Source organism: Pithys albifrons, chromosome 3, assembly GCF_047495875.1.
Source record: "Pithys albifrons albifrons isolate INPA30051 chromosome 3, PitAlb_v1, whole genome shotgun sequence".
NCBI lineage: Eukaryota > Metazoa > Chordata > Aves > Passeriformes > Thamnophilidae > Pithys > Pithys albifrons.
The window spans coordinates 56,559,174-56,703,352 of NC_092460.1; the positions used below are offsets into that span (position 1 = coordinate 56,559,174).

General features: G+C 38.8%; 1 long non-coding RNA gene across 1 annotated transcript; it reads left to right on the forward strand.

The window, feature by feature from the left end:
* The first annotated feature begins 17,868 nt into the window (after positions 1-17,868).
* Positions 17,869-80,601, forward strand: LOC139670424 (uncharacterized). Its single transcript, XR_011697481.1, has 3 exons — positions 17,869-21,120; positions 65,834-65,914; positions 80,193-80,601. It is a non-coding gene; the product is annotated as an uncharacterized lncRNA (long non-coding RNA).
* The last annotated feature ends 63,578 nt before the right edge of the window (positions 80,602-144,179 follow it).

The window sequence follows — 144,179 nt, forward strand, 5'->3', positions numbered from 1 at the left end:
GCTGCAAACTGCACTAGTCTTTGTAGTGTCTAGAGAGAAAAAGATACCATCCACAATCATACATATTCCCGTTTTTTTATCAGAAGATTGTTTAGACCTTGCCTCTTCAAAGATTTGTGCATGCATTTAATCTTACAGATTTAAACAATAGAATTAAGGATGTAGGACAATCTTTGCACAAATAAGATGTGTACTTTCTTCCCCCTTAAATGCATAACAGCCAAAGTAAACTGCAACAGAAATCAGGGAAGGTTTCCAAACCATTGTGTGTAAACTTGCTTGGAAGGTTCTTTGATCTGCATCTCCCTCTGATACTCCTGAGTATCAGGATTGTGATGGATACACATGATTTTATTTATCTGAAGTGATTTACAGTGAGCCAAATTTCTGTGTTCCAGTACCTGAGTTTTCAAGAGGTAAAAAAGGTCTCAGTTGTGAAAAAAACACAGAAAACACAGTCATTTTGGAGAGAAAAAGAAATTCTATAAAAATCAGCTTTGATAAAAAAACAACACCAAAGCATTTTATTATTCAGATATTAATTTTTTACATTTTTACCTCATTTTTAGGGAAATTCTGCAGTACACTTTTTCTTTTCAACTCTTGTTATTTCATGTATTCATTTAATTTAAAAATTACAAACTGAAGCATTACAATGTGGGGTGAGGAAAGGCAACTTTTTAATACCATTTGGTTGTTTGCCAAAGATTTTGCAAGTGTTCCTGTTAAGACATATTACTACAGTATATATGGTACATTATATATACACAACATATTTATATTCTTACAAAATGTTTAAACTTCTCAGTTATAAATTTCATGTAGGTCTAGGTTTGCCTGGGAAAACAAACTTGCACAACCTGCCCTTGTCCTTTTTGCTTGGCAAGGCTGATGTAACTTTTGTCAGGTTGGGGGATCTTGAAGACAAGGTCAGCACTCCACAGTGGCTTGCTAATGAGTGTGTTTAAAGGGAAACAGGAGAAATTCAGGGAAGAAAGCTGAATGGTTTATGTGAAATGGAAAGAAAGGTGATAGTAAGAAATCAAAGTATGTTGAATTGTTGTTGCTATCAACACAAGTGACAGTTCACCAGTCAAATTCTTTCTGCTTTCCTCTTGTCCCAAACAGAGAGGAAGGAAGGGGAACTGGGGAAAGGAAGCAATTCTCAGATCAGCCCCACTGTTTCCATTTTACAAGCAGAGCTCAAGTTGGGAGTATCTGGAACATAGCTGAGTGGCATGTTCCCTGTATTTTTTTAATTATTCTTTTTTTTCTTCCTTTGTAAGGGGTTGTAGTAAACTGTTAAATATGGATTTTTATTACCAATGAATTTTGGATTTTTTCATCAAACACAAGGCAAGTTCTTCAGGATGCTCTTCTTGGTAAGAAATGACAAAAAGTGTCAATGGGAATACTTACATGATCCTTTATGTATTCCTGGATTCTAGTGTAATATGGGATTTAGAATAGTTAGGGTTGGAAGGGACCTTTAACAACAGTCTAGTGCAACTCTCCTGCAACGAGTTGGGACATCTTAAGTAAGACCAGGTGGCTCAGAGTCCTGTCCAAACTGACTTTGAATGTTTCCATGGATGTGGCATTTACCAGCTCTCTGTGGTAGATGTGCTAGTGTTTTGCTTCCCTCATTTTATAGAAATTTCTTCCTTATGTCAAGTCTGAAATGGCCTGTGGGAATGGTCCTGTGCAAGGCTAGGAGATGGACTCAATGATCCTTGCGAGTCCCTTCCAATTCAGCATATTCTGTGATTCTGTGACCCTCTTTTAGCTGCAATCATTACCCCCTATCTTGTTGCTATAGGCTCTATTAAAAAGTCTGTTACCTTCTTTTTAGGTGCCTGCTTTAAGTCTTTCTAGAGCTTTCTCTTCTCCAGGCTGAACAATGCTAATTCTCTCAGCCTTTCCTCAGAGAGAGGTGTTCAGCCTTCTGATCATCTTCTGGCCCCACTCCAACAGGTCCATGTCTTTCCTGTGCTGAAGACCCCACAGCTGGATGCAGCACTCCAAGTAGTGTCTCACAGATGCAGAATCACCTCCCTCAACCTGCTGGCCACACTGCTTCTAACACAGCCCAGGACACAATTGGCTTTCAGGTCTGCAAGTGCACATTGCTGGGTCATGTCCAGTCCCTCTTTGCAGGGATGTTCTCAGTCCTTTCATCCCTCAGCCTGTATTGATACTGGGAGTGTTTCCCTGACCCAGGTGCAGCACCTTGCAAAAGCCTTGTTCAACTTCATGAGGCTGACACAGCCCTACCTCTCAAGCCTGTCCAAGTCCCTCTGGGTGGCATCCCTTCCCCCCAGTGTGTTGACTACACCACACAGCGTGGTGTCATCTGCAGACTTGCTGAGAGTACACTTGCTCCCACTGTCTATAATGAAGATATTACACACTACTGTTCCCAAAATAGAGCACTGAAGGATACCACTTGTCACTGAACTCCATCTGGACATTGAGCCATTGACCACTACTCACTGTTTAGGATGTAAGTCTTATAAAGGCTGGAAATGATGATATTTTAAGAAAGCTCTATTTACAAAAGAAGGACCCAATAATGTATTTTTATGCCTATTGATTTACGTCTTTCCTGGGTAAGCTGTAAAAATATCTGCTTGCTTTCCACTGGAAATTCCTATTCTATGAGATGTACTCTGGTCTCCTCTACCCAAAATACTAATACTAATACCTTTATCTAAAAATGCAAATTTGATTTCTAGGTATCTCTCTTCCTGCCATAATGGACAGACCCTCAAGCATAATACCATGCCTGCTACTGTTTACTGTATCTGTTCCACGTGCTAATTTGATTTCCTGTAAGAGAAGATGAATATCTTCATTCTGGAGTGAAATCAAGGGTGGGGGGAGAGAAAAAAAAAGGAAAAAGCTTGACCATTACTTTAAAGAGAGTAACCTCAATGGAAAACATTAAATTGGTTCTACAGTATGAGTGTCAGATGCAAAATCTTGCTCTAGCACAGTCTTCTGACTTTCTCTGGTTTTCTGGCTGGTCATGGATGTTGTTTTTGCCACCTGTTTGAAGACAATTGTGCAACTGGGACTGTGGACTGACGTTCAGTTGCCTTTTTTAGAATATGAATAGGACTTTTGAAATTGGCTATGCTGAGCAGTTTGGGGCTGAGTCACTCTGTAGACTTGCCAGAGAAGGCATTTAGCTGATGGACGCGAGCCAAAGCCCACTGAATCTCACAGCAAGGCTCTTTTTGTCTTTAGTAGGTTGTGGCTTAAGCTCTGTATGAATGGCAGCTTCTTCTCTGGAATTATTGAAAAACTTATAATTTTTACCTTCTGGTTTTCTTTTTCCAGAGTGTTTCTCCCATATTTTTCTGTTTGAGCCACTGCTGCCTGGTTCTGCTCTTCCTCCATCTGAATGCAACATTAGGGTGGATACTCCACCACGAAAAGTCAGGGGAAAGAAGCCATTTCAGAGGTCAGCTGCATGAAACACTCTGTACCCAGTGTCCATTTTTACTTGCTTTTATTTCTGAATATGTGCTATTTTGAAGCACCTCAAATAATGTCAGATTCCAAGCTATTTTGGACATGAGCATGTAATTTCCCTTCCTTCTGCTGCAATCACAATTGGATCCTGCAGGCATTTCCCACAACAGGCCTCAGTTATCAACGGCAGGAATTTTGGTGTATTTCCCTTTGCAAAAACTTTTGTTGCCAGCTGGGAGTTGTTGTTTATACCAGGCTATGAGTAATGCCCTTTTGCTAGCACTGTATACAATGTTGGGAGTTTTTTGACACTTATTTCTTCTGGTTTTATACAATTTTAGCTTTGCAGTTGCAGAGAACAATCTTTTCCCCTCAGGTGCCCTTTTTTGTGCCTTTCTTTTAATCTTTTTTTCCAATTTTAAAGGTAAAAAGAATTCAAATAGAAAAATTAACAACAAGCTTAGAGGCCTTTCCCAGTCTGCTACTTACTGCCATGAATAGATGCTAAACTTAGATTTGTGGGTCCACTTTCAGGTTTCTCAGATGCCCATTCTTGTTGAGTCTCCTTCACATCTGTTACAGGTCCTTACTTTCATGCTATTTTCCTTGGTTTTGTGGGGTGCCACCTAAATTGTACCAGTTCCCAGCATTTCTGTTAAATGTTGGAATGAGCCCTTTATCTGCAGAGCTTACTCCAGCATAATTCATACAATAAGACCTTCCCCTGTAGGCCATTGAGCATGTTCTGTGAGAAGAATCATCAACCCCTGTTTATTCTGAATATTGACTCTCATTTATTTGGTCCATCACTCTGAAGTCATAATGTGATACTGAAAACTGTCCATGACAACTTTAGCATCTCTTTCATTCTTTTTCATTTCACAGATAGATGAATTTTTTTATCTTTTCATCTAATTGCTTAGCAACTTTTTCCTGTCTTTTTTTATTTCAGCAAAGTTGGCTTTAGCATGACTGTATAGACTGTCTGTAAGGCACTACACATTGCTGTAACTGTGGAGACACTTTCAGAGCCAAATTATCATACTTGTGCTACATTTCTACATAGAGCATGGGCAGCCCCATATCTACCACACTATTTCCTTGTTGCTTTTTGCACATAGATATATAAAAAATCTGCTCCAATAAGTCCACTGTCAGAAAATGTCTCAATATCACATAGTTCCCCAGGGACTTATCGATCAGACTCCCTGTAGACCTGCTAAGATATGTCTTTCTGATCTTCCACACTAGTTAACACAAAATTGCCTTTTTCGTAAGCTTATTGTCTGGTGCACCTTTCCCATCACGACTACATACTCCGTTGTGGTGAATTAGAACGTCTCTGGACTGCTCTAGCTTACTTCAGTTATTTTTCACAAACCTCTTTAACAAAACTCTTAACCCTAAATATATGGGTAATATCTGCACTGTACAGTCTACAATGGCAGTTATCTTAGTAGAAACTTGGCAGAACTTCTGATCAAATACTAATTATATGATTGCCCTTTTGCCTTTTGCCACTACTTTGAAGTCTCCCCCTACTTTGGACTGTGGGAGGGTTTGTGAGAACACATGAAGAAACAGATGACTGTTGTTAAGACTCTGCTTTGCCTCTAGCACTAATTCAGCCATGAAAAAAAATAAAGGAAAATTATGCCCTCAGGTATGCTTTCTTTTATTTATATATTCAGGTCCCATGAAAATACTTATCTGTAAATAAGCAGCTTGGTTTAGTCTTGTTTCTCAAGGTTATCTGGTTGCAGGGTATAGCATGCACTTCATAATAAGTGAAAAACAAGTTTAATCACTGAAATTCTGTTATTTTCATCTGCAATAATATGCAAGATCAAGGTAACAAATTTTATTGTCAGCCGGAGCTGCGGGGTATGAGGCTGCTGCTGGTTTTCCTTGTAGACAACAGTAAAGAACACATTTTATGTCAAAGTAATTGCACCAACAGGTGCCGTTGAGCAACTGTTTTGGTTGCGACACTGTTGTGGCTCATTGCTTACCGCAAATGTTTATATATATAAAAAAAATTCAGTTCTGCTTTTAAATTCCTATTCAACTGACAAGAAAGAATAGGGTAAACAAGAGTGAAGCAATAGCTACAGTTTAAAAGCTAGAAAGTTTCCTTCCCATTTCTGATGGGTGAACACCACTGTCCTATCAACAAGCCCTTCTTCAGGCATTTATCACAGCAACTGTAAACTGGCATCCAGTGGTGGCAAGATTGAGACCTGTAAGAACTGGATGAGATTTTTGCAATGGGCTATGTGCTGTTATGGTTATACCACATATTTAGGGGATAATGTAATTTCATGCACCAAACTCTCAATGCTGAGGTCTGCATGTTCAGCAGGCGCCCTTCCTGCCTGCCCACCTCACATGCTCTACCACAGGGTTGGCTGCTTTTGCTGCTGGAAGGGCAGTCAGTACAAGGTACAGGAAAGGGAGGGCTGGCAGCACAACACCTGGGAGCCCACAGTATTTGCAGAGGACATAAACAGTGATAAGCTTGGAGAAGGTTCCTCTTAGTCCTTCGAATCTGTGTAAGCTACCTCCCTAAAACCATCACATGCTTTATGCCAGGTTCATGACAATACTAAATTGGAACTTTTCAAGGCTGTGGACAGATGGGGAGAAGGACATTCCACATAAATGTATGAGCTGAAATACTCCTTGTCTGAGCTGAAAACCTTTTGTGAGATGCCCCAAGGGTGTGTTAACATGTTTGTAGGTATATATACTGATGTCATATGACAGATATAAGATGTAAAGATGGATTTGCCAAACCAATATTTAATGATCTAAAAATGGGACCATTGTCTTTAGCTATCTCCTTAATGTCCCCATAAAACCCATACACACCTCATGCCATCTAACCTAGATGTCTATTTCAAAATTAGAGCGTATCTCTTTTTGGAAGACATTTATCCTTGCATCCTTCCAAATTCGTCCACTGTAAAAGATGTCAGCTCCTCTTAACAACACACTGAGAACAGTCTGAAGTCAGAGAAGGAGCCCAACACTGTGGAGTTTTTTGCCTAGCACCTCCACCTTTCTGTCTTGATTCATTTTGTGCTTATAGTTTCCATGTTTTGATCCTCTGCCTTATATTCTTCCTCAAGGTTTCTTTCTGGCTCTTATGGGTAGATAACTTGTGCAAGGACTGCACTGTATGACAAGACCTTCTTCCCATGCTTTCTGCAGCATCCATCTTTTATGACTTGTCTTTTCTAGGGGACACTGCGTTTGCTCACTTGTGGAGGTTCCTCCCAATACTCCTACTGCACTTTTTCCTCCATCCATACTCACTAGCCTTATTTTGCTGAGCTTTTCAAGCTCCCCTATTTTTTTTCACTCTAAAGCTTTAGCGCCAAACCCTTCTCAATATCTGTTCACCACTACCGCACTAAATGTACATATTCATGTTCTGAGCCATAGTCAAGGTGTACATGCTGATGCCTAAACTTCAGTGAATGTGGCTTAAGATAAATCATGTTCATGTTTTCTAGGCTTAGAGGGTGCTAACAGTAATGAAGGAAGTCTAAACCCTAATACTACTTTTTGGCACCCTGAGACTTCCCTGTCCTAATTCCCTTCACTTTTAATTCCTTCTCTCTGTGACTAGTGATTTTCTTTTCTTTTGGGCTGGTGTAATGCCCACACTGCTATGTGTGTATCTTTCTGAATCAATTATTTCAGATCAGTTTTGAGGGTGGAACTGAGTTAATTCACAACTACTTCATGTTATACTCTCACATTTTGTATCACCAGAATAATGGATGACTATTCTGTCCTAACCAAACATTAAAATAATCTCAGAGGCTTCCCGGAGGATTCATCCTGGCTCCATCACAGGCCATTGTGAAACATCTTCATGTCCTTGGCTGTAAACTCCCACTCCCAGCCCCTTTGCTTTCATGCTTGTGAGAATGAAAAACACTTGGTATGGGGCAATATTTTCGGTTTGGGCAATACTTTTAATTTTCCTGAGGAAATATCCCTGCACTTTTGGTAACATCTGTTTATATGGATGGGTGTGTAGGAATCTCCTTGCTTTTGTCTACTTGGTGTCTTTGATACCCTTAGAGCACTATGGTATGATGTTATTTAAAGATTAACACTGCTTGATACTCTTCATAACAGTGTTTTACAGTCTTTTCGTCAAATTCCCTTCTTACACAATGACCATGATACATGTGTTTCAAATGAATAGTTCAGTGTTGTGGTGCTGTGCAATACTTTCCTTTTCCTCTCTCCCTACCCCAGTTGTTATGTTCCCTTACACTGATACATGTAGAATGTGGTTGTGTACTCCTGGCAGAGACTGAGTTAGACTACTGATGGGAAACAGTTGAGAACCACTTTCTACCAGGACAGACTGCTGTATCCAAAGGGGTACCAAGGTTGTTACTTATCTGCTCATGCCAGTATTTCTGATGGAAGACATGCTTGACCAGTGAACTGTGGTGTTTTTAAAGGGGATTTCCTTGTTAGTACTCTCTGAATCATTTTCAGGCAGCATCAAGCTAAAGAAGACCTCTGCTATCTGATATAGTTTGACTTGGTCATTTTTAGGCACTTGATTGATCTTAAGATTTTTTTTCATATAATAAGGCTAAAGTGGAAAAATAATGATATTACATCTTTTTCTAGTTTTTATAACTGCTCTTTCTTTCAGTTTTATAGAGGACATTAAATGTGTCAGACTGGGCTGTTCATTGAACTTTTAAAAATTACCTTCTCCTGGTATCAACCAGCATGATCTTGGGACCTGGGACCTGCCCTTGGATGCTGTTCTCAGGACTGCAAAGTTGCCCAGGTCACAGCAGGGAGGACATCTCAGCTTGCAGCATGTGCAGCTCCCCTCATCAAACTGAAAGCCAGGCAAGTTCACTAGACATAAAAAAAATCTGAATTTTTAGAAAAACTTTCAAGACATTTGGATAAAATTGGAAGCATGGAGTAATTAATGAAACTGGATGAGGTGAAAGTGTGTAAATTTGATCATTTAACACCAAATTTCATGTAAAGGTTCTGTGGGATTTTCTGAATGTGAAGCCCGAGCTCAAAGTTGTGGACTGTGAGATGATATGAAATGAAAACAAAACCAACCAACCAACCAAGCAAAAAAAGTAAAGATCATATGTTTAGGGCAGAATAAGCTGTTTCAGACCCTTATTGCATTTCCCCATACAGAGAGGGCTTGTTCTCTGCAGCACTGGGGTGGCAGCTGCCACATCACTGCAGAGCACAACAGATGGTGAAGAGAAAAACTCTGCTCCACTTTTGATGAGTTTCTGGGCTTTCTTCTTTCTCCTATTCACATGGCATGGGAGAAAAAACAGCCTGATGAAAGGGGGGCGTTTTTATCTATCATTTTGTTAAGCAAAATACCCACAAGATTATAACTCATCTGTTCTGTTGAAAATGCAGGTGAAGGACAAGAGGTGATTTATTTTGGTGAAGTCAAAGGGGAACTGTAATTTCCTGCAGCAGGAAACCACCATGTACAGAAAGAAGGTTGCAGGGTAACATCTAAGATGGAGCTAGGACTACAGATGGTCTGAAGGATGGGGAGGTAGGGAACAAGGTAGATCTCGGTCTGACATGAACTGCTGCTTTTGGGGAGGCACCAGCTCTGGAATGGGAGCAGGGCAGAGCGGGACATGGGTCACCTGTGGGGGAGGCCCAGAGGATGGGACTTCTTCAGCTGATCAGGCAGTAGGACACCCTTGGTGTTCTCGGGTATTACCTTGGTAGTTACCTGCTCTTCACCTGTTTGGAGGCAGCCGTGGCTGTCACTGAGCTTGCTCCAGAACTGCTTCAAATGATGCCATTGCCACTGGTGCTCTCTGTCCCATTTCCAACCTTGGTGAGAGAGCTGCTCTGTGCTCCCATATGCCCACTGTACCCACTAAGGCTTTTTATCACAGCTGAAAATTACAGGAAAGCAAAAATGTTCTTTTCTCTTTGGTTAAAAAAAACCACCTAGACAAACAGTATCACATTTACTCCCTCAAATAAAAATTAATACTCTTAGTGGAATACAGCTTCTGTTACCAGGTGTTGACGTCCACCTGAGCTGAAATCCATTCAAAGACTACTTTTTTTTTTTTTGAGGGATCATCTCATATATCCTTTATTACTACTTATATCTGTGATCAGACTACTTAGGGAAAAAAGAGGTATCTTCACTCTCTGTGACTTGGCTGTGCCACCCCCAGGACATGTACCTATGTGCTGCATATTTTCCTATCTGTAGGTAGTGCAACATTGCTGGAAGTGGGGCAGTTGTGCTCTGCAAAGATGAGTGCTGTGTCTCTCCTTAGTAACAGCTGTGGTTGCTGAGGGGCTGCTGTTTGCTTTAAAAACATGGTGAGGATGGTGGTGGTGGGAGAGGAGAGGAGAGGAGAGGAGAGGAGAGGAGAGGAGAGGAGAGGAGAGGAGAGGAGAGGAGAGGAGAGGAGAGGAGAGGAGAGGAGAGGAGAGGAGAGGAGAGGAGAGGAGAGGAGAGGAGAGGAGAGGAGAGGAGAGGAGAGGAGAGGAGAGGAGAGGAGAGGAGAGGAGAGGAGAGGAGAGGAGAGGAGAGGAGAGGAGAGGAGAGGAGAGGAGAGGAGAGGAGAGGAGAGGAGAGGAGAGGAGAGGAGAGGAGAGGAGAGGAGAGGAGAGGAGAGGAGAGGAGAGGAGAGGAGAGGAGAGAGGGGGGGTTGTCTGCCCCAAAGAAGATAGTTACTGTCTAGCTATACAGGTTCATCTGCTGCACACCTTCATGTAAGAAGTCCAACATTTTCCTGAAAATGCTGTTTCTGAGGAGGGAGAGGCTGCTTAAAGTCTGTTTCTTTCTGGCTGCAGAATGAACATGCATTATTTCCTCCTGGAAGTGCTTCTTTCCTAACCCCAAGGAGTAATGTTTGCCTTTGCCCTGGCCCAGTACATGTGGCCATACTTTCACATTCCCTTCCAAAATTTCCTTGTATGGGGCAGGATTCAATCCTGAATCAGGAATGACTCAGCAGTTTTTAGACTTGTTCTTTAACTGAAAGAATATGGCCAACATTTCTACCTGTAGACTGGAATGACAAATGAATGACTCCAACATTTGGCTTGTGTCTGCCCACCTCCATAAGATTTTTAAGAATCAGCTCCCAGTCAGGACCAATTCAGATACTTAATGTTTAAACAGCTGTTTTCCTATCAGTGTTCTTCCCCATGGTTTATTCCCACTGACTCTCTGTTTTCATTGTTGCGCAGGGTAGAAACACAAGCTGACAGTCAGCAGTCTTCTGGTAAAACATCAACTGGAGCAGTAAAAACCAGGTAACCTAGCATGATGCAATTCGTAGAAATTGCTCTGAGATGTTCACCTGGGGCTGGGCAGGGAGTGGAACAGCAGATGTATCTTCATGTTATTTAAAATATAGATGACATTTAAGATTTTTAATTATTTTCTTAAAACTTGGTCTGTTTTCTAAATTTTAAATTCCAGAAAAAGACATCCCTGAGCTCAGAAAAAACAAAGTAATTTTTCCATCTATGTTTAGGACAGATGGATTTTCAGATGGATTTTTTTATTGATACAGCTACAATCTGCTCTCCTCCTTCCTCCTCCCCTCCTGCCAAGTGTGCAGTTAGAGAGTGTGATAGAAGTCTGATATGGTAGGTCTGATTCTGTGCTCATGGGCAGTGGTGTGTTTAGAGGAATGCTGTGAGCATCTGAAAATCAGCAGTTCTCTGGAAATTAAGAGTTGATGGGCTATGACTAGCTGGAATATGGTTCTTCCTGAAAACTGAGAATGTAGAAAGCAATGAACATAGATATTAATTTCCTGGGAAAAAGGTACCTCTAGATGTGAGGAGAAAAAAGTTCATCTGAAGTATGCGGACATCCAACAAAATCTTTTCCCCTTCACTCTGGCAACTTCTCCTGCTAACTCTGGGGGAACTATTTGTCCCAGTTACCAAGTGGGAAGAAATGGCACATAGTGTTGTTTCAAGGCACTCGTGCTCAGATTTGCTCGCATCAGAATCATTGGGTGTGATGCCATTATGAAGGCAGCAGTAAGGAGTGCCACAGTCCAGCACAGCTCTGAAGGCAGCTGCTTCTCATCATATGATGATACAGCTACCAGGAAGAACTCCCATTTTCTCTTCTACTTACACAAGAGAGAATGACAATCATATTTTATTCTTTGTCCTTCTTTTACCACAGATTTGCTTTAACTCTTCAGCTGTACTCGAGCTCTTTTAGAGCTAGTTCATTTTTGATAAGCAAAACACATTTTCTGACTTGATCAAGTTAATATTCTGTACTTATTACTGGTTTTAAAATGGTACGGGTCTCTGCATGAATGACAAGGAGACAGAAGACATCTCAGATTTCATGGCTGTTTACAGTAGAGCTAATATCAAATCCTTTAGCTAGCAAAACACATTAGTTCAAAACTCAGAAGACTAGAAAAAATTACTTTGCTTGATTAGCTTTAAACTGACATATCAGAAAACATCAAATTTCAGTCCACTTTTGAAATTTGTTTCCAGTTATAGACCATGACCTTCTTGATTCCCAGCAGCATCACATCCTAACTTAAAAGCGTTGCACTTTCTTCTCAGACCTACAAAGACACCCCCACAGACCCTGCTGTGTTGGATAACACCACTGAAGACCCCTGCTGACATCCTGCATCCATGCAAAGAGGTATGGGGATTCAGAATGATCTGGTGAAGATGTAGAGAACAAGCCACAGAATCACCGAACATGCTGAGTTCGAAGAGACCTGCAAGGAACATCGTGTCCAACTCCTGGCCCTGCACAGAACCATCCTCAAGAGTCCCACCATGTGCCTGAGAGTGTCATCCAAACAATTCTTGAACTCTTTAAGGCTTGGTGCTGTGACCACTTCTCTGGGGAGCCTGTTCAGTGCCCAGCCACCCTCTGCGTGAAGAACCTTTTTCTAATACCTAACCTAAACCTCCCATGTCACAACTTCAGGACATTCCCTTGACCCCTGTCACTGGTCACCACAGAGAAGGTCCACCTCCTCACAAGGAAGTTGTAACAGCAGTGAGGTCTCCCCTTAGTGTCCTCCTCTTCAGGTGGAACACACCAAATGCCCTCAGCCGCTTCTCATACAGCTTCCCCTCAAGGCCTGTCACCATCTTCGCTGCCCTCCTTTGGACACTCTGATAGCTGAATAAGTTTTATGAGGAGTGGCTGAGGGAGTGGGGTTGTTTAGCTTGGAGAAAAGGAGAATGAAGGGAATCCTTATTGTTCTCTACAACTGCCTGAAAGGAGGTTGTAGTCAGGTGGTGGTCTGTCTCTTCTCCCAGGGGACAAGCAATAGGAGGAGAGGAATTGGCCTCAAGTTGCACAACAGGAAGTTTAAACTGGATATTAGGAAAAATCTCTTCACCGAAAGGGTTGTCAAGCACTGGAACAGGCTACCCAGGGAAATGGCTGAGTCACCATCCCTGGAGGTACTTACAAGACATGTAGATGTGGTGCTTAGGGACATGGTTTACTGGTGCACTAGGCGGGGGCTTAGTTTAATCGTTGGACTTGAAGGTTTTAAAAGAATTTTCCAACATAAGCAATTCTATTATTTTATGATCCTCATTGTCCTCCTCGGATTTCACCTTTTCTGCAGGAGACTCACCCAATAGAGACAAGTTGTATATGAAGTGAAGGATATTCCTTCTGGCAACAGAATAGTCCCTATTGTCCCAGATTTTTCCAATGGATTTGCAGGATACTCTGACAGAGTTTCATCTTTATGCAACACAAGCCAAAACATGTACTGTTAGCACAGTAGGCAGGTAATGAGTGGCCTTGTCTGAGCCACGAGAAGTGACAAAGCACAGCACAGCTGGTGCAGGCAGATTTATAAACCAAACTGGGAGATACTATCTCCTGATGTTTTTGTTTTTTTTTTCTCTCTGCTGTCTTCATGTGAGAAGACATTTCTGCCAGACATAGAGCATTGAATATTGAAATGACAAAGGTCCAAGGTCCCAGCGCAGAAGAGGGAAGAAGATTTCCCTGTAAGACTTCACTTATGTATCTTGGGCTTACTCAGGCTCTCAGTAGGTGAGGTAGGACATAAGATGTTGTTACTTGCAGAAGGAGGTAGGAAAGGAAGTAACAAACCTAAAATGATTAGATGTTTCCTTTGGGGGCTATGAAACAGAACAGTAGTGATTTAAAGTGGGCAATCTTCTTTCAGGCTGTACAACACTTTCAAACATATGACTTTAACTCGTACAGATTTCAGTAGATTAAAGTCATAAAAAGTGGCAAGAAGAAGAAATATTCCATCAGTTTACACATTGCAGAACAAGTATCCAGTGTTTGGGGCGTTTTTTTGCAATCACTATTCTGTGTGCTTATTTTTCATTCCCTTTAGCAAAAGTATTAATGAACAGTATTTTAGAACCAAGCATGAATATACTTCTGTCAGACTCTTTACAAGTGATATGCTGGTATTTACCCAGTCAGGATAACCAGGTCAATTGTTTTTGGCGCTAATCCATAAGCACCAGTTCCTCTGTCTGGCAAATGCTGTTTTTGTAGTAATCATCAGGACTGCTGTCTAGTCCACTTCCAAAACACCCTAATAGAAAACAAGGAGCATATTTAGCAAAACAGCCATGTTCACATAGAACAAAAGCAATCATCTGAGGCAAGTGATTTCCATGCACATATATAGTAGTCCAGCGAACTGGTAAAAACATCTGTAAAAGCAATAAATAACTCCAGTTTACAATGGGTGGAATTCTCTCCAATGCCGTAGTTTGAGAGCAATGTTCAGTACATAAAGAAATGCCATCCTATGAGATGCTTTGGTTTTGGCATTATCCTTAAAATTATCTGTCAAACTTATCTATAACATCCAACATTTGGATGGAATATATGAAAACAGTTATATGGTAAATAACTATATGTAGAATATATATAGTATATATAGCTTTATATATTGTATGTGGTGACAGTTCTGATGAGTTACAAGAAGGGCAATGCCTAACGCAATCAACTATCAACAAATTAATAATGTTAATTTTATAATTAATTCATAATCTTTATACAGATATAAATTAAAAAATATAACTAAGAGCTTGCCAAGCTGAGAAGGATGTCTGCTTTAAACTTTACTCTCAAAAAGTGAGCAGACCCTTTTTGATAGTAACCTCCTCTACTTCAGACATCCAAGAAATTGCTACAGAATTAGTTTTCTAACATAATATGTATATTTTTCCCTGAAAACTGTTACCAAATTTTAGGCTATAGAAGTTGTCAAAAGGATGAAATAGGTCCATACTCAAAGGACTTGAAAAAGGGCTGGTTTGCATTTAATTTTAGGTGTTTATATAGTGAGTTGACCTTGCCTGGACACCAAGTGCCCACCCAACCCCTCTATCACTCCCTTTCCCTGCCAGAAAAGAGGAGAGAGAATAAGTTGGAGAACTATTTGTAGGTTGAGATAAAGAAATTTACTAAAGCATAAAGCAAAAGCTTGCAAGCCCAAAAGCAAAGTGAAAAATAACAATGTTTATTCTCTGCTTCCCATTAACAGCAATGTCTGGCAAATCCTCAAGAAGCAGGATTTCGGCATGTGTAATGGTTTCTTAGCAGGTTGCCATTGGAAGCAACAAATGCCCCCCTTCCTGCTTCTTTCCTCAGCTAGTATATCTGAACTGATGACATATGGTATGGAATATCTGTTTGGTTAGGTTGGGTCAGCTGGTCTGGCCTGGTTGTGACCCCTTCCAGAATCTTGCTCTTGATTGGCAAAGGAATGTTACAGTACTCATCCTGCGCACAGCAGTAGCCAAAACACTGGTGTGTTATCAATACCCTTCTAGCTACCAATACAAAACATTGAACTATGGGAGCTGCTGTGGGGAACTGAACTCAATCACAGCTAGACCCAATACAGTATAATATCAAACTATATTTGAGTTATGTATTTGCATTAATAATCTAATAATCTAAATCATGCTTACATTATGCTGAATTTGAAACTGGCCTTTTCAACTTGTTTGAATTAGTAGGGGATCAACTTAAAGTTAGTAAAATGAAAGGGTTCTTTTTTAAATAGGGCATCAAACTTCTGGAACTTGCTGCAGGTGTACCAGCAGATTGAGAAAGGAATAAGACACCTTTGTGAATATTAGAGACCATAGTCAAGGAGGTGCCCTCTAGCACCTTTTACAAGGATAAAGGAGAGAAGAATGTGTCCTTACTCACATGCACTTTCCAAATTAGCATCTGTTTTTTCATAGTTGAAAAAGAATACCATGCAATGTGGGCCAGTGATCTGACTCAGTAGGCACTAGTGATGGTTTTATACTGTGCAGCTTCTCTCTGTGGTGAAGACGTCTTTAGTCCTAGTTGTGCAATTCTCTTTGAAAGGAGAGACCAAACAAGCTGACAATGTGACAGAATGGGTTACTGAAATAGTAGCTGGAACTTTTCCCTCCAGGAAAGGCGAACATTCCTGGAAACGCTTAGAAATTTTTACTAACAACAGATTTCCCCCCATTTTCTCACCATTGTTTTAAAACAATAAGGACTGATACATAAACCATCCAAATGTAAGGAAAGAGATGTCACAGCAGCATATGTCTCCATAACATACAGATAAAAGTGAAACGTGTGAGTAGACAAGTCTTTACATATTATTTTCCTTCTTGTTCTCTTTCCACATTTCATGTATCTGTCCCAGTTTTGGAAGGTTAAGAGTACTATGTCTACAAGTCTTTAGCTTTCATTTGCCACCTCTTGTAAAAGCCATCCAGTCTCCACTCCCCAAGTCTCAAAGAAGCTTAGTGGAATGTTATTATCTTCTATGCAACATGAAGAGTGAAACCTGAAGAGTGAAACAGCCCAGCACAAAAATACCTATAAAATCTTCATTGCTCAAATATGTCTCATGATAGCATTTCCTTTACCCTTGCACTTCACACTTGTCAAAAGTGAAGAGACAATAGCTCATTGTTTCTGGACAAAGAAATTCACACTATGCTGTTGTGTGAGTCCTTAGGCAGTGTGAGAGCTTCTAGAGTGTTAATTATTCACTTGCAGGTGAACAATTTTCATACAAGAGGTACACATGGCCTTTTGCATTTTTTCCCCTTGTGCACACCGTACCACTTATTAGAGATTGATCATTGTAGAATTTTCTCTCTGCTGCCCCACAAATATTAAATAATAAACAAAGCTATGTGAAGCCAGGCATGAAGGATATTGGTGGTTTGCCACTGATCTTTCAAGCAGCAGCCAGATATCTCCTGCCAATTGTTGTGCATGTTGCTAAGTAAATTTTATAGTTGTCTTACTGGATACCGTGTGTGTGTGTTCACATATGTGACCACTAAAGCTCATTTTAGGTAAGATGCTTGTGAGTTTGCTGACAGAGACCAGCTGAAGGTAAGACAGTGAGCTACCAGTGCAGATGACCTGGATTCTTAAAATTTGCTATGTTTTTTCAGACTTTGCCAAAGACCCTAGATTTTGCAACTTCCTATTTCTAGCCTGGTGCCAAGTACAACTCAACTTTTTCTCTCCCAGCAGAAACCCAGAGCTATGAATCTGAATGCTATTACTCCCAGTTGAAAATATCCTTACATAGTCTATGGTTCACTGATCCAGAAGTCGTAGTCTGTGGTCTATGTCTATGTGGTAAAGAAATATTTGAGAAACTAAATTCAAAAGAAAACAGTTCACACTTCTAAGCCACAGGTGTCTCAAAAATAAAAGACATATTCATAAAAGCTGGGCCTTCAAATATGACATTTCTCATAGTATTCACACCTCCATTGGAAAATAGGAGGTAACTTGCAAATTAAGATGAAGTTATAAACGAATACACTGTTCTTCCTGTTTGGCTGAGGGTTTTTTGTTTTAGTTTGGGTTTTTTGTTTGTTTGTTTGTCATTGTTTTGGATGCTGCTAACCAAGCCATTAAATAATTCTCTCTTTTTTTAGTAATATGTGAAATGTTGACAGACTAGTACACATTGTTACTCTATCAGTGGTGTGGAGAGGAAGAGCCCTTCTGGAGGCCCTAGGCAGACCCCATGCACAGTAACTTTACTGACACTGTTCTTCAGGCTTCCCTGAGAAGGAGAATAGTAACAGGACTCTAAGGTATGTCCATGCAGAGCAGCTGTCATACTATGTTTTGCATATTTACTAGGTAGGTCTGCCAAGAGCTGGCACACTGAGGAGATAAATGTGTGATTCTTGGAGCAATGCAAGACAGTGGCCTCAGAGAAAAGATCTCTGAGTTGAAGCGGGACATCTGCTGCAGCCATTTGCTTTCCAGGCACAGAATGCTTTTCACAGGGATGTTTGTGTCACTCAGAGGCAGTTAAGAATGTGATAAGGTCTCTGCTGTTGCATGAACTCTACTTGTTTTCTCTTTGGTCAACTTCTACCTGGGCATGTATCTTTGGACATGCTATTTTAAACTGCATTAGATCAAATGAATGCAGAAACTGGCCATCTGGACACTTCAGGTGAGCCTGAGCCAAAGCTAACATAAACCTAAGACTTATGCCTTTCTTTGGAATTTCACCGGAGCTTTGCAGCTCAAATCTTCTTGCCAATGCTGCCCGAAAATACTAATAATGCAAAAAGTGTGCTAACTGCCAGAAAGCAAAACTAGGGGTAGGATGGACATGGAATAGAGACGCGTGAGGAGTGCTGTGCAGAGTCGGCTTGCCACTGTCATTGCTGCCAGGAGGGCAAAGGATGGCTGTACGTGCTTTTGACAGACATCCTCCCAGTCTTCCTCCCTGTGCTTTGCAAAGGGAGCACACTTGGCTGGCTCCTGCACAGCTAAAGTTGCCAAGGATGTTTTGTCACTGGCACAGTATAGTGAGGATTTGTTCACAGTGAGAGTTCACTGGGGTGCTCTGATTTGGAGATAGCCATTCTTGCCAGGGTGGATTTCATCCTGGCTATGCACAGATGCTCATTCCACATCATCCACAGAAGGATTTTAAAGCACTGAGGGTTTTATCACCTTTCTGAGCTTGGATTTCATTGTTTCTGGTAAGCATCCTTTTGTCTTGCAGGTTGCCATTTGTCAGAATAATTCATCACTGTCTGTGTGGGTGCAAGAGCCAGACCACAACTTGTAAGTTCGGAGCTTTCCTGTATCAAGCCAGAGATTTTACCTTAGGAAGTTACTTCAGCTCATCCAGGCATCACTGCCCCACTTATGTGTAGCTTTCCACTTGAGTGCAGATTGCTACATTAGCTCAACTTAGATGTGAATGTCGAACAGCAGAAGTCATGATAAAGATACTATGCTTACTCAAATTATTATTTGGAGAAAAAATGTAATGATTGTGTAGAATTTTAAGTAGTTGAACAGCAAAGGTCAGAGTGCAGCTTGAAGTGCAGGCTTTATCAAGCACTGATTGCCTCACTGGAAACTGTTACAGCTCCAGTAGGTTTTTTCCCCAGCTTTTTTCCCAGTTAAAACCCCAGAAGTTTGAACCCGTCACTATAATGCAAGCTGGTGACAGACTAGCAATAGTGTGTCTGTCCCTCCTTGCCAAGACCAATTAGAGTCAAATGTTGCAAATATTTCCAAGAGAATTAACATGTCGGCACTAAGCAGCGGTTCACAAGAATTGCACAGATGCAGCTGGGGCTTTATTAACTGCCACAGAAAAGTAAACAAATGGCAATGAAGTGGGAGAAGGCAGGCATTCTGGGCCATATGACACCAGGAGCCACCAGAAGAAATGTCTGTGGCAATGGGCCAGCTGGTGGTGCTGAAGCTGGGAGCTTGTTAGATGTTTGCAGTTTGTCAGGATACCCGGTTTTCTTCTCACTTTATTTGTTTACTTTTCTCCTCTACTGGGTGGTTCTGACTCTCCCTGCCTCCTCCCTTCCCCAGCAGCAAAGTCCATACTCTTTACATATGCTGCCCTTGAGTCAGAGATGGCTTGTCCCTGCTGCAGCTGGCAACAGGAAAATTGTTGACCCCCAGAAATGCCATCCCAAGTGCATCCTCCTGTTAGCACCTGCAGCAAAGTGCAGATGGTGTAAGTGGAGCAATCAAGTACGCATCCCCAAGGAAGAGATAAGGAGCCATATAGGCATGAGCTTCAAGTGGAAGTCATCTTACTGGCTTAAAAATCTCTGGTTATGAACTATCCTTTTGGATCCTGGTGTGTTTGTGTGGGTTCAGTGCTAAATCCTGCTCATGAACTCCACTGGCAAGTAAATCTCTGACCTTGAAGGAAAGATGAGGCCCATCTTGCTCAAGTCATTATGTCTGTGTATAGAACTTAAAGGATTTGGTCCATGGTGTCTTTTATGAGCTGTTTTGGACCATGGTGATTTGGCTGTGCTGGGGGAATCTTGTCTGGGAGAAAATACATAATCCTCAAGATATAAAGCAACATCTTTATTGAAGTGAATATATTTAGTGGAGGGAAGGAGTGTAGATTCATAATTAACAAAATATTTCTAACATCTCAATTTTGAGGAACACTTTTCTTCAATGGATTCCAAATCACTTCACAAATGAGTCTGTGACAATATATACATAGGGAGATTTGTCCTATCAGTCCTATGAGAAAGGAGAGACAAGAAAAGAGCTCTTCTGAATCTTACTGCATGTGCCACTACTGACCCATTGGTAGGAAAAAAGCCCCACTATTTAAGAATTCATAATTGAAAAGCCTCCCTAGATAGAGTACAAATTTTGGTCATATTTTCAAAAATGCATAATTATTTGGGATTTCACAGTTCTGGCTTAATCTAATGTCACGCCTGACTTTACAAAAGTCCTTATATTCATTCTCTGAAAAAATATGTTTTGTTGTCCCCTACAAAAGGGGAGGCACTCAGATTTTGGAATTGTATGTAAAAATTTGGGCCAAATCAGACATTTACAAAATTGACACAAAAGGAGAACTTCAGGTTTAAAAAAAATGTGGAAGACAGTCCTTTTTGACTAGTGCTTTGAAAAGGTGCTCAGACAGGACAAGGCATTGCTGGTAAAATATGATCTGTGAAGCAGCAAGAGCAAGTCAAGATAATATTCTATTATGCATTCTATGAAAAGTATGCCAAGTAACTAGAAGCAAAATAAACCACAGAATTATGCCTCTATGACATGAGAAATGTTACCTGAAGAAAATTAACAGCTGCATACAATTGCAAGCATTAATTCCCACCCTAGACACTGTGAAAAGACCCTTGAGTTTCCCTTTGGCAGAGCTTCAATTTGTAGAGGAGTTTTTGTGTGTGCACAGTGGTGCCCTGGTCAACACATATGGATCTGTGCCTTGCCTGTACCTGCTCAGCAGGAATGTAAACAAGGCAGGGACGCTCTTGCTTTTAGCTGCTTGATCTGTTGAAATCACCCAAGGAGAAATCATAACAGTGTTTCTTCTCTCTATGCTGTGTGTACATGCTTTGTGGCAAGAAAGGAAATTGTGCTCTTTGCCAGTGAGCCCAAACCCACAGAATAAGCCCTTGTGACTCAGAGAAATGAGATGCAACATAAAGCAAAGTTTCAATCTGCAAAAGTGCCATTCATTCACTATGCAGCAAGTGGGTCTGAGGCAATCCCCAAGCAAAAGCACCCAAGACAAGTGACGTGACTGCAGTCATGTAAGTTGGTATTTATTAGTCTTGCCTGGTTAAAGCTGTCATGCTACCCATGTTGCACAAGCATAGATATGGGACAGTCAGATATAATGCATAGATGAGAAGAGAGCAACACGGGCATTTCAGCATCTTGCAAATGCTTATCAGACCAAAAACTGCACAGAACTCCTGGATAGCCCATCTCATCAAAATCATTTAATGCTTGCTTGATGCTGCCACACTTGCTGTTATTTGTTGCTTGAACTGTGTTCTAATGTCCTAAGAAAGGCTGTGAGTGAAGCCCTTTCTAGTTTTGATTACTGCCTAATTTTGAAAGACTTCAGTTTTTCTTGTGTCTGAGCCTCAGTTTCTCCTTAATTAAAGAGATGTCACTGTATATGCACATATATATATGTGTGAGTCCATAACAAGACTTATATCACTCTTTGCAAAGCATCTTTACACTTCTCAAAGAGCTAAAAATCTATGCAGGTGTTTTACCTCTTTGACAGTAGGAATAGTGAAGGAAACATAGCTGCCAGCTGCTGTTTCACAGCTGTTGATTTCTCCACTATGTCAGTGCTATAGTAATAATTAAAATGATAGATAAACTACATCCATGTTTGCTTTTCAAGCTTAGCAATGAGTAAACTCTATACTGACTGTGTTATAAGTGCATGAACTCTGTTGACCCTAGCCTGCACTGCAATACCTCCCTCTTGTGATTGCAATGTACTTAATTATTGCTATTATTTGGAACAGAAGATTTGATTGATCCATGGTTAGTGAGAAAAGTCACACATCTATCTGTGGGCATAAACCCGTATTTGTATTCCTTCAAAGACATAAGAACATAGTTTCCTCATGGTGGAAATCCTACCTTTTATTTAATTGCAAGCAGAATTAAACCATCTACTAGGTCAGACTCTGAAGTTCAGTAGTAAAATTCAACACACGTTTAAGTATTTTCAGGTGTGGAGTCCAAGTTCTCTGTGCACTACTGCAGTATTCTGTTTTTGAGAGGGTTCATGAGGAAGAGAAAGCACGTGCAGCTTTGTTTCTTCGGTGCTGCCACATGACAAGAAGTGGCTTAGTTCACCCAAGTGGAGAACAGGTGGTGTAAATCATACTGCAGAACAGCTGATTCCATGAAAACGACCTCAAAGTTAGTTAAACAACCCAAGAACAAACACAGCCTGTGGTTTTAATGACAGCTGAGTTAAGGTTTGCATTGTACTGATAACATCCTGTATCTCTGTGGTGGTGATGTGGTGTAGGCACACGTACTTTTTTGCAGCCCATAACTTCTCATCAGGTTCTCACACTAGCTGCTTTGGCTGTTATTTAACAAGTTTATTTTCCTATTCTTGCCGTGGGTTTATTTTTGTTGCTGTTGCAGTAATGAAATAGTCTCTGATATTCTCAGAAATTCTTCATAGTGCTGCTAATGTTTTGCTTGATGTTTTGCTAAGATTGGTTTTGTTGTGATTTTTTAAATGTCACATCTGTTCTCAAAGAGCAGTTACTTAATTGGTGTACAGTGCTGGCCTGGATTCAGTACCTAGACATGTATTAGCTAGGTACAAAACTGCATGGGTTGTCAGAATATACTTAAAGAAGAAATGTGAGCTCTACTTCTTATAGCAGGAAGGTGACAAACTCTGATGATGTGGGAAGTAGCACATAAGGGAAATACCCAGGGGAAATCAAAGACATAGGCCCTGCTGGGCACTGCAAAACATAAGCAGAAGTCAAGGAAGGCTTGCTTCTTTTCAATAGAAAAAGTCCTACTTTTTGAGACCATTCAATCTGAATAAGAACAAAATCAGTAATACTGACATCTCCTAAAATATGTGTGATATATTTTTGTGCTTGTTAGATTTCTTATGCACAAATAAAAACTTATACTATATCTCTTACATATACAAATAATGCAACCCATTTTTTCCACAAAGCCTTTGTCATAGATATCAAGGTACTTAATCGGTGACATCATATACTGTTCCTATTTCATGGCCTGGGGAATGGAGAAACAGAAATAAAATGTCTTGCCATACAGGCCAGAGCTTCAGTGGCAAAACCCTATGTAGAATTTAAATTTCATTGGCTGTAGGTCACTAGTCTGTTTGCTAGGAATTGTTGCCTCCAGATTTTGCAGTATGTAAATATACAAATATGGAGTAATGGTATGAAAATACCAGAAATTACTCAAAGAAAAGCAATAGAAAAAAAAAGAAACAAAAGGTTTTCTGAGTAGAAACACAAACCAATCTATTCAAGTGTTCCTGTCACTTTCCATTCAACTTGTTTCTCCAAAAACAATATCTGATCCACATTCCTATATGTACTTCCAATACTGACAGACTTGTATTTTTCCAATAAAAAGCCCCAAAATCCAAACCCTTGAAATTTTTTTGCTCTAGAAGAGTGAAAGGAAAGCATGCAAATCCAACAGGACTCCAGAAAGGCGGTTATTCTAGGTTTTTTCTTTTCTTGCTTGTTTTTTCCCCCCTTTCATTTAGTGCACTTAACAATTGTGCTGTAGGCTAAGTTAATAGTAAGAACACATTTTATCCGACAAAGTCTCCCCTATCATACAAAAATTAAAATCCTCTCCCTAAGGACATTCCTCAAAATGTAAAGCAGTCTTTGTCCTCATTTAAATAATTTTGTTATGTGAAAAATGACAATGAGCCATAAACTCGGAAGGGAAATGATTACTGAACACTAACATATGCTCAAAACGTGTAGAGGCTGCCAATTGCACTTCAAGCCAGGGAAATGAGTTTCTTGATCTTGTCCGGATGGAGGGCAATTTAAAGAGATGTTGCTAACAGAGTAGTTAGGCCCTGAAAGCCAATTTTCAAAACAGCAGCAGGAGATCCAGCAGCCACAGTCTGAAGGTGTCAGTTTGTTTTGTTTGCAAATGCATGTCTTACTGCCCTTTCAGTACCTTGGCATGCTCTTTTCTTAAAATGGATGAGAATAATTGTCTCCAACAGTATTACTATTATGTATAAAAATGACATGTAAAGAAGATAAAGGTTGCCTGCTCAAGCACTTAGAAGTTAGAAAATAATGGAATTACTGTTGCCTTGACAACATTTCTTTCTCTTTCCACTTCCCCAGTTACATTCTTGAAAATGGCTAAACCACTTTGCTGAAATTCTATCAAATAATTAAATAAAAGACTCAGTCATGGGGAGACACATGGCATACAAAACTTCCTCTTGCCTTTCCCCAGAGTCTGACAAAATTCTAACAAGCTGAAAAACAGGTTTTTGCAATGAGAAAGATGAGGTATTGCCACATACCTTGCTAGCATTTGTAGCTCCATCTGCTCTTTCTCCTTCAATTTAATTTATTTTACACACATCTCTGAAAACCATATTTGGTGTGCATTTCTTTGTGCTGAAAGCAGCACAGCAGCCTCAGTTTCTTTCGGCTACCCAAGGAGAGTGGGCTTCCAACTCTGGTAAAGTGATGACTAGGTGGGATTGAAGCAGGATGAAATGATGATGGAGGCAATGCTTCGGGTTTTTTTGCATTAGTCATCATACTTGGTTGACCCACATTCAAACCAAACTGATATACCTGGCAAATGGAGAGAGCTCTGCCTCTCTGGAGAGCCTTGGAGAGTCTGCGGAGGTCCTGAGCTGGCAGACTGTGTGGGCAGGTGATAGTGCCTGGTGACGTCCAGTTCATCATCTCTAGATGAACTCTTAATGAGGTCAGGCAAGAGACTTGCAAATGGCCCTGCCTTGTCAACACTTATATCATTAATGTTGTTATCACCCAGCAAATGGGAACATGAAGGAATCTGTATTCCTGCCATCTCCTAATTTGGAGAGCAAATGCGAACAGGAGCCATGGAGGTGACTATGTTTGCTCATACAACTTACATACTCCTGCAAAGAAGTCCAGTGTTTGGTTTGTAACCAGAGTCTTTGTGGATGACTATAAAACATTATGCCAGGATTCATTTTTCAGACTACTTGAATTTATGATGAAGGTACAGAACATTTCAGCACACACTGGCATGGTTAAAATATTAACAAACCACTGACCTGGTGTAAAGACCAGAAATACTGTTATGCTCATTTTCTCTTGTCTGAGCAAACAGGGCATCCAAAAAAGTAAAGTAAACTAGCATGCATAGCAGTTGGAAATGGACCCAGCTTATCAGCATGGTCTGTAACAAATGATCTGACAGCACTGTGAGGGGAGGGAGGACTGTGGTTTATTTGAAAATTTAGTTCTCTGGGAAGACAAAAATAATCACTAAATTTACATTTAATGACATGTATTTTTAAACCAAAACAATTACAGCTAAAGTAATTTTTCTTCCTTCCTTAGTGCTTAGGATTCCAGCTAAATGCCTTTTTGACTCAAATCAGAGCCCCCTGGCAACTCCTCCATTTGCCTCTGTGCACAACCAGCACTGTTAGTGGTGTTTCAACAACACAGAGACTGGTTGATCGGGCCTATCAAGTCCTGGTCTGCAATCCATACTTAACTAAGGAGTACCAATAATTGGCGCCACAGGTTCTAACTGATATGTTTGTGAAAATTGTCCAAAGTCACAGGCAAAGTCACCCATGACTGACTCATATAAGGTGACTGCGTGGCTCATTCCTGTATTGGGAGTGCCAGGTGATAAGTCTGTCCGTGAGCTCAGACAGAAGACTAAGGCATTCTGGTTCAAAAGCATCTGTTCAATTAGATCTTTTGTTAATTTGTCAACCTCAATATCCTACTGGAGGTGTTTACTTTCAAGGGAGAAAATCTAATGTCTTTTTTCTGGAGTTCTGAACCAATTCCCTTTTGCCAGGGGGCTTTTGTGAGTGCTAAGTAGTACTTTAAGTTTTAAAATCTAAAATCTTTATAACAGTTATGCATGGATACAAGGAAATCAAACACTACATTTTGCACTGCTCACTATCTGTCCTCAATCCCTGCCCTTCTCATGCACTCATGTCAGAAGAAGACAGTATTCTTTCCTAGCACAGCATTACACAGTGATCTTCTCTGTCTGAAATTCCTTATTTATAAATGTGGAAGTATTAGGAAATGAGCAGTGTATTGAAGCTGGGAAACAATTTGTGAAATACAGTGAAGCAACCTCAACAGGGAAGTCCAGATGTAAGCCAGATAAAGATCTGGCCTATAAATTTATGATTAATAAATATGAAATAACAGGTATTTGTCTAGGAACACTAACAATTGATATAAAATGAAGCTGGTTGTTCAAAATCTCCCAAATACATTAGTGCAATATTCTGCATTTTATTGCAGAGAGATGGATGAATGGTCCTGCTGGCCAAAACACAATTCCTCCCACAAAGGAGAATGATCTTTTGCTGAATTACATCTGATGTTGGTATTCCATATTCCTTTCAAAACAGTGACAATTTTGAAAGCATAATGCAGTTGGTCATGCATGACAACAATTTTTGCAACAGAGTAACGTGTGAAAATTCTAAATCATGTTGGAAATTTGAAAGGAAAATCCATTTGATTAGGATCTGTAGCCTGGTAAATGATCTCTCTGTTGAATTTTGTGTCAACAAAAGCTCCTCTTGATTTGATTTGTGTGTAGTGAAGCTTTGCTGGAAAGATTATAGTAAGTCTTGCTGCAGAATTGAAGCTGAGACATAGGTGATAGATCTATAAGTGTGGATAAGCATGTTCAAATAATATTATTGAAAAAATAGTTAGCTTTGCTAAAATTACTTTTCATAACCTGACTTCTTTCAGGAACAACAGCAACACTGAATGCCACCACAAACACTGTGTATAAGAAAGGGGAAAACAAATAAATGACCTGGTTAAAACTTCGGCAGGAAACCAGGTGTCACATACTGCTCTTCTGAAGTAAAAATGATAAGAGCTTTGATGCATAGAAAGTAAACAGTCTCTTGGCTTTATGTCTCATTCAAGCACCAACACCTCAAACTGCACAGTCAGTCACAGAATTACAGAACAAGAGAATCACTGAACATGCTAAGTTGGAAGAGACCCAAAATAATCCAGCTCTGGCCCTGCACAGGACTAGCCCTGAGTCACACCATGTGCCTGAGAGTATCATCCAAATGCTTCCTGAACTCTGGCAGCCTTTGGTGCTGTGACCACTTCATTGAGGAGCCTGGTCAGTGCCCGACCATCCTCTGGGTGAAGAGTCTTTTTCTAATATTCAACCTCAACCTTCCCTGACACAACTCTAGACATTTCTCTTGAGTCCTGTCACTGGTCACCACAGAGAAGAGATCAGTGCATGCCCCTCCACTTCCCCTCACAAGGAAGCTGCTAAGTGCATTCTCCAGGCTGAACACACTAAGTGACCTCAGCTGCTCCTCATAAATCTTCCCATCAATGCCCGTCACCATCTTTGCTGCCCTTTCTTTGGACACTCTTTAACAGCTTAATATCTTGCTTATATTGCATTGACCAAAACTGCACACAATATTCAGGGTGAGGCTGCCCAAGTGCAGAGCAGAGCAGGAATATCCCCTCCCTGGACTGTCTCACGATGCTTTGCCTGATGCCCCCCAGGACACAGTCGGCCCTCCTGGCTGTCAGGGCACTGCTGACTCATGTTCAACTTGCTATCTACCAGGACCCTCAGGTCCCTTTCCATGGCCTTACTTTCCAGCATCTCATTCCCCAGTCTGTACAAACATCCAGGGTTACCCCATCCCAGGTGCAGAATCCTCATTTTCCCTTGTTGAACTTCATATGATGCGTTTCCCAGTCCTCTAATTTGTTAAGGTCTCTCTACAGGGCCTCCCTGCCTTTGAGGGAGTTAACAGCTCCTCCCAGTTTTGTGTCATCTGCAAACTTGCTTAGTATCCCTTCCAGTCCTATGTCTAAGTCATTTATGAAGATGTTGAAGAGCACAGGGCCCAGGATGGAGCCCTGTGGAACCCCACTAGTGACAGGTCACCAATCTGAAGTCACTACATTCACTTTTACCCTCTGTGCTCAACCCATGAGCCAATTGTTCACCCACCACATGAGGTGTTTATCTATCTGTGCTGGGCATTTTGTCTAGAAGGATCCTGTGAGAGACATTATCGAAAGCTTTACTGAAATCCAAAAAGATGACGCCAGCTGGCTTCCCTTGATCAGCTGAGTGGGTTACCTTGTCATGAAAGGAAATCAAGTTGGATAAGCAGGACTTTCCTCTCATGAAGCTGTGCTGGATATGACTAATGATAGTGTTGTCTTTCAGGTGTTTTTCAATACCTTCCAGAAAAATTTTCTCCATAACTTTGCCAGGCACTGCAATGAGATTAACAGGTCTATAGTTTCCTGGGTCCTCCTTCTTGTCCTTCTCAAAGATTAGAACAACATTCATCAGCTTCCAGTCATCTGGGACCTCTCTAAATGCCCAAGACTGCTCAAAAATCACTGAGAGAGGTTTTGCGGTGACATCAGCCAGCTCTTTGAGTATTCTGAGATTAATCCCATCAGGCCCCATAAATTTCATCCACCATAGTCCAGTGCAGCCATTTCTTCAGTCCTGGCTCAGGGGTGCTTGTAGTCATCCTGCTCCTTCCTGCAACACTCCTGCCTCCTATGGGGAAGTGGGTTGGGCAGGAATAAGATGTCCACCCTCGGACAAGCACTACTATTTCTGCCTCTAGACAATTTTCTTTTCCATGTCCTACTTTCTTTCTTTGTTCATTTGGGGCTTTTTTCCCACTTTGAGGTTTTGTCATCCCTTTTTCATGGCTAGCCCACTCCCCACATTTTTCCCTGTGATTCTCCAGCCATGGCTCATCAGTCATGCAGTCAGATGACCTGCTGAGGGGAATGAGCAGCAGACAGATGCTGCTGCTACTCTGTAGGACCTTTGCTCAGAGTGGGTCCCTGTTTTGGTGCTCCAAACATGAAGAGCAAATGTTCATTCAACATGGTTCTCTAGGGTCCCCAAAAAAACCTGGAATAGAGTGAGCCATTAATTTAATTGTGAGGCTTATCTTCTTGAAAGTTATTTCAACTATTTCTTCTTGTACAGTTTCAATAAGAACTTTCTTTCAATATGTACAGTCTGTTTTGCTGCTGAGTGTCTTACCTCCATTTGTCTGTAACTGTCAGTAACCTTCAAGTACCTAATTATGCTCTGACTTCTGATTTCTTTAGTAACAATATACAAGAATACATCTCATCTGCATCTGAGGAACAAACCTTGCTCAACTGTCAACAAATAATTGTGATAACCTACAAGAAAGTATAGATTACATCATTTGTTTTACTGAAATTTAAGTGCAAACCAAAATTCTCAGATAAATTCAAGCAGATTCTTACTTTTGTCACAGGAGCCAAAGTTCTGAAGCCCACCAAGGCCAATTAGGTGGTTATGGACTTCAGAGCACTTTGAATTGGTGCTACAAATAGCACCATTAACCCAAGTGACCCAAGCACCTCTTCTTTCTGCATACCTTCAACAGCCATTTACATTCCTCTGAAAAGGCAAGGTTAGTTTTGCTCTTATTTACTCATGGATGAAGGCAAGATCACATGTATTTATTTTTAGATGTCACATTAATACAAAATGTACCTTTCATTTCACACAAGTGTACAAAAGAAGTGGATTGCTCTGCCAAACAGACTGAAGTTTCTTGCCATTTATCAGCAATCTGAAAGAAGAAATAATCCATTTTATATTTGATTGTGTTTGATTGTCATCTGTTTTAGTACTTCTCTGAGGGTGAATTAATTCAGAAGAATTCTAGTTCCAGGTCACAAAATTTATGAATAAAAGATGTTCATGTACACTGTCTAGGTCAGGTGTCACAGATATCCACACAAAAAAATACTTCTGGTTTTAATTACTATATGAATAAATATGGTGATTACACAGAAAATCAATAAAATATTAATCAGAAAAAGCAAGATAGTAGGTGGACAAAGATATCAACAAGGCATATGTCTGTACAACACAAACATCTTTCTGTGAACAGGAGAGGCATGTTCATAGCATCACTAGATATACTATGTCACTGAAACAGCCCAAGTCAGCAAAGTGTCACCATGCAAATCTGTTTAATTTTTAAGCAAGAGGAGGTACATTTTCTTTTAACCCACTTAAGGTTCCGCTTGTCTTCTGGAAACACGTTTTCCAGGCAGGTCAATGGAGACTTTTTCTGCCTGAGGTGGCAGATTGAAGTCATTGAGGGTGAAGCATCACATCACAACAAACCAAACCAGAATTTTTGCTTCTTCTCACTGCATTTTAATGTGTCAAAAAAGACTCACAGCTTTTTTTTTTTCTTATTTTTTTGATGTCTCCTTGTCTTTGGGAATATCAGAAATATCAAGAGAATGCACGCTCCTGTACTGTCTCCCAGACCTTCTGTGCATGGTTGTTTGACTGCTTCCAAAATCCATCTGTAGTTGCAGAAACAAATATCAAAACTGTACCTGACCTAGCCAAATAAAACATGTCATTTCTTACTTCACAATCAGACATAGAGCAATCAGTCTTGACTTCTTAGTTACCATAGCCATTTAGCTGACTGACAAGCCAAACTTATTCACCAGTGACAAACCAAACATACTCATCAGCATCCTGCAGTCCAGGACTGGGATCTGCTTAGAAACCAGGCTTCTCAGCTCAAGGAGGATCTTTGGGTACGCTCTTGGCACCCTGGGTACAAACTGTTGAGTCACTGGCCCAGAAATATCTCCCTGGTACTATTTTGAGGTCTAGGCCCTTTCCTGTGCTGTGTTTTGCAGAGGAGTGGGGTCCAGAGCAAGATAGGCTTTGTTCTTCTCATGTGAACTGAGCTCTCCTCCCATTTCCCCTTGCAGATCCTCTTATTGCAGCCTCTCTCACTTTGGTTCAAGCAGAGTTATTACTTTCCTGACTGTATGTGACCATATGCATGGCTGCTGTCAGTGGTGTAAATCCTCAGTCTTCAGCTGAGCTGAAAATCATTCCATGGTATTTGATGTGCTGTGTTAATGGGACATGGCTGTTTTGAGATTTCTGACTTTGACAGAAACAAACATTTAATCTGTGCCTTTAGGAAATAACGCTAACTCATTAAGACCACGGCCCCATGTTTCTTTTTAAATACAGGTGGAATTAAATGTGAAGCTCTAGACTGCTTCTTAAAATACATTTTCTGTTCCCTTTCTATACAAAATTGAATAATATATCTCCCTGAATCTCCTTTTGCTCAAGCAGCAAAGGTTGCTCTGATGTCAGCTCAGGGCTGAGATATAATATGGATGGCTGTGAAATCCCCTTTGACAGCAAAAACGAAAGCGAAACTATCCTTGCAAACCAGAAAAGTCTTTCTCATGTACAGGCTTCTACTGTTTTGTAATTGTAATAGCTAAATCCGAGCACTTCAAATTGATACTCGAGAAAGATACAAATTATTCCCTGGAAGCTTTTAAAATTCAGAATATAAAAGACATATCCCCATGCGAATGCAACCAAGAGAGATGATAGAAACAGAATTGCCCTAGCAAAGGCCAGTGAAATCCAAAATAAGAGAGAGACTGGAGGAAAGTAGTCTATAAGGGCCCCTTGTTTCTACTGGTGCCCGGGAGAACTGTAAAGTGTATGTGTGAGGAAGGGGAGTGAATGGAGGAAGAATACCATTCCATTCGTAGATCTCTGAGGGAATCTGACAGGCACTGTGTTCCCATTATACTTGTCCCTGTGATATACAGAAAATGGAAGGGAACATGATGACAATAAGGGGAGTTTTCAAAAAATGTTTGGAATAGTTACTGTGACTTGCTTTTTGTGGCATAAAATCTCATTTTCTTTGAGGTTAGTGACAGAAGACAACTGAGTTTAAGATGCAAAACCCAGCTACTTAGGAAGTAGTGGTCTTAGAAGCTCAATCCTGGGTATTTGGGGAGCAAATCCAGGACCTGGGGAAACAGCTGGGTGGAGGAGGTATCACAGAATCACAGAATGTCCTAATCCACAAGGATCAGCAAGTTCAATCCTTAGGCCTGCACAGAACAACCTCCAAGAGTCACACCATGTGCCTGAGAGTATAATCCAAATGCATCTTGAACTCTGGCAGCCTGTTCAGTGCCCAACCACCATCTTTCTAGTATCTATCATGTAACGTTTTTCTAGTATCTAACCTAAACCTCTCCTGACACAACCTCAGGCCATTGCCTTTGGTCCTTCCGCTGATCACCTCTCAGAAGACATGTGCACCCGCTGGACTGGAAAGGATACTAAGCAAGTTTGCAGATGACACAAAACTGGGAGGAGCTGTTAACTCCCTCAAAGGCAGGGAGGCCCTGTAGAGAGACCTTAACAAATTAGAGGACTGGGAAACACATAATATGAAGTTCAACATGGGAAAGTGAGGATTCTGCACCTGGGATGGGGTAACCCTGGATGTTTGTACAGACTGGGGAATGAGATGCTGGAAAGTAAGGCCATGGAAAGGGACCTGAGGGTCCTGGTAGATAGCAAGTTGAACATGAGTCAGCAGTGCCCTGACAGCCAGGAGGGCCAACCGTGTCCTGGGGGGCATCAGGCAAAGCATTGTGAGACAATCCAGGGAGGGGATATTCCTGCTCTGCTCTGCACTTGGGCAGCCTCACCCTGAATATTGTGTGCAGTTTTGGTCAATGCAATATAAGCAAGATATTAAGCTGTTAAAGAGTGTCCAAAGAAAGGGCAGCAAAGATGGTGACGGGCATTGAGGGGAAGCTTCATGAGGAGCAGCTGAGGTCACTTACTGTGTTCAACCTGGAGAATAGGAGACTGAGGGGAGACTTCTTTGCAGTCTACAGCTTCCTTGTGAGGGGAAGTGGAGGGGCATGCATGCACTGCATGCAGGCATGCACTGATCTTTTGCCTGTGGTGACCAGTGACAGGACTCGAGGGAAATGCCGAAAGTTGTGTCAGGGCAGGTTGAGGTTGGATATTAGAAAAAATTCTTCACCCAGAGGATGGCTGGTCACTGGATGTAGTCAGAGCACCAAAGGCTGTCAGAGTTCAGGAAGAATTTGGATGATACTCTCAGGCACATGGTGTGACTCTTGTGGCTGGTCCTTTGCAGGGCCAGGTATTGGACATGATAAGTCTTGTGGGTCCTTTCCAACTTGGCATATTCTGTGATTCTCTGATTCTGTGATTCTACAATGAGGTGTCCCCTCAGTCTCCAGGCTGAACACACAAGTGATCTCAGCTGCTCCTTCCATGGCTTCTCCTTAAGGCCCTACACCATTTTCACTGCCCTCCTTTGGACACTTTCAAATGGCTTAATATCTTTCGTATATTGTGGTGACCAAAATTGCACACAATATTCAAGCTTAGGCCGCCCAAACCTGGACAAGTAATTTAGAATGCATGCTAAATTTATAAGCAATTGCAGTTCATTGAGATGAATCTGACTTCTTCGGATAGTGGCCAATATTTCAAGTTACTGAATTTCTGGCCCAAACACATTTTGCAAAGGGAGGCAAAACTCCCTTTGAATTAAGTCAGACCATGAGGCAAAGCCAAGAGACTAATAATGCTACCAAGCTTTGGCTTAAAGTGATGGGATACCTAAATATTTAGTTGCATCTATTTAGCATAAGGCCTTAGGTGTTTTCTTCCAACTTAAGCAATCCTTACAAACTAACTTTTTTGAAACATGGAACCCTATTTGACTGTGTAAACAAGCCACATTCACCTGAATGCAAAACCCAGCTACAGTTTCAATTTCTGTAAATTATGCAAGGATATAAATCATGAGTACATCAGTAAGCTAGAACAGAGGCTGATTCATTCATTTATTGATTCATGCATGGTTTATCTTCATACCTTAGAGAAAAAACCAAACAATTAAAATAGTTACACTAAGCTATAGAATTTGAAAGTGGTGGTTGAGAGGGAAGAGTGATTATCTGCTGGAAGACTGGCAGATGAAGCTGTGGGCTGTATATTAACACTTTTTATGATTTGCATCACTTTACGTGCTTCTTAGCTGTGTATAACCAAAGTAAAAAAAAAATCTTGATATTTTGTTAGTTTAAGGTCATATGTTTGTTCAATGTTTTTTTCCTCACTTACACAACAAGCAAAACCAGAAAAAGTTTTTGTTTTGTTTTTTCTTTTTAAATCTGTATGACAATATAAATTATAAAAAAAAAAAAATCATTCCCAGGGTCTGGGAGTATGACCAAGCACCTTTGAAAAATTCTATTAGAGATTTTAGATGGACAAGTGGGAAAACCAAGGAAAGAGGGTGTTGAAGTTTCCTAGAAAACAAGAAACAAAAGAAAAGAAAAAGAAAATATATCCATGCCTTGCAATGTTCAGCCAGTCAAGGTGCAGGAATGACACAATTTTCTTCAGTGTGTAGGTAAGTAAACCATAATCCTGCACTCCCATTGTCTTTGGTGGTAAAATGTAGCTGATGATCAAATGAAGGGCATTTTTTTTTAATCTTGAGAAGCATTCGAGAAGCAAAATATCACATGCACAGACTGAACATACAGGCAGTTTCTTGAATCATGAACTGTTTATCTGTAAGCTTGAACACAAATAAATCCAGCTTACATAAAAGCAAACCACGTAATGGATCTGCTGCTTATTTTTCCAGCTTCTATTTTAATTAGCTATGCAGACACCGAGTACATGGTAAGCTGCTTGTTGTTAAGGATGCCTTAGCTATCTGCCATTTTTGTACTTTTTTGATGGGCTACTACTAAGGGAAAGGAAAGCTTTGTAGTGGTTGTACATAAGAAAAATAACTCAAATACAATATTGTGAAAAGCTATGCTTTTATCTAGCTCTATCTTATCCACCCTCATGTCATTAAGTTCTTTAAATTTACTGAAAGTTTTAAGTACAGTATTAGTTATATCTACTTTCTTGTCCACAGTTTTCACTTCATAGGCTGACTCTCAGTGCAACTCTGCTCATTCCAGCAGTAATACACCTGGGATTGTTTTAACCCAGTATGTCAAGGTGCAATGTCACACCGTTGTTCAAATCATAGTCAATTTGCAACATTTTACTGCCAAAACTTGATCAAAGATGAAATTTGTTTACAAAGGAAAAAGAGGAGTAAACCCAGCTTTGAAGACAAAATATATCCCTCTGCTCCTTGTGCCCCACTTGTTTTGTTTTGTAATATATTCTGATAGAGGCTGAGAAAATAGGGCTGGACTTGGAGAAGTGCTCATGGACCTCTTAGTCCTTGCTGCCCTGAGGAACAAAGCACTCTCACAAGCTCTGTCTTTGTCAGTATTTCAAATGGAGGTATCTCATGCCAGTTAAGTATGATTTTTTTTTTCTGAAAAGCCCAGAACAGCTTTTCAAAATGCCAGCTGTCCACTCTGAATGCATGTACAGATTTTTGACAGACAAGGAACACAACATGTCTTTTCATTTAACCAGCAAATGTGTATAAACAGACTATGTGCCTACAGTTGATTCAGTTTTATCACTTGTGAATGGTAGAAGTGGCACAATGGCAGCCTTTCCTTTCTCAGCAGTGTGGCTTCCAGCTGAAGGTGTCTGTAAACACTCGTGAAAACCATTACTCTGTAATTTTAATGATAGAATGAAATACATCAACCTCCCAAAACGCTAGATAAAGTCAATGAAAAATATTCCCCTTACTGTTAGCCATTTTTCCTCAACTTCCAGATGAAAAAAAAAAATCAATCAATCCTGTAGTTAGTAGTTTTGCAAATTTCTTATTATTAGAGAGAGAAAATAAAATGCCTGAAGAGCAGAAAATCTGAACACTAAACCTTTGATCCTGGATTTGAAGGTAATCTATGCAATTAGCAGTGCTTTTGTCACAAAGGGAAGAGTCACAGGAAGAAAGGACGGCACATTGAACAAAGAAGTGATCAGGGTAAGATTGAGAAAATGGTGCTTCAATCATTTACAGTCACACAACTGCATCTTCAAGAGTAAACATATGGTATGAAAATAAAAAGAGAAAGAAAGAAGAACAGCATCAAACAAACAGACAAACACTTCTAAACAATTCCCTCCACTTTATCTCACCACAGGCAATATTTAATGCCAGCACATCAGGGAGGCTTTATTCAAAGAAGGGGCTTCCCAGTGTGTGGGAGCCATTAGAGGGATGTCAGTATGGCTTCAAGCTGTATTTTGGTTTCATATGGGAAGTTGTTTACAGACCAGGAACCTGTTTGGTGACTATTTGATAATGCACATTCCCATAACCAAGAACATATTTGATTTGGCAAACCCAATGCACGCACTTGATGCTTCCAGAAAGGAGGCAATTTAACATGTTTTCTCTGGTGGAGCATAAACATCCACATGAAGAGAAACTCATATGTAATGATCCATAGGTATCAATAATCTTTTCTTATGCAGACAAAGAGTTTACAGAAATAAAATCAGAGTCTTGAAAGAATCATCTTTGAGAAAGTGTTGGGCAGTGTTGGAGCCTCTGCTTGTGCTGTCTTGCAGTCACTGCTGTCTGTGTGTGGTTGGCAGCTGAAGTCTCAAGGCCCTGGGCTTAGACACGTGCTGTGGGTTGATTTTGTCCTGGGTCCCTAAGTAAGGGTATTGTAAGCCATCACAAGCTTTAACTCATATGGAAGACAGAAACATCCTCTCTATAACCAATTTTCGTTCTCTTAATGATAATATAGAAATAATTTTTAAAATATTTGCAAGAGTGCGGCTGATGTGTAAGGCTGGTGGTTCATCTCAAAAAGTCAGGATTCTCACTAATAGGATATCTGTGACTCCTTTTCAGTGAACATTTATTTGAAGTTTTTTTATCTCCCTAACTGGGGAATGCTAGTCAACGTGGTTTGCAGCTTCAAGTGGACCTAAAAAATAACCCATTTTGGAGGATTTCCAGCAGTGCAGTTGGTGGCTGCAATTATTTTTCTGTTGAGGGGCAGGAATGGAAGAGGGCAAATTTTTTATGTTTTGTTTTGGTTTGTTTGTTTGTGTTTTTTTAATTTCAGATTGTGCAGTGACAGACTTTTCTGAGGGATTTATGGTCTACACATCCAGTTAGTCTTACAGCAACTGAAATAATGAGTACTGAAAGTTATGTATAAAAAAATGAATGCTTTGTTTAAAAGTATATTCAGATATAAGGAGCTTTTGTGTGTCTCTATTGGAAATTTTCTTCAGCAGAGAATGACCTGTCTCCATTCTCAAAGTTTTCACAGGTTAAAGAAAAGTTAACTTTGTCTCTAAAAGCTTATTGTTGCACATGAATATGTATTGCTGTTTTCAATTATGCATGGAGTCAGAATGCAGTAACAATGAAGGCTCAAATGCTCATGTCCTAGTTCAGCAGGAGGGACCAGCTAACCCTGTGTGGTGGTGATCAAACCTGTGTATTCCACCCCCTCTATTCATTCCCCAAGGACAATGGGCCATTAGCAGCAGCTGCCCAGGGAGTCATTATCACCTTCACACCCAGCCTGAGGGGGGCGGAGCTGCTAATGGGCCATCAACAGCTCAACACCCCCTGGCTCCCAGAGTTAATCACCCATTGTGTGAGTCTCCGCCCAGGGGGAGGGACTGAGAGCTCCCTGAGGGTACATAAGGGATGGGTAAGAAGACCTCGGGAACCTCTCGTCGGATCCAGAGCAGCAGCAGGACCTTGACAGGAGGAGATCCCCGCTCTCGCCCAGACCACAGCCCTCGCCTGCACCAACAGGTTTTTCTTTTCCTTTTGCTCTGGACTTGGGGGAACCACAGGGGTCTCAGCACAAGAGCAAACAAACCCCCTTGGGTTTGTGCCCCAGGACACTGGGTTATACTGCTGGGGTTTTGTGAGTTGAAAGCAATTTCCCTTGTGTGTCAGTGTTGCTATTGTAATATTATTATTAAATTTTAGCTCTGACTTATAATCTCTCTCGTGGTGAGTTCATTTCCCCTGCTGGTTCACCTTTAAACCAGCACAGCTCATTATGTAATGGTGCCTGTTTTGATGTTCATCATCCTGTCATAAAGAGTTACACTGGTAGTTAGATGAGATCAGTTACCTCATTCAGAGAAAAATAGTAGGTTCATACAAAAAAATTCCCTGACTTTTTCTATTAGTTTTGCAATGTCCTGTTGTATTAGCTTTTTGAAAAAAACTGCTAAAGGTGTTGGACTTGAAAACGTCCTTGCGAAAGTTAAAAGTCCTCTGACATGTTGAACCTGTCTAAGTTGCTTAGCTCATTACTTACAACAAGCTGACTGGCAGTGCTGTGCCATTTACACAAAAGATGCAGTAAATGTTTTGACTGTGGATCAGCTGGGGACTACTTTCCTGGAGTACTCCACCATGTTGCAGTAGTTTTGGAAACCTGCTGCCATCAGCAGTACACTGCTCCTTACTAACTGCACTCAGGTGGCAGGGAGTGGCTTCAAATACATCCGCAAATGCTCATGTGAGGTATACCTTTGCCAAAATGGGCCTGTGAGAAAAGGATGTGACTGAGGTGGCACAGGGTGAGAGGCTGATACCAGCTTCTCATGATTCATGCTGGGTAATGGGTAGACAGAACTATACACTGAGGCCGCATCTTGGCTAGTAGAGCTTCTTTCCACAGCTGACAGTGTAATCCAATCTGTCATATTTCTGATACCAACATCTTTCTATATTGTACTTTTAACACTACATAGCTTACCAACAAAGGCTCTGTGATTCCCTATGCAGTATCGTGAAACTAATGAATTCTGAAGTTTAGGATTTTCTAACAATTCTCTGCTACTATTAAAATGAGGATTGGCTTTTCTGGCAGAGGTTGTGGGATGCATGGAGTAGGAAGAAATAAACCTCAGATTTCCAGAGGCAAGTTAGCGTGCCCAAAGATGACAATCCACAAATGAATCCAAACTGTTCAAAGCATGTTTAGATATATTCACCATTCAGCTAAAGGACTGAAGTGTGCCTCCTGTGGAGGTTAACAGGGTTATTTATACATTCTGAATATTAAAAAAAAACAATAAAGCAGATGATATTTGAAATTTCACTGATGTTTAATCATAAGTCTGTACTTCCTGGCTTTAAAAGTTACTTTTGAATAACTGGACTAGTCTGAAGCAGGTTTTGTGACCTACAAAATTAATCATTGTAGGCAATATAAAATAACATTTGGGCTGTCTTTGGGTTTTTTGTTTTGGTTTGCTTTTAAATCAGTTTTCTCAATATAAGTTTTGTTTGTTTTCTCCTATAATTTGCTTAATTGAAATTTCAGTTTTATTTCTATGGAAAATTAAAAGCACATTTTTCAGTTGCAAAGAGATGCAACAAACTTTTCTCCACTTACCCAGCAGGCACACTGTATTGCTTCTCAATGAGGCAATATGGAAGCCAGATAAGCCACTTGATGACTGCTTCAACAAATCATGGAAGGTTTCTCAGCTTTCTGGAATGCAGTTTGAGCTTTGGAATTGACTGAATCAGGCACAGATTTACCAGAGGCATGGGCATATCTTGCCTATGCCTGAAGAGGTTATACATGATGAAGCGTTCAAAAAAAAGTGTGGATGTGGCATTTGGGGACATTGTTTAGTGATAACATGGTGTTGCTGAGTAAACAATTGGATTTGATTACCTTAGAGGTCTTTTCCAACCTTAACAGTTCCATGTTTCTATGATTCTGTGTAGCAGCTCCTTGCTGCATCAATACCTATCTCTCTGTGGCACCAGTTGGTAGCAGAGGCAATCTGGTGCCCTGAATCTTACTGTAATCTCACTTATCACCTGTGGTCCTTTGTCACCTCATAGGAATTCAAAAAAGCATGGACTGCACTGGCTAATACATTTGGTTATTGACCAATTGTAGAGGGTGCAGTCGTGTTTTATGAAGAATTTGGTCTTTCTGAAGTTGGGTCAGACTGGCAACATTGTCTGAAATAAGAAAGACAGCAATGTTTTCATTACAAGCTGTGGTCATAGTCAGCATGATCTTTTGCATTGCTCTGAGGTGAGTGGTGAGCCTGTGAACAACATTTGCTATCTTTTCTGCTCTGCACCTAAAGAGATTATTTTCTTCATTAGGTCTGAAGTTTCATAGCACAGAAATCAGTGACATCAAAACCAAGGTATAAGAACTGTTTGTTTTCACCTTTTCTCCCTTATTGCTGATAGACAACAAATAGCAGAGAGGAACAGAACAGGGACAAACCAATTAATAGGAAAAATTAAAAGCTTGCTGTCTACTTCCACTGCCTCTGGTACCAAAAGCATTGAGTGCAGAGTCTAGTTGGAAGTAAACTGAGATGCTGTGTCATAGCAGAAGGATATGTTTTATATCTTGTTAATGTATATGGACTAGAAGGTGCAAACAAAATCTCTTCATCTTTGGAGAAAAAAATGTAAAAATGTAAAAATAGCAAGTTAGTGAAGAGGGTAGGGTGTGATTCTATTTCCCATGTGAATACTTGACATGCTTTGGAAGGTCATTCTACAGGGATGAACTTTAGATAGGGACTGATCTCCAATGGAAAAAAAAAGGGCTTGTCTAGGGACAGTCTGAAGGGGCTTTTAATTTGGGTGCTCTGAATCTTGCATGGGGGTGGCAGAGTCTCCAGGCAAAGGTGAAAGTCCAGCAGGACTAGTTCCCTGTGCTTCCAGCCTGCCTTCGTGAAGATTCAACCTGTATTTCTGAGCTTATGCACACTCAATGCAGTAGTCGGTGCCTATGTCAGACTCTGCACATTTTGCTGTGCATTTCAGCAACAATTGCATTTAAGGTATGTAAATAGTGTTGTCAGAATAATGAACCAATAATACTTCCTAGAAATACAGTAGAGAATGTGATTCTGACATAGCCTTTTATTTTTAAGTTTGGAGAGTGAGATTTTTTTTTCTTTTCTATTTTAAAACAGCTTCCAAACAGTAAGTCATGCCAGAAAAAACAGAGCCATTCTCTCAAAGACAACAATGCTCATTGTGTTTTTTGTAACAGATGCCAGGTTTTTATCACAAGGCCAGACATTAACCCCCTTGGTATCATTCTGAAAGGAAGCATCCATGCACACCACTGACTTCTATTCCCTATGGTGCTTCATTATGCCTTCCACCTTTAAAGCTTTATGCGCACTTCCTTGCTCAATACATCAAGAAAATCTGCAGAGCTGAACTTATGTTTGTTTCCCTCTGCTTTTGAAAGGGAGAATTTGTGCTTTCAGGTTTCCCATCAAACAAATGTAAGAAAAGAAAAAAACAACAACAAACAAACCAGAACTATGTCTTGTTGTTTGTTTTTTTCCTTTTTTTCGTCTCCATTCTAAACATAAGGAAATAGTTTGGATCACCAAACTTTGAAAAACTGGCTTTTTACTGGACAATTATCACCAGAGCTTGTCCACAAAGCGCACATTTTTTCCATAGAAGTATCTATTCAAAGTATCTCTTCCAGTCAATGGTTCTCAACATGTGGAAATCTGAGACCAGCAATTATGTATTTATGGCATGAAAAGACTCACTGGAAGTCCTCCCAACATCCCTTCTATGTTTAAGATACTGCAGTCACAGTCTCACACAGATGTGCAAGGAAAGTCTCTGGGGATAATTCCCTGAGCACCGCAGTGAAAAAAGAGGCTGATCCTCCAGCTGCCAGTGAGTTTCAAGTGAGAGAGATATGCTTCATTGACTACATATTTCTCTGTGTACTTTGCAATAATGCTTGCATCTATAGGAACAAATCTGCAAATATTGCAATGATTAGTTTATGCGGGTACTACTGCTCCTCTGAGTGGGATTATCGACATGGAAAATTATCAGTCAGCACTGCTAATGTATTCCAGAGAAACTTGTACAAGACTGTGGTCAGGTGTAGTTACAAAGAGCAATCAAGTGTTGTTACTGCTGTTGCTGCTGTTGCTGCTGTTACTGTTGTTACTGCTGTCACTGTTGTTACTGCTATTCCCATACACTGCTTTCATTTCAGTTGTAAAATAATGGATTAGGCCTATGTTTTGAGGGCTGAAGAGGTAAAAATGGATGCCATAGAGGCATATTAAGTAATTCATGTTATAGAGACAGTCAAGGACAGCTAGAATCTCCACCTGGCACAACTTGTGACAAAAACCAGAAATACAAACAATAGGAAAATGAATGAAACTGAAACCTGGACATTTAGATCCATGACAGCAAAACCAAATGCAACACAAAGTTAGCCCTGGGAACTCACAGTCACAGGGTACTACTGAAAGAAAGTAATCAATAGGATTCAGAGAGGAAACCTCCGAGATAAAAAATATCATTTGCAGTCGCACTGGGTATGATGACAATTATCTGCCCTTATACTTAAATATATGAGCTGATTACCAGCTGGAAAAAGTTTTAAATTTCCCCTCAAGCAGTAGTATTACACAATTGTCAAGTACACTATAGGGAATTAAATGTTTTTCTCTGGAACATCTGCTATAGAGCATTGCCTGAGAAAGGATATGGAATCAGGCAGACCACCAGACAATTCCAGATTTAATAAGTCCCAAAATAAGTCTAGCATGATTACACATACTACTGCTTTGCAAACACAAGGGATGAGACAGGCCAGATATAAATGTGTATGTGCACTGTTGTGTGGATGTTTAAAAGAGCTCTAAAGATTACTTTAACAGACTATATTTAATTTCATTTTTATTTTCCTTTAAAAAATAATTAGAAAATATTTTGAGCTTGTTTCAGGCATACAAAAGGACATTAATCTGACAGGTTAATATAAAAATTTGTATATGCTATCTTAGCTGCCTTTAGCTTAAGAAGAAGGAAAGCTTTTAGAAATGAATAATTATACCAGCATTAAAGTAATATAGCTACTGATTTTTCATAAATCTATTGATATGGTTACTATTGCCCTTATTATTTCTGCTTAGACAGATTGATAGTAGCTTTTTTCATCCTTCTAGGCGTCTTATCTAATTCTGGTGTGTGCAGCAGAGCTGATAAGAGATGAGAAATGCCACCTCTGGGATCTCCCTGCATTATTTGTGCATGGCTGTTCAATGACAGCCATTCACAGAGAGATGGGAAGTAGTTTTATTGTTCTGGTGGGGCAGATGCTATTCTTCTTGCACCAGCAGAGTAGAAAAGGATGCACCTGCCACTGTGTGAGATTGAAATTTAATTTCTTGCAATTTTAAAACTGCACTAGTGTGCAAAGAGGCCCTCTTCAGAGGATCTGGAGGCCAGTGAAAGGAAAGACAAAGGAGGGAGTAGATGACCTCTTGGCCTTGGAAGCTGATGCTGAAATAAGAAGTAGAGGCACACAAGAGAGCATGCAAGGACTTAGTGAATAAACAGTTTTCTGACTGTGAGTGGTGGGGAAGCAAAAAATAGCTTGCTAATTTTGTCTTGTCTAAACCCTTATACCGGCAAGCAGGACTTCCTGCCTCCTCCTGGGAGAGGTGTATGTCAAAAGCAACTTGCTGGCTTGGCAACTTTGTCTTGGCTGAGAAAGGAAGGTCTGCAACACCTTTTCTTTCCACCATTAATCTCTTCCAGCATTCAGCCTTTTTCAGTCTTGCTTCTCTACTCAAGGAAGATAATAGAAATTATGACTTTTACCTTTCTGCTCCTGTCTGTACTATGGCCCCTGGTTTCCTTCTGTCTCCAAGATCTTTGTCCTGAAAGGGGCTTGCTTTGAGAACAACAAGGACCATTGGTCATTTGGCAACATCTATCAATATTTATCTTTTCACTTTGTCTCTTCATTCTTCCAACCACGCTTGTTCATTTTTAATTCTTGCCTTTCTCTTTTAGAGTATTATTATTGCCCAGACAAATGAAGAAATCATACAAATATGAGTCATATATCCTCAAGGCTAAGAAACAATGAGACAAACAAAAAGAACCAAAGCATATTTGTTAGAAAACAAAACAAAAAAGAAGCAAACCAAAACCAAATTCATAGAATGGTTCATTCTATGAATTCATAGAATGATACATTCATTGTATCAACAACCTTGGTTCCACTTTCCTATTATGCTTGCACTGACTTTATGGATAGTCATATATTTAAGCAGATTTGTAAATCCATTGCAAACGCATTTCAGGAAAATAAATAAAGCAACAGTTTAAAACTGTCTGTAGTGGTATAAGACAAGTAACATTATGCTGAAGAACTTTGCTTATTCATTTAGTTGGTTAAAAGAGAAGAATCTGGGCATTTTATCTGTCTATGTATTTTAAATTAACACCTGGTACCTAAGATAGTATGGTTGGGTTTGTCTGAATATGTTGAGGTAAAATTATGTTGCCCAGTGGTTAATCTGAATTCTTGCTTGATTATATGTAAGCAAGGCTAATCTACACTTTTCCATTCTTTTTTTCATATTACTTTATTACAAAATGCATCATTACTTCTTTTATCTGTACTGTGAATATTTGTTAATATTTTTTTCATCCATCTGCAGCTGCACATAATGGTATGTGTGGTGTGGGTATGCCAGAAAAGTTACATTACTTAGTAACTGTCTTTAAATGCAGTCTGGTTGTTGTTGCTTAATCCCAGTTGGCAACTGAGCCCCATGCAGCCGCCCCTCACTCTTCCCTCAGTGGGATGGGGTAGAAAATTGGAAAAATAAAAGTGATAAAACTTAGGCATTGAGATCAAGACAGTTTCATAGGTAAAGCAAAACCCACACATGCAAACAAAGCTCAACAAGGAATTCATTCACCACTTTCCAGGGGCAGGCAGGTGTTCAGCCATCTCCAGGAAGGCAGGCGTCCATCACATGTAATGGTGACTTGGGAAGACAAATGTCATAATGCTGAATGTCCACACCTTCCTCCTTCTTCACCCAGTTTTATATACTGACCATGAAATATTCCTTTGGTCAGTTGAGGTCAGCTGTCCTGGATATGTCCCCTCTCAACTATTTGTGTTCTTCAGTGATGGGGTGATGTAAGGGGCAGAAAAGACCTTGATGCTGTGTGAGGACTTCTCAGCAATAACAAAAGCATCCTTGTGTTATCAACACTCTTTCCAGCACAAATCCAAACATAGCCCTGTACCAGCTACTATGGAGAAAATTAACTCTATCCCAGCCAAAACCATCACCCTAGTGTAATCTAAGAAGAGTCACTTGAGCCTAAACAGATTCTGAACTGTGACATGTTATTCAGATACATCTATGAAAAGGTGAAGGATTGATACTACATTTTAGGCACAGAATATGGTTCAGAGTAGGGGCTGAAGAGTAGCATTTGAAGGTGAATATTCTCCCTTCATTGAGAACTTCCTAACTTTTGGGCAAGAGAGGCTTAAAGGATTGACTAATTCTAAAAATATAAAATGTGTGAGTTCATGGAAAGGCACTTAAATGACTCTTTTCCCAGAAAATTAGGCAACTCATTGAGTGACAAGTTATAAAATGAATGTGAATACTGTGTTGCTGCCCAGTAGATTTTAGGCCACACTTTTCTTTGCCACTTTAGATGTCTCATTTCATTACTGTGATACTTGAGATATAATTACCTGGGCCCACCAAGTTGATTGTGGCAGCCTAAATTAGACATCACGCTGTCCTATATTAGTATCAGAGATCTAGTCGGGGAGAAAGGCATCTCCAAGGGCTGATAATAGTCCTGAGGAGAGTACTCTTCACCTGCTGTATTGGGAAACTAATTCCTTCTCTGTGCCTATACAAATCAAGCTGCGTATCAGCCCATTGAAAACTGCATGTGCAATAGTGTGTCTAAATGAGTGACTGAATGACAAGCTCACAACCTCTGTCTCAGTTTATTCCAGAAAAGGAACATTGTAAAGGACTGGTGTCAAAGTACCTTCTTTAGGCAAATGGTATGGTGGCATATGTGAGGACTGGAGATATAACAGACTGGACTTCATACACAAGACTGCCAGTTTCTGGATGTGGTCTTCTTCTAATAGAACCCACTTAGTCGTATACCTTGTATATTTATCGTATCTCCCTCATCATCCCGAAACAGAGCATTCCCTGAGGACTTGTGCTCCTGTACACAAATCTGATTTTCCCAGTACTCTGAGTTGTAATCTTCCATATAAGCAGGTAAAAGCACTCAGAATGTGAATGATAAATGATGCTGTTTAGTCCTTTTGAAAATTAGCAAGGTTCATATCCTACCTGGAGCTGTGGAACTAAGGCTCAAGAACAGGTGACCAGTGATGACAAGTTGATTGTTTTAAAATGCAGGTTATCTTGAATTAAAATTACTCTATTTTCCCCTCTTTCCTTTAAGTATAATTAAAAGCCTCAGGCTTTCCTTTCTGGCTAAAGCCATCCCAGGATGCAACACTGGGACGTCACAAATACCTGTATTTCTTGAAAATCTTTGCCATTTAAGAGTCTTCTAGGGTAATGTGATTGTAAATAGGTTATCTCATTCTGACAAAAGGCTGAACATCAGAGGTCTTCTGAGAATATAGAATTTCTATATATATAGGTCAGTATGTACATATTAAAGCTTTATTCCATGAATGAAAGCAAACTGCTGGAAGGGAACTGCTATAATTTTACAGTTGTTGGTTTTGTCCCATAATGTTGTTCCCTTTGGCTTACATTAGATAAAACCGAACAAACATCAGTGGAAGGAAGTTCATACAGGAAGTAGACGACACACAAACATGTAGATTTTTACATTTGCCTTTATCAGACAAGAATGTTTTAATACTAAAGAAAAATGCTCTGGAAAGTTACCTAAGCCAGATAAAATATTTTATCTGAACTCTTCTATGGAGTGATACTTTACAAAACAAAAGGTGGCAGACAGAAGGAAAGGTAAAATATACAATAATAGTTTTTTTGACTTGAACAGTGTATTTAAAACATGACTTGAGTACAGACATCATCCTGCTTCAGGGGAAGGTATGGTTGAAAAACTTTGCTTGAAAAAGGATAAAATTCACCAGTTTCTGAAAACAAAGAAACTTTCCAGGTTTTTACATGACCATTTCCAGCCCCCAACTGCATAGCAAAGAACTGTCAGAGGGTAGGCTGTGTGAAGTGGAGATGTACAGCTGGGGTGGCAGGTTGTTGCTCTTGGCCTCTACATTTGCTTCTCTTCCTCAGAAAATCAAGTTAGTCCTTCTGTCCTACTGTTTGCAAGCAGGGGAAGGCTACACACAGAAGAATTTTCAAGTCAGTATGGGAGGAAGGTGAAGGAATGTTCAAATTACCGCTGGGCCATTCTCAGTTGCACTCACAGGTGGCATGTGCTGTATGGTACTCTGCTGAGCAGGCACTGTGGGCTCTCAAAATCCAGTCACTTTTTGGATGATCATCAGCTTCCATGAATTCTACAGCAGGGAGACACCAGAACACTCAGAAAGATGCAGATATTTCTTTTTCAGAAATGTGGTAATGTTAAAGTAATAAACCACAGAAGAAAGGGTTCTTCATTCACTGAACAGATTTTGTCTTTATTTGAAGAAATGTTTTTCTGACAAACTGGATATGTTGAACAAACCAGGCAAAATAAATAGGAAAATATGCTACTTAAAATCAATATTATTTTGCTAGAAATATTCAAAACTTGAAGTAAAAACATTGTTTGTATTAAAATCCAGCTACTTTTTGAATATACATTCAGAATTTGTTAACAACATGCAGAATCCCTAAAGTGATAATACTACTTATGAAAAGGATTTGAGTAGAAATGTTTCCAAAGGAAAGTCATGTTTTCCTGATCAACTGTAGCTACCATAAGGCCACTCTCATTTCTATGGCTCCACTGCATTAATGTAGCCTTTTTGGAAATCATGAGGACACAATATGTGCTCCTTCAGAGAAATACTAATTTTTTTAAAGACTCAGTCATAAAAGAGAGATACTTGGAGCATTTAGGGTTGTTGCCTCCACTTAAAAGCTCAAAAAAATTCACTAACTAGGCAACAAGTCATATTTCATTAGCTTAAGCTTTCTTTATCTTACATATGAAACCCCAAATCACTTCTTGTTTCAGGTAGTATAGAAGTAATTTCCCAGTGTTCTAATTTTCTACTGACTACAAATAAATAGCCATCTAACTGTGGAAAGACAGGACATGAAAACATGAGTGCTTTTCTATAACAAATCTTATAGTAACTAAATTTTTAAATGCAATATATGTAGAAAACTGAAAAAGAAAAAAAAGAAATTTTTCAAGGAAACTAGAATAGGGATCATTCTAAAGACTTTTTAATTTTTATCGTGGAATTTCAGAAACACCAAAGACTCAAAGAAAGCACCTTGACCTTCAAAAATATAAGTGTTATTCATCATAGATCTACTGTCTTCTTTGGAAAGATAGTACAGGCATGCTGATACTGACACTGCTACTGAGTTTTATCTGGAGAATAGTGGAGTCACTGACTGTAAGATCAAGAGGGACTCTAAAAGGGTGAGATCATGCTAGGTATTGAGTATGTTTGAGCCCACGTATCCCAATTACTGTATTGCCATCTCTGATGAACCACCCTTCACTGCAGTTTTCTTTGCATTAAACAATGATAAATATCTTAAATTGTACCTTGTACTTTATGAGTACTATTTCAACACTGTAGTTTTTATGGAGAGAGGATGATTAGCTCATTGCATTGACTTACTGCCCTGATTTTGTTTTCTCTTCTTTTGCAACACCCCAAATATTTGACAGTTTCCCAAAGAATTCTCCATTCTACGTACTTGTTTTTACTTGTAATTTCTGTTTGAGATGAAGCAGCCCTTGTGAAAAGGGCATCCAAGCTTAAATTAGATTGTAAGTGACAATGAATCTGCCAAAATATTAGGGAACCAGTTCAAACATTTGATTGTGGTCACTACTGCCATATTTATTTTCACTTTCCAGCTATAACTGGTTCAAAGTTTGCCTTTACAGTGTTCTGGACCCACACCTGCTCTCTTCATATTGCATAAGATAACAAATATTGTCCCTGGGAACTGTTTCATCCATTTGTCTAAGTCCCCTAGGGAAAATTTAATCTGAATTTGTTGATCTAAAGCAATTCAACTTACATAAATATTCTTCTCTATTCTTTTCTTTCCCTGTTCTAACCTGAGATTGTTTTCTTGTATTACTGATGTTAAAGGTGTCTACATGGTTGCTATTGACCTTCTAAATGAAGAAAGGAATAAAACAGGAATGAAACATTCCAGCTTTCTTAATTCATCTATCACCTTTTCATCTTCTTCTTACTACTGATCTTGGTACTGAAAGACTATGACTCACATCTTTGTTCATCCTATATAGTGCCCTTCTCTTGGCCCCACATGCCAGTGCTCTTCTTTCATATTCATCCTTATTACTCTGTCTAGTTCTCACTTTCTTGTTGTGACACTCTTAGGTTAGAGATGATTAAAAATTCTGTGATTTTAAATTGCTCCATCTATGCTTTTCATTCTCCACATTGAGATAGCTTGTATTCAAGTTCAGGAAATTGCAGTCTGTACTTATGTTTTTTGGTTATTTGCTTTGGTTTGGGTTTGTGTTTGTTTATGTGTTTTTTTATTTTTGTGGTATTTTTAAATTTTTTCTTGTAATTTTTGGGGTTTTATTTTCCAGTCTCTGAATGTATGAAGGTAGAATATCATATTGAGAAAATCAAGGTCTTTATTGCAATAACAGTTTTTCACTGTACGTTACAGTTTGTAACACATTTTTACTTTTCTGATTCCTTAACCATGACTGAAAGGATTATGAGAGAAGATCATAAAGCTAAATTCTTCTACCTCTTCTTCCTGAGATATTTTTGATCTATTTTGGCTCCTATCATTATCTCCATGTGGATAAACAGCGTGGAACAGTTAATATATAAGATCACTTTGTCTGACATCACAGAACAGGTTACTCCAATGTTTCCCTTGCAATTGTGCCAGAATAAGAATAACATGTTGGACAGCACTTTTATGTGAAGCATGGATCTCAATTCTCCTTGCAGTTCATGGTGTCACACATCAGAGGTTTCTAACATTATTGTGGATACTAATTCATAAGAAATTGTAGCTTAGCATGCTAAAAATTAAGAAATGTGTTTTAAAAACCATATTAGGAGCAGGTGTGAGATCAAAGCCACACTTGTATTTGCTCACTTTATCTCTCCCATTTTTCTCTCTCCTGATTTTCCCCAAGCTCTTTTTGTCATAGCTGCTCTCATAGCTCACAATTGTTATCTTTTTAGACCCAAAATTTCTCATTCCCATTCTTTCAGTGTTTAATGGGAAAAAAAAAAAGAAAAAAGAGAGACACAAGCCTTAGTCCCAACTGGAGCCATTTGCAACTACTGTAATGTAAATAATATGTAGCCCAGACATACAATGAACTGAGGGACTGCCAGTACTTTTTAGGCCCACACACTTGGAAGGGGGTGGAGGGAGCAGGAAATGATTAGCAGCGGGAAAAGGCAGAGCTCCTTCAGGCAAAGCTGAGGGGGCTCTGCAGTTTTGAGTGCTGCCAACCCTGCTCAGGGCTTTCTTTGTGCACATGTTAGGATGTGGAAGCTGCTTGAGACCAGTCAACAGGGCTGCTTCCACACTCACTAAGATTCTGTCTTATTGGCCTGAAAGCATTCACAGGTTAACAATAAACAACAAGAATGCAGTGAAGAAAGTAAGTAAAAGGCTTTTATTGAACTTAGTGGTTACCAATAGCATTAGCTGTGTCAATATCAGAAATAAAAAATGCTCATAGATGTCTGAAGCACCTCACAGTCGCTTAAAGAATGAAGGAAAATATTTTTTTAGGCTCTCTGCTTGTTTTCATTCACATCTACAAGCTTGCAGACACACACTAGACTCAGTTGTGTTCCTTTTAAACTGAAAACAAAAATAATTTTATTGAGTCATCAGCTGGAAGAGACATGAACTCTTTCAGTCAGTAGGAGCAGAAGAGATTTTCCACGGGATTCTTTGAAAGTCTTCTTCGTCTGGGTTAACCATCCCATCTGGCAGAAGCTCACTTCTGCTGACTCCAAGACCCACATCCAGGACATGAATATTTATCATGTTACTCATGCTGTGTTCCTTTCCCTCTGATGTGTTTAAGTTCCAGCACCAAGGAGACACTCAAGAGCAGCTGTGGGGCTTTTGCCAGGTTTTACTATTTGAGCTAAGCAGGAAATAATTTTCCCGTCCCATGAAACTTTCCAGTACAAGATTGTTGGGGTTTTTTTGTTTTGTGGTTTTTTGTTTTATTTTTGTTTTGGTTTTGTTGTTGTTGTTTGTTTTGTTTTGCTTTTGTTTTTTTTTTTAATTTCCTTTTTGTTTTTTCTATCCTGATTTAGGAAAAATCTTTACTAAATGTAGATTTTCAGTGAAGAAAATAAACAATTACCCTTACCCTCCATAAGCCAAACTAAACCAAATCAAACCAAGAAAATAATCCCCCAAACAAGAAGAAAGACACATTGTCTGTGATTCAGGTCCCAGGATGCCCTGGTTCTTTTATTTCAATAAATGTTATTTCTGTCTGTTTGTCTCTTCCCTCCATTCCCCACTTGAAATTCCAGCTTGAATCTGAAAGCTTGTTTTCCCATTAAAGCTTCACAGAATTGACTGTTGAATTCTCAGATTCTTAAAATGATATTACTTTTATAGCTTTATACTAGCACAAAAGTTCCTGTCTAACTTTACTTATAGTATTATTTGGGGTCCTTTAAGAACATGTGAGAAAATTTGTGCAAGGGCTACACAACTTGAAATACAATGATTGATATGATTTCTACAGGCTTTGTAAGACCACAGAATAATAGAATGGCTTGGACTGGAAGGGACCTTGAAGACCATCTACTTCCAAGCCTCCTGCCATGGGCATGGACCCCTCTCACTAGACCAAGTTGCTCAGAGCCCCATCCCACCTAACCCTGAAGACTTTCAGTGGTGGAACATCCGCAACTTCTCTGTACAACCTGTTCCAGTGCCTCACCATCCTCATAGTGAAGAATTTCTACCTAATATCTCATCTACCCTGCCCTCTTTCAGTTTGAAGCCCTTCTCCCTTGTCCTGCCACTACATGCCCTTGTAAATAGCCCCTATATTTCTTGTAGGCTCCCTTCAGGTACTGGAAGACCACAGTTAGGTCACACTGAAGTCTTCTCTTTTCTAGGCCAAACAATTGCAGTTCTCTTGGCATTTCCTCATAGGAGAGCCCCAGTAGGTTGATGTCCTTCCTGTATTGAGGACCCCAAAGCTGGATGTAGTACTTCAAGCGGGATCTCACAAGAGTAGACTAGAGGGGCAGAATCACCTGCCCCAATCTGCTGGCTACACTGCTTTTGATACAATCCAGGACACAATTTGCTTTCTGGGCTGTGAGTGCACATTGCTGGGTTATGTACAGCCTCTCATTCACCAGCATCCCCAAGTCCTTCTTATCAGGGCTGTTCTCTATCCTTTCATCCCCCAACCTGGACTGATACTAGAGCTCACCATGACTCTGGTGCAGCACCTTGCACTTGGTCTTGTTAAACCTCATGAGATTCCCATGAGCCCACTTCTTGAGCTTGACCAGGTCCCTCTGGATGGCATCCCATCCTTCAGGTGTGTCAATAGCACTACTCAGCTTGCTGTCATCTGAAAATTTACTGAGATAGGTTGTTGCATTCAGAAAGATGCTGTTCAGTTCCACAATTGTCTGTTGGAGCTTACTATAAATGGGAGAAAGATGGCAAAGTTGCCTTCTTCTTGGTATTTGAAGGAAATGTGGGATCCCTTTTAAACACTGTTTGCAACTGTAAGCAGGACATGGAGTGCTGTGCAAGCTCTGCTTGGTGCATGACCGTCACCTGGCAGCACTAAGACAACCATAAGACCTGGGCATCAGCCTTAGCAAAGTCAGCAAAAGGAGGTCTGTGGGAGGATGGCAGTTCAACCCTTGACAGGTTTTGAATACTCCAAATGAATAAATAACACCAGTTTTGAAATAAGCAATTATTTGCTAGTATTATTGCTATGCACACAGATAAGAAGAAAATGAAGATGCTTCTATAAAATGAAGGGTAAATTTTCTCTAGATATACAGAAAACCACCTCTTAAATCTTACTGCCTAAAGAAGAAGCTATTAATACTAGATAAGAGAAAAGTGATGGGGTGATGAACTTATAAAATGCAACATAATGTATGTAGCTCTTCACAGAAAATGCAGAAATCTTCACTAGCTTAGTCATTCTCAAGTTAATGCTTACTATTAAAAGAGGTGACTGCTGCAAAAGAATCATTCTGTTCAGGACAATGGATCTGTTTATCTTCATCTTCCACCAGAAAAGACATTTCCCATTAATGCAGCCCATAACCTCTCATACAGATGTTTGATTTACTCAAATATTTTTTACGACATTGAGATATTTGACATTAAGACATTTGTGTATAACGTGAGCTTTAAAGCACACTTTAATATCTCATTAAAATTCCACTTGGAGAACATATGGCACTTAAAAATTCATTTGTTATTGTGATTGATGGCATTTCAATGAACACTGTTTGGGTTTAAAATGAAAATATAATCTTAGACCTATTGAAGTAGACTATGCAGACTGAACTTTTTGTAGCTTCCCACAAACTGTCTCAGTATTTTTTGGCAACCATTTTGTGAAACCCACCACAAGGAATAAATCAAAAATACCTTTAAAATATGTAGTCTGATAATAATTTTGATTGTGTGTTTGAGAGATAAAACAGATATTCAATGACTGACAACATTAAATAATGGATTATTAATATATAGGCTCATCTCTGGGAGAAATGTAAGTATGCTATACAGGGGGAATTGTCTCCATTCTGGCTGAGACTGAGGGAAGGCGAAGAAATGCTTAAAAAGTGATGCACTTTGACAAACAAGTTGCATGAGCAGTGTGTGAAAGAAGAATGTCAGCAATGTACTGTTAGGTGGTGGCTGTAAGAAAACAGATTTTAAAACTGTTTGCTTATATACACTTGAGAAAAGCAAAAGAAATCTTATAATCAACAACAGCTGAACTTCCTGAACTCTTTTGTGTGTCCTGCATCCTGTGTGTATCTTTGTGACAGAAGCCTCCTGAACATTTCAACAACTCAGCTTGGCAGTTGCCAAGATTTTCATTATGGATAATGTCCAGACAGCAACAGACTGTCTTGTCCAGACACTTGTTTTAGAATCTCCCTATAGGTGTCTTTTTTTGCTCTTGATTTAGGGAGAAACCTAAATGCTTAGTGTTTAAAATCAAACATTTGGTTTTGAAATGGCTGCAACTAGCACAAAAAAATGTTGTGACCAGCTTATATATATGTGGAGCAGGAGTTGGAGTGAGTGTTGGAGAGTTTAACCTGCCACATTTTTACCTCTGCTGCTTTGGGCGCTTCTCCTCAGGACTGTTCAAATGGCTCAACATGCATGCAGCTTAGAAATTTTTATTCTACCACTGAAGTGCTTCACTTTGAACTGCATTTTTTGGGTTTTTCCTCCTTTTTTTTTTTTTTTTTTTAATTCTCATTAACTTGGATAGCCCTGAAACTGCTCAAGAGATAATGGAAATGTGTCAAACTATCCCTCCCTCCTCTCACTTGTAAACATTGCTTTATTTTAGGGTAAATTTGGATACAAATGCCTGGGCCAGAATTAGCTATACAGCTCTCAGACTGAAGCTGGGCCTACTGCTTGGGTCTTCCAGTATAGCTCGGTCTCTTACTTCACAGAATATGGGATAATCTCTTGTTTTGCTTTTAGATTCAGGGGTTTTTTACTGTCTCCAAAGGCAAATAATTAGCTACTCTTGTGTATTAGTAGATTAACAAGTCTGTATGTTTTCAGGTTTTTTTCCTAGAAAGTTAGGAAATGCAGAGGCTAGCTCAGTGAAGCCCTTCTGGGACTTTGCCTTTTGTACCTCAAAGCCTGTCAGGCTGAGGGACACTGGAGGTGAAGCGGGTGAAACATAACCATACTTCCTTTCTTATTCCCTTGGGCCATGCTGTGCTCCTGGAAGAGGCATTACCTTCCATATAAGCAACCATGTGCACATAAAAGTTCGGAGGAAAAAATATCTTAATCTATATTATATCCACAATATCCCTACAGAGGCCAGATGTTCTTTCTGAATGATGGTGATGATGATGATGGCATCAGTGATTGCTAGGACAATGATTGCCAGGAGAGCTGTAGTTGCAAAGCAGAGACGTTCACAGTAACAAACCCCACCCTCTCTGCCAGCACATGTTGAGCACACAGTACACCACAGACTAAATTTATGCTTTCCTCAAGTTCCTTTTTTAGTTGGTTTGTTGTTTTTTTCTTCTCCCAGCTTAAAGCCATTATATGTCTTATTTGAGGTTTTGATCTATTCTCACCAGAACTGCCGCATGGTTATAGGAGTCTATATGTTATTAAGATGGGCAAAGTGAAGTTCAGGTCAGCACTTTAGTGGCTAAGCACAGGTTATTCAAAACTCTCAGGCTCTCCAGCATGGCATCTGCCCCTCCTCCCCTTCACCCGCAAGATCAGGCTGAGCTCACATTTCTTTTTAGAAAGTAGAGCTTGAAGCCAGGTATTTTGCCACAAACAGTTGCAGGCTTACAATCCAAGCAGTTGTAACTGAATGCTGTCTCTCACAGGGAAAACAAATTCTGTACATGCTGTACATTCTTCAGTGCAAAATAAAATCCAGATGGCCTTTATTTTACAAAAAGAGTGGGACAAACAGATGAAGAGACAGAAGTCCTTTCTTATTCACATCCTTCTCTAAACCTTGTAAAATAAAGCAACCATGCGGAAAGCTCTTGTTACTGGCCCAAAACAGGCAGTTACTAAATTGTGAGTTAAAAATATGAGAAGAAACATGCTCTTTTTAAAAATAAAAGGACATTAGCAGATGCAAATTGCATTAGTGTAGGTGTTTATCATCTTGCAGTCTAACAAGTCAGTTTTTAAGAGAGCTGGACAACCTGTGATGTGGAAGAGTCAGGTCTGATGAATAACAGAGGTTGTTGTCACAGAACACAGGGGAAAAAAATGGAAAAGTCATTTTGAGTGGAAAATGCAGACACTCTGTTCTTGATAAACACTGAATGAAACAATCCAGGGCTATCAAGATCCTTTGTCAATTTACTTCAAAACAAAATTTAAACAAGTTTCCCCACATTTTGTGTTGGATAGGATACTGTTAAATGATGGCCAATGATGTCCTCTTTCAGTCACAGCATACTAAAAACAAGAAGAAATGAAAATTGTTCCCCAGTATCAGGTTAGAATTCACTTAAGATTTGCAAAAAATTCACTTATCCATTTGCACAAATAATGAAGACAGACATTCTTTTTATTTTTCATCCATATTACAAAGAGGACTTTTTTGAAACATGTTTTGAAATGTTTTTATTTATATAACTTTATAGCTTTTGTTTACTTTTATGGCCCCTTCTCTTCCTTCCTGTTTTGCTTTTGAAAAGAGGAAAGCAGAGGAAAATCAAATTTAAAAAGTAAATACTTGGGCCAAAAGGACCTTTTCGTCTTTTAAATAGATTAAAAAATATTAGAAAAAAAGATAAATAATTTTTGGGTTTTAAAAGTACAATTTTAAGCAATAGTCTGTACCATGCTGGGAAGGTTTTGTTCTATATCTATTAATAACTTTGAAGGTAAGCCAAGCACTCAGTCCTCAGAAATCAATTAAGTAAAAGTACTAAAAAATTCTTTTAGGTTGGATAGAAGGATAAAGGAAGGGATCAGTATGTTCCAGTGTGGCGCTAGAATTAAACAAATTAGGAAACTGTGAGGGATACTGGTGAGTTTGCTTTAGACTAAACAGAGATACCAAACAACCAAGAAGTAAAAATAAATTAAAAAAAAGAGGAAAAAAAAGTATTTCATGGTATGTAATACTAACCATACAGAGCCAGCAAACAAGCATCTTCTGTACATTTATATATTTCCATACTTGGTAATTTTCTGCACACCAGAATGTAACACCATGGAGTCAAAGAGGACTAATCACCATATTTAGAGTCTATAGAAATGAAACACTAATACCTGAAATATGAATTAATTGCTGGCATTAATGAGGAAGGAAGATAATGAGACAGTATCATATATTTATATCTAACACATCCTTCTCTTTAAATTGCTCAGTGTGACTCTTTTCTGGAACAGAGGTCAGAACTCCAATCATGAGAAAAATGTTAAACCATTCAACTTAATTACTGTTCTAAACTCTGATAAATAATTGCTAGTAGTTCTCAGCTGACTTTAAGATGTGTAGAAAAATGAATAGCGTAAAATATAATGAATGATATTTGAAACACTTTTAAGAGAAATATTGGGAAAGAACTTTACCATGGTTACACATGAAAAATATATTTCTGCCCTTGCAATTCTGTACTGAAATGCAATGGTTCAACGTAGCATGCTCTTTTCTATCCTTTATCACACAAATATCTCCATTATTCCATGACTTTTTTTTTCTTATTTTTTTGAGAGAAGATCTTTTTGACTGATACTCTGAAACCATCAGTGACCAAAATGGGTTACTGATTGGGTAAATACATTAGACCTTATAGCCAGATGTAAAACATAAACACTGACTCTTATCAAAAACAATATTACAAAAGTGGACTACTAAATTAATTGTTTTAATAACAGGCATTTTAAAGCCTCATTTCCATCACTAATGGTTGCCCTATATGTCTTCAGAGCTTTGGGAGAGCACCAGTTCAGAAACCTGACAGCAAAAAGAGCTGGCAGCAGATAAAAACAGGCAGCATTCAGCTCCAAGATTAATAGTTGAAAGGTATTGTTGAAACAGTACTGTGTGCTACTGAGACAGTAGTGCTGATATCAGCTCAAGAGCTATCCATTCCTTGGAGCTCACATCTTACAGAGGTTCAACTCATCCTTTGAGGTTCAGGGTTCAACAGGAACATCCAAATTCATACTTTGCCCAGCTCAGACTATTATCTCTCTTTACTTGAGGGAAAACCCAGTTCCCAACTAGCTAAGCAGCATATTGTGAACATTATAGGCTGTGTATCCTTCTGAGACAATTGTTTTCCTTCCAGCTTTTTCTCTGAGTTCACAAAGTGTCCCACAGTGTTCCAGGTGTTGTAACATGGGATAGCTGCCCACCACTCTTTTTATTTTTTAAATATATTTTGTTTGATCTAAAGCATTGGAGTTTTATCCCTATTTTTAAAAGAAAATAGAAGTTTAGAAGATTTTATTTTGCTCTAAATTTCCTAGGTGAAATACTGAATTGCCATGCCCTGAATAAACCTCCACCAAACCCTGCATGTAGTGATGATTTCTAAACTCTCCTAACCCACCATTTGATGATTTGTGAGATGAGGTTGAAAACAGAACTATTCTGTACAACCCCCATTTTTTAGCTTGTACACATGTATGAGTATGAATAGCTATGCAAATATAAACATACACACACACATATCTATATACCTATGTCTCTATCTCTATCTATATCATCTATATCTATATCGATATCTATATCTATATCTAATCTATCTATGTGTATCTATATATATGCAAGGGTAAGAAATACCCAAGATTCAGCAGATATATCTCTTAACCTTGGACTGTTCCATTCATAAGTTATTGGGATTCACAGCACTGCCTGTCATGGCAAGGTCCTGCCTCAGGCTGTGCTCCTGTAGCTCCACTCTTAGTGGGTGGCTATGCCCCAGTATTGGGAAGATAAGACCTACACTGGAAGAGGGGAGTCCAACAATCACCTCATGCAGTCTGAGGGTATTGTTGGGTTCTCCCACCAACCTGCTCTACTTTGTACTCTGCAGGCGTGTTGCTGCCCCCACAACTGCGTCATGGCCCAACTCCATTAGGCACTGGAGGAGGAAGCCTGGGATCCTGCTGGTAGCTCCAGGGCAGGTACACAAGAGCTGAAGAGTTAGGAGGAGAAGCACCAGTGTTTACTACAGAGTGGAGAGACTTCTTGCCTGGGGGAAACAGCATAAGACTCTAGCTAAATGCCAGCAAACAGCTAGAAATAGTTGCTTTTATTTGGGTCAGAGGTTGTCTATCTCTAAATTGGCTGCTGTGAAGTAGAAAATCAAAACCAGATCTGTGAGTCACAGATTGCTAAGGAAAGGGACGTTGTAAAAACTGTAATGGATTCCTCCCTGCTGCTGACATCTTCCAAACTACCCCTGGGCTGTAGTTTGATGAAGGCAATGAATGTTGATATTTTCATGCCCAGATACTTATTTAGCCATTATTAGCAAACCAGTGTAAGCTCAAACACATTGCACTGTTTTATATGCTCACATATGAGAAACCATCAGAACAACATTGGAATGATCTGATTGCATACTCCTTAATGAGCTTGCCAGCTACGTGCTCTCAGAGATGTCACATGCACTCAGCATTGTACTAGGAATGACTAAGTAACCTTTCACTCAGGGCCAGACCTCTAAAACCAAAATGAGTTGGACAACACTACCTGTAAACTATGAACTATGCAGGCAGTTCTTAAACAACTTGTTTAAGCTATGTTGTTGATAAAAGCTAATAACTTTGATATTCAATCACATTTGCTCTATTTTTTTTTTGTTTCTGTAGTTTTATTAAAATTCTTTTTCCTTCAAGAAGTCTTATATGAATTACATGGCCAAACAATTTAGAGAAAACAAAGGTTACAGCAATATAAGTACAGCTGGAACAAATTCCTGTTCTGTGTAAGCCAGAAAGTGATTTGTATTTTCAGTAAGTAGTTGTGTGCTTGTGGGTTTTTTTGTGTACTTTATTAGACATTGTATTTTCATGTACCCAAATTCTGTTTTCAGTAATATTGCTCGTTCATATTCCACACAAGTCCAACTGTTTCTACTACAACTTTTGTTTAACATAGTCTTCCAGACAAGGACACACAGTTGATTTATACAATTTTATCACTCATTTGATAAGATTTACCTTTATTTGCAAGTTGTTTGTTTTTATTAATGAAGTTAAGACTTCAGCACACGTGTTTACTGGAGCATCCATTCAGGCTGATAAGATACCTTCATGGATGACTAAAGTTATTTCGGTTTTTTGATGTTTGTATGAATACTTCTCAGCATTCTTTTTTCAATCTATTTATCAATCCTCAAAAAGTAGTTTGATGACACATTCAGCAACAGTATTAGATTTCTCTAGCATTCTTCAAAGAAATTTGTATTTTCTGTCAAAGGTTTGTTTGTTTGTTTGTTTAGGATTAGATTTCATTTCAGTGACTACTTGTGTCTTGAGGAGCCAGGCAATAGTTTAGGAAATCTGCCCCCCTAAGTTTTGTGATTAAATTCATATTAAAAACCACTATGAATTTTTGAAGATTCACAGACTCTCATCTTTCAAGGGTAAGTGAAATAAATCTGAGGCTTTAGTTTTTTTGGGTTTTTAGGATTTTTTTGTTCATTTGTTTTCTTTTACTTCATTAAGAACCAGGTGAGATCTTGAGACTGAAGTTGTCACATGCAGTGAAAATATGTATTTTATATTTAAATATTCCATGAAAAAGCTGAGAGCCAAGAGGATTACTTAAGTCTTTTTTCATCATCTCCAGTGTAACTAGAACCGCCTTTTGGAAATAACTTTGGACAGTACTTTGAAAACTCTACATAGTAATAGTAAAGACTTAACAACACTACAGTAAACTGAGTAAGTTACTATGCTTCATTCAGTTCCACCTATTTTACCTGGAGAGTAACAGTTATACTTGAAAACTGTGTAAAAATGTTTGTGAAAATTGACTGCTCATCTTATTACCTAGTTGTGCAGGTGACAAATGCAAGGGCTCTTTTTAACTTTGTTTGTTAGGTCTTCCAAATGCATGATGAAGGGGCCAAAAGATAATAGTCTTCTGGAATGGATCACCTGGGAAAGCAATTACCTTATTCTAGGTAAATCCCTTCTCATCTCTGTGTGATTATTGTTCTTCTTACCTGTGGTCTATTTCATTTAAATTGTAAGTTTTTTTAGGGAATGAGATGAGACTCGCTTCATTATACATTAGCCTTCTCAAAGTGAGAAATCTCATTTCAGTTAGTTTTCCAGGCTCCCTGTACATTTAATAGAGAGAAAGAGAGAGAGAGAGACTTTTAGAGGATGATTCATTTTCCTTGTCTACGACTGGAATAATATTAATTGCTCTCTGGATGTTATTCTCATTACCTCTTCCTATGACAACACTTTAAATCAGATATCAAACTATAGACAGATCAAGTTATGTGACATGACTCAAGCCCTTTTGTACTTTGCCTGACACTTTATCTCAGTTGCGATTTCCAGATATCACACAACTAGAAATAATGACATATTGGGCCAAATGGAGGCCTGATGTAGTTTTACAGTCAGGCTGGAGGACTACAATGGTTGTTTCTGCCATTATGTGAAGTGGGGAGGTGATGACTACAGACAATATTGACTTGTTCTAAGTCACTAGGACTAGGAATGTTTTGAGATTAAATACCTCAAGGGCCCCAGAATGCGATACTAATGAAATTTGTGAACTTTATAAACAACACATCACTTTAGGAGCAGCATAGGATCTCTGCTGACCTCTGAGTAGGTGTTAGCCCACCTTGGTGTTTAGGCCAACTTGCAGATCACTTCCTGGTCCCTTCTTATGCCACAGGGCTTCAGAAAGAAAGAATTGAAGGATAGGTCTATTTCTACTCATGCTAACTCCAAGCCAAGTTTGTAACCAAAGTTCTTAATCTGAATCAGCTTTAATATAGTTTTATAGCCCATTAGTACAATTCTTAAGCTGAAGAAAGCCTGGACCAAAAATTAAGCCTGTAATTCCAGATGTGTTTTATAACATTGCATCAAAATGGAGGATGTTTATTCATCTCCTTTGTTCTTCAACTTCTCTCAGCCTCTCACCAGAGCTTTCTAAGCCAAGGAGGTGAATTGTCAGTTCACATTTCCTGCACACCCCTAAAAGTTGACACAGAACTCAGTCCTTAATAGAATTACCACAAAAAATATATTTTAGAGAATTGGTAAATTACACAAGTGGGATTGTAGGTGCCTAAAGACTGTTCAGTTCAAAGCAGGATACTCTCCTACAGTGCCTTCTGTATGGGCAGCATCTTCTCCCCCACAAATTGTTTTATGCTAACCTCACCTGTGCTGGACCACATGGAGCAGTGAAACAGTGAGTCAGGTCAAGGAACTGCAGTCTTTTCACTCATTCTTAGCCAATCCCTGTCTGGGCTGATCTTCCACATCTTGTACATTTTCCCACAGAAAATACAAATTCTGGGGAGGTTTCTAAAAGTTTTGGACTATGTCTTACTCCATACATGTACCTACACACATGAGTAAAGTATCGGATTATGTAAGTCTTGGTTCTTACATGTTGCAAATTGCCTTTTCAAGTGAATTCAGAATCACAATTGAAAAATGACATGTCTAACATTTTGCATAGCAGCCTGAAAATCCCCGAACACTTCTGTCAGCTGTTGTCTTATCAGATATATTCAGCTGTTGCAGGCTTTTGTTTTCACTTAGCTAAAAATCCATCTCCTAAAATAATTGTCAAGTGTTCTTGAAAAAACCATAAGAAATTAGAATTAAATATTCAGATGTTAGAATTCTTATTTTTCTATGGACTGTGAAACACATGGATTTCTGAAACACATATGGCAGCAAATGGAAAGAGTAGTTTAGCTTCAGAAGGGATGTTGTAAAGGTAAAGAATCTGGGGTATCAGTTCTACCTTTGTTCCTCCTTATATCATTCTGCTATGTAGGTTACTGACTCTTCTGTCTTTTGTGCCCCTTAGTATTTAACCTCATTTTACAGGACAGCTGTATTTCATCCCTCATGGCATACTGGAAGCTCATTAGTTGAGAACCTCTTCCTTTTCAAAATGTTTTGAGTCTGGTAATTATTTTCTAAAGTATCTCAAGCACATTCTCATTCACAGTTAAATAATTTTGAATACATCCATTATTATGCATTCTTTCACCTGCCTACAACAGGATCCAAATAAGAAGTTAAATACCTTTTAAAATGCAATGCAGTATGGCTTTTTAGTCCCAGAGAAACAGAGTTTGCAAGAAAACAACAACCAGTTGAAAGCAAGGCTATTTCCCCAACACATTTTGCTTCAGCAGAGTAACTCATATTTCCTAAAGGTATATGTGCTCTAACTGATAGTATTCAAAACTCAGTTTTCAGTTTAGCTACCTAAAACAAATTTTGATTTGTCTACATCATAAAAGCTTCAAATGAAGAAAGCTCAAAGAAGTGTAACCTTCAGGTAGGTCAGCAGAAACATAAGCTTTTATTTACAAAAGTTATATTTGTGTGCTTCTATGTCTGAGATTGTAGTGAGTGTCAAAGCTGGTCTCTCGGCACCATTATGACCTATTTATTCTTTGTGTATCAAAGCACATTTTTTAAAGTGAGAAAAAAGCTTCACAAGGTGTGAAAGCTATGATCTTCAAATATGTTCTGTGAATTTACATTTATGGGGACAGACTTCTCTTTTCTCATTCACGTTCCATTTCTTCTGCAGAACTCAGGCATACACATTTGTGTATGTTACATTAATAAATTAAATATCTCTTTTTTGGCTTAAATAATAGAATAACATCTTTATGTCAAGTTTTTCATGTACTTTTTAGATTCCAGTGTGCAGAGTACACAACAAACACACAAATAATTTCAGGCAAACTGACTAGACCCTTTATCAAATGATACATATATATAGGTGTTATCAGGAGATACCACTTCTGTTTCTAAACTAACAGATCAAATTTCCATTTTAATTAAATTGATAAAGCTCCAGGAAGCCAGTAGAGTAATGCTAACTAATGCCAGCAGGATGTAGCTAGAGCATAAAGATTGTTTCCAATGTCAAAAGAGCTCATTACTGTGAGATAGCCAGATTTTTGAGAAGATAAAAATTATCAAGGTCAAACTCACTTCCACTTTCATTAACTAAGCATCTTTCTGTACTAATTTGAAGATATAGATTGCAAAGGCTACCTGCTAGTCCTGTAAAGGTACAATGGGATGATTTCTTAATGATTAGTTGTCCAGCACTGATCCTCATGCTCCTCAGAAATAGTGTTAGGGACTGAATACTTTTGGAGGATTGAACTAAAGTCATATTGTAACTCCATGGAGTGGGGACTTCCTCTCAGCCATTTTTGTTTCCTATAGTAATCCATTTCCTCAGCCAAATGTTTTAATACTGGCCACCAAGATATAATGGCACTGCCTGAATAAGACTTGAACCCCAAAGCCCTCTGTATTCTTACCTGAACCCTGACACTGACTTTGTGCTTTTTAATAGGTGTCCTGTCTACTCCTTTTTTTTTCCCCACTCCCCACTGACACAAGATCTGATTTATTTACATCAAATCCTTCTTCTGTTAGGGAAATAGGCATTTATTCTGCCCTGTTGTTGCATAAAACTGGCTTTAAGACTGTGAGCCACTCAGCCTTTGAGCGGAGGCCAGGTCACCTGAAAAGCCAAAGTCTCTCAGGGAGGAATGCACAATATCCACAAGACAGACTGCATGAGTAAGAAATTCTCAGGACAGGGATAAATCTTAAATTTATTTTGCATTTTTTGAATGATATCTACTTCCTCTTGGGATTCTGATTTAGGGGTATGAATAGCCTGAGTCATTATTTGAGGATATGAGTATATCTATTGACTTGGATGATTAAACATCTGAGCTTTGTTGGACTTGTATTAATGTGTACAGAATCCCTAGCAACAGAAGTATAGATACTTTCAAAGTGCATTAGTGGTGCAGACTTCTGAGATGTGGGTATTTAAATGTTGTGAAAATAGGCAGCAACTTAATGAAGGCTTTGAGAACTTCAATTTTGATTCTAGTCTTAAGTTTTCAGGTCTTTTGTGGCACTTGTCTTATATGACCAGCCACAAAAATTGTGACACTTTATGTTTAAGAAGATATGTTCCTCCTTTCTGTACAACTGTGAGTCTGAATCCAGAGGTGCTGGTGGCCACTAGCCATACACAGTCAGAGGGCTTTCAGAGGATTTACCATAATTAAAAAAATTCCTATAGCTGCTTGTTCTAGTCTGTAATGTGTGGACTACTCGCACTTGTGCATATTTGACTATATTATCCTTTGCACTTCTTTTAGTTCTGCTTTTTGCTTTTTTCTGGGGGGGGGGAGAGGTTGTTGTGGTTTTTTCTCCTGTTCCTGCTCAGTGTATAATCTTTCAGCTTCTGACCATTTTTTTCAGTCATTTTATTTTGAAGAGCTTATTAATGAAGAATAAAACGTTAGTATAACTGAAGACAATAGCTGCAGCTCTTCTGGATCTGTGATTAACAGAATAATGATCCACTTCATTGCTGTCACTCTAGAAAAATTACTTAATGCACCATCATGTCTGCAAAGCCAATGTGTGCATCTGTCTCTCTAGACAGACGTGCATCTCTGGCATATATGGAGTAGAGTACATTTTCCAGGAACATAACGCTGCTTGTTTGCATGGGCTTTGCAGCATAGCAATAATTTAGCAGTACCTAGCAGAAGATTTTACCTTTTTCACTTAACAAAATGTCTGCAAGGTTTCTGCAAGGTTTTATGAAAAAAAAAGTCATGAAAATCTCGGTCTTACTGGTGTTTATATTATTTATGTTGCAAACCTCTTGATACAGCTATAGAATGATCACTCCCCCATTTTTATAATGTTTTTTGGTTCTGTTTTGATAAATGACAACATTTAAGACTAAGACATAAACCGACATTTCAGTTTTGCTATTTAATCCCTCAAATGTCAATTGATAAATAACATTATATTTAAAAACTTATCTGATGAATTTTTGCATATTTTTCTATGGTTAACCTGTTATTAATTTTCTTATTTCAAAAGGTCATGATAATTTTTTGTATGGAACACCATCTCACATTTTGTGAAGCATGATAAAAGGAAATCTCTCTATCCATCTTCAAGGTATGATATAATGACTCAACATGAAACAAAAGCCTTAAAAGCCTGTTCCACAGGTAGGGTGGAGAATGAGAAACCTGATGGAAGAGACAGAGGAAAAGTCAGACTCCCTGACAGAGCTAGACTTAGGGCTGAAACTGCCAGAGCAGCACACTGCTCACAAGGGAACAGGTTACAAGTTCAAAGGAACACAACAAACCCCCAAAGGGATGATTTATGCTACTATAACTTTGTAGTGATTCATTCTTCATATTCAGATAGCAATAAAGAGAGTCATGTGGTATCATGTTATCTATTACAAATGTTCATTCTTATCACAGAGGTGCATTGATTTCACCATAACGCTCTGTCAGCGTAACATTACACCTCCTTCTGCAGATTCCTGATTGCAGACTCTTAGCACGTGAACAGATTAGTCCCATCATGGGAAGTGTGTGCTCAGACCTGAACAGTGGCCCATCTAGACCCTGTTAAATAGATGTGACTTTTACCTGGATTCTCATGGTGTGCTGAAACAATCATAAGAGCAAGAAGTTCTTGACTTAGCTATACAGACACCTCAGGACCTGGGAAATCCATGACACACTGTGGATCAGGAGAGCATGTCTAGCTGAAGGAAAGTTTGACAACAGTGAAAACCAGTCCTGCGCATCAGAAGCCCTTCTCATTTCATACATAGAGAGCCATCATTTGTTATTTCGCCACGGAGGGTGCTTGCTATTATTGGAAACTGTTTCCTCTCTACTGCTTTCAGTTTTGCAAAAGGGTAGGAGAAAGAGATGGGTATTTCCCTTTCAAAATAACTGCAGGCTCAAGATGCACCCAGATAGGTAATGTGATTAATAATTCAAAGCTCTGTTAGCAAGTGACACAGTATCCATCTCTTCATGCCCTGTTCTGCCCCAGGGTGCAGTGAAAGATGTGCACTCTTTAGGTTGCTCAGCTCTAGTGTTAACATTTTCCATTTCTCTATCTTGAGTTGTCTGCCACCAAGATGTGGGCAAGCCCTTCTTCATTTTCTTGTTGATTTTTGTCTGTCTGTCTGTTTGTTTGTTTTGTGTTTCTTTTAAAAATTTAAGGAACCAAGATGGCAGATATTTATCTTCAAAGCCATTTCAGTTAACAAGGCTTTATTCAGACTTCAGCGCAAGTCAACACATATTAACCTTCAGGTTGTAGGTAAACAGAAAAGCTCATTCTCCAAGGACAGCAGTTGAAACAGTTACAGGGAAGCAGAATACAGATGAAAAGTGACATGATGCCCATTCTCAGCATTGTAAATTCTGATTCTGTGTTCTTCACTTGCTGTTGGCCAATTAGCATGGATGGGACAAAAAAAAATCTTAAGGTCAGAAGAGCTCCCTGACCAATGTATTTAAGCATCCTTCTGGAGAATTAGTATCTTCAAAAGAGGCCTAAAACCCCAAACTGTTTTTGCATTTTCTTTTCCAGTATCTGAAAAAAACCACAGCCATGTTCTTGGGAATGGAAGTTTCACATTCTTTTAAGTTTTCATTTAAACACTTGGCAGTGAAACATTCCAGTCCTAGGATCATGTTCATGAGTTTCTTCATGAAGTGCTTTTGGTTAGACCTTGGTATTTCTAGAATTCTCTTACTGTATGCTGATGCCATTTCACTATTTCTTTCCAGTTACTGGTACCTCCTCCTCCCCTCTGTCAATATTGCTCTCTTTACCTATGACGGCAAAACACCTTCTTTTAATGAGGTGGCATGGCATTTCCAGAGGAATCTTTCCCTCTTTCCCTCTCCCTTCATCATTTTTGTACCTCTCTGACTGTAATATTAAGATGTGACAAATTTATTTCCCAACTGAATACCTGCCTCAGGTATGAGTAAGCAGGCAAGCCTTTCATAGCTTCCTCTCCTCCAAATCTCAGTACAGGTCAGTGACAAATTTCAGGTTATGGCAAATCTTCATCTATCTTACCCAGACTCCCCTTGCTTCAGCTACATTGACATACCATTTCTATCCCAGGGCAGCTATTCAGCTGTTGAAAGATGATGAACAGAGACGCCCTGTTAGATTTAAAACAGTAAATCTCATTTATTAGTAGCTGTAGAAGACAAGAGTCTTCATCACCCTAGGTCATCTTAATACGCAGTATGACCAAATTCCAAGTTTTTTCACAGGAGTGTCTAAAATAAAAATTCTGAAATTCATATTTAAGAAGGTTTATAGGGATTAGATTTCAAAGGGACATCAACATTGTTGAAAACCAGCACAGTTTCAGTAGTTGAAATAGGAGCCTACAGTAAGCTGATATCCTTCAAAATTGCACCCTGGAAAATTTAGTTTATTTTTACCCTACAGGGATTGAACTTGTGAGATCATCCCTCAAATGGTGAATGTCAATTATTGTTTTCATTTACATTTTCTACTGCCAGTGGACATTGCAGTTTTTAGATTCTTCAGATTTATTCTGGCACTCAGAACTGAGCATCTCCAGCCTAAAAGCTACCATAGAGTCAAATTTCAGGCATCAAAAGAAGGCAGAGATGAACATTATGGGAATGATAGAATGCATACAGACTCTTGGGAGAAAAAATATCTCTGGTTAGGAAAAATGTCAGCAGGATGATAAGCACAGTTTGCTTATGGCATAACAGTGTGGACTTGGTTTTTTGCCTCCTCTATTGTCAAATGCTCATATGCCCCATGTATTTTTTGTGCTTTTAAAATTCAGTAACATAAGAAAATTATGCTCCTAGTAAGTGTGGATAATTTACTCACTGTACAATAGCTTTCAGCTTTCTTTAACACAAAAGAAAATGACAACTTCACACTCCCTGGAAATATGTAGTCTTATTACAGGATTGTGCATATGTTTGGAGAACAACTTGCACATTAGAGGTATATGTGAGTTACATCACTAAAACAGAAAAATATCTTATTTTGTTCACCAAAGTTAATAAATAAAAAGATTTCATTTCCATCTTTGTTTTATTTCTGAAATGAGAGATGTCTGTTTTATTACATTAATCTTGAGGATTTCAAAATGTAAGCAAGACAATGTTTGTAAACACATAATATTTACTGCTAGGTCAGCTCTTTCAGTTTTAGAGAAATGAAAGCAGACAAGCCAAATCTGGGAACCTCTGTTTTTTCCAACAATATTGACTGAACCATTAGAAGATACTACTTGCAAATGTGGCATAATATTTTATCTGTGAAAAGGACTGGTAGTCACAGGCTTCCTATCTTGTACTTTGTAAGATCCTATTATTAGCAAAGTAAAAACAGAAAACACACACTGGAGGGAAACTAACTCATCATCTAAAAGACAGTAATAATTTAATCTATACTTTGAAGTTAATTTCAGTTTCCCATCTACTATATCAGCTTTGATAATCAGAAACCAGAAAATCCTGAGGTTTTCCACCTCCTGTGTTATCATGAAAACCAATGATCTATTATTGGAATCTATTTTATTAGTAGCACAAACAAATTCAACTTGTACTTGAAGAACAAGTGCAACCTGTACTTGCTTTAAGAAATAAACAGCCAAACTTTTATGAACCATGCAAATTATCCTTAAATGACTGCAAAACTGTAGAACAGTTTTATATAGCATCCTATTAAAATTCTGCTAAGTGAGTACAAAGTTGCTTGGCTTAATGTGCATTTATATATTTTTAAGCAAGATACATATTGCATGAAGTAAGGAACTTTGTGAATTTTCTTGTAAATAGATATTTGTTCACCCATCTTTGTCATAGGCCAAGTCTAAGTAATTTATGTTATTAATATTTTTTATGGGTTGAGTAGCTGCTGCTACAGCCTGATCTTTTACCAAGCCAACAAAAGGAGGACCTTCTTGGGACTTTAAGCCTAAAGCAAGCAGACCTTTAGTCTTTGCCGCCATTCATCATTTATGCCTTGAATTGAATTAGAAAGATGTTTGGAGCCTTGTTAGAATAGAGGCAGATGATAAGGAGAAAAGAATGGCTGTAGAAGGGTGAGAAAAGCATAATTCAGAGAAGGAAGCTTTACTCTCAGCCTTGGTGGTGTGAACTCTCATGTCTGAGAAAGGAAGAGATATCAAAAGGGATGTTAAATTAGGAAATACACCTTTCAACCAAAGAACATGCTTTAGTCCTCTGACTGATGCATAGCCATGTTACAGTTTTTACCATTGTCCGAGAAATAAACCAGCCAAGTTATTTGAACTTCCTCCTCTCCAGAGTTACATTTGGAAGGGAGATGTGTGTACTCTGTCCTTCTACACGTAAGTTGACCCAGCTGCCTTCCCCAGAATGTCCCTGGCTTTCCCAGATGGGATCAGCAGAACTGTCACAAGTTGAGAGGAAAGAAAAAGAGACAAGGCTTGGCTCCCCATGTCCTGGTGCGACCAGGCCTTCATGGAAAGCAAAAGAAGCTTTTTTGTGTTTGTGTACCCTGAGGGACAGTGTCCACTTCACCTTGTAGGGGTACTAGCCCTCTCATCTCAGCCAACCTGGATTGTCAAGAGAAGGGTGGAACAGCATGTTTGGATTAATTCTTTTATCGGTAATTTTCCATTCTTATACTTAAAACCAAGTTCCCTCCAAACTACTGTGCAGCAGCTCAAGGACCAAATCTACTCTAACCTTCTCCTCTTTTCTTCTGTCAAGAGTGTTAGTTCTGACAGCATGTGCTTTGTTCTGTGTCCATGCACAGTTGCACATATGGAAGCCTACCATTAGTTCTCTTAGTTGTAGTAGAATAACTTGAAATACAGGCAAGTGATAGTTTCTAACATCATCTTCTAGTTGAGGGAGTGTGCCAGTAAAAGTAAGTGTGCAGTTCAGGGAAAAAAGAAATCGAATAGTGGAAAACTGTATTGCTCACTGAAAATCAACACTATGTCACCTAGAAAAAAAAATGCAACTTTGTGCTTCATATTCTATTATGTGGTAATTTGAGGGATTTTATGGCTTGAAATTGTGTTTATTTCAATGTTCCATTTAGACAAAAGGCTTCTTTCCCTGTCTCAGGCATCTCAGCATGACTTCACAGTACTGTATTACCTTAGTTTTGTATTTCTATGAGGACTTTTGCATCTATCAGCTTCTCAATGATTCTCCAGCTGCATGCTGACCAGAATACAAAGTTGAGTTTTTGCCTTGAAGGCAAACATACACTTCTCTTTGGGGATCTCCATGATGGAATTTTTCTGTCATTGTGACATTAGATGTAGAAGATTTAAAACTTTCCCATCAGCTATGTGATGTAGACATACAAATCACAATAAAAAAGGGAGCTTGATTATGCTTGGGAACATGCAGTTCAGTAGGAATCAACTTCATGAGAAATAGCAATTCTACTTAGAAATGTCATGTCGATTTAATTATATTGGTGGGGGAGAAAGCCCACACAATAAATAATATGTGAATTAAAACTGAGGCCAAGCACACATTTTTGTGATATTCTTTAAAAAGCTGCTTCCGTTAGACAACGTCAACCGAGGGAACTTCACCAGCGTAACTGGGGTTACTCTGCCTCACAGCAGCTGAGGATTTGATTCTGTTACTTCAGCAATCATACAAGAGTGCCTGATGTTTAGGAATTAGGGGAAGCTAGACAGCTATGTGGTGTGACATAAGCCAATGATTTGGCCTCAATTTTGTCTGATTAAAATATGTAAAACAGTGGTCATGAAAACAGTAAGTAAAGACAAAGCAGTTTTGTCCTGAAATTGCTTAATGAAGGCAGGACTGACTGAACAGTAGCATTGGTTTTTAGTGACTTTTCATAAAGAAAAGGCAGTCTGTCTGTCATTATGCAAATTCAACAACATCTGCTCTATGAAACCCTGTAATAATGCCTGAGGTTTGCATCATATGAGAGTAAAAACTGTTTTGACAAAGGCTACAGAGTATGCTTGTATTAGCCAGACATCTCCTTTTTCTAGTTCAAGTCTACCTCAAGAGTAGGGTGGGGGGGAGACTTTCAGCTGGAGTAAATTGTCATGGCTCAGTGGAACTGGTTTCTCAGAGTGCTGTTTTATTTGGTGAAAAATGTTGAAATCTAAGAGGTAAATTAGACTTACTATTGCATTATCAGAGCATTAGTATTTCATTAGTAACAATGGCAGCAACAGATGTGAGACGTAATGGGAAGTATTGTAGCCTTCCTATGCAACCAACAAAAGAGGCAAAGAATACTGTTTTAAGAAGCCTGCCAAAGACTAACTCACATCTGCTTTAATGTTAATTTTAATTTTAATAATAATAATAATAATAATAATAATAATGAAACAAAAACCCCAAACCCCCCCCAACCAACAAAGACAAATAATATTGACAGCAGATATAAGCAATAAGTGGATGTCTCAGTTCTGTTTCATACTTAATAAACTTCAGAAAATACCTATTAAAATCTATTGATTTTTCACATGATTGTTACCACCTCTGAATTTAAATGATGGAAGGGTTGGTGTGCTGAGGGTCTTGAGTGCTGGGGACTTCTGCACTCCACTGAGGACATAGAAATATTATAAAGATGAAGATCAGACAGGAACACAATGTACAGTTGCTCACATAATCTCTTTAGGAAGAGCAACCACAGACTGCTCTCATAGGCCTAACTAGAGCATGGGGGAATTAGAGCAGAATTTCATCTTGCCAGCATACATCACAATTCCTTTTCAGCATCAGAAGCAACAGCCTCTTCTGTGTTTCCAGCTAAATGATGGCTCTATCCGTGGCTGCAGGGGGAAAGAGGAGACTGCTTGGCTTCTCTGCACAGAGGCAGTCACAGGCTAATGTCAGTCCTTGCTACAAGAGCAGCTATACAATAACCAACACCCTTTCAGAGCCAAGCTGAGCAGCATAGGACTCAAAAACTTATTTCTGTCATACTTATTTTTTAAAAGTACGTAATAAGTTTTACATCACAGAATAATTCCTAGAATGTTTCATGAAGCATAATAGCCCAGTGAAAAAAAGAACGTACACAAATATTTGCAAGGACTCACAATGAGCTGGGGAGTTTTGTTTCCTGTAATGCTGGGGTTTGTTTTATTGTTTATTTTCAAAATCCAGCCTGGATTTTAAGGGTGAGAATTTAGCCAGTCTATCTGTAGAAATGCAACATTAGATACTAGGTCTAAGTTGAGAAGGGTCCAGCTGACCACAGATGTTTATTTTAAATGGGAGGGTCTGTTTCTGGAGTGGCTGATATTTCCTCATTGACTATAGGGTGGAAGCCAGGTGGTGAGCTCACACTACCCTCATGGGTCCAACATAGCTAAGCAGGGGGGAAACAAATCCTACCCCAGAGACTGTAACTCAGAAAAGGCTATGATAGATTGGACTTTGCCTTAAATAACTAAAACCAGGCAAGAATGTGGCATTCGTTAGATGATTTGGCAGTTATTTTGGGGGTGATGTTGAAAACAGTGCAATAACCTCTATCTCTGGTCTCCATTCAGGAAGTCACCACCACCACCAGCAATTGCTGATGTGATGCTTGTGGAAAATGATCTCTGTGTTCCCTTTTCTCACTGCAATTCCTTTTCTGCCTGTCAAAAGTGACAGCAGTATATGACCATCTGCCTCTCCACTATAGCAGTAAAATGTTTATCTTGGTCTGGAGTGACCTTCATGGCCAGGATGACCATCCAGTAATGATTGCTACTGTAAGTGACTTCAATACAGTTCTCGGGAAATGGCTGTATTTCAAGCATAGGGTTACTTGTGTTCTTGGGGGCAGCACATGAGCAATGAGCTATTTCTGGTAGTTGTCATCATGGACTGGAACACATCCCATGGATGTTTTTTGCTATACCTTGCAGGTTTGGGGATGGTGTCCTGGGGAGAGTTGCTGGTGTCTGTTCTTGGGTTTTTTTCCAGCATCTTTCCTGTATTCCCTCAAGAATTAAATTTACCTTTGGCAGTGATCCCAGCACCATATGAATTGTGAGTCTGTAGGGTTTTTACCCAGTAGAGATCTGGGACTAAAATTTTGGGAATAAACTATAAAGTAGATTAAAGATTTAATTTTTTTCCCCAATAAACAATGGATCACTTGTTGTTAAACAGAAGAGGTGAATAAAAATAATGGTGGAATGGTTAAAGCCTCAACTTGTTTACTGCTAAAATTGGAATGTTTTCCACTCCTTAAAATTTACACAGATGTTTTACCCTCAGAATTGACATTACCAATTCTAAGGCTAAGATAGGGAGCTGAAATAAAACATGGAAAGCAAACAGAATATTTTTTTTTACTGGATATAACCAAAAGGTCAGAATTACATAAAGTGTGTTGCAGGATTTGTGGTAAAGGAGGTTTTTAATCTGAAATGACCTTCTTCCATTTCTAAATGCAGCTATCAATCAAATATAGAAAAACACAAAGTTTTTTCTTTCTCTGTATGAATCGTCTTGCTTTCCAGCGTGCAATTGAGCAAAGGAAAAATGTAAGACAAAGCAACAAAAGCCAGAAATCTGCTAAATCACCTAGCATCTTCATATAGTTTTAAAATACTAGGAAGATAAAATTTCCTAAAGAATTCCTAAAATAAAAATATTTGTGAACTTTTAGAGATATTTCATACAATAGTTATGTTCTTCCAAAAGCTCTACAATTGCAATGGTCAAGCTAAGTTGTTAAAGAAGTAGTTCATTAATTCTGCATTTCTTGTATTTTCTATTGCTTTCGTTGCTAGTGTTCATGCAGTTAATAGGCTCTCACATCAACCAATATATGCTTGCAGCTTTAACTTCATCTCAACATGCTATTATGTGATTACTATATAATACATCAGAAATTACTTCTCATTATTGTTTTTAATTATGATGATTAACTTGGATTCCTTCTTCAAAAGTCTAATTCTGCATCTTTATTTGAAATACCAATAGAGCTTCCTTCGAAGCTTAGGGATGCCAGAACCAGCCAGACAAATTATGTCATCAACAGTTATTTTACTACGGGTTACATGACAAGTTTGCATTCTTTGGTGAATCTGTCTGTGTCAGTGAAGTAAACAACCTTGTTTGGGCAGGCTGTATGTGTATAGTGAATAACACATTCAGTTAACTAGCTTTCTATGGAGGCAGAATGTGAGGAAGAAGAGATCATTTATTTATGGCATAATTCATATTTTAAAGCCATCATTTATTTATACTGTTGATGCAGTTTTCTTACTAGCGTCATATCACAGTTGCCTATGCTTTCAAATAACACAAGACCCCGTATATTCCACAAACCAACACCCAGTCATCACAGGCCATGAGTGCAGCTTTCCAGTGTACACTACACAGAAGAACATCAGAGCAAAATAATCCTTCATGCATAATTCACAAATCCAGTCCCTGCATGCTTTATGCACTGATGAATTACTCGGTTGTGCTGAGGTAATTCAGAATGAGCTAAAAATCAAATTATGGCAGGCATGTGCTGTAACATTATTATTCTGCAGGCCTGGATTTGAAATTACTGTCTCTGAGACCTGATTGTGAATATGATGTATTCAGCCTCCATGATATTTCAGCCCAGTGCCCTATGTCTGAAGATGTCCAAGGACTCACTTCAAAAGCTTACATAGTTCAGAAACTCAATTTGATTTCTTTTTGCCTGAAATGGGCCCTGACATTTTAAAATCATTAAATGCAATCTGTTTCAAATGCTCACAAAAGGTCACAAAGACTATGGAACTGCCCCTGCTATACCACCACAGCTCCAATCCACTTTAGCAGGGGGACTAAGTGCTCAAGGCATTCAAAATTGAGCTCCTAATGTATTAAGTGCATTAGTAATAGTCACAGCTCTGCTAGAATTTCCATTACAAGGTCCACATTACCAAGGCTGTTTGAGATGCAGTTGACTTTAAAAGGATTTTAGTATTGTGTTGGATCAGAGCCTGAGCATGAACTTGATATTTTCAGGATTTATTTTTTTCTTTTCCTGAAAAGCATTGCACTTTTTGATGTTGTTTTCTTGTGGGTTTTGTTTGTTTGTTTGTTTGTTTGGGTGGGTGGGGTTTTGTGGTTTTTTTGGGGGGAAGAGGAGGTTGGGAGGTAAAAAAAATATGGTTTGGACACAGTCTGAGGGAAATACCAACTGCATATTACATGTATCAGCAGCTGTTTACAAGCTTGTCTTTAATTTCACTTCAAAAGTAGCTGATGATAACCTAAGAGAAAAAGGAATAACTCTAGAAAACAGAACAGCTGTGACGTGAATACCTTTCTTTCAGTGTTGTCTGTTTGACTTCAGAAAGACAGTATCTCAAGTTACTGAAAAGAAAAATGTTTGTCCATTTGGAGAATATGACCCAGAATGCACTAGGTTTGCTAAATTTATTCAGTTTTATTTAGCACTGGACCAAGATTTAAGGCTGCCTTTTTCATTCAGTGACAGCAGGAGTAAGCCCTAAATCCCTTCTGTCAGGTTAGACTATGGCTAGACATTCCTTTTTAAGCAACCTTCGCTTTCCTATTTCCAGCCCTTCCTCCTCCCTCTGGATAACCCTTCCTCTCCATTATGTTAGGGCAGTGTTTGCCTCGTCATGTGGCAAAGCCTGTTTCTCACCCTAATCTCATGTTCATGGCACAACAGAGGTGGTTACACAGGGTCATGGGTGGCCCGGATACTCCCAGCAACACTCCCACCAAGACATTTGAACCCAGGGCTACAGCCCAACCTTCAGTTTGGTATTCCCATATCCCAGTAGCAATATCACATTGCTAAATACCAGTCACCAGAACTATACCAGCATTGCTGAAAGAGAGAAGCATTTGTTATCATCTCATTTATTCAGAGTAATGCTGCCTATCTCACTGTTTCTGCTTAGCTAACAGATAAGGTAGACATCAGATCCAGGAGACACTTACAATCACCGCCCAACCACTGATCCCCCTCTTCCCTTCCCCTGCCGCCCACTGAGTACTTATCTGTGCATTTTGGGTATAGTTAGAGTCTCAAAACCAGTACATTGGCTTAATGAAAGTTCACAAGCACAAACATTGTGTAAAAAACCAAATCCATTTCTTTTTATGTAACATGATATTTCATCAGAGTAATTCCTTCTTTCTGAAAGTGTTTGAAAATGTTTGATTTGCCATCATCACATCTATCAAGGAGAGAGGATGTGGCTTTACCTTATGTAGGTGGTCTTTGTTTAACAATGCAAATATTTGTATTCCAAAAACTGAGGTGATACTGCTATTCTGATTATACCATGGTAGAGGCTGAAACATGCATGTGACAGATAAATAAACATGACAAAATATGTCTGGAGCACTCCATTCTGGAAATGTGTGCAGTGCCTTAGTTTTACCTTCTGGAGAAGTAATGGTAACTGATCGAAGGGGAAATGGCTCCCCAGCAAACACTCCACACTCAGTGCGGGGGTGAACCAGAAAGCAGTTTATTAATGAAAGAGCCAACCTATATATGGTCGGTTAGGGGAGGTGCTTGGAGATGGGTGGAAACTTAAAAGGGATTGGGTGAAAGGCGTGTCAGCAACTATTAAACATCCAATAAGAACAGAGTCCTGAAAAGAGGAAGGAAATCTGAGGTGAGGGCTTTGGAACTTGGATGCAATTGGTTGGGGATGGGGGGGGGGGGGGGGGGGGGGGGGCAGAGGGATTAACTGACAAACCGAATAGCCAATGGGGAAACACTCATCAAGTGACAGGAGAACTGACCAATAGGGACTCAGGGATTGGGGTAGGATGGGTGGAAGGGGCAGGCACATTTCTGGTGACTGTGCCAGCAGCAGCGCAAGGATGATCCCCCCGGGTGGGGCCGCACTGTTTTGGTCCCCCTGTGGATCCTGGATCTGCTGCGTGGCAGTGACACTTGCCGCGGTGGCTGTGTTGGCAGTGCACAACAGGGGCTGTGCTCGGGAGATGGCCCCAACGCCTCAGAAGCGCAGCATTAGGAACAAACTGGAGGGGGAACACACAGGAGAGGAACGAACGTGGGAGGTAGAAACAGCTCAGGGGGACGTACAAGACAAAAAACTCATACAAAGTCTTCCAACATTCAACATCAAAATTCTGGAATTTCCAGTCTACTGTCTATTCCTATTCCCATAGGTTCTGTTTCTTCTCAATCTCCATCCATCCACTTCTGACAATATTCTCTCCATTCTTCATATGTTATTTGTTTCCCTACAGAGAAATTTCTCTGAAGTCATAGGGAGCAGGACCAAAAAGAAGTGGATTTGCAAATCCACCCATGTAAAAACATGCTGATGTCAAGTAGGAGAAAGCTGGCATGAACAGGCAATGTAAAATTAATGATTAATATCCACTTGATCACAAATAATTCTGCAAGCGAGGGTGACAAAAACCATCTACCTGCAAAGAGCAGAGGTACTCCCCTCGTTCCTGTAATATCTGTTATTCAGTTCTGGTAATAGTTCTGTCCTTCTGATAGGTAATAGCATCTGCTGTGTCTATTTTTACTATTCTGCAACTCTTGTGACTTTCATGTTACTCTTCTGGTGTGCTCTGCACAAAATTCACTCTAGTCCTGCATTCCTGCTGCTATTCCTTTACACTACAGTATCTGCACAGAGAACTGTTGTTTATACAGTTATGCAGAGATGGGTAATTAATTGATTATTGTGAGTCATACCACTGGAGCTAGTCCTTCCTAATGATCTCTGAGTCATCTACTATTTTTTCTTCTCTACAATATCTCTAATTAGATCCATACACTATCTATCTGCTATGCAATGTGTGTCACATAGTGTCATGTGTAGGTCATCATGTGATAGCTTTTTCCATTAATTTCCACTACTTAACTAGAGCTCAACTTTCCCTAGAAGTGTTCCTCTTTCTAGGTTTCTGTGTCCTCTCCTGCAATTAGTTTTTTAAAGCTTTTCTTATGAAAATACAGATGCCAGTCCAATAAAGCAATTATTCACATCTTTCCTGAGTATCCCTATCAAACACAGAAACATTATTAATCAAATAATTTATTGCATTGACACCTTAAGTTGAATCATATGTATGATGTAGATGAATACATGGATGCTTGTACTAGCTCTGAACCCTCTAATGAAGTGTTTTGCAGCACACACCCTACCCTGTTATAAATCCAGCCCTTTTTTGCAACTGAGTACTAAGAGTTTGATAAAGTGGTCTGAACTGACAACAGTTCAAAACACCTCCAATGTTTGTATTGAAAATTTTTTTCCCAAATGTTGGTCTTGCAGGACAAAGAACTCTCTCTTACAAATCTTTTGCTCAAAGCCGTAATAAAGTGCTACCACACAGCTCAAAGAAACCCATGCATATTAGTAACATCTTTGCCACATTTGGTTCCAAAGGAATGTAATTTGCTGTATGGATATTTTAGTGAAACAAAGACCGTGGTGCACCATTATAGACTGTCACTAGTCTTATTTGTACAGTGAAGTGGTAGTTTGCAGAGATTGCAAGGGCCACATTCAGAAAAGGCTGCACTTTTCTGAAGTGGGAGCTCAGAAGAATTTAAGGTTGTGGAATGAAAAGTGAGGTCTGGGAATCTCACTTCAGCCATTGTTTATAATCCAGCACAGTCATGCCTGAATTTGTCTGGGAGAAGGGAGGTGATGAAAGTAAAGGACTGCCCAATGCAGCGACTGCCCTACAGATATAAGGGTGAAATTCCTTGCTCCTCATTTAGTTTACAGTACAGACTTCTGCCTCTGAGCTAATTGTCTAGACACTCTTTATAGTCATTGGAGAGAAATGGGCATTTCTAAAAGGCAATTTTCTGACCTGTCTTAAATGAGTCTATGAGGAGAGAATGCACTATGCTTTGGAAATGTCAGTTTCTTGCCAGAGACCAAAAAGGGTGTGTGAATGATTACAGACACTACAAGTTAGGCAAGAAGAATCCTGCTTCAAATTAAGGATTCATATTTAAATTTATTCTGGCATTTTCCAGATTTAGAGTGTAACTAATACCCATTTATCTTCTGTTATGGGTGGGCAGGAAGTGGTGACATCTTATGGAGATGTTTCTCTGTCCTTTGTGAAGCACAGCACTTCTTGCAGCCCCCTGACCCTGGAAGCAAAGGAGTGCAGAATACATAGTCACTCACAAATTGAAACTGTTGATGAGTTAAATGTGCATGTCCTAACATCTCATCAGCTATACAGCTGATACTATTTTAGGCTGCGACAAACATGATTTTGTAGCAAAGGTCTGGCAGTACCAGCAGTAGCAGCAGAAAAGTATCACTTCTTATAAGCTAATTTTGCACCCAGTAAGTTTAAACAAGGTTCTCGTAGCCAAATGAACCTCCTTCTGTCCTGTGCCCCTCTACCCTTAACAGGTCTTACGAGGCATCTTCAGAAGTCTAGTCTGCTCAAATGTTGGAGATGGCGATTACATGGACATGCAGGAATGGAGGAGGGCAAGGGATCGCCGGACCGAATTCGATGTGTGGAAGGTCCAGGAGGACCATTCCTGACCCGGACTATGTCTTTATACCAAGGACTTTGTCTGTTACTGCCTCTACTCCTTTTTTCTTGGGTTCATGTTGCCTCTCTCTGTTTCTAGCAGTTTCCCCAGCAGGTAGGAGCTGTCACAACAGGTACAGCTGCCATTGGCCAGCTCCCTCCGAGGGGCGGTCCCGATCCTGCCTGTCCCCAGTTCACACCCCTTCAGTTCCTTCACCCAGTAGTGTGTAGCGGATTTGCATGCTCCGCCTTAGCTCCACCCCCTTTCCAGAACTTTCCCTACCCAAGGTTATATAAATCCCGTGTTCTGTTAATAAAGTTAGATCAGCTGTGATCACCTCGGACCATCCCTGGCCTCCTGGGTGTTTGTTTCTCCCTCGTGGTGGGCAAACCTTACCTGGGGCCTGGGAACCTGCGAACGACAGCTCAGCAGACGGTCTGCAAACCCCCGTCGCTGGTCTGGTCCCTTCCCAGAGACCAAGACTGCGACACTCAAATGCTCTGTGTAAACCTGTGACCTTCAACATGCTTCTGTACCACTGAGGGCTGAGTTCACAGCAGTGCCCCTGACACATCTCTGAGCACAGCATCCTGCCTTGGGTATTTTCTCAGTCCCAGACACAGGCCTTTGATGAAGTGCAGTTGCAGTGAAGTCAAAAATGAAGAGACTCCCCTGAAGCCTTCTTTCTCCTAGGCCTGTGAGGTTACTTATGCACAACATATGCTCTTTCACAGATTTTCTCCTTGTTTAATTTACCCTTGGCTAGGTCTTGTAATGAGTTTGAAACCTTATGCTGAAGATGAATAAATCTGTGATCTGTAATTAGATAAATTCTACATCTAAATAAATGTATAGCAAATGGTTCAGAGAAAAGAAAAAGAAAAGAAGGGGCATTACTAGCATTTAGGCTGTGTTTTGGTGTCTGCACAAGTAATTCATGAAGTCATCTAGAGCAAGATATCAAGATATTTTTAGCATGTGACAATTCAATACTGCTAAGTTTCTGTACCTCAAGTAGTTCTTTTATGGTGCACTTTTAAATTACATTTTACATCTAGGTATGGCAGTTTGTAGTCTACTTAAAATAAATATTTCCCATATATCCATATGCATGATCTACACTTATTTTGTAGTACAAGATGTGCTGACAGAGATTAAAAGATTGCAGCACAGCAGAAGGTGTTATGCTATTCTGCAAGTGCAAAGTAGGTACCTTTATCTGACTCAGATTTTAGCATCTGTCTTCTGATTCATAACAGCTCTTGTTCCACATAAAACTATAATCACCTCAAGCCTCATTTCTTCTGGCACTGACATCACAGGCTCTTTGGTGTTGTTGCAAATAAAAATCTAAATGGAAGTTTAAGTCTCAAGGGTGAAAATGCTTAAACTGCAAGGTTTTCTCATTGCAGTCTTCAATATAACCTTCTCGCTTGGGCAATATACCAGAGCCTTTCAAGTGGTGTGCTGGTTTAAAGGTGAACCAGCAGGGGAAATGAACTCACCACGAGAGAGATTATAAGTCAGACCTAAAATTTAATAATAATATTACAATAACAACACTGACACACAAGGGAAATTGCTTTCAACTCACAAAACCCCAGCAGTATAACCCAGTGTCCTGGGGCACAAACCCAAGGGGGTTTGTTTGCCCTTGTGCTGAGACCCCTGTGGTTCCCCCAAGTCCAGAGCAAAAGGAAAAGAAAAACCTGTTGGTGCAGGCGAGGGCTGTGGTCTGGGCGAGAGCGGGGATCTCCTCCTGTCAAGGTCCTGCTGCTGCTCTGGATCTGACGAGAGGTTCCCGAGGTTATCTTACCCACCCCTTATGTACCCTCAGGGAGCTCTCAGTCCCTCCCCCTGGGCGGGGACTCACACAATGGGTGATTAACTCTGGGAGCCAGGGGGTGTTGAGCTGTTGATGGCCCATTAGCAGCTCCGTCCCCCTCAGGCTGGGTGTGAAGTGATAATGGCTCTCTGGGCAGCTGCTGCTAATGGCCCATTGTCCTTGGGGAATGAATAGAGGGGGTAGAATACACAGCTTTGATCACCACCACACAGGGTTAGCTGGTCCCTCCTGCTGAACTAGGACAAGTGGGTTAGACTATAGCTAATAATACCTGTTTTCAGTGCAGGGATGCAACCCCTGCTGCAGTGAGCAAGGAAGTGACATGAGAAAATTCCTCATGTACTTTTTGCCTATCTGATGCGGATGCGAGTACCCAGTCTTGCTGGGGAGACTGAGGAATGAGGGCACAAGGATGTGTCTTGGCACTGTGCTTCACCCCAGCCTGCTCTTTGCAGTGTTGCCTCTCATTGCCATCCCATCCCACTCCTGGGGCTCTGGTGTCACCCCTCCTTGCTTGCTGCACTCATCAGCCCCATGGATGAGGGCACAGTGCTGAGGACCTGACCCCGAGGAGCAATGGGATGTGTTTTGTTCTGCTTAGTTGTCTTTAAACTTTTTTTCCTGATGGACCTGGAGCCCAGTAAAAGCCAGTCTGGCTCCGTGGGAAGAGAAACAGTGTTGTTCTACTGCTAACACAGTGATGTCAGTGAAATTATAAATTATGGTAAGAAAAGTCTTAATGTTGTGTTTTGTCTGACTCCACCGTTGCCACTCCCATTGCTTCTAGCACCTCCTTTTGACACACTTGGAAGGGATTTCATGACGTTTTTTTCTGGCAAATATCTATGGATACTCTATAACAGGCTTTCTTGTAAGGACAGCAAGATCAAACAAATAAAATACAGTTTAGACAAAACTAGAATTAGAACTTACATATAAATGGGCAAGACACTGAACTGTGGTATTTTTATTGCCCTTCCTAACACAGATGAAGAAGTAGATCCCTCATCTGCTGCTCATCACCTCACATGTTCAACACGGGGAAACCCCTGGAAGCTTGCCACCATTTCGGATGTAAGGGCTGAGAAAATAATTTGGCATCTAGCAAATGGAAAGGACTAGTAGGTGTCCAGCCTTCCCTCAGGACTGTGGTGGAGGAGGCACACTTCACTGGGATTGCCTGAGCTGAGCGTGGACTTCCTTACCAAGAAGAAACTGCAAAATCTTCCCTGTTAACTCCACACTAATTCTCAAGCTGTAAGAAAAAAGTAAGTTGCATGAAGTATTGCTAATGAAACAGAAACGTGAGCCACAGGCACACTGACTGTGGAAACAAAGTATGTTTAAATATTTTCATTAAAATAATAAATAATATGAAAATTATAATAGAATTCATAAAATTATTAGTAAGCTACAGACTTGCTAGAAAACATTGTTAGACAAGGAGAAAAACCAAATCCCACATTGTTTCCTAAAGTAAACAAACCCTTAGAACATTGCTTATGAGATTTATGTTTCCTAAACATAGGACATGCCAGTAATGGAAAGTAAAGAACTTATGTTATGGAAGCCTCTTACTTTTCATAGTTTTCAAAGACTTTTTATAAGCTTCCACTGCCTATAAAGGTTTTTCACACAAGACACTATGTGATTAGCTGTTGAAACTCTGGTTCAGCCAATTTTGGAAGACTAGTACCCAAGTAGAAATTGATAAAAACCACCCAAGAGACAGAAAAAAATCTATGATGGGACTCTTACAAGGAGGAAGTAAAATTATCCCTACAATCGATTTTTTAACTTTTTAAAATTTTAAACTACAGTGTTATAAGATCAGTGAAAAACAATATGTATTTGACTTAAGCTCAACAATATGAAAAATATTTTTCTGTAAAAGACCCTGACAATTTCTAAAGCTTTTGCAATTCCTTTTTTCAGAATGAATGGCCTTTCCAGATCAGTTGTGGAGAATGAGAAAGATATTCTAAAAATTGAAACGTTACAAGATAAAACACTGCTTTGTCATAAAATGACAGCTAGATAGTAATTTATTGTTTAATGCAATACTAAATTTTGCCTATGGCAATCATTGCTGCACATTAATTTTTCACAAAATTCCTGCCCTGGAGTACAGAAAGTCCTCCTTTATCAGCAGGTTTCAGTTTACTTTTATGATTATTTGAATCTAGACCTCATGCTCTATACTATTCAAGTTAAATTTGGAGTCATTATGTTCCTTTTAGCGCTTTTCTCTTCTCATCACCACCTAGAGGTGCCAAAAGCAGTTTTATAGTTTCTGCATAAAAACAGAAAAGAGCAGTTGTTGATTCTCTCCTCTGATAAATTCATGTTGTTTATTGAACTAGTCCTACAGGAACTAAATGGCAAATGCTGCACAATGGTGTTAATCCACTTTCTTGGATGAATGTGGGACAAGTCAGGGAAAGAACAAGGAAAGTTCACAGTTGTATGACATGCTTGAACCCATGAAGAGAATATCAGAATCTTGGCATCCATATACTTCTTATAAGGATCCAATAATTACCCTTACTCTATACCTTACCTATTTGTTTAAATGATACTTTATTCACAAGAGCCTTCTGAAAAGGATTTTTTTTCTTCTGAAAAGGAAAATCCTTCTGAAAGGATTTTACAATTGCTACAGCATCTGTTTCAGACAGCTAGGGAAAATATTGTAAGCCTAAAGCAACTGAGCAGAAGGGTGTTGTGGTTGAGCACTAGAAAATTTCTCAGTTCTCTCTTGAGTCTTTCCAGGTGAAGTAATCCTCCTCTTAAGGAAAAAATCCTTTGTTTTTTATCCTCTTCTGATCCTTTCACCTAAGAAGCTGTGAAGAGACATATCTATAGGGATAGCTAAGCTATCTATGTTAGATCAGCTGCATATTCATGTTCTCAGCTGAGCAAGCCAAGAAAAAATTATGGCAAAGGAGAGAAAAAAGTTTGCATGTAAGATAATGGTCAGGGACACAGCATCATTTCTAAGCCACAGGCTGTTTATAGGCATTTGTTTGTTGTTATTGCTTTTTTGAAAGAGAGATATTAAATTCTGAGTCTTACCCATGCAATATTAGCAAGCTGTCACAGGTAGAGATGGTAATTATAAGGCTTCATTCATTGAGAAAAATGTTGAAAGCCTGAAGGGCATGGTTTCTTGGTGTTGTATAATTGTACTTCCTTCTCGTAAACGGGTGGTGCTTATTTCCCATAACTGACTGGAAAGCATAGATAGTTACCTTTAGCAGACCCAAAACACTACCCATTCATGACAGGGGAAAGAGTTTCATAGTCCTCACTGAGTGATGCTGGATTGGGTTCATAAACACTGCCAAATAAAGCATTTAAGCAAGCAAATGGATTTATTGCTCTAAATAGGAACATTCATGCTCTTTTCTATGGTAACTATTGACATCAAAGATTATCTGTACATCTACATGAACAGTAAGTCAGGTACTAGAACTGAATTGAAAACACCTCATTTGGAATGAAAAGATAAAATTCTGTAGTGGGACAATACTGAGTTGAGGGCCCCACCAGATGAGACCCTTGTACCTTCAAGCCATTATTCAAATTGATTAGGCGGCAGCAATCTTCCTTTCTCAGGCTTTTCTTTAGTTTTGAGCTTCCTTATCTGCTTTTGCTTTTTTCCAGGGTACTTTTAGGCCTTTTAATAAACTGTCACCTGTATTTAGCTTCCAGAAACAGATCTAACCTTCCTCACAAAATCCTCCTCAACTTCAGAGCACTCCCTCTCACATCTCTCTTGTGATGAATACTCCAGTTTCAGGGATACAACATCACAGATGCAGACTTTACCCAGGATCCTGTACAGAAGTTTGAAGAAAAATGCTAAAGCTTTAGTCTTCCAACAGTCTTTTATTCCTTATGATTAAATTTGTAAGGAAATGAACATTCTCTCTCTAGCACATTTGTAATTTTCTGGTAATCTGTTTAATTTCATTTCTTGATCTAATCTGGTAATTCTTTTCCACATCTTTCCACCTGCTCTTTAAAAAGATGTATCAGTTTGGCTTGGCTGCCGTGCCAAGCCCAAGCTGCCCCCCTCCCCTCCCCTCCCCTCCCCTCCCCTCCCCTCCCCTCCCCTCCCCTCCCCTCCCCTCCCCTCCCCTCCCCTCCCCTCCCCTCCCCTCCCCTCCCCTCCCCTCCCCTCCCCTCTTTTAAGCGAGGGGGGGAAAAAAAACCCGAACCACCAAGTGCCCGAGAGAAGCCTGAACAAAACTGAATTATCTCATAATATATATATTTTCAGATATTTACAATTATATGTACAATTTGTACATACAACAGGGAACTCCTGAGAGGAAAAGGGAAAAAGGAGGGAGAAACAGGGACAAAGGAGGGACACAGAACAAAGTACAACCAAACCCCCAAAACCACAGAGCTAACAAAAAAAAACCAATCTCACCCACTTCTCTCAAGAGAAAGCCAGCTCTCTCTCTGATCTCCTCTATGGCAGATAATGGCTGTCATTGGAACAGGCCTCAGGCTCTGATAAGTGAGACCATCGCACAGACCAACTGCTCCCAAACCTCGCCGGAAGAAGAAGAGAGGGAAACTTTCTATCTCTCTCTTATTCATATTCCCTTGTTACATAAAAAAACCAGTATTAAATACCTGGGAAATGGGCATTTCCTTAGTTACAACTGGTTACTACGGAAGGCCTGGATCAAAACTATCACAAACGAGCAGTTAGACAACTTGTATCCTTTTTAGGAGTTTTCTAATTAATCTAATTCAAAGATTATAGTCTCTGCCCAAATACCCTATTGCTTATCTCTTACTTTTCTCCCCAAGGTTCAGTCAATTGCAGGTAGTCTCCAGGACTGGTTTGTGTGACTGGACAATCATAAGTTTATAACTATCATCATTCTTCTAATGAAAGCTCTCTCCTGTGATTTTAGCTCAAGATGGAGGAAGCTGGTAATAGCAAAGAAAAACTCCTTCCTCCTCTTTACTGTCCCATTCAACATAGCAGTAGAAACACTTCAGCACATACCTGGCAAAAGTCCTCCCTGTCAGGCAAAATTAATTAATAATGTGCTTATTCCTCAGATCCTTGCCTTAGGTATTAATAAACAAATAAAGTCCAAGAAAAAGCAAAAGAATGTATTTAATACTGCTTTATTTGGAAATTTGGATAGGAAAAACACAGACAGTTGTCAGGAAGTTACCAGTTCATCCATGTTACAGGGTTTGAAGTTGTGGGGATAGGGATTCATCACCTCAAGCAGGGTCTGTCTGGAGCTGTTCTGAGAAGGACACAGTTAGAATTTTAAGCTTAATGTCACAATTTGACTCTTAATCAGCTTGATTAAAAGCTTTTTCGATGGTACTGTATATTTAATAACAACTCAGAGTAGTGTCTCCTAAAACACATGGGGTGAGCAAAACCTGAGGGCTCTTCCCTGGTATTCCAGCTGGCTGATAAATTTGAAAACAAACCTCAGTCTGCTCCACAAAGGTGTACTCAATGCATTTCATCACCTCCCCATTTATTCATTCATGGGGCCTGTGCCCCATGAGTCAGAGTCTGTAGAATCCCATAATAGTTTTTCTCGTGAATTTTCTAAATTTGAGCAAAAACTTTATGGAAATGAATCTTTAGCTGTATACCTCTGACCAGGCACCATAGGTTCAGTCCTGAGAGCAGTGGTCCTATGGTTCCCATCAAATGTTTTTTGCTATTGTTTCACTGCAGAAGGCTCAGAGCAGGATGTAATCTCAAACTATTTCAAAATCTGAAGGGAATCTGACTTTGGAAGAATCATGGGCAGAAGACAAGATGGCTTAGTTCACATGGAGGTTTGCAAGAGCTCTTCACAAGGCCTGTGTCAAAATGTAAAAGTATGTAAAACTTGCACTCCTGAGCTGTTGCATTCCCAGAGGCCTGGAGTGGAGCAGCTCATGCGAAACACAGACCATCTTCTGCCACATGGGCAGTGCACAGCTCCCAGACCAGAGCTGAAGCATGTCTCCTACCCTTGAGAGGTCCAGGGCAGGTTGGCACAGAAATCACTTGTTCACCCTCTGGAGTCATGCTATTTTGTCCCAGATCAGCAGGACATGTGCCAGGCTGGTCTGGTGACTCACATCATCCTCAGCCATAACTCCCCCTGACAATGGCAGGAATTGCCCACCAGCTGATCAGCCTAACAGGAAAAGAGCAAAAGTTTGAAACCTCTGAAAGGGCTGGTTACATGCCAAGGCAGATTTCAATCTTGCTTGTAGGCAAGTCTGTGTAGACATAACAAAAAGCAGCTTTCTTGCATTCAGTCAGTCCTCCCATGGAGCTTATCTCTGTCTGGTAATACAATCAAAAATATTTTATTTTACTTTTCTCTTGTGAGAATGAGACTAAGCACAGGCACCTGTGACCTCTCTAAATACCTTAGCATAGACTAAGCATTTTATCCTTTTTAAACTGTTCCATTTTCTAATTTAAAGAGCCATGGCATTAGTCTATTGTAATTCTATTTTAGAACAGAAAAAAAGAAAAGAACAACACCCTTAGAAAAGTAAAATACATTATAGTCTCAAAGTTCTGGTGAACACACCACTGTGTGCAGACAAAGCTAAACGAGGTCTCTGCTTGGGTTCGCAGTCTGCACCTTATATGGGCCAGACTGCAGCAGCAATGTGAGCAGGAGCTAGTTAGTCTTGTATGTAGGGGGATGTGCAGCGAGAGGGTTTTTCGTGTCCCCACAGCCAGCCCTGATGTGACCCCAGGTTTGGGTTTCTAGTCGCAATGTGCGTCTTTCTCATAGAGATACCGCCATGCACTAAGGTTAAAAACTGGAACGTACGAGCAACTTTATTCAGGGGGTAAACATCTTATATAGGTTTTTGAGGGGTACATGCAAACCGGGGCGGCTTTGGATAGGCTGAGGATCTTTGTTCATGTGGTGGAGGGGTTCTCCCATTGGCTGGAAGGTAGCTAGCATGAGGTGTTCACGCGGCGGACATCAGACCCTGGCGCCGATGGGTCTGGCCCCCTTGCTTGCTCTGGGATTGTTTACTACTTTTTGGCTGCCCCAAGGTCACCCTGACCTTGCCAGCAGCTCCTAACATGGGGAGTGCACACCAGGGGCTGGGGCCAAACCTCTCCTACACTTGTATCCATGTGTCTAGCACACCTATATCATATAACTTGAGTGTCTTATCTTCCTTCTCTCCTTGAGAGCAAACGGAAAAACAGAAATATCCTGGGGACAATGAAACAAGAAATGTGTAAAATGTAAGGTATTTTTGCAGACTACAGTTTGACTGTTTTAGGCTACAGTTTGACTGTTTTGTGAGTGCCAGGAATTTTATGAATGAACTCTTTATGGTGTTCAACCAATAAACCTCCAACATTTGGAGGTGGAGGCTCTTATTACTGCTGCTCTTTTCTTTCTTTTTTTTTTTTTGTTTTTCAGTGTTTCATTTCAAATACTTTCAGGGTGACAGGAGAAATTATAGAGTTCAGATCTTTGTGAACATTACTACTCTTACACGTGGCTCATCTATATCACTTAACCACAAAATTCAGTATCAATATTTTTGAGACAATGTGTACTTAACATTTTTTGTTTTTGTTTTTTTTTTGTGTTTTTGTTTTTGTTTTTGTTTTTGTTTTTGTTTTGTTTTTTGTCAGGTGATAATTGATTATTCCCATGAATCGGGAGCTATCTGTGAATGTTGCATAATAGGACCGTTTTAGTCCTCAAAGTGGGAGGAAATGCATATATAAATCATTCTTCACACCACCACACTCTTTTGGGAAGAACAAAGAGCATACATTAATATTGGTTGTAGAGAAGACTAGCACTTTGTTGGAGTTAATATGAAGAAAAAACATAGTTTTTTCTCTAGAACATACTATACTTGAAATAGTCATCTGCTGAGTGGTATTTCTTCTGATTAGCTAACAAGCCTTGCTTGTTTCCTAGGAATGATAAAAGTGTTCTTCATTCTTAGGCCAATCCTAGGGCAGTGGTTATCGCAGCTGGAATAGATCTGTTTCTAGGGTTCATCCCCTTGTTTTCATTCCTGGAGTCCTGCTTTAGTAATTAACCTTCAATAATGAGGTGAGATCTCCCACCAAGGCACCAAAACTTTGTGCAGGGGACATGAGAGAGTGTTTTCTGTTTGGAAAAGCCAGGAGAAACAAACTCTGTCCTGAACCTACCCACAAAGAAGACTTGCCTAACCAGACTGATGTGCTAAGGGCACGTGACCTTTGGCCAACAGTTCTCTGATGTAGAGCTCTCTGTCTTGGAGCACCCTGGAAATAGATCCAGAAACTCTCCAGCACTCTAGAGTTTGAATTTTCCCCCAGTAAATCAGAGCAAACCTGCTCCTCTCCTCTGTGTCTGAATGTCCTGGTATGGGGCAGTTCTAGCATGGGAAAAACTCAACTGCAACATGTTGAGCATGACATGCAGTTGAATGTCAGAAGACAATCTTGGCCTTGGAGCCCATTTCCACTGCTCATCTGCAGCATCTGCTTAGCAACGTGAAAACTTCCAGCAATTAGTGATTTTAGGATTTCTCACATAGGAGGCTGCATGCAGACTTCAATGTTTAATCTTTCCTCTGTGGATTTGTCAACAGTGCACCCTTATCTCCCTCAGACATTTCTGCAGTGGGTTCTTATTGCTCCTCAAATGGTAGCTGTTCCACATACCTCATCATCCTGGACAACCTTTCCTGTACTTAAATAGTGCTGTCAAAGATGACATAAACAGAACTGTGTGTAGTTTTCAACCTATGGGCACATCAGATATTTATGCTTAACAATGCTCTCTGTTCTGTCCTCAGCTCCTTTTCCAACAGTTCATCATACTTTATTTGACTTTCTGACTGTTGCTGAGCACTGAACTGCCTCTTTCAGGGAACTATGCACAATGACATTAATATCACTTTCATGAATGTAGTAAAATAAAATTTAGAGTTGTCATAAGCTTCTCCTGGACTATTTGGGTTCAATTATACTTCCCACTATTATTGCTGGAGGTTGAAAAGCCTTTTTAGCACATGGTAGACTTCTTTCCATAGTTACTGCCTTTATTTCTAACCCTTTGAGTAGCCTGTGCAGCTGACATGGCTCTATGTGTTCTGATTCTTGGGATGTTCTGAAACAATATATTGTGAATTTATGTCCTGCAGAAGCACCCATTAGCTATGGCTTTTTCAAGAGACTGTTCTGTCTTTTGCTGCACTATTAAACCTGCCCTCCTCCAGAATATCTCCTCCTCTCAGCAGAAGACTTAAATTCTTAATTTATAGAGAATAAAATGTTCTTTTCAGCTGGGAAGTCACTTAATAAATCTGTGTGTGAATATTTCCAGTACATGAGATATGATATTTTATAAAAACATGCAGATTTACAGCCATATTTTATGCAAACATGTACATACCATTAATGTATGAATTTCATTAGTGGCTCTTGATTGGGTCTAGACAAAACAAGGATGTCTTCAAGGGAATACAACGAGAAGAGTTCATTATGCATATGCAGTTAAGTGGGACGAGATCTGTAGCGGAATATCTTTCATTTGACAACCGGTGTAGTTTGAAAAATAAAAAACCCAGGCTCTTGAGAACATAAGATATTTAGATCTGAAAGAAAAACAGCTTTCACAGCTAAAGACAAGCACAGACCAATTGCTCAGAATTTAGTTAAATATGTATCAATTAGATAATCTCTGAAAAAATGACAGCTGGTATCAGTGAAGTAGTGGTAGAGTACCACTAGAAAATGTAGAGTTAGGATTATTTTTTCCTCAGCACTAGGCTTTTGTCAACATTGAATTTCATTTGCAATTTTATCACCCTGTCTCTCCAGTAATGTGAAAGCTTTCTGCAGCTCTTCAAAGTTCTGTATAGATTTGATTATTCTGAATAACTTTGCCATCAGCAACCTTTATCACCTCACCATTCCTTGCATTTACCAGATGATTTACATTGCATATTCATACACTGTGCTTTATTAAACAATAACGGCATACTGGCACTGTATGGCAGTACAGCCATGGCCTGTGCCACACTCATCATCCATATTTTGTGACTTTTGAAGCAAAGGAGATTTACATGTAGGTAAATCACACAATGAGATAGTTTTTGAATACTTGAGAATGTTTGAGGGAGGATTCACTTTTCAGCTCAACTTAAAAATAAAACAAAAGCCAGAAAGCTTAGGAAGTGCCCTATAGCTCCTCTTGAGAAGTGTTCATTTACATCTGAAGATCTATCCATGTGTATTTTCTGTATTTAATTACAGATAATTTTCTATAATTTTTCAAAGGCCATTAGAAAATACTTTCTGTTTCACTCTGAGATGTAAATTTACTGACCTATACCTCCCTATCTTATGAGCCAACCACTATACCTGTTGACTTAGAGCCATGTAAGAGTGAGCTTTAGTGGAATTGCATCTGCTATGTTTTCAGTTCTAATTTTGATTTGAACACCAGGCAAACAGAGGCATGACAGTTTTGTTTATAGCAATTTCCTATATCTTAGAATAGAACTGAAAAAAAAAGAAAAAACAAGTATTCACCAACAAATAAATAAGTTGTAGCACGTATTGACATTTTTGGCAAGAAATACAATGTCATGATTGGTCACAGTACATCCACATGAGATTTTTCTGGATTTCTGCCAAATATTTAACATAGTCTACATGTATTTCTGAAATTGGACAAGCTATTATTTAAATGCTGCACTCTGTACTTCAGATAGAACAATGTCCCTGACAAGCATGGTAGATAGTTGGGAAATACTAATTATCATTATTTTTCTGCTTCATTAAGATTCAATAGTTATTTTTCTGGAACTCCTTTGCCTTTCAAATTTTGTAGTAAAAGTTTGGTAAATATGAAAACTACTATTTTTCACTATTCCATGGAAATATGAGTTCCTACAGACATAATAAATAAGACGTCAGTCACAGTACACTGCAGAGCCTGAATTTGTGTATCCCTGGACTCTAGTCTTTCCATGCTTGCCTCCTGTAAGGGGAAAAATAGATGGGCACCATTCCAAAACATTCTCTACTTGGCAGTAAAATAAGACATCATACACTGTGCAGATCGATGCCATGCCCTCTAGGTTACAACAGCTGGAAACGTTAATCCTTGGTTATTATCAGTGGGCAGCTGAATTAAGAACTCACTGAAATAAGTGAGAAAACTGATGCTGCTCAGTAGCCTATGTGCTATGTCCTCTGTTAATCCATACTGTCAGTCTGTAACAGACAACAGAGCTCAGACAGCCTGAATATTTTCCCCACTCTGATCACTCCAATACAGAAAGTCAATGCATTAAGTCAGTATAATGTTCACTTAAAGCTCATTTAATCTAATGTGAGAGTGAACCGAATTGAATTATGATGTAGCATATAAGTTTTCCCCCAAGCATTTCTACATGTAGATTTGTCCTTAACCCTTAAGCTTTTCTTCACTGGTTACTCTCTCTTCAGCTCCTACAAGGTTTTTTTAGAACTGTGTTGTGTAGGAAATTATTATAAAATCAGCATGGGCAGCAGGTCGAGGGAGGTGATTCTACCTCTCTTCTTCACTCTGGTAGGACCCCACCTGAGGATTGCATCCAGATCTGGGGCTTTCAGTGCATGCAAGACCAATTGAAGCAAGTCCAGAGGTAGACCACAAAGATAAGCAGAGGGATGGAACAAATCTCTGATGAACACAGGCTGAGAGAGTTGGAGCTGCTCAGCCTTTAAAAGGAAAGGTACCAGGGAGATTTATAGCACCTTCCTGTACCTAAAGGAGATCTACAAGAGTGATGGAGAGGGACTTTTTGCAAGTGCATGTAGTGATAGGGCAAGGTTGAATGGCTTTAAACTGAAAGGTAGATTCAGACTAGATACAAGGAATAAAATTTTTACAATGTGAGAGGTGAGACATTTGCACAGGTTGTCCAGAGATTTGGTAGATGCCCCATCCCTGGAAACATTCTCAGTCAATTTGGAAGAGGCTCTGAACAACCTGATCTAGTTGAAGATGTTCCTGTTCATTGTTGGGGGCATGGAACTACAAAACCTTTAAAGGCCACTTCCAACCCAAACCATTCTGTGTGTCTATGATTCTATGATTTTAATTTAATTTTTAGAAATGAAATGCAAAACACTGAAGAAGTGTGTCTTCCAAGGTATCTTTCATGGAAGGCAGTATCATCTCACCCTTTTCACTGAAAGACCTAAATCTCATTGATTTAACTTACATTAATAAATATGTAGTCTGTCCGAGCCACTTTACCCCTTTATAGAGGGAAAGAAAAGAAAAGAAAGAAGAAGAAAGAAAGAAAAAGAAAGAAAAGAAAGAAAGAAAGAAAGAGAAAGAAAGAAAGAAAGAAAGAAAGAAAGAAAGAAAGAAAGAAAGAAAGAAAGAAAGAAAGAAAGAAAGAAAGAAAGAAAGAAAGAAAGAAAGAAAGAAAGAAAGAAAGAAAGAAAGAAAGAAAGAAAGAAAGAAAGAAAGAAAGAAAGAAAGGAAGGAAAGAAAGAAAGAAAGAAAGAAAGAAAGAAAGAAAGAAAGAAAGAAAGAAAGAAAGAAAGAAAGAAAGAAAGAAAGAAAGAAAGAAAGAAAGAAAGAAAGAAAGAAAGAAAGAAAGAAAGAAAGAAAGAAAGAAAGAAAGAAAGAAAGAAAGAAAGAAGTAGTTTGGTGTCCAGTGTGAAAAAATTATTAGCTTCCAGATGTCTATTTTCTAACAAGTTAAACCTATATATTCAAAAAGGCACAATAGAAGCATGTATGATAATAACCAAGATCAATCATAACAGATTCTGCTGACTGCGTTTAGACTGTTTCATTTTGGATTTAGATCCAGTTAAAAAAAAGCCTATACGTCTAAATGCAGGAGTGTGAGAAAAGACCCGGATCATCTTCTGTGAAAACAGAAGTCTCATAAAAATCACAAATGCCCTGCCTTCTACTTGTCAAGAATGGAATAAATGTGGCTCCTCTAAATCTAGGAAAAGGGTAGATTTTATAAAGTGGCATTTTATTTTATTTTATGCAATTATCAAGAAAATACACTGTGTTTTGTAATGTCTCTTTCCCAAGATAAGATGATGGAAACCAAAGAACAGGTGGAAATTGGTTTTGAAAGGATATGATTAAGGGTCAAGAGAAAACTAATCTGGATTTAAATAGCTTAAAGATATTGAATATATGAATGCAAGAAAACCTTGAAGTGCAATCCAAGTCAGAGGTTCTTCGGAGGAAGCCCAAGGAATCTGATCTGTGAGCATTCATGCAGAAATTTGGTCAACTGGGGATATAATCTATATGCATTGCTACCAACATTATTTAAAGCATTTTAGTTGCATGATCTGACCCTGGAAAATTCAACAATCAAGTCTTTCTGGATCAGTTTTTTCTGTGTTATCTCTAAGGTCTTGATTCAGTGAATCCAGAATAAAAAAGCTCATGACTTGGAAAGGAAAAGATCCATAAATATTATATATATATATATATATATATATATATATATATATATATATATATATATTTATTTATATTTATATTTATATATATATTTATGTTTATAATACATGTGTATATACTATATATGTATACATTAAATATATATAAAGGTAAGTGTGTACTTAAGTACTTTGCTGAGCAGATCTGGCTTGCTCAGTTATAGGACATAAGGATCATCTTGTTTCAGAGCCTCCCAAGACCATTAAAAAATTCTGAAAATTAGTATGAGGCTGGTATTTCCAGATGCTTGTGAATTTCTGTTCTGTGAGACTGATCCTGAACAAGTAGCCGATGTGCCATCATGTACATTGCTCATTCTATAAATAAGAATATATCAGCTCTGTATTGAAAGTTTTTCGTAAAACCACAGTGAACGATATGATGTTGAATTTTTGGTAGATTTGTTTTCTTCTAGGGGTGGAGGTATGTATGGATGAAGATAAAGAGCTTGATTACTTTTATTCTTTGCCATGGTGAGGTGCTTTAAGACTAAAGGTCTAAAATGTAAGAGTAGTTTGCAAAGGATGTTTCTACATTAGTTTTTGGGGGTTTTTTTGGTTGGTTGATTGGTTTTGGTTTTTTGCTTGTTTTGGGTTGTTTTGGTTTTGTTTTTTTTTTTTTTATTAGTGCTTCAGGTTTTTTACCTAATTAATTTTTGAAATTACAAATAAATAAGAAAAAAAAATCCTTCACACTTTATCTCTTGCCTTAATGAAATGCTAATTTAATAATTCTAAACATATGTCACTTTTAAATTATGGATCTGATAGAATAGTTCCAAGTGCAATAAACTGTCATGTAAACTGTTACGAAGCACCACAATAATACAAACACCCACCTATTATGTTAGAGAACCACTTTTACAGCTCATGTCAGTGAGGCGATGTCTCGAAACACTGATAGTAGCTAGGTAGGCCCAACCCTCTACCCCACACTAAAATATGACACAAGAAGGATTTGGATGAGTGAATATAGGACAGCAATCCACTACACCATTACCCTCATTGTCTCACAGAGAGTAGAAGATCCTGGTAGAAGATCAGCCCTGGGCTCTCTCTGCCATGTGTCCTGATGTTGGGCTGCAGAGTGATGCTGCTGGTACCTGGTGGTTTGCCTCAGGCCAGCTGGATCCAGCCCCATTCACCAGTACTCTCGGGGTCCTGCTGTCCATCCAGCTCCTAACCCAGCAGAGAGCACCCCTGTCCAAGCCATAGGTTGCCAGCTTTTCCAGGAGAATGATATGGGAGATGGTGTCAAAGACTTTGTTGAGGTCCAGATAGACACATCCACAGCCTTACCCTCATCCACTAGGTGGGTCACCTGATCATAAAAGGAGATCATGTTGGTCAGACAGGACCTGCCCCTCCTAAATGCCTGGTGGCTGGGTCTGATCCCTTGTCCGTCCTTTAGGTGCTGTGGGATTGCACTCAGGATGATCTGCTCCATAAGCTTGCCAGGCACCAAGGTCAAGTTGACAGGCCTGCAGATTCCCAAGTTATCCTTCTGGCTTTTTTTGTGGATCGGTGTGACATTAGCCAACCTCTAATCACAATGTTAATCCCTTACCTTCCTTAATCCACTCATCCTTGCAGCTGAGCATGTACAGGTCTATGCAGGGTTTGTGCTGCTGCTTGATCCATCACATATTTTTGCGGCATGAGATCACAAAAAACTTAATCAACACAACTAAGAGAAGGGAAAATTCAGGAGGCGGCGGTGATAACCTAACCCTATGGATGGGAATCTCTCAAACCAGTTTTGCCAGCAGAGATATTGCAATGTGGAACTACACCCCTAGGCATCATGAATTGCAACCTAAAGCCAGAACCTCAATTTTCAAGCACTGTATAGTGGAGCCTTTCTTTCTTCCTTTTTTGCTTTCTTGCTTTTTTGCTTTCTTGCTTGCTTTCTTGCTTGCTTTCTTTCTTACTTGCTTGCTTGCTTTCTTGCTTTCTTGCTTGCTTGGTTACTTGCTTGCTTTTTCTTGCTTGCTTGCTTACTTTCTTCCTTTCTTGCTTTGCATTGCTTTGCTTTGCTTTTGCTATGCTTTTCCTTTCTTTGATTTGCTTTGTTTCATGGCTCATGCTAACAAATCTACTATGCCTTAGAAAGGTACAAAAACATCTGTCACAGGCTTGTGAAACTCTTTAATGAAGTTATGACATAACATCTTTCTTTCTCTACTTTTTAAAGTGTCATTTAGTGTTGGAGTTCTAACTGTAGACAGCTGTTGAGGATGCTAATCAGAAACAAGCAACCTGTGCCCACAGTACATTCTCATTTAACAGTGATGTGACTTCAGGGAAACTTGCACTTGCATTTCCAACATGTATGACAGTCTTTTAACCACTAGAACATACTGGATTAGCCCTAATTCTAAACCAATAGTTTTATTACAGTTTAATTTAGATGCATTGTAAAAATATTCACTGATCATCATCTGTGCCTGATAGCAGGCAAAACAGTGATGGCTTGACAGTTATGCTCAATACATTTTTTCAGTCTTATTTTTGATTAAATAACAAAACAAAATAGTTTCTTAATTCAAACATTAAAGTCTGTCTCACCAGACTGCTTTTGAATATGCCAGTGATTGCTTAATGAAGCATGAATTGCTGATTATGAAACAAGAGATAAAACAAAATCTAAAATGAATAGCACACACCCTCTTACAGTCAAGGAGGAACTAAAGTCTGATTGCATTAATGGATATGATCTTTATATGGATGAGAGGAATAACTCCTTGAAATTAATTTGATTTTCTTAGTATATTTTTAAGTATATGGCTTGTAATTTCATTAAATAAATGAAAATTCTGTCACAAACTGTAGCCTTGTGTTCATGTACATATGGACAGACTCAGATGTGTGGTATAAACACAAACCTCCTTTTTGGAAATCAGGCATTTCCATGGTGGAGAGCATCATTGTTTGTGCTTGAGTGGTCAGTTTGTCACTGTTGGAGGAGATGTCACCAGCCCTCCTCTTGTAAAGAACTGCTTTGCCTTTTGGGGGAGGCACGGGGAGGAAGACTGTGCAGATGCACAGTCCTTCTCGTGATGGGTTCTTGTTATGGGGAAGAAAAGTCTCCTCACAGCCTCTGTATAGTTCTTTAAACTAGTTGAATTAAATTTGAAAATAATTAGCCATTTCCTCAAATGACAGATCCACATCTGGTAGCCCAGGACCCCAGTCTGAACTGCCCATCAGCTCTCTCATGCATGTTCAGTAGGTTCAACCTAAGAGATACCTGCTTTGCTGCTTCCTGACATGCCAGTGTTGGCCCAATTGCATTTTACAAATGCCAGTTCAATGTAAAAGAGGCCAACTTTTAGGGTTGCTTCTGTGTTGAATTTAATTCATTGGACTTTGAATAGTAGCAAGCACAGGGAGATTTTGGTCTTTGCTCATGCTTGTAGACATAATATTTTTATTATACTTGGTAAATCAAGTGTTATCATAGGTTAGATCTTAAAAGTTCCCACATAGGTATTTCTTAGTTTCATTCTCAAATTTTGACGAAGGTAACAAAAGGAGAGAAATGTGCAGGTTAAAGTGACAACAGAGCTGTCACATGGTTCAAGTGACTCCAGGAAGGTTTAGACCACCCAGTGAGCACTAGGGGAAGGTTCAGTTTCCAGAGCTGGGCAGTCCCCTGCAGACCTCTAACATATGCACGTGCTGCATCTTGGCCTCTGCTCCTTCTTCTGTTCACCAACATCTTCTCTGTGCCTAACCTGGGTCTCTCTGAGCTGAAACCTATGTTCAAATCTCTTCCCTGTACGAAGCTGAGTCCAGGTCCAGGAGGAAGTTTACTTTGCCCTCAATTCTTTGACAGTCTGAGCTCCTTCAAATCAATGGAAAACAATAAATTCTGAGCCTTCTCTGGTTACAGCTCCATGTGGTGTGAAAAAGTAACCTTAGGAAAGCTGAAGAATGGAAAAAAAATTGATTTCCCCAAATGGATACTGCTTTATTGTCATTTTTCTGTCTTCTCCTTTTGTATCTTGCTTAATTCCCTGCATTTGTTGTCAGACTCAGCATTTGTTGATAGCAAACCTCAGCTGCTTACCTGAAAATCCTCAGGGCCATGATCGCTTCTGAGCCCAGCATCCCTGAGTGTGCAAACCCTCTCCAGTTTTGAAGTTATCTAGAAATATCAGCCTATTTGAATTCATGCTATTAAAATACTCACCAGAAGTAAACACTGTGTATTCATTCCAAGTGCAGAGTTATCATACTTTTCACTTTAGTTTTAGCTAGTCAGTCCCTGGAATTGCTAGTTCCTAGAAAGGAGACATATATGTATAGATCACTGGTAAAATTTTAAATTTCTTCTTGTCTTTTTTTTTTTTTTTAAGTGAAAACTGACTTTCTGAAGAAAGCAAGTATAGTGATTAAGACTGCTTAAATCTTGCCTGAACTGGAGTTCAGGTACATATAATCCAAGTAATCTCCACTCTTTGAACCACATCTGCATTTTTACCAGGACTGCCTAGCCCTGGGGCTATTTATATTCACTAGACAGCTCCCTGGCTGGTTTGGGAATTCTCTTGGCATGGATCTTGGTTTGTGCCTATGATCTAGAATGAAGGAACAGAGATTTTTATATTCTATGGTCTAAATTTCCCTTGTAAAAATTCAGGGAACTGATGCCTAAACTAGATAGATACAGGGAAATGAAGGGAATAAGGTAAAACAAGGTTAAGGAGTCCACATATAATTTAGGAGTTTTCAAATTAGTTAGACTAGATCAATTAAATATAAGATATTTGAAGCACTGTCTGAAACAATCACAAAGCTACTGTCTTTGAAAAGAGACCGTGAATGATGAAGTGCTGAAAGATTATGTAAGGATAAATATGCTGTCTTAGTTTAAAAAGGAGTCAAGAAACAAAGACTAATCAGCTTGGTTCCAGTTCCCAGGGAAGATCCTGGGACAATCAGTCAAACAAATATTTGAAGTCAGTTGTTTTAAATGCATGCTCCAGAGCCAGCCAGGAACTCAGTCTTGAAGAAACTAATGTAAGGAAGGTGCAAACCTATCTGCATATGCATATCTGGAGATCAATGACCTATGGAATATTCAAGGACATAAAAGGAAGCAAGTATTCTACAGAGAATGTTAGAAACTAGATTTAACTTCATTCAATGCTTTTATTAGTTCTCAGATAATAATTGCTTCTTTGTAGCCTAAAGGAGAGAAGACTACATTTAGTCAGGGAATGGGGGAAAAGACTAGTCTAATCACATAAATATTTTTTACCAAGTGGAAGAGAATAATCATTTATCCCTGTACAGGATTGATAAAAAATAGGAAAGGACAAGTTCAAAGTGCAGTAAGAAATGCTGTTTATATGTTAGAAAACCTTACATGGAAAGATTATGAAATACTTGAAGAGATGACCAAGAGATGAAATAATATGCTGTTGTGGGAAAAGAGTCCTAAGAATGATAAGTGACTAAGGTGGTCAGCTGGTGTGACAGATAAAAGACAACACAGACAACAAAAGAAACCATAGCACAAATAGCAAACCAAAACAAGTTCAAACATTTTGCTCAGATGTAGCATCAGTCTGTTCCCTGAGTGAAAATAAATACATACACATCACTTTCTTTGCAAATCATCATAGTCTACCCAGGATGAGTCAAAGGAAAAGCCATATAATTTCCACTGTTCTACAAAAAGAGATATGTAATATGACACAAAAATGGAATCCTAATTTGGTTAATATGAGGAAAGTCAGGGTAGCTTTTTTCCCCCTCTTACTGTTTTTCTTATCATAATCCAAGAAAAAAGTGTGTATTAGTGCAGGATCTGTTCCACTAGACATGCTCTGAAAATGGCTAATGAACTGCATACTTTAGGTTAAGGTATGTGTGGTCTGTAAATCACAGGTCTGTAACTCCTGGGCTGCTCAAACAGTACCAAAGCTAGGAAAGAACCAGATTTTAGGACACTCATGTAGGAAAATTCAGAAAATAAATTTGCCAGTATAGACCTCATGAAAGCTGAGAAGACTGCTTCAAACCAGTATCTGTTGGGAAAGTTCACTGGTGCTGGCACTGAGAAGCAGGACACGAGTTTTTATTTTTCTGTTCAATTCCTTTTTGATAGAGAGCCATGTTGGGTATTGACTGTAGTTTAAACGTTTATCATTCTATTAGCTAGGTGTTGTTAAGAAAGAAAGTACAAACAAGAGTAGAAGAAGTTAAAACTGGAAAAATATGAAGATGGTAGGGGAAAGTAAGCAATGAAAAACTGAAGTCTTTTATTTTTATTCCTGAAAAATATCTGCTTGTCCAGGAAAATGTACTTATGATAATGAATTAATGAAAATAAAACATCCCTTTAAAAATGGTGTTTTGCATGGTATCAGCTGCATACGAAAAAAATTAAAATGCATTTCTGAAACCTCTGTAACCTATTACAGAAACCTATTCTGTAATTTCAGATCTCAGTGTGTAACTTGAGATCTAAATCTCAGAAGAAAGATTCCTCAGAGACTCTGATTTCAATGTAGAAGAAATGACAACACTCGGAGGCCACACAGCAGAATCAGAGAGGAATGAAAACTCTGGAGATAAAACAATTCTATGATGGTCTTTATTACTAAACCACAAACTTACACAAACATGTAGTAACAAGAATGTACTGAAGATAGTAAGAGAAGATCTGAAGTACAAGCAGACTGAGGTTGCAAGAAACAGAATGCACCTGTCATAGGAGATATCACAGCATATACTCTGATAGAGCTGTTGCATCTGCAAGAAACTAGTGCAAATGACCACAGGCAGGTTAGTTCTTTTCTCTAAAGAAGCAGAGTAAGCACACACACGAATATTTTCCACAGTGATGCAGGTTTCTGTAGCACACCCTGCAGCAACACCTAGCTCCATTTAAGAGCTTTAAGAGACTTTTCTTCAGCAGTCACCAGCATTTATTTGTGGGAACTGCTCAAAAGAGATTGAGTATATGGAATACTGGTTGGAGTAAAAATTGAAAACTTATAACATGCAGAACACAGAGGTCTTTTGAAAGGGGTAGATCTAAAAGTAAATGGGCTGGAGATAGGCTGGGACATCATGCTTCTAATCAGCTACTGTACATAAAATCCTTTAGCACCTGTACCTACCAACATGGGTTATAGAGAGATATCTTACTATATATTCCTTGCTCAAATACATATTTTTTCTCAAGTGTCTTAAGGAAGCCTTTGTATGTGTTCTATCACAGATTCTTCATCACCACTCCAAAAATGTCACCTAGTCCCCTCTACCCATTCAGCATGATGTCCCCAGGCTGGCATCCACTGATGTCCAGATAGGAGCAGTGTGACTGTGCTGTACTCCTTGTGCCTGTTCTATGAAACCCTGCTGAGGGCAGGGGTGTGCCTTGGCAGCAATTCCAATCCCGTGATGCCTCTTCACAGCACAGCATTGGCCCAAGGCAATGCACAAGCTCTGACAGAGCCAGCTTATGGATCCCTAAAAATCCTTCCAGACTCTGTATGCATCCTCCCAGAAACACACATTTGTAAGCAACACTCAGTGGCAGGGGCAGGTGTTTGTGAGCCAAATTCTGAAAGCAGCACTAAGTCTCTTAAATCCTATCTAGTCCTTTGGGTTTCTAGCATAAAGTGCTTTCAAGCTAGTTGTGCAAAATAAGTGGCAGTAAAAATCCTTGGTTGCATTTTTCCTTTTTGTTGTTATTTTAGTGAGATTGAGGTCAACTGAGTTTTACCACTTGCTTCAGCCAGAAAAAGTGTCCTTAGTTTTTGTGTGGGTTGTTTTTGTTTGTTTGTGTGGGTTTGTTTTCTTTCTTTTTTTAATACTAAATGTTACACTTATATGATTTTGAAATAGGACATTGAATTTAGAATTCAAAAAAAACAACTTAGTTTTCAAATTCAATTCACTACACATACATATACCTAAAGGACAGTATTTGCCTCACTAATGATTATGTATGTTAATGTTTGTGTTGAATGAAATTTCATGAAAAGAAAGTTTAGTAGTTTTGTCTTGAATGCACCTTTCTGTCCTTGAAAGGATGGCTATCAAATAAAAATTGATGCTATTTACATAGTCATTCACATAGTGCAAAGTTTGCCTATGTAAAATTGCCACAGAACAACTCAGGTAAAAGATTATTCCTCAGACTCTGTCTACCTGCTGGCATCCCTCAAAACAAAATGCTTTTAGTTCCATGGGATTTTGTTTCATCCTAGTGAGCAATATGAAAGTAAACTGAAAAGGAAATGAGATTTTATATAGAATGCACGGAAAAAATATAATCTTTTGTTTATTCAGTTCACTTCAAAAATAAAGATAAACAAAACCAGTGTAACTTTGACTATTACCAAGTGATTCCCATATTTTCTGGTACACAATTTTGGCTGGAACATAACTAAGATTGTAGTGAGTTTAGCAGTGTTTCCAAGAAGGCTATGAAAATAAAGACCACAGAGGAGTTTTTGGTGATAGGCTTTACAGGGATCCCCTTGCATCTGATGAACGTACCATAATACAGATTTAGAGTTTTTTTATTTTGTCCTCTCTTCTGCTCAGGCGTACACACTAATTAAGAAGTCCTTTTCTTGAGAGGTTCAACTTTTGACATCCCTTATGTGTAATAATTGCTTTTTTTTACTTACAGCATTGAATAAAAATTAAAAGAAAAGAACTTTACAGACAACATTATGAAATATGCACCCTAAAGTTTTCTTTCTCAAAAAGGGGAATGCAAATACTTGCATTCACTGAGTTTGATAATTATATTCATAACATAATTACCAAGAGAACATGCTGCACCTCATTGCTGAATGATTTTGTAACTTTCAATAAGTCATTTACTAAAGAAACAAGCTCTTAGAAGTACATAAATATCACAACATAAATATAAATATATCACATATATAAATATACAACTAATCCATTAAATCTTTGAAATTATTCAAAAGGTCAAGCTTTTACATAGGCGGCTTTCTTACAAAACATTTAAGGAAAATATACGAGCAGCAGATACTAGTTTTCAGTGCATGTTTCACTGGCCAAGCAAGGTGGGATGTTGTCCTAGTTCAGCAGGAGGGACCAGCTAACCCTGTGTGGGGGATGATCAAAGCTGTGTATTCTACCCCCTCTATTCATTCCCCAAGGTCAATGGGCCATTAGCAGCAGCTGCCCAGGGAGCCATTATCACCTTCACACCCAGCCTGAGGGGGACGGAGCTGCTAATGGGCCATCAACAGCTCAACACCCCCTGAATCCCAGAGTTAATCACCCATTGTGTGAGTCCCCGCCCAGGGGGAGGGACTGAGAGCTCCCTGAGGGTACATAAGGGGTGGGTAAGAAGACCTCAGGAACCTCTTGTCGGATCCAGAGCAGCAGCAGGACCTTGACAGGAGGAGATCCCCGCTATCGCCCAGACCACAGCCCTCGCCTGCACCAACAGGTTTTTCTTTTCCTTTTGCTCTGGACTTGGGGGAACCACAGGGGTCTCAGCACAAGGGCAAACAAACCCCCTTGGGTTTGTGCCCCAGGACACTGGGTTATACTGCTGGGGTTTTGTGAGTTGAAAGCAATTTCCCTTGTGTGTCAGTGTTGTTATTGTAATATTATTATTAAATTTTAGGTCTGACTTATAATCTCTCTTGTGGTGAGTTCATTTCCCCTGCTGGTTCACCTTTAAACCAGCACAGATGTTTTTCCTTTTGAGAAAGAAAATTAATGTGTCTGCTATTTGAAAAGAGAGTAAAATAATCCCTTTCAGAAAAGCACAACAGGTTTAGATTGAAAAGAAGAAAGAGGTTTTCTAGGTACTTTTAGCCTCTCTTATTAAGCTTAATAGAAGATGATAAACTTACTTAGAATTGTAAAGATGAATATAAAACATTGTATTATGGACATTGAAGAGCTCAACCTGTAGCCAAAAATTTAATTTCTACTTTCTATTCTACTTAATTTCTTAATTTCATCCTTTTAAAAAACATATTAAGATTTTAAGGTTGCATGCAAATTATGTTGATTATATTTAAATGTTTAGTCAAAAACACTCCAAGTACAGAGAAAGACTGGGTTGATCTGCATTATCAAGCTCACTTCTGTTCAAAGGCAAAGAGGTAAGTAAGACAATATATGCTCGTAAGTATGTCAATTCAAGGCAGATTTAGTGTAATTTATACAAAGTTTTTGTTTAAAATCCTGAGTTGACTTGAAACACAGCATAAAGCAGTCTTCACATTTCCTACATCAGCTGAAAAATCATTTTTGAAAGACTACCAATGTCTTTGATTTTATTGCCTTGAATTCAGAGATTAGGGCTTTGCTAAAGCTGGAGAAATTCTGCCTTCTGAAAGTCTACCCAATGACTTATATCCAGTTGGTCAACATTTTTATCCTGCTTCTCTATCCCACGACTACTGGGGACTCATCAAAAAGACATCTTTTCTCTTTTTATTTTCCTGCAAAAATATATGAATTACACCAATTCTCTGCCTTTTTTAGCATTCAGGTGTTGAGAACCTGGGCTTGATGAGTGAAGAGCAGACCAGTGCTCCCAGGTACTCCAAAGTGCCTCTGACAGCTGTGACCAGGTCTCAGCAGCCACAGGGGCAGGTGACTTTCTCTGTTATACTTGCAGGGTTAAATTTGTCACCATTTTCCCTTTGGGCTTGGAGAATAGATTGTTGTGCTGGTTTGAGGCAATACAGACCCAGTGAACCCTCCTTCATCTAGCCCACTATTCTGTCTCTAATAATAGCCATATTTGATAAAATAGAACCAAACAAGCTCTCTGCAACTTGATGTTCCTCCCTTGAGCCTCCCTGAACTAAGTTCTGTTTTCCTTGTCACAATTAAAGTATCTGGGGCCAGTAAAACAGTGACCATAAACAAATGCCTGGGGAGTAAGAACAGAACACAATTATATGATATTTCTCTTTAACAGTTTTTCCATCTTCAAAAACTTTCAACTAAGATTTCCTGAGCCTACTCTGATTTGTATGTTTGGTAACCCACAAAAATCTCTTTCAAGACCTGTCTCCCCTGGAACCGTGTTGAGAGCATTGCATCCACAAATCCCTGTGGTGAGGGAATTGACAGAATGGCTCAATTGCCTGAAGAACCACATAATTTTTTTCATTTTGAACCTGGTTTCTTCTAGATCCATTTGACCATCAGTAGTTATTGACCGGGAGGGAGGATGAACCATCAATCTTTATCTTCCTAGTGCCACACATGCTTTGATTGACTCCATCACTTCTCCTCAGCCAGCTGTGAAAGGTCCTTAGCTGTTCCCTCTTCTGTGGAAGCAGCTGTAGATCTCCCTTTCAAGTACTTCTCTACTTCTCCCTTGAACAGGGTCACGCTTTCCTAGTGCTACACAGTAAGATATACTCTTTGAGCTCTTCTTTTTTTCTTTTAAACAAACTCCTCCATCTAAACATGGTTGTCTTTGGAGCTGAGCATGGCTATGGTGGATCTATAGAGAAGCTCATTGGAATAATGACTTATGAACATCATGCCCACGGTTACAGGTCAGCACTTCTAAAGCCAGATTTCTGAACATGATCCTGGACATAGCTTGGCATCAAACTAAGGGTGCTACTTCCTCTTGAGCACTCAATCAGCAGTCACAGAGAGCACTTAAACATTTCAATGCTGCTTCATGCTCCCCTGTAACATTCGCTCAGTTAGGATGGGGGTAATTGAAGTAATTCAATAAAGTTGTTTTTTCTGCCCTTGCTGGCTCTTTGACCTGATCTGCCTCTGCATATTGCAATCAGTGCTGCTCTCCTGATTGGGCTGTCGATGATATAGACCCAGCACTGTATTCTCCCTGCTGAGGCTCTGGATTTCAATCCATACAGATTTGGTGTTCCACACAGATGAACCCATATAGACTCCATCAAAGCAGCCAGGGCGGTAATTTGATTTGACTTTAAGCTCTCCTTAACATATAGTACTAATCTGCCCTTGGCACAGTTCCTTCTAACTTTCATAACATACTGTTCTGTTGATTGTCCCCTGTCCTCCAAGGTTTCTCCGACCAGTGCTTTCATGGGAAGCCATATATCTCCTTTCCTGGATTCCTTTTACCATTTGTGTAGAAATGGATAAACTGCTGTTTTGGCTTCTTTCTTTGCATTATATTTAAATAACAATCTGGTTGTTTTCCATTTCCTATTTCATGAGTTTCTGAGCTGTCAATGGCCTGGGTTCTGAGTTCCTTTGTCTGGGACAGAACTAGGCCAAAACCCAACAAATCTGACCAATCAGCATATTCTGGTGTGAAAATATACTCTCCCAAGACCTGAACCTAAGCCTACACAATGTATAGATAGCTGATCCAGGCTTCCTGCCACAAATCTCAGAGTTTGTGAAGCCTAGTAAACCTGTCAGTGAGCAAGGCATCCAATTCAATTTAAGATGACTGACTGCACAATCACAATTGAGATATGCAATTTAGCATAAAATAAGGCAAACTAGCATAAAAAAACCTGATTTGAGTTTGTAATGGGGTCATAGGAATTATTTCCCCCTTAGAAAAAAATGTATGCTTAAACAACAACTAAGCAAAAAATTTCAAAGGGAAAGAAGTAAAAATCCTACCAGGGAAACCCTGGATGACTGAAAAATGTAGGTGGAAGTTAAAAAGAAAGGATGAATATATCAACATCTAGGATTTATTAGTACCCAGGAATTTTTTTCTTCCTTATAGCAAGAGTCTTGCACTGCCAATAGCTGGTCATTCTCTATCAGAGGATGTCTTCACTTTCTGCCATAAATTCTAGGTATAAGGTGCATATAATTCAAACAGAGGGACAGGGAAAGAAGTGTGTATTTTTCCTTCATTTTCCATAAACACAAGAAGATTTTTTTGCCAGAGGTATCAATCCCAGGGCAAAAGACATTGACAGGTAAATGGGCCAAGTGCTGCCCTTTCAGCAGAAAATAAGCATGTAGACCGTACTGTAGCATAGATCCTTGGCACGAGATCCTAGTTAGAGAGATTCTAATGTAAGGAAATACAAATGTTACAAGTGCAAGTATTTTTCATACAAAATAGAAGAAGTTTGGGAGAATATTGCTATGACTGGGTTTTAGTTATAACACTGATCAAAGTAAATGCACCCGTAAAAACTCACAGGCATGTGAAATTAACTGCTTTAGAGAGAAGAATATTTGCCTTTTTGCTTGGTACTCAAACGTCCCCATAGCGCAGCCCTGTTTATTACAGAAACAGGCTGATCAAGATCAATTGGCGAAATCCTGAAGCTTTATAATCAGTTTGTAATGAATCAGATCTCAGCTGAATTCAGAGAGCCTTCTTCCTGAATATGCACTTTGGTATTTTCTTTACAGGGAAGATATTTCTGCTGTAGATGCAAAGATTTGCTAATTTGTTTGTTTGGGTTTTTTTTTGGGTGGTGGAAAAAGAGGCCTCAGTTCTGGCTTCCAACCCCTAAAGTGTTCCTCTTCCCAACTCATTGTTCTGTGGTTGGTTTCTATCCACCATTGTTCCCAGTACTAACAGTTACAAATGGGATTTGCAGGAGTGGTAAGGGCTTGCTTAGTTCTGTTGCCACTGTGGTTAGTATGACCTTTACTTCTGATTTCAGCAGAACAAAATTAAGACAATGACAATTTTATTAAAAACTAAGATTTTTGATAATCCAAGTTTACATTAGGAGATATTTTCTAACAGGCTTCCTAGTTACTACAGGTCATTTTTTGGGAGTAAAAAAAGCAAATATTTTTTCATAATTCTTTTCCTAAGAGCTTAATTTCCAGAGGGAAATTGAGTCAAATTTACGACAATGAAATATTAACTGCCTTGCAGGAGTAAGTTTTCAGATCACGGATGAAACGAAAGGAAAAAGACTGAGGTTTCTCTGGAGATAAATGCTGTGGGACTGCAGGCAGACAAACCCACACTGATTTACTGCCATGTATTAAGGCCTATATAGCAGAATTTCCATTGACTAGGAGCCACAACATAAATGGTGAATCGACATAATACCAGCTACAGCCTAACAGCAGTAGTGGCCAGGACTGGCGAACCTTCAAACCATCATTAGCATGTCCTCTTCCCTTTCTTTTACATCAGTAATACGTGGAGGCTTTAGCCTTCAGGGCATTTCTGATCCAAATCCCTCACAAATTTAAGCTGCTTTTGTGCAAATTTAAACGCAGTAGCTCAGTAGGTGAGATGGACCAGCATCAAAGGTCTTTTCCTGTCTTTCAACTAAGGTCTTGTTAAGGTAATAATGTATTTCTTTATCTCCTAATAAGACTCTGTGAGACCTCAGTTTTGGAACTTGAGTATTACATTTTCTTATACATAGATTTTGTGCAAATACTGTAATACAAGTTCTACCAGGAAGTTACACTCATTAAAGAGAAGAAAATATTTACACTTTGATAAGAGTTGAAGATAAAGGGAGGAAAGCAGCAGAGAGGGTGTGCTGCATATACTGTGTCACTTTGTTCCACACAGTTGCCAGGAAATAGTTCACTGACTTCATTCAGGCCAGGATTTCATCTCAAGTTCATCTCTGACAAGAAGGAAGGCTCAGCTAAATAAATGTGAAACACTGGGGTTGTGTTTCTGTACAAACCTCCTGAGAACAGAGGAAGATTCAAAGCAGAGCCGAACGTTTTTCAACCCCTCAACTCTGGAACTGCATTGCCTAAGAGAGTACGAATTCTTAACTTCCTGCATCTCACTAAGAGCAGGCAATGTCTATGTTTTTATTTTCTTCTTTACAATTTTCTGAGCTCTGACTTTCTCTCCTCCCATCTCCCACAATCTTTATACAAAGATAGAACTAGGGAAATGAGAGGGCAATAGTTACAGCATTTTTATATACTGCAATTACTGTATTTAACTGGCATTACAAATGCTAGGTATCTTATTTCACTGGCTTCAGTCTGTATGGAAGATGAAATAAACTCAGTCAGTAGCTCTGAAGAAGTGCTTAAAACCAATACTACTCACAGAGGCTAAAATTAAACTTTTTTAATTTCTTTTAGATTTAGTATCATTGAAACATTAAAGATTCCTTTGTTGTAAAAAAGGGTAGGACAGATATAATCAAATGAAATTAATAGAAAATGGCCCTGAAATGTGAATCCATCCACAATGTGCATCATGAGATTGTTCTGGAAATGGTGATCTGAATTAGGTGAAGGAGTCATTAGTTATAAGACATGCAATTTAAATTAATGATCTTCATAAAGCCAAAATTAATTTGAGAATGGATCCACAAAACCTCAGTGATTTGAAGGCAATTTTATTCACTGCTGACATTGAAGAACATCACTCATGCTGATTCCAAACTATGTTTACTATTGTTTCATTTCTTGCCAAAATTCACAATTTATTATCCTGGCACCCCAGAACTTGGAAGCTGTTAATGCAATTGGAAGAGGAAAACCAAACAGAAAAAAATAAATACACCCCCTTCCCCCCAATCCTTCAAATACTTGGTTTATTTAAGTTAATGAAAAAATTACACATGTTTAAGAAACTAGGCCTTATGTGAGAGAATATATTACTAAGTATTCCTATACATTTTGCATACAAGGTAACAGTTGCGGGATTCTTTCTCAATGTGCTTCCATAATAACAACTTTCTTTAAAAGAATGAAACTAATGCTTACTCAACATGCGCATTTTTGAAAAATCAGAGGCTTGGAAAGGTCTTTTTAAATGCTCATCATACAAAATCTGAGGTATTAAAATCAGTTCCTGAAACCCTTTTACAAATCTTTTAGACAATTTTGAGAAATAGTCCTTCACTCTTCTTTCTGCACTTTTCTTGTTGCTGGCATGAGCAGACAATGATGCTTTAACACGAGATGAAGAACTGTGTTGTTTTGGTTTTTTTTAATAACTTCACTGTAGATGTTTGTGTGTTTGGGGGATAGAAGAAGATGATGAAGCTTTTCAATCTTGCTTCACATTCCAGCTTCAGCTTGAAATTAGACAGAAGCAGAGCCAGACAAATCTTGAGTAACTGTTTGGGGTTGCAGGACTCAGCAACAAGACAAAATATCCCATCTTCCCTTCTCTCCACATAAAACACAAAATATAAATACAGGAATATGAAGCTTGAGAATATATAACCTCAATTGGATCCTCAGGGAAGAAGGGAAGAAATAGTGACACTAAGAATATTAAAAGATTAAAAATCACAGCATGTGCAGATTTTGCATGCAATTAGCAAAGAAAAGGTAATATAGGCAGTGGCTAAAGAATATACTTGTGAAGTCTATTTTCTCCTCAGATTACATTAACATTAAACAGAATATGCTGTGGGTGTTTTAAACCATAGAAGGAAAAGTAAGCAGAGATTTCATAAGATCCTAGATTTCATGGCAGTGGTAAATCACATGAATATAGTTCCCAGACAGTTGTATTTATAGCAGCAGATGAGAACTACAATAATACTAGTTATTTTAAAGTTATTTTAGGAGCTAACACAGTTTACAACAGCAGAGGGAACAGGGAGACATTTTCACGGAAGAAAGAAAATGTTTTAGAACACAAACCATAAATTCAGATGCCAGCACTTGTTCCCTTCATTATGTTCTTTCACTGATGTACAAAAACATGTGCCAATTGCCTAGACCACTAGTACAGTAACATGAAAGATAAATAATCTCTCAAGAAAACTCGCCACATAAGAATTCCCTTCCTACCAACTCTCTTTCAAGTATTGCTGCAAACTCAAGAAACAGAAACAAAGTCTCCACTCTCAGATGTACAGTCTATTTCAATTGTAGAACCACATGAAGTCACTAATCACAGAAGACATCCATCAGTCAGTCAATCATATAATGGTTTGGGTTAGAAGGGTCCTTAAAGATCATCTAGTTCCAAATCTGTGGCCATGGGCAGGGACAATTTCCACTAGACCAGATTGCTCAAAACATCATCTAGCCTGGTCTTGAACACTTCCAGGGAGACATCCACAGCTTCAAGGTTATTGAGCAATTCCTTCTTCTTAGTGTATGTAGAAAAACAGGTCTTCCTGTCTAAAACTGATTAAAGGCTTGGTCCAAGTAAAAAGACATACATAAATACATGTGTTACACATATATACATGTGTTAAATAAGAGTGGGCCGACTATAGATAAACAGGGCAAGTAGTGATAGTCCTTTCTCACAATAAAATATTTAAACTGAATTCTGTTCTGATGGTGAGTTTCCAGAATTGCAATAGGAAATGTATACTCCTATAACTATAAACTAAATACATCATCAAGAGGACTTGTTCCTTTTTTCCTGACATTAAAACATGAAATCTTGGCCCATTTGAGCCAATAAAATTTTGGCTAATTATTTCAACAGAACCATATGTAAAATCTTGGCTTATGTCTTTTAATCAAAGGGATGTGGTCTGCTGGAAGAGAGGAAAGTCCATATCAGCAATATTCATTAATGTTAATTTATCTGATTTGTTGCTGTAATTGAAACTCATTAAAATGCATTTTACTGGCAATTGCTTTACTTCTCTCCATGTAGTAGAGCTTTTTCATCTTACTGTGCGCATATAAATAGTTGATATAAATCTGATTAAGGGACATGGAGCTGTACAACAAGATTTGGTTGATGAATAGTAACTATTTAAAGCTACCTGGTATGGCCAGTAGAACACAGACTTGATGAAAAAAATGAGTTAAATGACTCTCTTAAAGTCATGAGAACTTTGAATAAAGTTTGGTGATTTGGTTGGTTGGTTGGTTTTGTAGTGAGTATTGCCAGTTTACTGACATAAAAAAAGAGATCCAGAATGGAGTTTCTTTGAATTGCTCTAATTTTATTCCCATTACATAAAAAGTATAAATTATCCCACTGATCTAATATTCAGGAAAAATTCTCTCTTTTATTTTGACACTAGAAAGCTAAATTCAGCTAGTGTAAACTGAAAGTGTATAGAGAATTCAGTGATGCTGCCTGCTACAGCTGTGGTTTTGACCCAGCAAGTTCACAGATAATACAGTGCAATCTACCTTTTTTATTAACCTGCTGAGTTCCTTTGTCATTTACCTGAAGCATGAGATACATCAGAGTAACCTTCTCAAACGTTCACAAAAATGTAGTGTTATGAGTTTAGCTAGGTAGGCCTAAATTTAGGCTTTAGAGTTCAGACTAGGCCTGGGACTGTCGGCTGACTTGAGCTGGGCTAAGCCAGCTGACAGCTGACTTCTTCTAGCCAATACTATTCCATATCATATTCTGACATCATCCCAAAGGGGTAGGAGCCAGTGTGGGAGTAGCTTAGCCAGTTGCTTCACACCTGTGGTCCCAGGAAGACACACTGTGCTGTCCCAGGCCCAGCACCAGCTCACCACCATGTTATCTTAGGAAAGTAAAATGTTTGTTCTTAGTTTTTCTCTCTGCTTAAGTCCGTCTCTGGGGAATTGACTTCTCTAGAGTAATTTGTAGTTAGAATGGTGAGATTTGTGTTCACTGGAGAGTGGGAAGTTATTTCTTGTTATGTCTAACTTGTGTAAGTGTGTGTTATATTGTAGTTTCTTTTAATTTTCTCTTTTCCTGTATAAATATATATAGTTAGTTTAAGCATAAAACTGGTTTGAGTTTCTAGGGTTTTTTCTCTTTTTTCCTTTTCTCAGCAGGAGGCAGGAAAACTTTTACTCTATACTGGGCAGTTGGCATTTTGCCAGGTCAACCCAAGACACGTAGCAAAGAATAATTCAACCTCAGATAATACATTACACAGGATTTAAGACATGAACCATATGGATGATTTGAATATCAAGCCTTACTAATGCCTGCTGACGCAACTCTGTTATTGACTCACTCAGTAAAATACCAGATATGGTTTTCAGTTGGTAAAGGCACATTGTAAAGAAAAGCAGAGGAAGTTGCATTATCCATATAACCAGGAAAATCACACAGACTTTCTTTAGATGTTAAATAAAGCTTAGAAGTACAAATTCCTATATTGTCTCTGAGAACTAATTATAATCTCCCAAGAGAAAGAGGCAAAGTGAATTTTCTCTTCCCACTTGTATGAAAGAAATAAGGAACAGAAAATAATATGGCTACCAAAGCATGATATTCTGCAGTACAAAATTAAGGAAACTTAAATTCTTTGGAACAGTGATAGGGACTTGTTGGTTTCCTAGGAAACAAAGTGGCCTAGACTCCCCCAAGAAGCAATTGGGGCATCAGGTCAAAGGCTTAATTAAATTTTATGTGAATTACTCAGCAGTAAAACCAGTTAGCCCACTCAGGAAAGAAGATGCTTCTTATGTCAATCAGAAAAGCAGTCAGGTGAAAAATACTTCCACAATTAAAAGCAAACAAGTGAAAATAAAAAAATGCCCAAACACTGAGATATAAGTGAGCCTGTTTATAATTTAGGAAGCTAAGCATAATTAATATTTTAAGCCCTTAACTCTTTCTTGTAGCTGATCTTTGCTGCCTGTTGCTTACCACCAGTAGAAATTACTCAAGTACAAGAAAAAGTGGCAGCTCCACAAATTCATATGATATATGCCGTGGTTATGAAGTTCAAGAAAGCAAGTCTTAGATGCATTACTGAAATTCATCTACATGCTGTCAGATGAACAGTGTGTAACAGATTTCACAGTAAACTCTTTAAAATAAACAAAATATTATCTTGAAACATCTCAGGGAATCTAATCCTTGCAAAGGATATGGAAAGGAGCAAAGAGAGCTGCTCAATAGACATCTCTCCTCAGTTTGCAAGCTGGTTTCTGGCTGCTTCTCTTCACCAAACATGTTTTAAGAATTAAAAGATACCCTTGGAACACAGTTCCTCCATTCAAGTTGCCTTACCAGAACTGAACTAAGCAGCTTCATTGTTGTTTTCTTTGTGACATGGTTTGTACAAACAACAGAGCAGAACTTGTGAGCCCAAACCTGTTATCATTTCACTGCTTAAATAGGGTTAAAGCCAATGGATCTATCCCAGATTTACACACATAAACAAAATGAGATCTTGGCACTGTGTTTTAACTTTCTTCCTTATGAATTATTCCTGTGACAGTAATGCTTGACAATTTGCATTAATAGCAAATTGATGTAACAGGTCATGTAAATCCACATACCTACACATGAATGAGATGGAGATAGACCCATTCTTTGCAGATCAGATTCCAGCATGTCACGCCTTTCCTTTCAAAGTTTCATTCAAGTGGTGACAATTTTAGGGAGATTTCTATGTAAAACATTTGTGGATGCATAGGGAAATGTTTAATATTCTGCTTTCTTTTAAAGAAAATGTGCAGCAAACACCCTAAATATTGAAATAAACCTCTTTCATACTGAGTGAACTTCTCTGTGAAGGCATAATATCTAATTTTGGGGGTATCATCTCTTGGCAAAGAACTAACTGTCATGTCACCATTTCTGTTACATGACTTCATTGGCAGGCTGAAAAAGAACAGCCAGATGGCTTGCAGAAAAAAGAGCCTTCTTTAATTAATGAATATTTTTAACAACCAGCACCCCCAAAAGACAAAAATTACAGTTCAGATAAATAAATATGTTGAAATATTATTAGTTCTATCTTTGGAAACCTTCTCCCACATAGATATTCTATTTTAAGCACAATCCATTATTTTGGAAAAAGAATTTAGATGAATTTCACATCTGAGAATGGGTTATTAGAAGAAACCAAATGTAATAAAAAATCTCTGCATTTCCAGTTCCTGACCTAAATTTCGTTATTATGTCAGCTGCTACTGGGTTTCTTTTTCCCAGATTTCTGTTCTGTTTGTAGCACAGTATTCACTGGAGCTTAACATTTTACCAGGGTGCCATTTGTACTTGAGACTGAATATCAAATTTAGTTCCAAGTTGTAAATTTTATACTTTACAATAACAGGTAACAAGAAGATTCTTTGATAAGACAGTCATTCTTTCATTATTAGCTTTTTCATATTTTCATTGCTAATAGAACCTGACTTACACTTTTGCTTTTTGAATTTCTAAGCCCAGAACTTTCAGGAAACATTTGAAAATACTGAGGTGAGCATGGTATGTATATATGTCTAAGGCACATACTGCTTTTAAGCATATATGCAAAATGTGATTACCTTGATTGCAGACTTCATGAAATGATAAAAGAAAATGTAGGCCCACACCTGAAAGAGGAAAAAGTAGAAGCAACTTAAGATCCAGGGAAGAGTGAGGTAACTTTTTTCAGTCTTCATAATAAAGCATTTCTGTAAACCATTATAATAAGGCTTAATTGTGACCATAAGTGTAAGCAAGACAATAATAAAAGCAGAGGGTATTTTAATTAAATCAGAATCTGGTGTCAAAGCATATGTACAACAGTAATAACTTTAATATGAACAAGTATTCTAATAACCATTGGGGGACCTTGTAGAAGAGAAGTTTGTGGTTGCCAGAGAGTCAAATTGAGAGCCATATTCAGGTTTAAATACAGATTTTTATGGAATGTGCCATTTTATTCCAAATCTCAAAAAGAATGGTTATCCTTATACAGCCCAGAATTATGAAAGAAATAATTTTTAGGACAGTTAGATTTTTCAGACTGAATATTCGGATGAAATTAACTTCAGAAAATTACCAAAACAGCCTTTCAACAACCAGGCATTATCTTTTAGAGTTCACACAGATGAAATTCAAGGGCATTAATAAAAAAAGGAAGTACAATGAATTTAAATATCTTATAAGACCCAAGGTTGGAGGAAAAGAAACTATTTTAAATATGATCTCCAGAACATAAAAGAAAAATACATTTTCTTTTATAGGATTGCAGAACATGCAAGGCTATTGGAAACATTCAGTATATTATATTTTGAGGAAAGTAGACACAAATTTTTCCTGGTTCTTCTTTTACATATGAAAAATCCTTCAAGTAAGTTCAACATCCTTTTGATGAGCTTGTCTTCTTTCCACTCCCTTACCAAAAAGATGAAATTCTTAATAGCTGATTTTTATAGAGCTTTTGGTAACCATCTTCCTTTCATTTTACTGGTTTTAACTGAAGTCAACAGTTCTGCTAAAGAAATGCTTTGCAGTACAAATATCATGGTGTTCCAACTGTTCAGTCGATTCAATTTTTTTTTGTACTTTTTATTCAGTTTAGGTTATTGAGGTGAAGACATTTGCTTTTTTATTATATTTTTTATGTGATATTTTGGTTTTGTTTAAACAGTTTATGTTTTAAAGTGATATAAAATATAGGAGAGTAGCAGGAGGAAGAGCAAAATTGCTCATGTTTGTATTCACTGCAAAGTTTTCTACAAAAGGTGATGTCAATTTTTTTACAGCTTACATCATCACTCTAGGAGCAGAATTCTGTTTGTTTCAGTGCTTATGTTTTTAAAGGGCTGAGAATTGAATCTTGGCTCTGAGTACTCTACATTTCCATTAGTTAGACGGTTGCTTTCCACAATGATATTGCTTTAGTATGTATGAAAATATTAAAATAGTTCTGCAAATACAACATGATGATTTGCATTCAACAAGGAGAGGCACAGAAATTACTTTCTGCACTTGACAGAATGCAGAGTTTTCACCATGAAAGGATCTTTCAGTGTCAATTCACAGTGGTATTTCCTATATGATAAATTATCATAACCTTTAACCTCTCACTTGTGTTCTGCATACTAATTCTTTTCTGAAGTGAATACAACTAATATTTAAAAGTCTAGAGCAGTTTAAATTGAAAGCTATTTTAATATTTTCTGGGGTCTAATTAAGCAATAGTTCTGATTGAGGGCAAATTGAAACCTCAGTTGGTAAGATTTTTTGTTTTTTCTTCTGAGATTTTTTACTCCTGAACTTCTGCTTCCATTATTGTTCAGCAATTGTAAACTGTATTTAATTGGAAATTCTGTAATATTCCAGTTTTTTGCAGTGCAAAAATCAAGATACTATCTGGAAAGAAGTAATCCTGAGGCACCTTTCTGTTTGTATGCCAACAATAATGGTTACATTTCAGGAAAACATAACACATCACTGAAGTTAGGCAGTTTGTCTGTATAGAATTTGTATTTTCTTTCCTACACCTGCAATGAAGGGAGGTCATAACATATGCATCATCAATGCTGGAATACCTACAGTAGAATTGAAACAGTGCCTGTTAAGCCTGTGTGTGTCTGACTCATGTTGATGCAGAGGCTGATTTCCATATGGATATATACAAATATGAGTCTTAAAAACCAGGGCTGCAAGACCAAAGCCTTGTGCTCTGCATATGCAGTCTAGATTCAAATGCCTGCACACTTTTCCCCAGCACTTTCCCTCCAGTTATATTACTAGCTTACGGCTTCCAGTTAAGTGAGCAGAATGGTTACATGAGTGTTGGTAGACTGTGACCTTTCAAAGTAAAGTAGTTCTGAATAATATAGGAAAAAATATCCTGATATATCTTTAGTTTTCAATCTTTTCCTTCTCAAAGGAAGTTAATAAGTCTAGAACTGTGACTACAAATACAGATGGAAAGTTGAAGCAATGAAAAGCTAAAGGCCCTTTCACATACATGAGAAAAAGATGTAATTCAGTACTCAACTGTTTGGATCACAGTCTTCTTAGAAATTCATTCTCTAAAAACATCCAACATAACACAATTAGCTGCCACATCCAAAAATGAAAGCACATAATTTACATCAAGAAAATGTACATTCTGATAATTAAAAATTCAACATGCAAATAGCTCAATTTGCTTCACCGTGTTGCTATAAATTATGCTCATTCCTAAGTTTTTTGTTTGCCTGTTTGTTTTAGAAGAGAGATGAAATCATCCTTTGGGTCACTCAGTCATACAATGACTCACCTGCTGAGTTGCTAACAGAACTGTCTCTGCTGGATCTGTATTGCTTTCCCCATGTTTCTGGCACCAGGCTTACTGCTAGCTCAATATGCACTGCAAACTTAACATCACCATCTGCTACCATTCAAGTGGTACAACTCTTTCCCAGCATTCCTGATGTGTGATGTGCCAAAAGCAAAGATGTAGAATTTGTCAAGAGTTTTGAAATTGGAAAGTACTAAAATACATCAGTTTTGTCCAGTCTATCTTAACACTAGCATAACCTGAGTTAGATTTTGAAGATCTCTGAATCTATAGAAACTTCGAAAAAGGAAATGAAAAATCAGGTTGCAAAGGTCACTCTGGCGTCGTATGTCTATGGTGACTGCCGCAAGACACACCCACCATGTATTCCTACTGATTCCAGCATAACAGAATGATAGGAAACATAGATGACTTTAATCATAAGAAACAGTGAATCAAATTCTTAACAATCTTGAATGGAAACGATTGATGTAAACACAGAGGACTTTGGCAAGGAAGTTGTTATGGTTTGAGCTGGCAAAATGCCAGCTGCCCAATACTGAGTCAAAGGGTCCCCTCCCAGGGAAAGGGAGTGAGGAAAAAAACCTTAGAAATAAAGCTTTAAAATGGTAAGGTTTTTATATTTACGCAGAAGAAAAGAAAATTTAAAACAGAATATAACATATATATATATGAATGTGAAAAGAAATAATAACTCCACCGAGTTGTCCGAGTTAATAATACAGATTCCAACCACCGAAACCCCAGAAAACCTTCTGAGAAAACTCTTCCTGAGAAACCTCCCTGGCAAGGGAGAAATTAACAAGGAAATGTTCACCTCCCTAGGTAAACAACAGCATGGACAGCAGTAGGGCCTAATCTCAGGAGTCAAAGCAGCACGTCTTCCCGGGTCTGGGGAAGAGACTGAAAGAGACAGAAACTCCTCCCCTCTCTCTTTTTATACCCTTTGACACTTCTTGATGATGTCAGATCATATGAAATACCTTTTTGGTTGCTTAAGTCTGATGATGTTTGTCCCTTCTAATCTATGTCACATCCTGTGAGGCCTGCTAAAACTGAGGCCTAAATAAGGCCTAAACTACCACAGAAGTTAACATTGGTAAAAAACCTCATATGAAAATGCCAGCCATAGAAATCCATGGAATAAATTGCAGGTAAGCCTATCTGAAAGAAGCTTTAAAAAGGCTACATTTCCCCTTAAATCTGCCCATATGGCAAATTAGAAAGACAAATTAGAAAGGCAAATTTTAAGTTGCAAGGACAAGACTCTGAAGAATACAGTCTAATGGCAGAGTCCTTTTCCAGGGCTGGACCAAATGACCTCCAGTAGTCCTTCCTGTGATTCTAATTAGCAAATGCTGTATTCCTTTATCTTATTCTCAACAGGCACTGGGAAGGGTCATACCTGGACAAGAAGATTGGGAAGTTACTATGCTGACCATGAATACTAGTGTCCATATTTAATGAGACAAAGTGACTGCCCAAAACAGTATCCTATACCTCCAGTACATGATAAAGGGGATAAGAATGGATCAAGCAGCCAGTAGTACTTCTTATTTCTGATATTCAAGTATAATAATATAAATGATAAAGAGAAAGAATAGAAATAATACAGAAAATATTGTCCTTTTCCTTTTCAGGCACCTCATTTTCTCACACTCACTGAAAAAAAACCCCCAAAAATAAAAAAAGCCTTTCAATAAATTTGTCTTGATTGTATCCCATATATTTGTTTATTCAGTATGTACTGCTGTAGACAGCATGCAGTGTGCTACAGCAGGGAAGAGATGACCTCCCATTTGCTTTGTCCTGTGTCTCAGTTTGCAAATAGCTGCCCGAAAGCAGGGAAATCAGCACCTGAGTGTGCCAAGATTGGAGGAACTATTTGTAGTGTGAGATAGGCTAAGGAGGAAACACCTTGCCAAGCCCCCTAGAAAAGTAAAAATAAGATTTCTCCTGTGACTTGAATGAGAAAAATAGTGCCTATTGCAGTGCAGAAAGCTACTGAAAAATTGTTGGCATAAGAGCATGCTGACTGGAGGGAAAAGCACTGTCTTTCTCATGGGAGATGTTGGGCGGAGAGAAAAATTGTTTTCTGTCATTCCTGCCTAATTCATTTGAGTTTCCTATTTAAGAACAGTCCTAACAGGCTGAAAATACATTTTGTTTTCTTGATGAACTAATTTTAATTAAAACATACAGAAAGTCCACCTCCTGACTAGCTGATGTGGGATATCATATTCCCTGCCCAAATCATTGCCATCTGAGAAGAACCCACATGATTTTGGTATAAAGAAATGAACATCTGTATCTTGAAATAAAATCCTGCCTTATGCTTGGATCTAAATCTGTTGAAGTGACTATAAGACTTTCATTACAATCATTCCTTGAGAGCTGGAAAGCATCTATAAAGTTTTGGAAAGGTCTAAAGTGAAAACAACTGCCCTGTCTACTAATTTTCCCCACAACCTGCAAGGATGTTGGTTGGCATATGCTAGTGATTGAGAAGGATGGACTGTCCAGCCTGAAATATATCTTTTTTTGCTTGCTTGGTGTTACGTACCCTCCCAAATCGAGAGGATAGACCCTCTCTGGCTGTAGGTACTTCTGGCTTCTTACAGAAGCTATAGAAATCCCAGAAACAGCGGATTTCTTCCCGCAGATTACTAAATTTCAAAGGTTCCTTCCAAAAAATTTCACATGAAAAATTCTAAAACAAGATAAGATTTTTCCCTTTCCCAACTGAGCCTCCTAGACCTGACTTTTCTGCAGCATCTAATAAAATACACAAGAATTGGCAAAAGACATTTGGACAAACGTTACAGAACCTTGGCAGATCTGTTAATATTTGTAACTTGACCTTTCTGGCTAGCATCCTTGGGTGGGGAAGGCCTCTCACAACCATTTAAAATCCTTTAGAGAGAGCCAAGGACCCAGTCCGATGCCATGACCTATTGCTCAATGTAGTGTGTAGCTGAAGCTAGAACAGAGGTCTCCTTCTGGGGATTCAGAGTATAACACAATTGCTGGGCTCACTCTGCTAAACAAATGCATTCAACAGGTGCCTCTGGGGTAAATGCTGATCTCTGTGGATTTGCTTTGTTTGAATGAAACATGTATATGCACACATAGAAGTGAAAGCTGCAGCCTTCTGAAGTCAGTGGAATACTCCCACTGTTTTGATGAAGTTTTAGAGCTGATTCAGTGGGGTGTTAACTTGTTTTGAGAAAACACGCATGCAAACACCAGCATTTCTGCCCAGGACATTGCAGATGCATTCTTCCGCTCAATGGGACATTTCTTGTATATAGTGCAAATTCCTTGGGTTTCTACCCTTATATTTTTTGTAGTATTCAGCACCAAAAGACCTAAAACATAATCGGTTCTTTTAGCTACTACAGTAATGCAAAAGACCAAAATAATCATCAAATCAGTTTGAGCTCCAGGAAATCTGGGGCTGTTTTTGCCATTCCCACCATCAAAAACTCATCCTGAAGTCTTCCTTTTGGCTGCTGAATTCTATGTTCTTTTCAAGGATCTTTGAAGGATGAAAAGATGTTATATTTTGATATAATAAATTGAGCTTTCTAATATATACAGCTGAAAGGATAGAAAAAACTGCTTGATGACTTTGTAAGATAAGCAATTATATCCATACAGACATGCTGTGAGGGAGTGAGACAAATTAATAAAGGCATGTTTAAAAATTGGCCTAGCTTTTAATATAAAGATAAAGGTGGAAGAAATTGCCAAACAGATCTCTTACTGAATCTTCTGGGTATGAAATTTTTACTTGTGGTGGCAAATATCTCTTGTTTTTTTCCATCCCAACTATTTTACTCAATATTATATTGGCATAGAACTGCACAACTCATTGACTTTCAGAAAGGGAGAATAGAAAAAAAGTTGATGTTCAGTTTGGTGCCTTTAAGGCTTCAACTAATCACAGATGCAGCCGATAACACAGTGACTTACCTGTGTGAACCTTGTCAGCCCTGTAAAGTTTATAATTATTCAAATTAGACAAGATTATGGAGTTCACAGAAAGAAAAAATTGCATGAGAGCCTTGAGTTCTTGTTTTCCTTGTATTTCATTGATAACCTAAATTTTGTCATGTCTAGATTCTTCAACGTTGAAATTAAGTGGAAAATACAGTTTGGCAGCTCACTAATGATTTTGTCATTTGCAAGAAAAGTGGCTCTAGGCACAAAAAAATGTTAATAGTTAATGTTCAGTATGCTCTGCAAACTAATTTGGCTTTCAAGTCTGGCATGGTTGGTTTTATATTATACTGATGGATTTTTATGAAGCTAGAACTAGTGTTAGTCATTTAATTTTCCTGTATTTCATAAATAGATTATATTGCTCCATTTTCTGCAGTGATAAAGAATGATAATATTATTTTCAATATTTTAAAAATATACATATACTTTCTTAATAATTTATCAGAGGGTAGTTCATGTTTAGTTTCAGGTTTTAACATGAAGTCCTTGGAAATATGCACATTGGAATGATAATTTTCCTATATGTATTATGCTTTCAACATATTGGCTGTCAAAGTAGCAAAATGTTATTAAACATTTCTTTGTTTCTATTGCAATGGAAAAACTGCTGGAAGGATTGAAGTTCTGTTTGAAACTATTTTTGTGCAACAGGATTTAATAAAAAAAAAAAAGGACAGAATGATCCATATGGAGAAGCCAGTTGATCTCTTTTGCAGCACTCTGAACAACCTTGCTAGGTTTATTCAAGAAAAGCAGGAACTATTTCTGCAAAGTCATTCTTCTATGACTGTTGCGGCAAGAGACCTTGGGGTAGGCTACTGGGGGGCACAGGGACAGGAAAGAATGCAGAAAATCAACAGCTCCACTCAAGTGCGGCTATTTGGGAGATTCACTCCCATTTTGCTGCTCATGGGTGTTTCTTCAGGGGCAAAAGCGAGTCCTGAGCTATGAAGTAGGTAACCCCAGGCAACCAGGGAAAAAAGACTACTGATAAACAGTGAAATCTGTCAAACTAGAACCTCAGGGAAAGTAAGAGATGCTATCATCAGTGGTTTCACAGGAAAGAAAGGGATCTGAAACTCTGGTTTTGGCAAATAAATATAGACACAAATACACTTAAAAGATATGTCTGTGTTCTCAGACATGTTGAATTAAAAATTCCTTCTTTGTACAGCTTTGAGAGCATAAATACCATCAAGCAGTCATTTTTATACAGGTGGTTTATTTTTTTGTTTGTTTTGGGGTTTTGGTGTTTTTGTTTGTTTGGGGTTTTTTTGTTGGGTTTTTTTTTCCCCAGATTTGTGGAAAGGGACCTTGGCGAGATCTGTGTCTGCAAAGCCAAACACTGAAAACCAAACTTTCAAAGGAAAATATTTCAATAAAAGACATGCAAGTTTTGACACTTGGTCAAAAAGTTGGAGAGCAGTCAACATTTTATACCCTGCATAAGTCAAAACCCAAAAAGTCCTTATCAGGGATTTGAGTGAGATTGCTCTGAGACATCCCTCTGAGGCCATTAGGACACACAGAAAATGACTCTGTCATTTTCCCAGTAGTCCTGGAGTGCATTGTCCCTTCTTATAATGGCTTAAACCTTTACCAAGGTAGAGGAAAATCTGAGTTTGGTTCTCTGCTATCCAAGCAATTTCCTCTGCTCAAAACATGATATGGGGAAGCAAGATCATATCTGCTGAAACTGTGAGGAGGGAGCACATAGCTCTGCAACCTTGTGTATAAGGGCAGAAGTGGACAAAAGGGATCTTGGCTTCCTGCTCCTGCTGCATAAATACAACCTGCAAGTATTGACTTGAGAAAACATCATGTCTGTTTCATTTTTTGAAAAGAAGTCTTTACAATCCTGCTTTTAGTAGTAGATCTGGGAGACCAGCTTAAATAGGTACAATCATTTTGTTGAAGCATTTAGCAAGGAATTAAGTGCACTAGAAGTCACAGGATTTAGGACACATCAACCTTCTCGCCACTTAGCTCCGGCCTATCTTTCTCTCATGAAAAATTCCCAGATTGTCTCTAAACCCACCTCTGGATGAGGAGGTTAAGGTACATCAGTGTTCATAGCCCACAGGACACTAGGAAAAAACATGTTTAATATTGCATTGGCTGCTGTGCCAAGTGACCAGTTGTGCTCACTGGGGGCTACGTGACAAGCCTTGAGCTTCCACACCTAAAGTTATGGTAAGATGTTTGCTGCAGCCTGCAGTGTTTTGGGGCAGTCATCTGAATTCTACCTCTGAGACCAGGAACAAAAATTAGAGTGATTTAGGTTAATATGGTGGGATCTAAGTCCCTCTTTAATGCTATGATGACTGGTTTCTATTGTTAGTGAGGTTTGAAAATGTTGAGCTAAATACATTGACAAGAAAGTGGCAATGAAAACATAAGAATTAATTGCTTGATAAAAATGCCACCAACATGAAAATACAAAATAAGATTTGAGGCTTATTCAAAAAGAGCTCTCTGCTAAGACAGAAGACTCCCTCACACATGTAACAAATTTGTTTGCTTAGACTACTTTTGTAATCAAAACAAAAACCCAACTGAATTTTACAGGACTTACTTTAATGTTGTCTTCCTCATGGAAGGCTGTGAAATTCATTGGGTTGCTAAACATCAAGCACAGCTTTGCAAAGAAATGCAAGGGTTGATTGAAGTAAAAATTCCCACTCTCAGTGACCTCTCTGAAATTAACATAAGGAAATCTATCACACTTCAATTCACTTTAATTCCCTTTATAGGGTAGATCAGTAGATGAGGAAAAATAGATACCAATAAAGCTAGACTTATTTTGAAAATTGGATTGTGAAGAACTCCGTGTAGTTTGACAATGGAAGCTGTAACTCCCCTGATTTGCAATGGCTGGGACTCATGGGACAACAGTGAAGAGAAGCTGATCCTTTCTGCCTCTGCTTTCCTGTGAAACTGCTAGTTCTGCTCCTTTTTGTTCTCGTTTTCATTCTTCTAGCTTCATGGAGACTGGGTATTACTCTCTAGGCTGCTTGCTTAGATGCTCAGTTTAAACACCCAGTCATGAACCTGATTTCTTTGGAAGAGGAAATACAATAATATTAAAAGCTATGCATTTTAAATAATGACTCAAGCATGGCACTCAATTCCTGTGAGAGCTCGGGAGATTATTGAATGCATTTCTGGTGAAACAAAATGTCACTTTCACCACTGATTGGAAAATTCAAGTAATTCATGTGAAAAAAAAATGAACAACATTTCTTTTGTTGCCTCAGGATACTTGATAATAAACATCCTATGAGGAATACGTACAGATTTGTAGTAGAGTCTCTCTTGTGCTTATTTCAGACATGAGCAGGAGCATGGAAATTAATCAAATCAAACCAAATGAAGTAAAGGCCTGCAGGATCAGGCACCTGATCATTAGTATTTACTGCTCTTTAGGGAATGTACAAGATTTTGGAGGAGATGGGGTGCAGAGAGGAGGTAAACATCAGAAGAGAAAATACCATACTACTAGAAAGGTCATCTAAATAAATTATAACTAATGAGGCATCTGCTATTAATAATAAATCATCATCATCTAATTTCCCATTAAATTAGTTTCTAGATATGATATCAGGTCCAATCTTTTCCTATATGCATTGATGCTTTATTATTGCAAAATGGGAACACTGGAAGAATGAAAATGGCTGATGTGTATCAGTAATCAGACACAGTAATCACATTGTTTGAAATGGTGTTCTTCTTGCTGTGTTGTCATTCTTGCTGGCATTTGTGATATGTGAAAAATAACCTAAACAGGCAACTCCTTCTTGTGCACTTTTGACAGCCTAGTGTATTCATCACATGGGTAAATATTGATTGACTTTGTTTAACTTTTATGCACTACTAGTAGGAAAATAATACTATGACAAAGACTGTCAATTCAAGAATCATTGCAATCCAACAATTCTATCTTAATTAAAATTTTTCCTTGGAGACTCATTTTCCTTCAAAACACTGCTCAGATGTGCTGGATGCCATTATCTTCCTAATAATAACTCAAGAAAATGCTGTCAATATTGTTGTCTTACCAGCTAATCTACTTTGCCCTTTCCCTACCCCTGAAACCTTTATTTTAAGTTTCTTATTTCATTTGAAGTTACATTTTGCTGAACTAGAACAAAGAGTTATACAAAAGGTAATAATTCAGTTTGATCAGTTGCTGGTGTTTATATAATGCACACATTAGTAGTTCCCTTTCTCTGTGGCAGGGTAGACTCACATACAAAAACGATTCCTCCGGCTTTCAACAAGGCATAACATAGAACAGGATTTGGCCCAGATAGTTAGTGTGTATCTCTGTAGTTAAGGGTGTAATTATTAACATATGACAGTTGCAGCTACACTGGGTGTGTTAAATGAGAGAAGGGCATTGCTTGATTAACTGCTCTGAGGACTGTCATATTAGATGGGTGATGGAAGGAGTGCTTCTGTCAGGACTTCCTGGCACTACCTCTCTGAAACTGCTAGTTTCCAAAGTCAGTCATGGACAGCATGCAACTGTTAGACAAATAGATTTTCTCAAGATAGGAAGAGTTATCCAGGTATAAGTAAACTCAGTGGGTCTGTTGTGGGCCAGGAATTACTTTGTGTTTTAATTTAGTTGAGATTGGTTTCCATTGCCTCATAAACCTGCAGGTCCAGCAGTGCCTGACTTTTCCATTCTAGAGGAAATGAATTTACGTCTTACCTTACCCACAAAGGGGTGATAACCCTACTGAGTGAATAGCTTTCGCAACTTCAGTGTAGCTACTCATAAATGAGGCTCCTAAACCTTGCTGTACCACTCTGATCTGATTCACTGTTGATTGTGACATTTTAAGATCTTTGTTAACAGTCCTCAAATCTATAGACATCAGCCATCTGTACTTTAACCTCCAGGAACAGTCCAGCCAAGTCCTTGTTTGTTTGTCTTACAATTTGGTTGGCATCTAAAAACACCTCATGGCTTTAAGCTCATGGAAGCACAAGAAATTTGCCAGCTGCAGTCCCATAGTTCATTTTTCCTGCATTCTCATTTTCTGCAATTTCTCTGCAGCATACAAGACACAAGTAGGACATCACCTTTTTCCAGAATAATGTACTTGGCACAGTATGAGGAAACCTTGAGTGTACTTTGGTGCTGCACTTGCAAAACACACCAGACAATATATAAAGCTTTGGCTAAATTAATGTGATTTGGACTAACAAGAAATGATTGCTTTGTTGGGGCTAAATGTCAGTGAAGAAAAGGATTTACACAGTAGTTTCTGTAAGCCTGATCTTCTAGCGTGGCTGGGGCTTCTCCTTTGGGGTTCCTGATCCACATTTGCCCAAAGATGAAATCTACACTAGTGAGAAAGCTTATGCTGTAGTTTGCAAGAGGCATGTGCCTCATTTCATTCATAACAAAACATGAAACTTTTGCATGAACTGTGTCAGCAAACTACCTGGGAGAAAGAAAGGCTATTTTACATGAGAAGCAATTGTTACTGTGCAACTTTAAGAGCCTTAAAACATGAGGGTTATTTAGCCTTTTAAAAGAGATTTTGAAAATCTTAACAAAAGCGTGCAAAAGTGACTTCACTAGAAGGAATTAAAACTTTAAATTAAATAGAAGGAACACAATTTATTCTTAACAGGCATACAGCAACTAGAAGTCAGTTATGGTTCAGAGCATCTGAAGACCAACAAAGACATTTCTGAATAGCAGCAAACTCCTCTTTCTTACAAAGTCAATTTCTACTCACTCTCAGTGACAGTTTAGGACAAGATTGCCTTGAGATATAGTGTCACAATGCTGTATTTTCAAAGGGATCTTCCACCCATAAGTGCTTATGTTGACAGGTACCCACCGACTTAAAGTGAGAAGCTCTGCATTTCTTGGCTCAGAATGCACTGAAGAATTTCTTGTCTGCATTGTACAAAATTCATCCCCAAAACAGGCTGTTCCCATGGAACTAGTGATGTGGAGTTCATCAGGAAATGGAAATTCAGGACCCTTGCCAAATTTAATATTTGAACAATTGCTTTCACCATAAATGAACACAAGCAAATGCCTTGATTACATTTTCAGAAAATGTAGAATTATTTTCAAAACATATGTGGGAAAAATGCTTGTTGAGAGAAATAAATTAAAAAGATACTTGACTGTTCTGTTATTGAAACACAAGTGCAAAGCAGCAACTGATATCTTTTATATGCACAGAAGACACTTAACATACCTCTACAGTATCCATCCCTGTTGCATAGACTGGGCCCCAGAGCCAAAGATCTACCCTCCACTCCATACATCTTTCAACTACTGATTTGGACTGTATGAAATTTAGTCTTGTGTAAAGCAATATTAGCAGCGCTTCATGGTTGCAGGCTATTCAATGAGCCTGGTATGTCAGTGGGAAAATAAATCAGTTTCTGTAAACCAGAAAAATTAAGAACTTCAAAAATCTGTCCATGAAATTTGATGGATGACCCACTAAGTTTGACTCACTTGTTTTATGGTGTTCCCAGGGGGTTTGTTTTGTTTAGAGTTTGGTATTAAGTAGTCTAATTGTGGCTATAGATGGGGGCCTTTTTCATTTGCATAATCTTCTCATGGGACTACAGCTGCTAATTTGGTGATTAATTATCCATATTACACACAGCTTATTTGACCATGCCTAGATTAATTTCTCTTTCCAAGCAAATCATATTTAGATATGAATTTGCATATCTTGATTACATTTTAATGCCTTGGCTATCATTGTTTCTTCCCTGGGTACCTCATCAGATTAGAGAAGAGTGCTCAAGCAGGGAATGATGGAACACCTTAAATGACATTGCATGTCACTGGACAGACTACGCACATGACTTCACATTAATGGAGGAACTGTTCCTTTTACTATCAGAAAGGTTACGACACCTAGACTGCAGGTCCCTTGCTACTTTTGTGGCATTATTACTTAAGGTAATATGAAGAAAATAGCTAATATATGTTTACAATTTTAAAGATACTAATGTTCATAGATTTTCATTTACAGTAGTGCTTTTCCAAAATTTCCCCTCCTTTGTAGGAAGAATAAACATATGTAAAGCCTCTCCCCAATTTAACAGTAGAAGTCACAGGCATAGATTATGTATTTTGAAATCACGGTTCAGAATGCAACATGGAAAACCCTTGAACACATTCCAATAAAAAGCAGAAAGCCAATTTGTTCCTGACATGATTTTCTGAGACAAATTTTTGCAAGAATTACATTCTAAAACAGCTGAAATCTGTGCCAACAGCAGGAATAACTTGATTAGCCTATTCAAAAAAATCTTTTCAAGGATCACTGTAGTATCCCAACGGACAACTGGGAAATTCTCTTTGTAAGGCAAGCTGTTTATCCTGAAAACCTATAAGTTCATTTATGCCTCATATATTTGGAGTTTTGTGTGTCTCTTTTATTTACTTTCACAGCACATGCACTACAGAGACACTACAACTAGGTGTATTTTTAGAAATAGAATAATATTTATTGCAAAACCCATTAATTTTTATAGTTCTTATTATTAAAGTGTTCTTTTATATGCATTTGTCTATTTCCTCATAGCAACGATCTGTACACAGTATAAATTATAAAATGCAATACATCATTGTTGTAATAGTAATTAATTCCATCATTCTTTACCAGAAAATGAAGGCAAAAAATTACACTGAGGTCTCCAAACCTGTGGTTACACACACACTCACAGAGGAAGGTAAAATAATATTATATATATTAACTTACAGTAATCATTAACACTAATTCTATTTTATCTAAGTGCTTTTCCAACACTCCTTGTATCCAGAAAAAGAAAGCTAACAAATAAAACCATAACTGATAAAACTTGATAACCCAAGCATATTCCTATTTCTTAAAGGGGCATTTTTTGTTTGTTCAGAGGATTCTATCACCATATGAAAGTCAGTGACTCCTATCCAAAGAATATTTGAAGAAGTATGTCAAAATATTGGGAGCCTGACCTTAAGAACACCTCCCTGTTAAAATCAATCTGATTATTCATATGAATTAAGTTATTCACATATGTTAGTATTTGCTGTAGCAGACCCTTCACCTTTGGCTTTACAGGAAGACAACACAGTTGTCATGATTTCACAATATAAAGACACTATTAAAAGTAACAACATAGACTTACTGAGATTTTTAAAAAGCACCTTAAATGTTTATGGGTATCACAAATAAAAGGCCAGCTAAATTCATGTGACTTCTGAACATTTGTTGTTTGAAGTCCAAGTTCATGTGCTGCAGCCCTCCTCAAGAAATGTCAGCCAACACTTATACACATCAGTATCAGTTTGATCACCCTTTTAAAAATGAAACAGTGTTTTGTTGCACAATGAAGATGAAAAACAAATTAAACCAGAATTAATACTCCGTAAGGAATGAAAACCAGCTTTGGAGATTGCATATGAACTTTTAATTATTATATTTTAGCTCACAAAACTTTCAGAAGCCAAACTAATATTTAAGAAAGAAGTGGGTGGGGGACTACATCATGAAGTCCCCAAACACAATAAACAAAGCTGCTGGCAAACTTGATGCCTTTCTCTGTTCCAAAACAGTGTGCTTTTATGTTTTTGCTCTCTGTGAAGCATGGAGGGGTTGAATGAAATTCTTGCCACATTCAAATCAATGGTAAAAACTATTGATTTTCAGCCAAAATGTCACCCTCTCCATTAAATTCACAAGAGTGAAGAGGGAAGAAAATGTTGACTGAGCTGGCCCATAGCACAGAAAGGAGTGCCTGCTGTGGATTGCAGCCCTTGGCTGGGCATCCTCGACTGGACCCCAGACTCAACCCTGCTGAACAGTGGTTGACCTTGGTCCCTGCTGTTGCTTGCATGGCCCAGAGCCTTGCACAACCATGGCAGCTGTGCTAGCCCTTGCTGGCATCAGTGCTCCAACCAGCAAAAACTTGTCTTGGTAAATATGCTTTGCTAGCTTAGGAGGAGCAAACAGGGAGGAGGACCCTAATAAAGAGCTTTATTGAACTTGTAAGCACTTGGGAAATTGTGCTAGAAAAGTCTCTGAAGCTTTTCAGCTGAAAGTCTCCCTCAGGTCTCCAGATGTGCTTGGGTTGGTTCTGGCTGTGTAGTGCACAGCGTGGGTGATGCAGTAATGTTCTATACTGCTATCAAACCTATTCCGCCTAGCTGAAATTTCCCAGAAGAACCTTATTCACATTCTTTCTCCACCTGTAAAATACTGGGAGAGAATGTTAATGATAGTCTCTGCTCTGGGCTCACACTAGTTTAAGACCAAATGTGTCTGAGACACACTAAGATGAAGGCATGTTTTCCTGTCTGACTTCAAGACAAGTGGTGAGTTTTATTCCCTCTCCAGGTGTAACTCCACAGGTGACCTGACATCTTGAATGTGGCCAAGCTATTATGTGACAGAACTAGGAGGGAGTTCAGTAAGAAGGCAATGAATAAAAAGATCCACTGTTGGCAGAAAGCTGAAGAGGAAGAAAAAAAATATCCTAACAAAACCAAACCACTGTAGCACTCAAGTCAAACGTTTGTCTTAGAGAGGTTTCCTGCATGGAGCCAGTGAATATTGCTCTTTCTGGTGTTATATATTGCATGCATATTTGTTACTTGGATGCATTCCTTAGTGTTATGTTTCTTCTGATAACAAAACAGGAAAATTATAGAAATTAGTCTAAATGGAAGAAATTAAGAATATTTTCCAAATGCTCTGGAGCATTTCAGTAGCTTTTGTGGATGGACTATGCTGGAAGTCTTTTCTACAGTTTTATTAAGACATGATGGAAGTGTACCTGCACCTAGTACAGGCACAAGGGTGCTAAATTTGAATCTAAGTGCTGCTCTTTACACATCAGCATGATGAGAAGCAGTAAAAGGCAAAGGCACCTCAATTAAATCCTTTCAAATCGTATTGAGCAATCTGTTGTGGGTTTTTTCTCTTTATTTTTTGTATCCTTAGAAAACATGCCTCTATCACTGTTCTGATTATACTCACATAATATATGAAATCTTGTATCTATCTATGACACATTTCCAGAAAAATATTCTAAACTATGTTGATTGAAATCTTTATCCACATTTATGTAAATATTAATGTCATGAGAACAGATCACTGTTTGGCTGGTAGCTTCCATCAGTTGCAGCTGTCCCTATCTTGTTGTTACTCATAAATGGCAAATCACAGACTCACAGAATGGGTAAGGTTGGAAGTGAGCACAGTGGGTCATCGGGTCCAACTTCTCTGCTCAAGCAGGGTCATCCTAGAGTACATTTCATAAGATTGCATCCAGATGGTTCTTGAATATCTTCAGTGAGGGGGACCCCACAAACTCCATGCAACCTGTTCCAGTGCTCACTCATATCCACAGTAAAGAAGTTCTTTCTCGTGTTCAGGGAGAACTTCCTGTGCATCAGTTTCTGCCTGTTGCCTCTTGTCCTATTGCTTGCCCGCATCAAGAAGAGCCTGGATCCATCCTCTTGACACCCTTCCTTCATATATTTATAGACATTGATGAAGTCTCCTCTTAGTCATTTCTTCTCAAAGCTTAACAGAGCCAGCTCCCTTAGCCTGTCCTTGTCAGAGAGATGTTCCAGTACCTTATCACCATCTGGACCTGTTCCAGGAGTTCCTTGTGTCTCTTGTACTGGGGAGTCCAGAACTGGATGCAGCACTCCAGATACAGCCTCCCCAGGGCTGAGTAAGAGGGCAGGATCATTTCCCTCAACTTGCTGGCATGTTCTTCCTAATGCATCCAACAATATCATTGGCCTTCTTGGCCACAGTGCCACACTGCTGGCTCATGGACAACTTGCTGTCCACCAGGACCCCCAGGACCTTCTCATTTCTGATTCATATTTCCAGCAAGAGGAAGATACTACATATTTTGACTACATTTGAGTATGACTGAATGGATTCAAATGCACACATTTGTTTTCAACTAGCAAAACAGATTTCTTTTTATGTTTAACATTTATGATTTGTGTTCCTAAAAATCATGTTAGTAATTACTAAGAATATATTTAAAAGATATTTTTATACAAAATTTACAAAACAAAAAAAGGCTACTTGAATGGTAACAGCAAATAAATATAGATTCCAGCAAATAGTGGCAACAAGATTGTTTTCTGTCTGCACTTGCAACAATGCCACTATTGAAAACAAGAGTCTTGGAGATTTATGGGGAAGATGCATTCAGAAAAAACTGTCAAGGGAGTCAAAATTGAGTGCATGGGTTGGTCACCATAGCAGATTAAAAAGAATGTTTGCCTAAGAGTAGATAACTGCCTATAGGATTACTCAGCATCCTTTTTCATCTGTTGTCCTTCAATCAGGGTGAAACTAAGTCTTCTGCTAATAAGACCCCACTGGATCCTAAGTTATTGGCTGAGCAGAGAACTGAGTCTCCCTGGGGAAGAAATTTTTCTTGGACTCTGCAACCAAACTCCTACTGACCAAACCAGGGTGAGTTGCATTTGGTCCATTCTCCCTTGCCTTCCTTTTTAACTTCTGACTGAGATGACGTGGAGCAGCACTGCAACCTCATTCATCACTGATGATGGGAGCTAGTAGGAGATGTGTGAGTACCAAGCCTTTCTTTCTTATGTCTTCCTAGCACTTCTTCCCCACTTATCAAGCCCTTTATCCACAGAGAAGTGCTGTACTCTGATACATAAAACTGTACACATATGTTAACTCAGGAATTTTTCCTTGAAAGAAAGCTCTTGGATAACCTGCCATGGTCCATCACCCAGATGGAGTTCCTGATGTGGGAAGAGAGCTCTTGGTCAAGTAGGAAAGCACAGGTTGTCGGGGTGAGAGCCTTTCCCTATCCTGCCTTTGCTGCTGGCTTCTTGAGACCTCCCACAGGAATGAAAATCCATCAGCCCAGGCAAAGGGCTAGCTTGTGGAGGACAATCAGTTGAGGATAACTAGCCAGAGGACTGAGACTGTCCAGAACAGCCCTGACACAATAGGATTTTAGGATCTACAGCAATGAAGTGAAGAGGCTTTTTAATGCCCAACTCCTCCTTCCACCAAATCTGGCAGTCTGGAGATGGTTTGCCATCTCCAGCAAGCAGGAGATGATCCACAGCTAATCACTCTATGACTTTTAAATTCACACTTGCCTGCCCCATAGGTAAGCTCCCTATATGATTCCCACACAAACAGTCCTGCTTTGGAAATATTAAAGGTGGAGGACCAGTGTACCACAGGCATGAAAACATGGTATCTCCCAGTACAGGATATACAGGAATGAACCTATTCATTTTGTTAAAATTTCATACATGTGTCAAAGCTAGTGACATATTTCCCCTGAACTGTTGCTTCACCAAATTAATAAAGGTTTCTGAATAAGCATTCTGACTGTTATTCAACAAATAATTAGCCATCTATCTCAAAGTTTTCTAAATCAAGAAATTTATGCTGAGAGAAAAGCATTTTAAGTGTCTCTGTAAATTTTAACCTACTGTACACATCTGCCTTTCATACTTTCTCAAGCTTAAAAGACATTAGTTTGTATTTTCTGGAGGCAGAGAAATTATTGGTCATATTAATAGAGTCATAGCACAACTTATTACAGTCTGGATGGCATTCATGTTCTGTAAATTGCATATAATCAGTGAAACTGGCTGTGATGTAAGAGATCCCCTGTTGAAAGGCACCAAATATTGGCCCTGGGTGTACACATTCATAGTAAAAAGGAAATAGAATATTAGCATTTTGGAACAAATAAACTACTTACACCATAACAGAAGAGGTAAATGGAAGTTAATAAGAGACAGAAAATTATTTTTATTTACATACGGAAATTGAATTATTGTATGAATCATAATAGAAGAGAAAAGTAGCCTTTCCTAATTGCTTTAAAGAAGTAAAAAATGTTTCTGTCACATTCCCTGAAGTGTACAAACACTGAATAATGTAACTGATATGTTGTTCCTATAAGTTTCTCTACAACAATGCTGTACTTCCAATTAGGGGCAGCCTGACCTCTTTAATGGAAGAGATCACTTATAATAACACAGAGAGATCCACTTACTCAGGAGGTCAGGCATGGTTTGCATTGAAACTGACTCACAACTCAAATTCTCCAAAGTTTTAAATGCCTAGTTGTGCTGGTTTAAAGGTAAACTGGCAGGAGAAATGGACCCACCATGAGAGAGATTATAAATCAGAGTTACAATTTAATAAAAGATATTACCATAAATACACTGACACAAAGAGAAATTGCTTTCAACTCACAAAACCCCAGCAGTATAACCCAGTGTCTTGGGGCACAAACCCAAAGGGGTTTGTTAGCCCTTGTGCTGAGACCCACATGGTTCCCTTAAGTCCAAAACAAAAAGAAGTGAGAAACCTGTTGGTGCATGGCTGTAATCTGGTTGAGTGGTGGTCATAGTCTAGTCAAGAGCAGTGGTCTCCTCCTGTCAAGGTCCTGCTGCTCCTCTGGATTCAACAAGTGGTTCCTGAGGTCTTCTTACCCACCACTTATGTACCCTCAGGGAACACCCAGTCCCTTCTCCAGGGCAGGGACTCACACAATGGGTGATTAACTCTGGGAGTCATGGGGTATTTTTGAACTGTTGATGGTCCATTAGCAACCACACCCCCCCAGGCCGGGTGTGAAGGTGCTAATGACTCCCTAGACAGCTGCTGCTAATGGTCCATTGTCCTTGGGAAATGAATAGAGGGGGTAGAATACACAGCTTTGATCACCTCCACACTGTGATAACTGGTCTCACCTGCTGAACTAGGACACTAGTGCATTAGAATCATGTTTTGATCAGAGGATTCAGAGATGGTTTTGGTGCTTCCTTAAGCTGGTGGATTATTAGTTCACTATGATCTATTTATTACAGTGAATGCTGTAAGTTAGGCTGGTCAAAACTAGAACTGGTTTTTATGTTGCTTTTTAAAAAAATGTAATTAGAAAACCCATCCTTATAATTAGCATTCCTTGTTGGGTGAATCAGTGTGAGTAAAATGCTTTTGCCCCCTTCAAATCAATGACTAATGTTCCATGGGAAATTTACCTGCCTGTCCTTGAATAATCTGCTGTCATGTTAGCTGAGAGATCCAGGTGTCAAGAATTTGGATTGGTTAGAATAATGCTAAAGCAAGCAACTTGGGGACAAATCCAAAACACACTGATTAACAAAATAGTTTATTCAAAAAAAAATGTCCATTTATAACAATCACACATGAAGTCTGATAAATACAAGGGATGATGCTATTTCCCTGCAATTTAACTGGAGCCTAATCTTATTTTAAACTACAGATATGTCTCATAGTATCATACTATGTCACATAAATTGGATTTTGTGATCCGTTTTACACATGATCATGGAAGGTGTGTAGGGAGGAGAGTAACAGGTGGAAGGGCACTGCTGTGAGACAATCTTCTTTACACAACCTTAGAACAATTTCCAGGCTCCCTGAGAAAAAAAAAAAAAGTGGACTCAGTATTTAACTGCTGTGACTAAAATTGTGTATTTCATAATCCATAAACAAAATTAATCACATTTGTTATGATGAAAAATTATGCAAATATTTACTTTGAATTTGAAAATGCCAGAAAATTAGAGTCCTGTTACATTATGATTAAGTGATTCAGAATGGTTCTTGTTGAGTAATTTTATGCTTAATGAGACTCCATTAATTCAATTTGTTATCCATTCTCTTTTCATAGAAACCATAATGGTCTCAGGTGCAAATTTAAACTAAGTTTCATAAAATACAGATATTTAGAAAAAATAAATTTTATCTCTAAGATTTATGGACACCCTTTTGAATACTGCAGTTTCAAAGAACTGAGATTGATTTATGTGTTTCAAAAAGAAAAAGCTATAGGTTATATAGATTTTACTATAACTCTTTTAGCACCTTTAGTAGCACTTTAGTTAAGTACCTTTGTATTAGATTCCTGAAATACTGTTTAATATTCCTTGTAAAGGATTTCAATGGATAAAGATTTTAGCAAGAACATGGACTTTATGTAAAAAAGCATAATAGACACATTGTTTTGATATAACTCTAGCCAAAACTATTCAGAAGGCCCAGAAACCTTGAAATTATTCCAAGCAGAACAGAGACGATGAGGAAGAGGAAGACAGGATGAAGATAAAGGGTTGTCAAGACCTCCAATTCAATTTGGGGAGGCATGTCGAAGATGGTACTAGGCGAGTGACAGTTTTGAAAATGGGTGTAACAGTATTAGGCAATGCTTTGAACTGTTAATTAGGTAACTAAATAAAAGCAAGAGGCTTTTGTAACTCTGCATGCATGCTTATGAAGAAATTAGACTCTTTTGCCTCTGAAGTTGTAATAAAAGGAATGCTGCCTGCTAAAACTCATGCATTGAGTCTTAGGGGTTTCTTTTAGGAGACAATTTTACATGTCAGTTCCAGTAATTTGCATTTTTGCCTACCTGTAAGAACCAGAAAATTAATCAGAATAATCTAATAAGAATGTCACTGTATACAGGCAATATCTCTCTTTGTCTGTATGCCAGCCTGAAGAATGTCACATAGATATACAATACCCATACTGTACCCAGTTTCTGGATGTTAATCAGGAAGTTATCATTAGTCAGTGATTAATTAAGGGAGGTACACCTGAAGTAATTATGGCCAGTGGTCATTGGCAGGAATCATGTTTATTTTTTGCATATTTCATCCTGTCAAGCTGGATTAGGACACAAGTTGTCATAGGAGCTTATCCTTTATGACAGTTGACAAGAATACATTGTGACACAATGCATATTGAACAGTGACACATGATATACCAAAATATGACAGTGAAGATGGACCTAGGGGAAAAAAACCAAAAAGCAAACATGTTTCTTGGAAAAGTATGTGGAAACACACTGTAATAACTAATTTGCATTATATAGAAATATGTTGTCCTCTGCACATTACACGAACATCTGAATGTCACTAGGACCTGAACATTGGACCTGAATCTCCTGTTAACAGTCAGTGTGAGTGGAGGAGAAAGAGCAACTGCCAGTATGATGCAAGTTGCACTGAGGGAACAGACTATGGGTCTGTGGAGGTCCATCTCTACAGCAAATGAAATTATTTATTTCAAACATGCTGAATGACTATTTGTTTTCCACAGAACAGAGAACAGATAGAAATGTCAGGAGTCAGTGAGTTCCTTGGAACTGTACTTAACCTGCAACTTTTGAGCTACATATATACACACCTGCTCTGGAAGTTGGTCAGCTCTACTCAGTATCTTCCAGGCTACTCAGAGAGATACTGTCCTGCTCTTGCAAACTGACCACCATATTTTGTCTCTCATGACTAAGCAGGGAACAGGAAGAGATGTAATTCTCACAAATTTTGGGAGGGGATGCAAGTACTCCTAATGCTTAGGTATTGCTGTGAATCTTTTTGCCTCGTATGTAATTTGGTCTTGCTAGCATATGATAACTGATAGAATATGCAAGATCTACTTTACCTGGTTTATTGATGTCTGTGGCAACCTGAGGCTTGCAGTGATCAAACTGGTGCGTGTCTGTTCTGATCCACCCCAGATGCCCCTGCACAGTACTTTCTTAGGCCTCTGTCTGCACTGACTCTTGTCAAATTCCATTCCACACAAGTAAAGTTGCCTATGTGCACATTTTTTCATTCTAATATGTGTGTGTGTACTATTGTTTAGAGCTGATGAAATGCACAGATTTATAAACACTAATTAAATACATGCCCAATCATTTTCTTGGGAGCTATTAAGCTGAATCTTAAAGCTGTTTAAAAGAGGTCATCTCAGAGAAGTGCCTGCTTCAGCATCTAACAGAATTTGTCACAGTTGAGGCTGAACTTTTTCAGAAGTGCATTAACTCTGTGCTTATGCCATATCATCCCACAGCATGCAGATGTGTTCCTCCTCTCAGACCCGCTGAGCTGACCTTGGTATGAGAAAGAAGAGCTTGTTTACCCCCCATCCTTGTCCCTTTCTCGATCCTCAGTGTGAAGAGGTGCAAGCCCCAATCTTTGACTTTCTGGGGGCAGCAGAAGCAATATGATCCCTTCTTCCTTTACCACCAGGCAACACACTCTGCTACACTGTGCCTACAACGTGCTTACCATAGCTGAGAAATCCTCCTCCAGTAGATCGATTTTCGCAAATGGAATCATCCTGCAGCAGATGGAAATGATATGTTCAAAACAGCATCCCAACCCCACTGGTAAATTATCCTCTTACTTGTGTGAATTCCTTATCTCTGTAGGGACAATACAGATTTGACTCATGATATAATCCAAGGTTATCTTTAAGGATAAGATGAAGCTGCCAGGCATAATGCATTGATTGATGGAGATAGAGTGTTGACAAATGAATATATGATCTTCTCAAATTAAAAGAAAATTCAATTCACAGGCTGAAACAGCATTTAGATGAGATAGAAACCAACAAGGCAATAAATTCGGCAGTGAAAACCAGGTCCTATCTGTGACTTTTTTAAGTTTATGCAACAGATATAATTATTCAGCTATAGTTATCATGTGTGTTGTCATTTTTTTTCATTTCTGACACAGTATATTAGAAAACATCTTTTTAGCATACACTCTACAAAAACATTCCTTCTCATAAATACAACACAATGCATTTAACATACTCCTGACTCACAGAACATGTACCTGTGGATGTTTTTTTAATATATCTAACAATATTTTGTTATGAAGTAATTACACAAACCAAAATACCCAAAACATTACTGCCTTTTGCAGAAGGTAACTGCATAATATTTTGATAACCAAGTGTGTTTATTTTGTTAACCTCTTTGTATATACATAGATTACACACTCTGCCACTCTACTTATAGAAATAGTGTTTTGGTTTCAGAGAACCATTATCATAGAATAACAGAATCAGAATCATAGAATGGCTTGGGTTGGAAGGGACCTTAGAGATCATCTAGTTCCAACCTGTTTGATGTGGGCACTAATACCTTTCACTAGTTTAGGTTGCTCAGAGCCCTATCCCGCCTGACCTTGAACACTACCAGTGATGTGGCATCCACAACTTCTCTGGGCAACCTGCTCTAGTGCCTCATCATCATTATAGTAGAGAATTTTCCCCTAATATCTAATCCAAACCTGTCCTCTAAGTTTGAAGCCAGTCTCCTTGTCCTGTCACATGTCCTTGGAAATAGTCCCTCTCTATCTTTCTTGTCATCTTCCTTTAGGCAACTGGAAGGCCACAACTGGGTCACCCCCAAATTCTTCTCTTTTCCAGGCTGAACAACAACAGTTCTCTCAACCTTTCCTCTGATTAACTTCGTGGCTCTCCTCTGGACTTGCTCCAACAGGTCAATGTCCTTCCTGTGCTGCAGATCCCAGAGCTGGATGCAGCACTCCAGGTGGAATCTCACTAGAGCAGAGTAGAGGAACAGAACCACATTCTTAGAATTGCTGGCCATGTTCCTTTGGATGCAGCCCAGGACACAATTGGGTTTCTGGGTTGTGAGTGCACATTGCTGGATCATTTCCAGCCTCTCATCCACCGGCATGCCCAAGTCCTTCTCAGCAGAGCTGCTCTCAATCTGCTCACCCCCCAGCCTCTATTGATACTGGGAGTTGCCCAGCCCAGGTGTAGCACCTTGAACTTGTTCTGGTTAAATCTCATGAGCTTCTTGGGCTTGTCTAGGTCCCTCTGGATGGCATTCCATCTTTCAGGTGTGTCAACCATAACACTGAGTTTGGTGTCATATGCAAACTTGCTTATGGTGCACTTGATCCCTTCGTCTAGGTCATTATTGATATTAAATAACAATATGGAACCCTGAATGACACCACATGTCACTGATGTCCATCAGGACTCTGAGCCATTAGCCACTACCCTCTGGATGTGAACCAGTTTTCTTAACCACCTAACAGTTCACTCAATGAATCTATCTCTTTCCAATGTAGGCAGAAGGTTATTGTGGGGGACCATGTCAAAGGTTTTACAGAAGTCCAGAAGCCCTTCCCTTGTCCACTGCTGTAGTGACTCCATCATAGAAGGCCGCTAGAGTGGTCATGCAGCACTTGCACTTGGTGAAGCCATGATGACTCTCTTGAATCGACTCCTGTTCTCCATGTGCCTTAGAGTGGCTTCTAGGAGGATCTCTTCCATGATTTTCCAGGCATAGAGATGAGTCTGACAAGTCAGTAGTTCCCAGCATTATCCTTTCTACTCTTTCTAAAGGCAGATACAAAGTGTCCTTTTCTTCCAGTCACCCTATAAATTGTTTACAGTTCACACAGTCAATAAAATGTTTTAAAAGGAAATTTATAGCTTTAAATCAAGTCTGAAATATTAAAGAGGGCAGCATTTACTTATTCGGCATCTAATTTTTCTAACGGTGTCAGTAGTTGCATGCACTCACACACACAAAGGCACACAAATACTCCTTTTTATTTTTATTGGGATGGCAAATTTTTTGAGAAGAAAAAATCCTCAAACAGAAGGCCTTGCAATGATGCTACTCTACCGGTGAAGGCTGCATTGGACGTTCATGTCACCTGCAAATCTGGCCTCTGCAGGGCAGCACTGGTTTTGGCCAGTACTCCTCACCCAGTCCCTACTCTGTCCTCTTGCTATCATTTCCTGAAACATCATTCAGTATGAGAAAGTATTGTAGATGCTTCAGCCTCAGTGGGTGAGAGATTTGACCTTTGAGGCCCATGGACACTTCTTTGCTGTATTGGCTTGATCTCCTTCTCTGTATTTTTAAGTGATTTGTTGTCATGAAATAACATTACTATACCCAAGAGTAAAGACAAGACTCTGGCCTTGTCTCTGCACCCTCTTCTGAGACTGCTGTTAGACAGAAGAGTAGGATTCCCGGCACTATAAAGACATTTCACACCATAATTCCAGTAATTGAAGTTTCAAAACACATTGAGATGTGGTTTTATATATAGATGTGGTTATTGCACTTTTTTCCTGTGAGAAATGACATCTTATTTCCCATATTTTTTATCCCTTTGACTTTTGCTGAATCTAAACTGCATTAGACACGTTGCCTTTAAACGAGGTCACAGATATCTCATCTCAGGCCTTGGGAGACTTCACAGGTCAGGGAAGAAGGTCCTCACCCAAGTTAGTTATGTCAGGACATGGTAAATAAAACCTGGCCTTTCAGAGAAGACAGTGCTGGAACAAATATCTGACATCTCTGAATATATATTTGCTAATGATGAAGCAGCTGAATTGTAGAAGATTAGGCTTTTTTTCCTATTTGTCCTAACATTTGTTTCTTTATCTGTTTCAATTCAAAATTTCCTAGCTCTCAAAGAAACATGTCCTTGACAATATAAATTTCTCCAAATTCTTTTACGTTGGTGAAATAGATTTTATGAAAAAAATGTAGCTGCAATAAAAATAATTATTAAAATACTATTATTATTGCTACTATTTTTGTTCATTCTTATAGAAGTGTCTAAGGATTTAATGATGGAAAAGAAGTGCCTGCCTCTAAGTAGATATGTCCATTATGTTAACAGCCTTTCTGTCTGCTCTGAGTTAAGCAGCCTTTTTACTTTGAAGTGACAAAACTAGCCCTTCTATGAATAATAATATCAGTAATAATAAAAATTATAATATTTTTGTTTACTCCACTATATAAGTCAGCATACTCAAA